The sequence below is a fragment of the Durio zibethinus genome, chromosome 10 (genome assembly GCF_047325235.1).
Source record: "Durio zibethinus cultivar Kanyao isolate XHJ-2024 chromosome 10, ASM4732523v1, whole genome shotgun sequence".
Taxonomy (NCBI): domain Eukaryota; kingdom Viridiplantae; phylum Streptophyta; class Magnoliopsida; order Malvales; family Malvaceae; genus Durio; species Durio zibethinus.
The window spans coordinates 10,423,503-10,567,681 of record NC_143171.1 but is presented as its reverse complement, the minus strand read 5'-3'; the positions used below and the strand labels follow the sequence as shown (position 1 = coordinate 10,567,681).

At 29.1% G+C, this 144,179-nt stretch overlaps 12 protein-coding genes across 26 annotated transcripts; 5 read left to right on the top strand and 7 right to left on the bottom strand.

The window, feature by feature from the left end:
• The first annotated feature begins 9,112 nt into the window (after positions 1-9,112).
• Positions 9,113-11,261, top strand: LOC111291708 (dehydrodolichyl diphosphate synthase 6-like). Of its 3 annotated transcripts, none has more exons than XM_022883618.2 (2): positions 9,113-9,205; positions 9,960-11,261. In XM_022883618.2, the coding sequence occupies exons 1-2, from the start codon at positions 9,123-9,125 to the stop codon at positions 11,095-11,097; spliced, it is 1,221 nt and encodes a 406-aa protein (XP_022739353.2). In that variant the 5' UTR covers positions 9,113-9,122; the 3' UTR covers positions 11,098-11,261. The 3 variants fall into 3 exon arrangements, with proteins under 3 accessions (XP_022739353.2, XP_022739356.2, XP_022739354.2); XM_022883621.2 differs by lacking the exon at positions 9,113-9,205 and adding an exon at positions 9,264-9,292; XM_022883619.2 differs by lacking the exon at positions 9,113-9,205 and adding an exon at positions 9,281-9,796.
• A 1,000-nt stretch (positions 11,262-12,261) lies between these two features.
• Positions 12,262-20,044, bottom strand: ATSAC1B (Phosphoinositide phosphatase family protein). 3 transcript variants are annotated; one of them, XM_022883616.2, is made up of 22 exons: positions 19,925-20,044; positions 19,678-19,795; positions 19,417-19,582; positions 19,224-19,307; positions 18,775-18,902; positions 18,596-18,687; positions 17,923-17,980; positions 17,653-17,709; positions 17,509-17,542; positions 17,296-17,376; positions 16,754-16,860; positions 16,154-16,240; positions 15,985-16,062; positions 15,667-15,737; positions 15,479-15,577; positions 15,203-15,302; positions 14,548-14,656; positions 14,333-14,405; positions 14,006-14,099; positions 13,484-13,576; positions 12,670-12,736; positions 12,262-12,578 (listed from the first exon to the last, which is right to left on the bottom strand). In XM_022883616.2, the coding sequence occupies exons 3-22, from the start codon at positions 19,562-19,564 to the stop codon at positions 12,448-12,450; spliced, it is 1,791 nt and encodes a 596-aa protein (XP_022739351.2). In that variant the 5' UTR covers positions 19,565-19,582; positions 19,678-19,795; positions 19,925-20,044; the 3' UTR covers positions 12,262-12,447. The 3 variants fall into 3 exon arrangements, with proteins under 3 accessions (XP_022739351.2, XP_022739346.2, XP_022739350.2); XM_022883611.2 differs by lacking the exon at positions 19,678-19,795 and having other exon boundaries at positions 19,796-20,044; XM_022883615.2 differs by lacking the exon at positions 19,678-19,795.
• Positions 20,045-24,586: 4,542 nt separating this feature from the next.
• LOC111292821 (catalase isozyme 2) lies at positions 24,587-30,032 on the bottom strand. 2 transcript variants are annotated; one of them, XM_022885412.2, is made up of 8 exons: positions 29,916-30,032; positions 29,182-29,278; positions 27,057-27,334; positions 26,039-26,815; positions 25,691-25,780; positions 25,321-25,388; positions 25,112-25,205; positions 24,587-24,943 (listed from the first exon to the last, which is right to left on the bottom strand). In XM_022885412.2, exons 1-8 carry the CDS (start codon positions 29,928-29,930, stop codon positions 24,935-24,937), a joined length of 1,428 nt encoding a protein of 475 aa, XP_022741147.1. In that variant the 5' UTR covers positions 29,931-30,032; the 3' UTR covers positions 24,587-24,934. The 2 variants fall into 2 exon arrangements, with proteins under 2 accessions (XP_022741147.1, XP_022741146.1); XM_022885411.2 differs by having other exon boundaries at positions 24,587-24,889; positions 29,916-30,028.
• Positions 30,033-40,443: 10,411 nt separating this feature from the next.
• LOC111293309 (zinc finger (C2H2 type) family protein) lies at positions 40,444-41,301 on the bottom strand. Its single transcript, XM_022886093.1, has one exon. The coding sequence runs from the start codon at positions 41,299-41,301 to the stop codon at positions 40,444-40,446; it is 858 nt and encodes a 285-aa protein (XP_022741828.1).
• Positions 41,302-45,643: 4,342 nt separating this feature from the next.
• Positions 45,644-50,085, bottom strand: LOC111291993 (ubiquitin domain-containing protein DSK2b-like). 3 transcript variants are annotated; one of them, XM_022884165.2, is made up of 9 exons: positions 49,916-50,085; positions 49,422-49,710; positions 48,138-48,911; positions 47,743-47,954; positions 47,551-47,664; positions 47,264-47,322; positions 46,708-46,736; positions 46,085-46,174; positions 45,644-45,998 (listed from the first exon to the last, which is right to left on the bottom strand). In XM_022884165.2, exons 2-9 carry the CDS (start codon positions 49,660-49,662, stop codon positions 45,850-45,852), a joined length of 1,668 nt encoding a protein of 555 aa, XP_022739900.1. In that variant the 5' UTR covers positions 49,663-49,710; positions 49,916-50,085; the 3' UTR covers positions 45,644-45,849. The 3 variants fall into 3 exon arrangements, with proteins under 3 accessions (XP_022739900.1, XP_022739901.1, XP_022739903.1); XM_022884166.2 differs by lacking the exon at positions 46,708-46,736 and having other exon boundaries at positions 49,422-50,085; XM_022884168.2 differs by lacking the exon at positions 47,264-47,322 and having other exon boundaries at positions 49,422-50,085.
• A 26,205-nt stretch (positions 50,086-76,290) lies between these two features.
• LOC111292673 (uncharacterized) lies at positions 76,291-81,531 on the top strand. The gene is made up of 14 exons (XM_022885167.2): positions 76,291-76,475; positions 76,585-76,657; positions 76,751-76,855; positions 77,099-77,196; positions 77,314-77,397; positions 77,517-77,653; positions 77,821-77,893; positions 77,989-78,034; positions 78,148-78,257; positions 78,555-78,662; positions 78,753-78,803; positions 79,377-79,438; positions 79,826-80,138; positions 80,397-81,531. The coding sequence occupies exons 1-14, from the start codon at positions 76,410-76,412 to the stop codon at positions 81,237-81,239; spliced, it is 2,169 nt and encodes a 722-aa protein (XP_022740902.1). The 5' UTR covers positions 76,291-76,409; the 3' UTR covers positions 81,240-81,531.
• A 677-nt stretch (positions 81,532-82,208) lies between these two features.
• LOC111292295 (G2/mitotic-specific cyclin-2-like) lies at positions 82,209-85,339 on the top strand. Of its 5 annotated transcripts, none has more exons than XM_022884592.2 (11): positions 82,209-82,500; positions 82,606-82,741; positions 82,883-82,939; positions 83,235-83,283; positions 83,394-83,546; positions 83,641-83,766; positions 83,948-84,037; positions 84,172-84,393; positions 84,475-84,573; positions 84,670-84,848; positions 84,943-85,339. In XM_022884592.2, the coding sequence occupies exons 1-11, from the start codon at positions 82,443-82,445 to the stop codon at positions 85,085-85,087; spliced, it is 1,314 nt and encodes a 437-aa protein (XP_022740327.2). In that variant the 5' UTR covers positions 82,209-82,442; the 3' UTR covers positions 85,088-85,339. The 5 variants fall into 5 exon arrangements, with proteins under 5 accessions (XP_022740327.2, XP_022740326.2, XP_089622890.1 ...); XM_022884591.2 differs by having other exon boundaries at positions 84,667-84,848; XM_089766762.1 differs by having other exon boundaries at positions 82,309-82,500; positions 82,609-82,741; positions 84,667-84,848.
• Positions 85,340-87,299: 1,960 nt separating this feature from the next.
• On the top strand, positions 87,300-88,999 carry LOC111293490 (phosphoserine aminotransferase 2, chloroplastic-like). The gene has a single exon (XM_022886233.2). The coding sequence runs from the start codon at positions 87,413-87,415 to the stop codon at positions 88,688-88,690; it is 1,278 nt and encodes a 425-aa protein (XP_022741968.1). The 5' UTR covers positions 87,300-87,412; the 3' UTR covers positions 88,691-88,999.
• A 271-nt stretch (positions 89,000-89,270) lies between these two features.
• On the bottom strand, positions 89,271-98,363 carry LOC111293489 (protein GRIP-like). Of its 2 annotated transcripts, none has more exons than XM_022886231.2 (22): positions 98,123-98,363; positions 97,221-97,722; positions 96,867-96,982; positions 96,236-96,405; positions 95,972-96,065; positions 95,467-95,553; positions 95,260-95,340; positions 94,905-95,030; positions 94,667-94,775; positions 94,499-94,578; positions 92,282-92,410; positions 92,085-92,185; positions 91,771-91,904; positions 91,553-91,650; positions 91,343-91,462; positions 91,205-91,232; positions 90,994-91,052; positions 90,758-90,829; positions 90,641-90,688; positions 90,170-90,275; positions 90,000-90,058; positions 89,271-89,763 (listed from the first exon to the last, which is right to left on the bottom strand). In XM_022886231.2, exons 2-22 carry the CDS (start codon positions 97,675-97,677, stop codon positions 89,653-89,655), a joined length of 2,385 nt encoding a protein of 794 aa, XP_022741966.1. In that variant the 5' UTR covers positions 97,678-97,722; positions 98,123-98,363; the 3' UTR covers positions 89,271-89,652. The 2 variants fall into 2 exon arrangements, with proteins under 2 accessions (XP_022741966.1, XP_022741967.1); XM_022886232.2 differs by having other exon boundaries at positions 90,994-91,049.
• A 1,873-nt stretch (positions 98,364-100,236) lies between these two features.
• Positions 100,237-104,800, bottom strand: SERAT3;2 (serine acetyltransferase 3;2). Of its 2 annotated transcripts, XM_089766761.1 has the most exons (11): positions 104,662-104,800; positions 104,343-104,562; positions 103,828-104,025; positions 103,657-103,716; positions 103,333-103,428; positions 103,228-103,252; positions 102,836-102,930; positions 102,042-102,208; positions 101,868-101,941; positions 101,176-101,235; positions 100,237-100,980 (listed from the first exon to the last, which is right to left on the bottom strand). In XM_089766761.1, the coding sequence occupies exons 1-11, from the start codon at positions 104,664-104,666 to the stop codon at positions 100,943-100,945; spliced, it is 1,038 nt and encodes a 345-aa protein (XP_089622887.1). In that variant the 5' UTR covers positions 104,667-104,800; the 3' UTR covers positions 100,237-100,942. The 2 variants fall into 2 exon arrangements, with proteins under 2 accessions (XP_089622887.1, XP_022741534.1); XM_022885799.2 differs by having other exon boundaries at positions 104,343-104,725.
• A 12,559-nt stretch (positions 104,801-117,359) lies between these two features.
• LOC111292400 (isocitrate dehydrogenase [NAD] regulatory subunit 1, mitochondrial-like) lies at positions 117,360-120,005 on the top strand. Of its 2 annotated transcripts, none has more exons than XM_022884786.2 (4): positions 117,360-118,044; positions 118,142-118,381; positions 118,823-118,901; positions 119,542-120,005. In XM_022884786.2, exons 1-4 carry the CDS (start codon positions 117,535-117,537, stop codon positions 119,814-119,816), a joined length of 1,104 nt encoding a protein of 367 aa, XP_022740521.1. In that variant the 5' UTR covers positions 117,360-117,534; the 3' UTR covers positions 119,817-120,005. The 2 variants fall into 2 exon arrangements, with proteins under 2 accessions (XP_022740521.1, XP_022740522.1); XM_022884787.2 differs by having other exon boundaries at positions 117,386-118,044; positions 118,154-118,381.
• Positions 120,006-132,184: 12,179 nt separating this feature from the next.
• On the bottom strand, positions 132,185-133,869 carry LOC111292820 (protein STRICTOSIDINE SYNTHASE-LIKE 5-like). Its single transcript, XM_022885409.2, has 4 exons — positions 133,361-133,869; positions 132,964-133,271; positions 132,686-132,818; positions 132,185-132,580 (listed from the first exon to the last, which is right to left on the bottom strand). Exons 1-4 carry the CDS (start codon positions 133,793-133,795, stop codon positions 132,314-132,316), a joined length of 1,143 nt encoding a protein of 380 aa, XP_022741144.2. The 5' UTR covers positions 133,796-133,869; the 3' UTR covers positions 132,185-132,313.
• Positions 133,870-144,179: the final 10,310 nt, after the last annotated feature.

Sequence of the window (144,179 nt, the reverse complement as noted above, 5' to 3'; positions counted from 1 at the left end):
CGCAGTTAGTTGCATTTTTTCATTGATGATTTTAGCTCCAGTTGGAGAATGCACTGGCTTCATTTTTTTTTTTTTTTTGTTTCCTTTTTCGTCCTTTATTTTATGTTGCAAAGTCAATTTTCTTTATAGTTTAACTTTTTTATTTTTTATTTAAAAATTATAAAATAATTTTATTAATTTATTATAATAAATAAATTTTATTTATTATATAATAAATAAATAAATAATAAAATTCTAATTAATTTTATAAATGTTAAATAGTTTAAAATTTTTGTTAATATAATTTTGACTCTATAGTCTTTTTATTACAATTCATTTCATCGTTACTGTTGTTTTTACATCTAAATATATATCTTACCACTGATTTTAATTTTATCCCTACAGTATTCAATATCACTGCTATAATAACTAATATCAACTCTACCACTATTTTTTATTTCATTGGAATTAATCCCACCGCTTATCCAAATGGATCCTAAAAATAGTGATAGTAGTAAGACTAATTACTGTAGCAATAAAATTGATTACTATAGCGGTGAGATTAAAATAAGTGATAAGATAAACGTTTGAATGTAAAAATAGTTGCGGTGGTGAGATGAATTATAGTGAAAAGATAAAATGACCATTAAAGACATTTGATTAAAATTTGTATATAATAAAATTTATAATATATATATATATATTTGATATTTGTGACATTACTAAATTATTTAAATATATCAAATAACAATTTTATAAAAAAAATAAAAAAAATTTACTTTTTAATTTCCCTTTGTTGAAAAATAATTAAAAAATTCTAACAAATGTGAAACATATATTTTTTGACTTGTGCTATAGTATTACCGAAAAGTTATAAAGACCAAATATCTAGAATCTTGTGAAAAATTTAGCATAGTAACTTTTGACATGTGTACCACATGCTATAGTACTGTCGTCACTATAGTAACCGTAGACAGTTACAGTGACAATAGACTGTTATAGTAAAAGTGATATTTTTACCTAAAAATAAGTTAAAAGTGCATAAGCTGAAAATGTGCCTAGATTGCCTAAAAATGGCTTAAAGAGCCTAGTGAGAGCACTAAAAAAGTGTTAAAAGAAGTGTGTCATGTAGTTCAAGAGTGGTGGTATATTTTGGGGTTTGTAGTGTCTATCTTAGGATAGTGAAAAATACTTGTATAATTTCGAGGAATGAGTGCTTATTGAAATGGTGCATGTTTGGGGCTAGTGTAGCCAGTGTAACCTTCATTATTTGATAGTGATTATTTTCTTTGTGGTGCTTATGAATGTAGACATAATGCCGACCCATGTATATTATTGGTGTTCTCTATGTTTTATGTTGCTGTTTAATATTTCTGTTAAGGTAGATTTGGATGGTAAAGAATCTGTCATTATTCATGTATACAATATTGTTCATGTATATGGTATTGTTCACGTACACAAAGAATGGTGGTTCCGTACTTTAGATTCTTCTTGCTATAAATGGCATTAAGATCATTGATTCCTGACAAAGTAGGATCGAAGCATGCCTTGGTTCCTAACAAGTGGTATCAAAGCCTGGACATTACTTTGGTGTATTTGTAGGTTCTTTTGAATGGGACAAAATGTTAGCAATGAAGTCTAAATTGAGATGAGAGAGATTTGTATCCAACAAATCTCTGTCAGCAATAAAGGAGAAAATGAAGATTACATGAACCAAATAATGCGGTGACAATCATCTTTTAAATTGGTTTTGATGCTATTGTTTGAGGTGGAGTTAACTCAATAGAAGTATCTTGTATGGCTATGTCATGTGAAACTCATATTGGTAATTCATCACAGTTGAGGTTCGGTCTTACTAGACATGAAGACATAGTGAGTTTGAGTTATGAGTGTTCATCTCGAGTTGCATTTGTGGAGGTTTGCAACAAGATAATTTATTAAACAAGTATTCAATTATTTTATATAAAGAGTGCTTGCAGTTCATGCCTTTAGATAATTTTTTGGATTTGGTGGGAACCAATTGTGCACTAAGTCAATAGTTTGTCTGCAGAAAGGTGGAAGAAAAATTTTGCATGAATTGTGTTGTGAAAAATCACACTATTGGTAAAACATTAGTGTAACGCAATAGTTGTAGAATGGAATGCTTTTTTCTGGTTAGAGCAAATATATGCCATGTTAATTTGACTCTGGATGATTTTTTGGAATGTGATAGAGTGGAAGCTACTTATTTTTTGTTATGTTATTAGTTGGTTTACCATCTAATGCAAGGTTTATTGTAACTCCAAAGATTGGTCTAAGTCTTTATGAACATCATTATGGTTTCTTGGTTCAAGTGATGATGGTAAGCTTGATAATAGAAATGGTAAAGCTCATGAGTACACGTTGGGTGTTAGAAGGTACAGTGTTAATTCTTTTGGTGACCCAGAGATGATGTGATGAGACAATGTAGCATCTATAAGGTAGTCAAAGAGTTGTTTACATAGTTACACCAAGTGTTAGTAAGAAGGTGGAGTGCATGATAGTGGTGGTAGTGAGGTATCTTTATGTTTTTTTTCTTTTGGTGATAAAAAAAATCTGTCTCAAAGAAATTGGCTAAGTAAAAATTTTCAAGTCAAGATAGAGATTATTGAAAAATGACTAAAAAATTCTAGCAAATGTGAAACATGTATTTTTTTACTCGTGCTACAGTACTGTCACCTACTATAGTATTGTCCAAAAGTTAGAAAGATAGAATATCTAGAATTCTGTAGAAAATTAACGCAATAACTTTTGACATGTGCATCATGTGCTACAGTATTGCTATCGTTATAATAATCGTAGACTACTATAGTGATAGTAGACTGCTACAGTAAAAATGAATTTTTTTTCTATAAATAAGCTAAAGGTATAGAGTTTAAAATATGTCTGAGGTGCCTGAAAATGGCTTAAAGAGCTTGGGGAGAGCATAAAAAAAGTGTCAAAAGAGGTGTGCCATGTAGTTTAAGAGTGGTGATATATTTTGGGGTTTGTAATGTCTATCTTAAGATAATGGGAAACAGTTGTATAATGTTGGGGAGTGAGTGCTTGTTGAAATGGTGCATGTTTGAGGCTGTGGGAAAACACTTATTTACAGCTGATTGTAATCTTGTAATCTGTATATTTATATTTGTATCTCTAGAATTAAGTATTTGTATCCTTAGAATTAAGAAAGATTTAGTTTCCTAGTTTAACCCCTAGTTAGTTGTATATAAACCTAAAATTCTTGTATAATTGTAGATAAACAGTTTTTCAATATACATTCAGTTTTCACATGGTATCAGAGCTTTAGGCTTTTCTTGAGAAGAAAAATTTTCAGCCTTCATCGTTGACTTTTTTAGGCCTTCATTGCCGACTTTTTTAGGCCTTCTTTATCGAATCTTGTTTAGGCCTTCATTGCCGAACCCTTTCAAAGAAAGATATCACTATCACCCAATTTGAGGAAATGTTAACTGAGAAAATCACTAGAGTATTACAGATGTCTCAGAAACAAGGAGAGTTCAACATGGAAGAGATTGAAAAGCTGAGAAACTTATTGAAAATCCTTGAAAAGCCTACTATGGTATGTTCTTTGGGTAAAGTTTTTAGTTCAGGTAAAACTTCCGATTCTCATGGATTAAATGTCTCGGCTAAGCCTATTACGAGTTCTTGGGTCATTGACTCAGGAGCCACAAACTACATGACACATTTCCCACAAAAGTTTAGTACATATAACCTGTGTTCTAGTAATAAGAAAATTGTTGTTGCTGATGGTTCACTTACCACAGTGGCAGGATTAGGAGATGTTCAAGTTAATCCCTCGTTTGTTCTCAAAAATGTTTTTCATGTTCCTGGATTGTCTACTAATCAGATATCTATATAAAAACTTACCAAAGATATGAATTGCAAAGTAATTTTTTATCCCTCTTATTGTGAATTTCAGGACCAAAGTTCGGAGAAGATAATTGGACTTGCTAAGGAGAAGGAGGGACTATACTATCTTGAGACATCAAATAACATAAGTAGTATAAAAAATAGTTTACCTTTGTCATTTCTTTTTGAAAAATCTTCCAATAAAGATAAAATCTAGCTTTATCATTTTCGTCTTGGACATCCTTTTTTTGGAACCTTGAGAAACATGTTTCCTTCTTTGTTCAAAGAATTAAATATTGAAGATTTTCATTGTGATATTTACGAATTTGTAAAACATAGACGTGTGTCTTTTTCAATCAGTAACAAAAGAAGTTCTACTCCTTTTTACTTGATTCATAGTGACATTTGGGGTCCCTCTACAATTCTTAATATTTCTGGTGCGAGATGGTTTGTTTCATTCATAGATGATTGTACTAGGGTCTCTTGGGTTTTTTTACTTAAATTTAAATCAGATGTGAATAGTATATTTTTAAGCTTCCAAAACATGATCCAAAATCAATTTGAAGTAAGAATCAAGAGATTTAGGTCTGATAATGTAAAAGACTATTTCAACCAGAGTCTATCCACCTATTTTCAAAAAGAAAAGATTATCCATGAGTCATTTTGTGTTAATACTTCACAGCAGAATGGAGTGGCAGAGAGAAAAAATAGCCATTTATTAGCCACAACCAGAGCCTTTCTTTTTCAAGAAAATGTACTTAAATCTTATTGAGAGGAAGCTGTTCTCACTGTCACACACATTATAAATAGGTTACCTTTAAGAGTTTTGGAACTTAAAACTCCTATGGAACTACTCTCACAAATTTATCCCAACCTCAATACCACAAACAATCTCACACCTAGGATATTTGGTTGTACATCATTTGTTCATGTTCACAGTCATAACAGGGGAAAGTTGGATCCAAGAACGATTAAATGTATTTTTGTGGGGTATTCTTCAACTCAAAAAGGATATAAGTGCTATCATCCTCCTACCAAAAAATTTTATGTGTCTGCAGATGTCACTTTTGAAGAAAATAAACCATTTTTTACTCAACCTTATCTTCAGGGGGAAACTTCATTCATGAAAGATAAGGATAAAGACTTATTTAACATTTACACCCATTAATTCTTATGAGTCGAAACCTGTTTCTGCTGAGCCCAAGTCAAACATTGAATTTGAGTCTAAACTGATTCCAAATACGGAAGATGTGACAAAGGATAATATTGTTTTTGATTCTATGAAGGAATTACAGGTGTACTCAAGAAGAAAAGTTCCAGATCTTGAACCAGTGCCAATCCAAGAACCTGATCCTAACTCTGAAAATGAGGTAACTACAGTTTTTGACTCTGTTTTTCAAAATGAGCATGAATCTCCTAAAACTATAACTAGTGATTATGATTTGCCTATTGCCATTAGGAAAGGAACTATAGAATGTACCAAGCATCCACTATACCCAATATCTAATTTTGTGTCATTTGAAAAATTCTCACCATCCCATAAAATTTTTTTTGTGAGCCTAAACACTATTTCTGCTCCAATTACATTATCCGAGGCATTATCCAGTGAGAAATGGAGGCAAGCCATGAAAATAAAAATGGAAGCCTTAGAGAAAAATCAGACATGAGAACTGGTAGAGTTGTCTAAAGGAAGAAATCTAGTGGGGTGTAAATGGGTTTTCACTGTAAAATACAAGGCAGATGGTATTGTTGAAAAGTATAAAGCCAGGTTAGTGGCTAAGGGCTATACTCAGACCTATGGAATGGATTACCAGGAAACCTTTGCTCCAGTTGCCAAGATGAATACAGTTAGGATTTTGTTATCATTAGTTGCAAATTACAATTGACAGCTTCAACAATTTGATGTAAAGAATACTTTTTTTCATGGTGATTTGGAAGAAGAAATATATATGAAGGTTTCACCTGGATTTGGAGGTCATCTAGAAGCAAACAAAGTATGCAGGTTAAAAAAGGCTTTATATGGCCTTAAACAGTCTCCTGAGCTTGGTTCAGGAGATTTGCCAAAGTGATGCTAGCAATGGGATATAAACAGAGTCAAGGAGATCACACATTGTTTATCAAGCACTCTGATTCAGGGAGAGTCATAGTTCTATTAGTGTATGTTGATGATATAATTATAACTGGAGATGATGAACAAGAGAGAGAATCTCTAAAACAGTGTTTGGCTAGAGAATTTGAGATAAAAGAGTTAGAGAGATTGAAGTACTTCCTAAGAATTGAAGTAGCTCACTCACGACATGATATTTTTATCTCACAACAGAAATATGTGATGGATCTTCTGAAGGAAACTGGGAAGCTTGCATGTAAACCTGCAAATACCCCTATAGATCCTAATCATAAAATTGGAGAAGCTAATGAAGATGCTGCTGTAAATAGAGAGATGTACCAAAGATTAGTTGGAAGACTCATTTATCTCTCACATACTAGACCTGATATAGCATATACTGTGAGTGTGGTAAGTCAATTTATGCATAGTCCTAAAGAAGTGCACATACAGGCTGTCTACTGTATATTGCACTATTTGAAGGCCAATCCTGAGAGAGGTATCTTATTCAAAAGAGATTAGGGGTTAGTTCTAGAAGCATATACAGATGCTGATTATGTAGGTTCAGTAACTGATAGAAGATCTACCTCAGGCTACTGCACTTTCTGAGGTGGTAATCTTGTGACTTGGAAGAGTAAAAAACAGAATGTGATGGCAAGATCAAGTGCTGAAGTAGAGTTCAGAGCAATGGCTCAAAGAATTTGTGAACTATTATAGTTAAAGATTATCCTAGAAGACTTGAAGATCAAGTGGGATTGATCAATGAGACTCTACTGTGATAACAAGTCTGCAATAAGCATTGCACACAATCCTGTGTAACATGACAGAACAAAACACATTGAAGTGGACCGACATTTCATAAAGGAGAAACTAGACAGTGGGTTGATTTGTATACCTTATGTATCAACCAAGGGTCAACTTGTAGATGTGTTGACTAAAGGTCTCAGCAGTGCAACATTTCAAGAAATTATTTTCAAGCTGAGAATGGAAAACACCTATTCACCAGCTTGAGGGGGAGTGTGGGAAAACGCTTATTTACAGTTGGTTGTAATCATGTAATCTGTATATTTATATTTGTATCTCTAGAATTAAGTATTTGTATCCCTAGAATTAAGGAAGATTTAGTTTCCTAGTTTAACCCCTAGTTAGTTGTATATAAACCTAAGATTCTTGTATAATTGTAGATAAGCAGTTTTTCAATATACATTCAGTTTCCACAGAGGCTAATATAGCCATGGTAATCTCCATTCCTTGCTAATGATTATTATTATTATTTTTTTATGCCCATGGATGTAGGCATAATGTCAAACCATGTATATTGTTGGTGTTTTCTATATTCTCTGTTGCTGTTTAATATTTCTTTGAAGGTAAATTTGGACGGGCAAGAATCAATCACTAGTTATGTATACGGTATTGTTCACGTATACAAAGAAAGATGATTTCACACTTTAGATTCTTCTTACTATAAATGGTATCAGGATATGCTGATTCTTGATAAAGTGAGATCGGAGCATGCCCTGATTCCTATCATGCTTGATATTTACTCTTTAAGTAGTGCATGCAACATGCTAAATTTATGACTTTTTCAGATAAAGAAATTATATAGAGGCTCTTTTTAAGTTGATTCATTTGATGTAAAAACCAAATCAAGAACATTATTTCTTTCATTGGGATAAATTAACAAATTCTTAGAAAAGCAAATATATTTGTCAACCATAGTTTTTATAAATTGTTCAAAATTGTGCTGACTTTTATGAATTTCATTGTGACAATCATATCAACAAGGAAAGGTAAGCATTAATGAATAGCTTTGATAAATATAGAGAATCAAAAAGTTCGCTTGCAGTAAAGAAATTGATGTTTTCAATAATATTCTATTCGAATTGAGAATAACACAATTCGTTCAAATAGACTGATTAATTGTTAATGTTATTGCATCAGGTAAATCTCAATGAATTCTATGTCTGTTATTTCCAGCTCTTCTTGCAGGTACTTTGGTAACAAAATCAGTAACAATTCCTATAGGGCAAAAGAGAAGGCAAAGAGAAACTGAATGTTGAGTCTCGATTTGGTTTTGTAGCCCATCAAGAAAAACTTATCTAGATTTAGCGACGAAACAAGATGGATTAAGTAAATAATTCATCTATGGATTTCATCTATTTAGAAAATCAATTAAGTAAAAATAAAAAATTAAAGATTTGATTAATTGTAATAAAATATTAATGACTTAAATTATTATTAAATTATAATTCAAAGGCACCTTTTACCATTTAACTTTTTTTTTAAGGATTTTTTTTTTTTTATCAAAACTTCTTCCAACACCTTTACTTTCATTCTCACCTTGGTGGCGGGTGAAAAAAATGGTACTACTAAATTGACTAGCCATTAGTTAAAATTTTTAAATGGGATAATACTCTAAATAACCTTTAAACTATTATATTTTATAATGTGATACCGAAATTAAAAAAATATTTAATTTAGTACCTAGATTTTATGTTTGTGTAATAATGTAATGCACAATTCAACTCCATTAAAAAATTTGTTGACATGGCATCTCACCCATTTAAAATATGACAAATAGACAAAAAGTTGCATGTCACTTTTACTTTCTTGGACATATGTCTAACCACGTATCTTCCTTTTTATTGTTTGTTAAATAAATTTCAAACTAAAAATTTTCAAGGGAAATCAGAGGTAATAGACTTTAAGATTTTGAAATTTCAGATTTAGAGATTTTAGATTTTATTTCATTTTGCTATATATTTATTTTTCATTTAATCATCAATAAAAAAAAATGTAATTCAACATATGTCAATCCAAGTAAAAAATGACATGGCATTTTCTTGTTCATATTTTAATCTGGCTAAGATGCCACGTAAGCAATTTTTTTAATGGTGTTGGGTTATGGGTTCTACTATTACATAGAAATAAAGTTTAACTATTAATAGTCTTCCACTTCATGGTCTAGTGGCCTCAGAAGCATTTAGGAAGATATGAAAGCTCAGATTAGAACCGAGCCTCCCCCACCCCTTGTAATAAGGCTTTGCCCCTTGAAACAAAAAAAAAAAGTTTAACTATTAATTTAAAAAAACTTAATTTAAATATCATATTAAAAAAATATAATAATTTAAGGGCTATTTACGATAATATCCCAATTTGAATCAATAAATTTATGTGGTTTAGTAGGCTTTTTCGTTGTTCTATATTTGTGTCTTGTCCTCTCCGACTATCTAATCTAATCTGTCTGGTTTCTTGGTCAGTTTACGTGATTCATTTTGCTTTTGCTTTTGGTTACTGTCTCTTTTCTTGCTTCTCTCCTTTTTCTCTCGCAATCTGTTTCTTGTAAGAAACTGATATTTTTTTACTCTTTCTTTTTCTGTTTACTGACTTTTGATCGTTGTTTTCCAACATCTATGGCTTCTTCTTCTTCTTCTTCTTCTTCTTTTTAATGTTTCAATTCTCTGGTTCTTCATTTCCAGCAACCAATTCTGTTTTTCATTGTTTTGCAGCAATCAATTGTTTCTCTGATCGTAATCATTGCTTTTTTTTATTCATCTCATTTTTTTTTAATTACTAATTATTCATCTCAATGCTTAGTTTTTGTTCACGCATCTGCAAGAATTAAACTTTTCTTTTCCCTTGTTTTTTCTTTTTTGTTTCTTTCTTTTTACGGTTGATTTGGGTGGAGATCCTTTAGGCTTATTTGAGTCTATATTTTTTGGTTTCCCAGAAAAGGAACAAACTTTGGATTAGTATCAAACTATGGCTTATTCATGTGCTATATAGTTGTTTGTAGGATTGCTGCAACCAACCATTTTTGCTGAATTCTCTGTGTTTTCCCTTCATGTACTGCCACGCCACTTTTACTGTTTCATTTGTTTTCAATTCTTGGAACTAAAACCATTTGCTTAAGTCAATTTCCTATTTTCTTTCTGGCATTAGAAATGTATATAAACTGAAATTGCTTATTTATAAATAGTACTAATAATTTATTTTCTCTATTGAGCAGGTCAATACTCAATTGCCAAATGGTAACTCCGGTTCTAAAGAAAGTGGGAAAATATAGTGGCAATGGTGTGAATAGGCTGTTTGGCGACATGGCTAGTTTTCTGAGGAGATGCTTATTTAGAGTTCTATCTATGGGTCCCATCCCCACTCACTTTGCTTTTATAATGGATGGAAACCGAAGGTATGCAAAGAAGCTGAATCTGGAAGAAGGGGATGGCCATAAGGCTGGCTATCTCGCTCTAATGTCTGTGCTACTTTACTGCTATGAATTAGGAATCAAGTATGTTACCGTCTATGCCTTCAGCATTGAAAATTTTAAGAGGCGGCCTGATGAGGTTCAAAGCTTAATGGATCTAATGCTAGAGAAGATTGAGGCTTTGCTTATGGAAGAAAGCATTGTGAATAAGTATGGTATCAGGGTGTATTTTATAGGTAATCTGAAACTCTTGAGTGAGCCTGTCAGGGCTGCGGCAGAAAAGGTGATGAGTGTCACTGCTAACAACAATCAGGCTGTGCTTTTAGTCTGTGTGGCCTATACTTCGTCCGATGAAATTGTGCATGCTGTCGAGGAATCCTGTAAAGATAAAAGGAGCGAAATTCGACTGTGGAATTCGAGTGAAACTAACAATGGTGAGATAGAAGACGTAAAAGAGGTTAAGAAGACTAATTGTATGATCGTGCATGATATTCAAAATTTGTGCGATGATAGATCAGCTGAGTCTCAAGGATTAAAGTCCAGTAGAGGTTGCAATGGGGTGATCGGAGGATTTCAGAGGGAAAACGGTTTTGATTCTAGGTGGGATGAAGTTCCAACCTCCAAGGCAAGTAGAACTGGCGAATTTTCTGGTATGGAGGTTGAAGGTTGTGAGAATTTGAGAGAGAAGCATCCTGTAATAAAGCTGGTAGATGTTGAGAAGCACATGTATATGGCAGTAGCACCTGATCCTGACATACTAATTCGAAGCTCTGGTGAGACCCGCCTAAGCAATTTTCTACTGTGGCAAACCAGTTACTGCCCATTGTATTATCCTGCTGCATTGTGGCCAGAGATTGGTTTGTGGCAGTTGACGTGGGCGATATTAAACTTCCAACGAACCCACTCTTATTTGGAGAAAAAGAAGCAGTTAAAGCATTTATGATACTAAAGAAAATAGTCTTTTCTAGTGCACTGCTCCTTCGACCATGAGGGCACTTCATGTTCTGTAGTTACTTTGGCCTTCTTATCTCATCATTTGTATTCTCATGCCTTGGCATTCAAATTTTGGATGGAATTTCTCAATATAGGATCTACTTGAGCACACGATATTATGATGTTATTAAGTAGTATGAATTTGTGCATTTCATTAAGAATGCCAATTATCTCTTCGATAAAGAAAACCGATTTTGCCAATGGCCAAGCTCTTCGGCCGATTTTGTCCTTGACAAGGCAGTTCTCCTTCACTTATATCATTTACAGAAACTTTTGATTTCAGACTGCCCATTTTTGTTTTATTTGTTGGCTTGATCGTTTCCTTGGACTAATAAAATCTGTGGGTTTGAAAATGAAAATAGATAAAACAATTGAAAGAGATATTGGGTCGCTTTGACTGCGCCTATGTGCTTTTTATATCATGAGCCAATCAATACTCACATTTATGGGCTATGGCTTGACAATAAAGCTTCACGTAAACTTCTCCTTTTCAAACACGGTGGCTGTCTGCGTGACCTGAAATAGAAAGTTAGACACGTCTCAACTCTTGGTCAACCTACCTGCGTCCTTTGCCAGTTGTGACTAAAACTTTTTGGCTAATGCTAAGAGGAAATCCATGCATGGCAGCAATCTTCATCTTAATTGACGCAGTCAGAGTGTACAGAGAAGACCCGAGTTTGTGCGTTCTCTGAAATAGTATTTGTTATTTTTGAAGCATTTTCACATGTTCCCTGGCTTTTTACTCTGCACAACTCTCTGTTCTTGCTCTTGTATTCTTTGCGCTCCCATTGAAGGCCATCTCCACTGACCCCCAACATCATCATGGAATCAAGTCCCTTCACTTCGCACTCTTTCACCATGAGACCATAAATAAAACCGGGTAGACAATTGTAAATGGTGTGTCACCACTCCTTTCGGTACCATATTTGTGTTCCACGATCCCACGACTGTTACAGCCAGCCAATCTTCGAAAGTCGTAGGCATAGCAGAAGGAACTTCCGTCACCTCTGGCTTTGATGGGCTTCGGAGCATTTCAGTTGCTAAGATCACTCTACGTTTGAAGATTGCTTTGAAATAATTTCAATTAAACAACTTAAAGTAAAGGAGATTCTAGTTGCAACCACTGAACAAGGCACAAGATGAAATAGCATTTATAAAAGAACAAAGGGAAAAAAATACTAGCAGTAGTTTATGTTGAAGAGAAAAATAGATGAATAGCAATAAATGATCTACAAAACTTGTTTCAGCAAGATGAAAACTGTTTTAAGATTGTTTTTGCCATAGCCTTCAGAATGTTATATCAACACCGAGGTTTATGCAAACGAGGCCTGTTGCAGAAAATCCTGCCGTTAGCCCTCACGACAGCTGCAATTCCAACGCTTATGCTTGCCCATAAAAGTGAAAAAAATAAGTGTCGAAGATCGTATCGAGCTGCAGAGAATGAAGACAAAGCTTATCTCAAGGACTGTGTTATGCTAATGAAGCTATACCTCATCATAAGATCAGGCAGAAGTCAACTCACCTTGCCTCAGTGACATGGTTGCGAAAAACAACCCTATCGAGACCAAACATAAAGCTAGTGGAAAGGACTGCAGACAGAGGAAATATGAACTTAAGGTTTTAAACACGTAATTGAAGACAGATAACGAATCATGTGCAATAAAATCACAAACAAACATTTTTTGCATCTGTGTTCATCGGCACCAGCAACCAAAATCAAAAAGCAATAGCACACGACAACGGAGAAGGTAAGAGTAATATATTAACTTTGTGACAGTAATAACAATACAGTATACCTATGAGACACTAAGTATAGGTGGAACAAAAGCGAGAAAGCGCTACTTTTCTACTGGGATTGTAAAGATTAACTGAAATATTCTTGGAAAAATACTTTCAAATATGGTATCATTGTGAATCATCAGGCCATATGATTTAAATTATGAGTTTTAACTTCACCTAGTAAAGCCATAATATCAATAAACTTAATGTAGCTGCATGACAATTTTTCAGTAAAATCTACATTTATCAAGTTTCAACAGAAGGTTTTGCACTGTGTACAAATGCAATGCTATTTCTCTCTGCAAGTTTCAGACCTGCAGAAACCTGCAGCAAAAGTGCTGATTAATCATGTCGGACAAGGATAAACCAATGAATAATAAACTGTTATTTTCTGTTGAGGAACCTAGCCTGACATAAAAGCTTCTTGTACATATAATCCACAAAAACAAGTTAGCAATTGCTTCAAAATTAAGAAATAGCATACAGTATAGAGCTTCAGCAACATCATGATGAAGCAATGAAATCTTGAAAGTCAAATGTTATTCAATTATACTTACGGCTATGGCCTCAAGGCCTCCTGTTTGAGATGGAGGCGTCATATCCCGGCTGAAAGAGACAATATAATGTCCTTGCAGGAGATCAATCGCATCCTTCATGCATGTGACCAATAAATTAGAGGAAGTCAGTATCTATATTGAAAACTATCATAGAAGAGAAGGTCATCTCTTCACAAAGGTGTAAAATAACCAAGATATTGTAGAAAAAAAGGGCAGGACATAAAAAAAGACCTGCTGCATAGTTTACCAGTTAATAGTGAAACCTATGTTAATGGTAAGAATGCTCAAACAAAAGTTTGATGAGAAAGATTATTACAGACTGATGGGCACTTATGCATATAAAAGATTTTCCAGTACCAGAATTAGGGTATGAAAAGAACTAAAACATTGGGTTTACCTGCCCTCATCCCACCCCAAACATTCATGTAGCCATAAAATGGTGATGGTAAACGCAAAAGTTTGAAATATTAACCTATTTTCCAATTATTGCAAGTATTAATTAAAGAAACAAAGCATTTGTACCTGTTTCGTTCCATCAGAAAAGTTATTCAAATAATAGCGTACAAGGGCATTGTATCCATCTTTAAGGATCCCTTGAACCGTTCGCTGACCAAGCCTACAACCCAAAAAGAACAAATTCATGGTGGAGCATAACATTAGTTTCCATTCTAATTTAATACTAATGACAATATTCTTATGCAATCATATGGATATAGCAATCAACATTTTAGCAGACAAAATTGATTACACTACTATTTATACCAAGATGCATCAAAATAGCTTAAGAATATAACATATGCTAGATATACAAATTGACACTCAATTTGTAAAATAGAGATACAGACATACCTGACAAAATCTCCTTTTAGTGCAGCAGTGCCAGAATATTGTATGCTTATGTCATCCCCATGATTAGCCCACACTGAAGATGTGCAGACATTTAAAAGAATTTTAATTCACATGCTAGGTTATCAAATTGATATACAATAGAGTGAGCACCAATAAATTAAGAATGAACATCTTCGGAAAGCAAATTATTAGAATAAGAAAGTGAGAATACTCACATATTTTAAAGCTTTCATCAAGATTTGGATGTGAGCTAATGGTTTCTTCAGCAGCAAAGACACCAATCCTCCTAAGCTGAAGTTCCAACATTTTCCTACCTATCATGCTCTGCGGACATTAGTTACCATGGTTACTAAGTGAAGAAAACTAACAATATGGCAGATAATAATTACAGGAAACCACATGCAAGTGTACAACACCTCTCCTTGAGAAAGAAGTATGCATCTGTGTCTCTGAGAGAGAGAAAGGGAGAGATCTACATTGCAAACTTAAACAACAGAAGCAACATCGATGCTAAAAGATAGTCCCTAATGCATGAAATTCAAAACTTAAAGAGTCATTGATTTAGTTACAGGAAGCATTTTCAAAGGCCAAAAACAGCCATCTACTTATAATAGTAGTTGGAATTAATTCTAGTACTTAATAAACCTCTTGTGAAATATCTCGTATTACTCTTAGGAGTAACAACCATACAAAAGGAACAGCATTCAGTGATCAAAGGTAATCTGTTGAGGTTAGAACGCGGGAGTTGAAATTGTCACGGTAGGTAAGCACAATTTTGCTACCCAAAAAGAAAATGTCTGCTACATACATGTTGTGCCACTACAGACAAAGCCAAGATGAGAAGAATGTCTCCAATTCAGGTTGACTTACCTGTGTAACATTAGTGCGGTCTAAGCAATCAATACAATTGGTCCTTACAACTCCAAGTTGCTCCTTCATTTTCTCACCCTTTTCATTCAGCAAGAGGTACCTATCAGTTTCAGACAAAGAGAACCCAACATTAATGGCTATATTTCATTGTTATAAACTTCTACTAACGGAACAGTTCTTTAAAACCTGTCCCTAGCAAAAGCAATGTAAGCAAAAGTACTCTAGGAACAATTATCAAATCGTTCATCACAGAAAAGTGCAAATATCAATGCATACCCATTTTTCTCAAGAAAATCTGCAATTTGATCATAGAGAAAGGAAAGGCGCTCAAAATGAACATGTCCACAGATCTGATGGAAATCGAAGTGCAGATACCTGCCAGATTCAGGGTCTTTAAATAAACATAACCACATCCAAAGTCAAAACAAAGAAACAAGAAAGATTTAGATAACCAAAAACTGTACCTTAGATCGTCACTAACTATGGGCTGCATTGCACTTGCAAACTTTTCACTTAAGCGTCCCTCACCTCCATGCTGGTAAGAGATAAAGTCGCACATGGTCAAACATTTGAAATAAAGAATGAATGCTTGTTCAGATCCAGAAATACAGAACCCTATATTCATCCACATTCACATTCCATGCAAATGTAAACAAATCATTTGCATGGACAAAGTATGATTTCAAAAGGTGTTCTCAATGCATATCATAAGAGACTTCAGTAATGTTTACTGTCATAAAGTATAATTGCATACTGCACACCAATAATAAACCAATGCTCACCTTGTTGACAAGATCAACAGCTAGTATAGATCCATACTTTTTTCTTAGATCCAGAAAATGCCGCTCAGCCACTCGTGGCTGCATAATATGTTGTATACCAGCAAAGTCAGTTATGGTAGAATGAATTCAAGCGCACAATGAAATAATGACAATAAATGAACACACTTACAGCCTCTTCAGGTTTTACAATCTCAAACTTAGGTTTATAAGTCAAATCAACAATTTGCTCCCAAAGAAACGGCATTGACCCCCGAATCTGCAAGAGGTAAAGTAAGGAAAAGGATTTATAACAATCTGACCATTAACTCGGAAAATGACAAATATGGCCCTCATAACATGGATGCTGAATATTTCCATACATCCTTGTTTAAGCCTTCCAAGGATTTATAACTGCAGTCTCTTAGGTTAGTTGACTTTGTTAAAGCACTTCATATACTGATCTTTTAAAGTCCCTGATGGAGTTGGTAATTCCAGCATTGAGAGTTCATGTTTAATGTAACCTCCCCCACCAATCCCCCTTTACATGCAGTGTCAAATGTTCACTATTTCGGTAATCACAATATTCAAATCCCCCAGTGCCTTCCAAATATTGAAGGCTGCAAATAAGCAAGGAACACATCTGAACTTTTAATAGCAATCTTTTCCTTTAGCATTAAGGACCATATATTTGTACTTGGTACTTCTTTAAAAATGTATGACCAAAAAAGGAGACGAGAATTCATAATATATTGCATTTTATACATAAGACTAAAACAGTAATGACTGCTACCTGAACAAATGATGAAGTAAAACCATTCATATGCACAATTTGCTCTGTTTCCACAAAATTTGCAACATACCCATCGGGATCAGCTCCTCTTCTCCACATGCGGGTTCCTTTCAAAGGATGCAAATTGTAATCAATGAGAATATACTATCTATATAAGGCCCTAAAAGTTTTGAACTATGAAGATTTGCTTGCTTTTGAAAAATATTTATCTGTCTATTTAGTAAATCCATTTCCTTTTTCCCCCCAAGCTCAAAATGTGTGGGAGAATCCTGCCAGGTAATGTTTCATACAAATGATGAAATTAACCAATAAAAGCATGATACAGAACTTGCAAATATATGTTGTCGTAATAGAAAGGAGAATCTGTAATATTACTAGATTTTCATTGCTTATACATCATTCAAAAATTGAAACCCTTCCCTCTGACCTAAAAGGAAATTTAAAAAAAATAGCAGGCCACCTTATTTCTTAAGAAAGAATAGTTAACATCTAAATAGAACAAGTAAAACAAACATTGAAGAGGCATTTCTAGCTTTGGGTACCATTTCTCCGTGTACATCTCCTAGCAATCAGAGTAACATCAATAATTTCTTTTCCAATGGCTGCTTGGAAGTTATGAAAACCTTATTAGCAGTTAAGGAGATGGTTCAAATAGAAAGGCAGAGAAGCCAACAGAAATAATTAATTAGTTAAAAAATGGGAAAAGAACTTCTCATGTGACCAAATGCTGAAACTGATTGTTTCATAAAGGATACTCCCTTGGACAACTGGAAGCAAATATGGATCAAGCTGCAACAAAAGGACCAAAAAAAGAAAAAAAAAAGTAGTTAGCAAGTATAAATTTAAAAGGTGGAATAGTGATGCATGAAACTAGAAAGATACTAAGGAAAAAGACTCACCTTGTTGTCTATAAGTACTTCCAACATATAATTGTTCCAAAGAAATCTGGGTTCTGCCTGTGGCAAACATTTGGTGACATAAGGAAAAGCCTCTTTACTTAGTAACTTAGTGGCAAACAGAAATTTTGATGAATCTTGAACGCTGCACTTATAAAGACTACCTTAAAGACAAGGCTGTTTGAAGCCAGTGGCAGGTCATCTAATAATCTCATAAAATAGAAAAACAAGGGAGCAATATATGTATTAATTACTTAAAAATGAATAATTTACCTGTCTCCAAAGGGGAAGTAATTTAGATTCATCTCCCAGTTCATACAATCGCTGAGCACTGGTGTAACAAATCGTGAAAGGATTACGTTCACCATAAAGACAATATTTAAAGAAAATATAGAAAAAGACGGGAAAACTGAAAAAAATTATATAATTGCTAATAATTCCAAAAGAACCTATGCCTATTGCATAGATATTGGAAGTTTGCAAGCTGTTTGATCATATGCTATTGTCCTTCATTAACAAATTAGAATCTTGATGATTAGTTTTAACATGTTGAAAAGGCCAGCATCCTGTTTTGCCTCACTACATATTATGTTGCTTATGAATGTGCTTCCTACATGTCTAAAATCTGCAGAAGAAAGGTATATTCAACCATTTTAAGGTCAACTCATTTGCTAGTGTGTCTATAGGGAATGGCAATTTACCCCTCCTAGGATCACCAATATAGACTTATAGTTTGCAATTTGCATATAAATATAAAAGGCTGATTTGGTAGTGTGGCGGCTTTAAGTAAACTGCTTAGGATGGAAGTTTGTGGCAAGAATGCGTCGCTCAAAAAGAGGTTGTTGTGTACCTAAAATCCTTTATTGGTTGACATATGCCTGTTTTTAGAAAGAAAATTGTTATTAGCATGCATATATACAAGGCCTAACTTGAGAGTGCAGTTCACCTCAGTGTTAAATTGGTGTCATAAGAGAAATAGAGACCAGAAGTCCTCTCTGCAATTTTTAGCAGCCCAGAAAATTCATTCTCCAACTTTTTCTGCCAAAGGTGGCATAAAAAATTCTAGTGTTAACCAATCTATAAACATGTTTGCTAGAAGAAAAAGTGAAGAAACAGCCAATGTACCTGTTCTGCGGTAGAAGTTTTAACAGAATGATCACAGGGGAGAACCTTCAAGGATATGACTTTGAAGATAGGATGTCCCAAATAAGATCCAACACATTCACGCTCCCTTATAACAATTAGATATGACCCTAAACACATGAAAATTTAACACATCAAAATGATTGGAGAAACCACAAGGCCAATTATGTAAAGATAATCAAAATATATATATATATATATAAAAGAAAACTAATTTTCATCTCTTTTGATCTTGAAGATCCGTATGCCTTATTTATCTAACCAGGCACTACGGTTTCACTGTTCAATTAGGTTCCATGTTAAAGTTTTTCATTTTATGAGGCTGCCTTCAAGAAGTACCACGATGAACGGAAGATACAACTATCTGTCTGAATTAACCAAATAAATAGAGGATAATAAAAAAATCAGAAATTTGATGAAAACAATCATACCTGCAACAAGCTTTAGCATTCCAACTACTCCAAAAATCGTCTGAATCTTAGGAACACGGACAGAGCTGCATTCTGGAACGTTATCTAGAGAACAGACATATTCGTTAAGTAAATCAGCCAGCACTTTACCAACCAAACACCAACATAGAATAAAGAGGCATAGCAAATGAGAAACAAGATAAAGCAAACCCACCAATGAGCTTCATTGAGGCATCAACACGACTAATTGACAAAGAGGATGCAGAAGAGCCATCTGTGGGCTCGATCACATACTCATCAGGGAATTCCCATAACCGCATTCTGGTATATAACTTTTGGCATGACTCTGCCCTCTCCATCATTATTGGAATTCTATTTCACTACAAAATCATAACAAAAAATAGAGAAAATTTTTTTTTAAAAAATTTACTCCATAAATCAATCAAACACACACACACACACAAAAGGATAAAACCTTTGACTCAATTACGTATCTATGTAGGTGGAGTTGGATCAAGCTGAAGGGAAAGAAGGAACATTCATAATTGTGGGTTTGCAGGGAGCCAAAGAGATGGGAAAAAAGAAAAGGGTACCTGTTAAAAGATGAATAAAGGCAAAACTTTTTATGTCAAGAGTGAGATCTAAAAGGGAAGAGACCCTTTTTCAAGTGCAGCGTGTCTTGTAAAGAGTAAGAAGCGATAACGAGAGGCCAGCGCGAAAACCTGAGTGATCAACGTTGTTGAATGAATGCTTTGCTCGTGGGCTTCATGTTCTGTTCTGCGTAGGATTTTGGGCGGAATTTTCCTTTTTTAGCAGTTTTTGGCTAATAGTAAAAGATAGCCGGACGGCTTTGCCCAACCCTCGGGTTTATATCAACTGTTTGTGGTGATGTGGAATTCATTCATTGCATCCCATTCCTACCCACCAATGGCATCATTGACAAGGTCAAATCCTAACATCTTCTAAAGTTCTATTCTATTCTATTCTCCCATTCCAATGCCATCATCAAATTCAATTTTGGGTTTACTGTAAACAAGTGCTAAATGCTCCAACTTTTTTCCCATTTTAATTGCATTTTTGTTGATTTTTTTTATTCTAAATGAGTGAAAATTTAACGTTTTTTAAGCAACATCTTATATGCTTAATACTACTACATTTCAAAGTTTGAAACTTATCAATTGTGCTATGATTTGATGTCTTCTTCAAGTTTCGCTTGTCCTGGTTGTCCAGAAACAGTTGACAATCCTGTCAAGATTTAGCAAACTGTTTCGATTGCTAAGGTTATAATCGATTAAGTGTAAATTGCGATAGTATTAAATTTGGTTTTAAATTTAATGTAAAATTTAAAATTTGATTTGAATTTGATTAAAAAAAATTTTTAATTTAAATTTAATTTGAGATAAAAATTAAATTACTTAAATTTATTTAATTAAATTCGATTAGTATATAAAAATAAATTTGATTTTAATATTCGATAAAATTTTAATTATTTATACTCGAATTTAAGATATTTTATTAATTAAAATATATTAAAATATAAAAATTTAATTAAATTTATAAATTATTCGAATTTAAACATAATTTTATGAATTGAACTAAATTTAAATTTTATTTTAATTAATTTTAAATAATTTATAAATATTAATATATCATTAACATCATCCATCATTTTCTAAACTAAAACACTTCGGCAACCGGTAGAACTATTAAAAATATAATCACATTGGCTGTAGCTGTAGAGGGAAAGTATTATGCACGAGAGCCTTGGCCCACCGACAGCAAAGCTCCAGCCTTCAGTTCAGACAGATAATATTCAAAGGTACTCGAGGGTAAATCTGATAATTTATGTGTTTATATAATATAAAAAATAAAAATTCATGTATTTGTATTATATTTTATATTAAAATTATATCATAATTTATATTAATATAAAATATAAAATATATTTTTATTTATGTTAAATTCATATATGCATTTTACTAAAACTTAAACCTATTTCATTTTATTTTTTATTATTTTTATGTCATATTATTATATCTTATTTTGAATTATTTGATTTAATTATTGTAAAAATTTTTTATTTTACCATATGTATTCATCATTTTTTGTTGTAAAATTTATCAAATTAAAAAAAAAAAAACAAAAATGAAACGTAATATGTTAATTGACTCATTTTTTTCATAAAATTAATCTAAAAATTTATGAAAAACAAAAAAAAAGTGTAAAAAGTGAGAAAAAGGTAAAGGAAAAAAATTTAAAAAGAAACTAAAAAATTTTAAAAAAGAGATAAAAAAAATAGAGGGTGTCTATTGACATCTAATATTGAACTTAAAATAAAAAAAAATCTTAAATTAAAGTACAAAGAATTATTTTATTAACATAATTCATGTATAAAATTAAATAAATAATAAAAAACTATATTTTTATATACATTTCAAAATGAGTCCGAATAAAGTATCATAACACACTTACGAATAAATCTCATTTTTTTTTGTTTTAAAAAGTTCAATTCATCTCAATTAAATTTTGATTTTAAAAATTATTTTTTTATCGGATTGAGATTGATAGAAATTCGTGAGATACGAATTATTTTGACTTATCTATTAATTTGTATCTTGGATTGTAAAATTTATCTTATTAAAAAATACAAAAAAAAGAAAGGTAAAAAACCTCAAATTGGGTTCCATAAGGACAGATTTTTTTTTTCTTACAAAATTACTTTTTATTAAAATGTTAAAAAATAGATAAAGAAAAAATTTAAAAATGAAAGTACAAAAATTAAAAAAAAAAAAGTTCATTTGGGTATTACATAGACATTCCAATTGAATAAGAATCCATCGATAACAAATTATTTTACCATTTATATAAATCAGATTCTTTTGTTGCAAAATTTGTGATAAAAAATCAAAAGAAAAAAAGCAAATTGGAGTGTTACATGAGTACCTATATTATGTTTATCACAAAATTTACCTAAAAAAAAAATAAAAAATCTATAAAAAGTTAAAAAAGAAAAAAAAGATGACATGTTGAGACTTTGAATGAATATAAAAAAAATTAAAATGAATTAAATTTATATAATAGATGAACCCATATTAAAGAAATTTCAATATTATTTTTAAAAAAATATTAAATAATTTTTAAAAAATTAAAAAAAATAAAAAGTTGATAGCAAAAAAATAAAAAACAAAAAAAAGAAGTCAAATGACTTAACACGTGCATACTCTTAATATCAAGTAGGACTAAAACTAAAATTGAAAAAAATATTAATTAAATATATAAAAAAATGAAAAAGAAAAAATTAAACATGTGACATACTATTATTATCAAGTGAATCTCAAAAAAAAAAATCTAAAAAATTTTTATTAAATATTTTTAACAAAAAAAATTTAAAAAAATAAAAAAGAAAAAGAAAAGGCAAAAAAATTATGATATAGGTCCTACTCATGAAAAACAAAATCTTTAAAATATATATTTTAAATTTTAAAAATATTATTAATTTTTTTAAAAAAATGAAAAAGTTAAAAAAAGTAAAAAGAAAGAAAAAAAAGTTTGATATAAGTGGGTCCTATATATAAAATAAAATTTTTAAAAATATATATTTTATAATCTTAGAATATATTTATTAAAAAGGAAAAAGTTAAGAAAATGAAAAGGAAAAGAAAAATAGAAAATTTTGTATAATTGGATTCCACGTATAAAAAAAATCTTTTAAAAATATGTATTTTTTATAATTTAAAAAAATCTAAAGAAAATCTATTAAAATTTTTTTTAAAAAAAATGCAAGAGTTAAAATGGGTAAAAAAAAAAGCAAAATAATTTTGGTATAAGTGGGTCACACACACAAAAAATAAAATCTTTAAAAATATATTCTTTAATATTTAAAAAATATTAATAAATATTTTTTACACAGAAAAAGTTAAAAAAAAGGTAAAAAATAAAAAATAAAATTTATTATAAGTGGGTCCCACACATAAAAAAGAATCTTTAAAATTTGTATTTTTTATAATTTTAAAAATATATATTAATTTTTTTAAATGGAAAAAGTAAAAAAAGCAAAAAAAAAAAAAAGTTAGAAGGAAGTGGGTCGCACACATAAAAAATTAAAATCTTTAAAAACATTTTCATAATTAAAAAAAAAAAAGGAAACATAGGAAACAACACGTGACCGCTGAAGAGTTAGTCCTATTGATCATACATTAGTGAAATTAAAACGAAAGCAAATTTTATTTAATGGATGAATTTATTAAAAAATAGTAAAGTGGATCTCACTTAAAATCTTGAAAAAAATACTTATAAAATTTTTAAAAATTTACAAAAAATGCTAAAAAAAAAGAAGCACGGATACGTGACACATTTTGTATCATGTAGTTTTAATCATCATGATAATAAGATCACTAAAATTATTTGATCATCAATGATTTTAAATTAACATGTTGGTGCAATACTAAAAATCACTATTAATTTTAAATCACTTTATTTGGTATTATATATAAAAAAATAAAGCATGAAGTACAAAATATCTTAAATAACTTTGCAAAAAAGAAAAGCAAAAATTAAATATCTATTAAATCAATAATTTATAAAATAGTTAAATGTTATTTTATAGAATATTAAAAAATATAAAACAAATTTGATTAAAATAATTTTTAAAAAATTATTAAATAAAATAATTTTATTTTTTAACCAATAAGCATCTATTCAATTGTAACAAAAAATTTTTTCTTTAAATAAGTGATTAGAAAAAAACTGGTTTTCAAAAATTTTTACTGATCAACTTCTTGAGGTAATGTTATTAAATTTTTTGTTAGAATAAATTAGCCAAAAAAATTTTTTGAAAATTATTTTCCCATAATAATAAAACTTTATCATGCTTTAGAATCGAAATTTGACTATTCCTCAAAGTAGTAATCTTATTATCCCAATGATTTAAGATAATTGTATCATAAATTTTCTAAATTATTACAAAATAAAATAATGTAATTATTGTGTGTTGATTGCTGTGACTTTTAAGACTAATGACTCCTTGCTAAATACTATTAGGAAGAGGAGCTCTTCACCGTACATTAGGAAGTTTCTTCATTTTAAACAAGAAATGATATTATAACATAAAAATGATATGAACAAAATTATGAAAATGACATAATTTTTTTTAATTTTCACAAAAATTGTATATAAATTTAATAAAAATCATAAATATTTTTTATTTGATATATTAATATAAATTGTGATATATGATAATTTTTATATTTATATATATTCATGATAATTTTCGTGTTTAAATATATTTAATATGCGATAGACACAACACTTATACATAAATTATTAAATCTATTGGTAATACATAAAAATTAGAAAGCGAATTGACGTTAAAGCCACCAAGTAGATGATGTGAATCCTCCAAAACTTACATATACATAATACAACAAATTATAGTAATTCATCTTATTACAGACGTTCCTAGACATAGAATTATTGCTATCTTATGTTTTTATTTCAGTGTGGAACACAAGTATTCAGGAGATACATATAATCCACTGTTTAACTAGTTCACTACTTGCAAATGCTTGTGACTTCTCTCAGCACAAGGAATTCCCTGGCCCCATCTGAAAATTAATCTTGGGACTCCATCAATAGCTTGGTCTGACACTGAGGCGAGAAGCAAGCTTCTGACCCAAAGATTTGTCAGCCTGTAGCCACACAAGACGATTACCTTATTATTAAGCAGTACTTTATCATGCCACCTATTAAGAACTGCAAGCTTATCAGACAACGTAGAGGTGACAAAGAAACAGTAAAATCTTCATCTATCTTCCTTGAGTGTTCATGGTTAAATTAATATCCATAAGTGCGAAAGATAATTAGCATGTGGGGTGTTTGTAGAATGAAAGATCAAAGGATGAGAATCCCACCTGCGACCAGTATGAGATCCAAATGCTGCGGATCTCATATGTGACTCTTGGATCAGACAAGGCCTCAATCCAGCGTTTAATAAAGCGTTCTTGCCTGAGATAGTCAACCAAAAAATGGAATTCTGTAAATAAATGTATAAAGAAATGAAGCAATATCTCATTTTTTATCCAAATAATCCCTAAAAATTAAAAAAGAAGAAAAAAAAAACCTGTCAGGTGTAAAGGATCGGTATCTTTCCCCAGGCTGCTTAAAGTTGTTCTCCTTCTCAATGATGCACTGTGACAATAGTTAAGAAGCCATAGCTGATTATTATCTAGTCTAAGGTCTTTGTCAGCACAAACAGAAAACAGTCTCAATGACCCACATTGACATAAACCCAATAGATCAACAATTTACTGGTCAATCCAAACAACTTAAATAGTTTGGCTCAAAATCAAGCGTTTCAGACAATGGGACCATATTTGGAAGTAGAAATCAACATATAGTTTGGCACTTTATCAGGTTCAACTTCCTCTTCCAAAGTCCAATCAAGCTTTAAAAAATTAAAAGTGGAAATAAAATGCTAGGGAAAAACAAACCTTCTCTCTCTTGCCGTTGCAAATGGCAGTAGGAATAGGGTACTTCTCAGCATGGCGCACAGGATCAAACCTCGAAGGGAAGTAGTTCACCTAAAAAAAAATTCATCAGAGACAATAATGCAACAGTAAAATGATTGTCCATCACGAATTCACGCTATAATATAAGAAGAGGGACCAGATCACTGAAGGAAAAACTGCACAGAAACACGCCGAGGTGCTTACTAATGATGACTTAAGATGTCATATTGTCTATCTATGCTAGGAGCAAGAGAGCATGCATGTATATCTGTGCACGAGAGAGAGAGAGAGAGACAGAGACAGAGAGAGAGAGAGACAGAGACAGAATACCTCCTCGTCTCTATGCATGAAATTCATAAAACCTTCATGGTGATTATTGTGATGAGTACATTTTGGAGCATTCGCTGGAAGCTGCAGATAATTCGGTCCAAGGCGGTGCCTCTGAGTGTCGGAATACGAGAAGATTCTAGTTTGGAGCAACTTATCATCTGAATAATATATACCCGGGACAATGATAGAAGGACAGAAGGCTAACTGCTCGTTCTCAGCAAAGAAGTTATCAATGTTTTTGTTTAACACCATTCGACCCACTGGGTGCAATGGGAAGGTGTCCTCTGGCCAGGTCTTGGTTACATCAAGTGGGTCAAAATCAAACCTGTCCTCGTGAACAGGATCCATTATCTGAATGAAGAGCTTCCACTCAGGGTAGTTTCCCGCTGCAATCGAGTTATAGAGATCTTGTGTGGCATGACTGTGATTAGCTCCACCAACTCTTATGGCCTCATCCTCCAGCAGATTTTTTACACCACAAGTGGGTTTCCAGTGGAATTTCACATACTGTGCCTTCCCGGCCTTGTTGATTAGAGTAAAGGTATGAACACCAGAGCCATCCATGTGTCTATAATCCTGTGGAACACCTATATCATCAAAGAGGAAGGTGAACATGTGCAAGCTTTCTGGGTGGTGCGAGAAGAAGTCCAGAATCCTCCAATTTTCCTGAATGTGGGACTTTGGGTTCGGTTTTAGAGCATGGACCATATCAGGGAACTTCATTCCATCACGGACAAAAAACACAGGGAAATTGTTCCCCACTAGATCAAAATTACCCTGGTTTGAGCAAGTAATCAAAGAGAGCAGACAATTAAGTTAGGAATGGTTCTTTTGCAGCTTAGTGCTTTCTGATTTTATCACTTAGCTGCAAGTATAAAGAAATTATAGGGCCACTGTTTGACAGTGATCCTTCTGAAAAGGAAAAAGAAGAAAGAAACAAAATACAGAAAATAGAAGCAATAAACACGCAGCCACCTGAAAGTTAAGAAAATTTAGATAATCTACCAAAACTTGTTACCTCTCTGGTGTAAAATTTCACAGCAAAACCTCGAGGGTCTCTCAAAGTTTCAGGACTACCACGTTCATGGATAACAGTGGAAAATCTAACAATGACTGGGGTCTGGACTCCTGGGGCTCGAAGGAAATCAGCGCATGTGAGATGAGATATATCATGAGTGACCTCAAAGAACCCTTTTGCACTAGCTCCTCTAGCATGAACAACACGTTCTGGAATGCGTTCTCTATCAAAATTAGCAAGCTTTTCCACCAAATGATAATCTTCAAGGAGAATTGGACCTGTCAGAAAAAAAAATGTTCTTCAATCTCTGATTTTATTTTATGTATCTTTTGTTTTGCCCTTTGACTAAATCCTATCGAACCAGTTGAAGAGCTTTACCATTAATATGTATCAAAACAATTTCAGGTTTCAATGCACTAAATAAAAGCTCTTAGAATCAACTTGAACTTGGAGAAACAAATTCTTTACTTTCCATGCAAAAGTGTGATGCGTGATGCCCCTTGCGAAATAAAAAGGTCTGGTCATTGAAATTTTATAGATTATATTCAAGAAGCAATGGTGTCTTATAACAAACATGGTTGAAATCTATTGATGCTAATAGTCTGTTTATTCCAGTTCTAAGAAATTTTATTAGTTAAAGAATTATTTGATAATTAATTTTATTTAAAAATAAATATTCTTAATGATAAGGATTTTTAGTAAATAATCATTCTTGATAATAAAGTAATGGAGCTTTATAAATATGGAGTGAGCATTAATTTTTAGAATTATGAGAGAGAGGTATGTGATCTCCATATGGGAGATAGGTTTGTAGGGTTGTAAAAAATATTTATTCGGGAAAGACACTAGTTGCATTAGATAAAAGATATTCCATAAGTTATATACTATGAAGTATAAAAACTAGGACTGTTTAGATTAGTGATTATTTATTGTATTTTAACCTTTTTGTAATTTCTACTTTTTAATAATTTTTTTTTTTCATCTGTGGATGTAAATAATTAGGCTGAACCGTGTTAAATATTATATTTTGTGTTTGTGATTTATTTCGTATTAATCTCATTGTAGAATTTATTTCTACTTAAAAAATCTTAACAAGTGGTATTGAGTTAAGTTGTCAACATTTCCTTATGAATTGGGCGTCGAAGCTCTCCGTATAGCCCAATGTGTAAAGGAAGAGATTATTGAGGTTATCCTACATCGATTAAGAAAGGAAATTTGTTGTTGCAAATTATATTTGTGAGATCAAAGATATGCAAGAAAAGATGTGTTACAACAAGGTATTAGTTGCAGATAAAGTTAACAAGATCAAATTAATTAGGTTGCATAAAAGTATTGATCATCTTGTGTGAATTAGGTGGAGTCAGCATTGATTTGACCATGTATGTTAGGATTTCTAGAAGGACAATGTTTCGGTAAAATTTGTATTAAGTGGAGATTTGTTATATATTATCTCAAATTCTAAATGGGAATAAATTTGAATTCCAATTAAATTCTTTTAGTTAAAGAATTATTTGATAATTAAGTTTATTTAAGAATAAATATTTTTAATAATAAGAGTTCTTAATAAATAGGAATTTTTGGTGATAAGTAATGGAACTTTATAGATATAGAGTGAGTATTATCTTTGAGAATTATGAAAGAGTTATATAATCTTTATATGAGAGATAGGTTTGTAGGGATAGAAAAAAAAGTTTGTTAGGGAAAAACATAAAATAAAGGATATTTTATAGATTATATACACTAGGAAGCATGTAAACTATAATTGTTTTGGGGCCCAAGATTAATTATTGTTTATGATTTTTTGTATTTTTTTTTATAATTTCTACGTTTATAATAGATTTTTTATCTCATTCGTAGCTATAATCAATTTGATCGAATCATGTTAAATATTATTTATTGTGTGTATAATTTATTTCGTGTTGATCTCATCATAGAATTTGTTTCTGTCTAAAAAATCCCAAACATAATCAATCTTGGGAGAAAATATTGACAAAGGCAAAACCATAACAAGGTTAAAAGTAGTATATGAAAAGCGCATCCAAATCGACCCAAAGATTCAATTCTTGTGAAAATACTGCAATGAATAAACATGATGTAGGCAAACCAAGAATCATATATAATTTACCTCTTGCTCCAACTGTGAGTGATGAGTTATTGTTCCAAACTGGAGCCCCAGAATTGGTGGTCCAGAACGGGGAATTAAAGGCACTGGAGGGACGATTCTGCATCGAAACATATATAGCGGGAATAAGAAGAAAAATAAACAAACGAAGGCTAACTAGTTGAAGGTTCTACCAGATAAATTAGTGGAGTTAATTAGTTTTATCAGAAGAGATTGTAAGAGTTAAACGACCAAAACTTTGAAAGAGCTGAAAACCAGAAGTAAAGGAAATAATACAAATGAGTGCAATCAACAGAATAAGGAAAAAGAAGTGAACCAGCATTAAAAAAAATAGATATTGGAATTAACTGAGTTGGCCTAACTTTCTTGATAACTTGATATAGAATACAATCTGGAGAAGACAAATACCGTGTTTGGTAGCTAAGAAAATATAGGAAAATGGAAGCAACTTAAAAATTTATTAATTATTTAGAGAAAGAGCAAACTAGAATGTTTCATTTAGTTCAAACTATTAGCTTACTAAGTGAGATAAGTTCCTGAATTTTGTTCTAAAGTTTCAACCATTGACATACTTTTTTTTCTTAAATTTTCCTAGCAAACAAACGATAATCGATCAGATTGAGCAATGAAGAAGAACTACTTTTGTTTCAGGCTTAGTAAATATAAACCAACCAAAAAATGAAAGTGGAATAACAACTGAATTAACTTAAGGAATCCATAAAGTTGGTAGTTGGTACCTTGTAAGGATCCATGATAAGAAAAGAGAGAAAAGGTAACGAGGATAGGAGATAGAGTGAAGAGTGAAGGGAGCTCTTTGTTTCTCTTCTGGTTTATATATCGTTTTTTTTTTTTTTCCTGCTGTAATAGTAGTATATACCTCAAATATTGTTTACTACCGTATAGCATATTCTATACATTCTTTCTTTTTAATTGGGGGCATGCTGCAATATGCAAATATGAAATTTTTTTTATTATTTCAACTCGAATTTAATTTAGTTAATTTATATAATCATCTTAAAAGTTGACATTCAACAAATTTAAATTTTAAAATTTTTTTATTTTTAAATTATAATTATTTTACAAAAAATATGAATTAATCCATTGCTTTAAACTATAATAATACTACTAATTAATACTAGTTTGAGAAAGGTATTGATTTAAAAATTCTTATGTCAAGCTTAACAAATATATGGTAATTGGTTTGCTCTTTGTTCAATTACATTATTACTTTTCTCATGGTCGAAAGAAATTGTAATTTAAAAATAAAAAATTAAAAGTATTGATATTTAAAATTTAAATTTATACAATAATATTTTTTAAAAATAATTATATATAGATTAATTGAATTAGATTTCAAATTTATAATAAGTATATTTTATATGTACGTATATACGTAGATTTTTAGGCCAAGCAAACTGAAACGAATTTTAAATGTGTTAGTATAGTTGTAATCCATTTGGAGTGGATGTGGGTTGGGATGAGAAAAACAAGTAATTCATATAACGAAAAAGAAAAAGAGAAAAACAATGAAAAATAATATAAATGATGTGATTAAGATAAGTTAGACAAATAATATGAGGACGTCATGGATTCAAGTTTCAAGGCCACAGCACAGGCCCTTATCCTGTTTTCACCTATGCTCACCAATGGCTTAAAATGAGGTTGGGTTTCCTTGAAAACTACTGCGTTTTTGGATTTGGAATATTTCAAGTATTTTGGCGTTTAAGGAAAATGTTCATTCTATTTCTTTCCAAAATAGTGGATAGATGGGCCATGGAGAAGCAGAGCCAATAGATAGAAGATGAATACGAGTGGTTGGCTAAAGCCCTTCATCTCTTTTTGCACATTTGGTTTTCTAGCTGTTCACTTGGAAGATGATTAAGTTGATTTTGTTGATATTGAAAAGAGTTATGGAGATGAAATTAATTATTATAATAATAAAATTAAAATTAATGATAGAATATATATTTATATATAAATGCATAGGTGACGATGAGATTAAAAGTTTATTTAAGTGAGTGGTGTGATAGATTTCAGTGGGATTAAAATTAATAGTAGAAATAAGATTAATTATAATATGATAAGATTAATTATTATAATAGTGAAATTAAAATTAATGATGTAGTGATATAAAAGAAATAAATTGTAGTGATAAGAAAAGAAAATGATAAGTATAGACATTAAATAAAACTTATGTATAATGAAATTTTTAGTATATTTTTTGTATTTATGAGTTAATAATTAATTAAAATTTACTACAATTATCTTATATCAAATAATATTTTTTTAAATTAATAATAATGTATTTACAATTAAAGACATTATATTATATAAATTTATTTATCACTTTAACTAAATAAATAAATAAAGTTTAGTAAACAAATTTATGTAGTATTTCATTTATGTAAATTTTTTTTAATAAATAAATTGATCAAATATTGATTATTCTTAGCTCTTTATATTTTATTTATATTATTATTTTAATTGTTAAGATTCATTGTGTAAAAAAAAAAAACAATGATATATTTACAAATGTTAAAATACATTAACCAATATTTATTTAATTTATTATTTATATAATTATCTATTATAATTAATTACTTAGTTATAAAGATTTTTTTCATTTACTAGTAATTTATTTGATTGTAAAATTGATTATTTATTTATTTACGGTTTTTAGTTATTATCTATTAATTAGTTTATTAAATAATGATATGAATGGTTTGTTATATAATTATAATGAAGTTATTTGAAAAACTTTAAATAAAAAAAGAAAACTAAAATAACAAAAATATGAATAATAGAAAAGACCAAAAAAAAAAAAAAAGTGGTACTGTGGAAGGGGAAATTTTTGTCCCAGCACTGTAATTCTAAAAGTAAAAAGAAAGTTAAAAGTATGGGTAAAAAAAAAACAAAATCTGGCAAGTTTTGAAGTGTAATATTTTCACCGCAGTCAAACTTTCCAAACTGGAAGTATTTGAGCCTTGGGTTTTGAGGTACTTGTTTGTAAAAATGAAAAAAAAGCGGAGTTCATTAATCTTATTCAGAGGTGATAAAAACTGATTCAATTTGAAAAGTCTATCCTATTAGCTCAGATCCAAACTCAATCGATTCAATTTAATTAAAAAATTAATAATTTAATTTGATTTGATCTAAATTAAAATCAACCAGAATTTAAATTAATTTAATTTTAAATTATTTTAAAATCAAATTAATTCAAACTTAAATTGATTTAAATTTAAATTTGAAATGATATGATTTTAAATTTAAGTCAAACAATAATTTTTTTTAGAAGAACAATAAATATTTAAATGTTATAATTAATTACCAAACTAGTATATTATGGTAAAAATATTTTTTTAATAGTACCAGAATTACAATTTTTTAAGCCTTGTTAAATTTCCTTTTAAATTGGATCTAGCTAGACTTAAACGTTCACTTTTATAATGCATTTATGTACATCTAATCATAAACAAAATTCAAAACCTAGAATTATTACAATTAATTTTATAATCCGTACAATACATGGATTATTATTTATATATATAATTATACATATAAATAGTATGTTTAATAAAAAATATAAATTTTATATATACATATATCCAAGTAATATCTAAGAAAATAAAACTTTTAAACTATTCAATGACCAATACTATTTGAGAAAAAAAAAGTGAAAATGTCTTATAAAAAATTTGGATTAACTCAAGATTACTTTATTGACTTTGTATTATTTATATTTATTTTAATTTAAGATAAGTTATTTATTCTTTTAAAAAAATAAACTTATATATTAGATTTATAATAATAACTTACTTCCATATAATTATTAATCCAAATGTATATAAATGAAAATTCAGTTACAAAATTCAAATACATGAAAAGATTTTATCTGAAAAATAATTTTTAAAAATATAATATAATAATTAGAAACCTATATATATAAATATTAAAATTTCCATTGACTCCATTTCCATTGCTTGACTTTATTATGGGAGTGGTTGATAAAATATTGAATGAGTAATTACTATTAATTTAAATATTTTGGTATAATTAGTTTTAATTTTGTTAATAATCAACCTTTATTTTTTTAACTAATTTGAATAGAAAATTATTTTATATTATTTATCTTAAATTACTCTTAGTTAAAATTTATATAAAAAAAAAAAGAAAATTTTAATTGACATCATTAATAGCAAATTCTTTTCTCTTTCATAATAATAAATTCTTTTGTTATAAACGTAGATTTGTATATTACGAAAATAATGTTAAAAATAATTTATATAATGAATAGTTGATTTTGGTTTTTAATACCTTTTTCCGTTACTAATGAATAATGCCAATATAATAAAAGATTTTATCACATAATGTTTTTAAATATAGTAATAAATACAATAATTAATAAAAAGATAAATATAAAATCTTCCTTTTCTCTTTTTCTTTTTAATTGCACAAAAATAGGTAGAAGATATTTATTTATAAATAATGCATACTTTAAAAACCAAAAATAAGAAGAAAAAGAAATGAAAGATTAGACATAGATTTATGCAAATTTTTTAATAGAAAAATTTATGAATTAAAATGCAATTTTATTGAATTAAAGGACATTATATAAAACTATTTTACATTGAAATAGTATTTCATCTATAATAATGCTCTTTGACTTAATTAAAAAAATTACGAAAAATAAAATATTAAATATACAATTAAATATGCATATGTATATATTTTCAACAAAAAAAAAAAAAACAAAAGACTACCCATTTTTTAAAAAAATGCACACTTTTTAAAAGTTTCATTCTCTTCCAAAATACAAATTTTCTTATATATGGAAAATAATAGATATTATTTATAAACATTTATTCATAAAAAATATTAAGAAAAGAAGATAATAAACCTTAAAATTAAAATCATTTACAATACTACTAATATAAAAATATTAATAATAAAACAAACTTACTTAATACTAAAATAAGTTAATAAAAAAGTAAGATATGCCAATGGACTTGCAAAAATATTGTATAATATCCAAAATATTTTATATAATCTAATAACTTGATAAATCAAAATAATGTAAAAACTAATAATAAAAAGAATCAATAAAACATAAAATGTATAAAACCCTAGGAAGTATACTATATAATATAGTATAAACTGATAAATTAAGGTAGCACAAATGTATTGTTAAAATGAAAGGTTGGTCGATAAAGTTAAAAACCCATGTCTACATTCACTTTTATAAAAGTATTTACAGGCAACATAAACTATCTATGGTATAGGAAAATCTCTATGATTTTGGCTGAAAAATCAAAATTTTAAAATTTGATTAATTTAATTATTTTCGTAACGAGAAAAGCAAATAAATGCTAGACTTCATTATGGATTTCTTTCAAAAAAATTACATATTACCAAATATATATATATATATATATGGTGTACTTTAAATTGTCTTAATTTGTAACAATTTGAAATTTTATAGTATCAAAAGGAATTTTTTTCTTATCTAATTAATTTAATTTAATTTGATTGATAGTGATTTAATGTATTTAATAGTAATTTATTTATTGAAAGCAAGAATATTACTAATTTATAAGTGAATAATTGCAAATAATTTTTTCAAAAAATTATTTGTTAAATTAAGAATGTATATTTATTAAATACAAGACAAATGGAAATTGACTAAATTATCCATATGTCAAAAGAATAGACATTCAACATTTTAGACTTTTTCCTTTTTTACTAAAGATTTTGAATTTTATATATTTATATAAAATTTAAGATATTTTATTATAAATAAAAAGTAACTCAATTGAAAATTAAAAAAAAATAAATATATTTAAGGCATTTAAATATTTTAAAATTTTTATAAAATCAAATCAATTCATATCAATTCGAAAAAAAAAAAAATAAACAAATATATTTAATACAAGACACATGATGATTGATAAAGGTTGTCCATACACCAATATTATAATCCATTCACATTGAATATATATTTTTTTAGCATAAATTTTAACTTTTATATATTTATATAAGATGGCTGACATATCAACACAAAAAACAACGTCAACTACATTTAGTTTCTCCAATTATTCTATATAAAAAAAAAGAATTAAAGAGATGTACGGTACCTAGCGAAGATCACTAAATCATTTTAGATGTCTAAAGTTGTCGATAATAACTTAAATATATTGTTTTCTTATAACTTAAATAATATAAAAATATATTTTTTTTGTTATACATAAAATCAAATGTTATAACTTAAAATTTTAAAATTAAAAAAAAATATTAAATATCAATCAATAAAAAATTACTAATAAAGTTTAATTATGAGCAAAGTTAATTTTATATTTAATATAACATAATTTCATATTATTAGAAAGTTACTTTTAAATCATTTGATTTTAACATTTTAATTTTTACATAATTTAATTATATTTATATGATTTTAGAAGTTAATAAATTGAATATGAATAACCTGAATGTTAAACTGCAATGATCCTAGGATTAATCCAAAATCAGATAACTTAATATGAAATATTTCAAATTCAAGTTGATTACAACTAACATAATTCCAATTCAAATTGATTCAAATTTATATCGATCTTACTTGAAATACGTCGAATCCGAAATGACACATTTCTTTTAAATTTGAATTTGACCTAATCCAAAACCGAAATGATCCAAACCTGAAATGATTTGAAATTTTTTTTAGCTCAAATGATCCAATCCAAAATAATCCAACCCAAATCCAATTTGACTGATGCAATTGCCATTGATAACCTTTATATATATGCTAAACAAATAATATTCGTTTAATGCATAAAACAATAATATTCATTTGAATCCACCTCAAACAATTTTAATGTTGGCCTTTAGAAGCAAGGGCAAAGCAAAATATTTTATTTTCCAAGGACTTAGTTCATATATATTAAATTTTTAAAAATAATAATAACAGTATAATAGAACTAAACTAAGGGATGGTTGAGTGACAAAAAAAGTGTGCTTTTCTCTTTTTTGTCTAGGTTTGAATTTGCTGGAAGGCTGTGGGAAGGTAATTTTTTATGAATTCACTAGATCAATATAGATAAGATTGCTTAGACCGGCCCAAAGAGGGGATGTATTGAATAAAGCTCAGGAAACCTATGCTATTAAATAAAAAATAGTACTAAAAAATTAAATTTTCCATATTTAGTCATAATTATTAAAAATTTTATAATTATTCTTGACGTGGTTAAATAATTTGAAAACGTTATACAATAGTTTTATTATCAACACTTTTGAAGACATTTTTTTTCAATGTATACAATTAAACTATCATTTATGCAAATAAATTTTCAAAATGTTTATTGTTGAAAATGCTTTTTTTTACTATGACAATGACAATTGGTAGACTTAACAACAAATAAATTGGATTAATGAAGGCTCTTTAAACTTTACGTATAACATATATAATTTCATATTTTTTTAATGGGGGCTTAAGCTCTTATCGAACCTTATATAGCTTTGCCCTTTCCTAGAATTAAGAATGATCTATTGTATACATTATTTCTAAATAAGTGTATATGGGTGCAAGGTCTACCAGAACAAAGGTAGTAAGCGAATTAGATGATATCTACAATATATATATGTGTGTATATATATACATAGACATATCATCGAATCCTTACTAGAAAGAATTTTCTCACATATACATTAGCAAAAGAGAAAATTGAAAAATGATGTTGTAGATAATTATATGTGATTTGGAAAAAGAAATTTTGATTGTTTTGTTAATAACAAACAAACACGCACAGCACCTTAACACACAAATAATAGAGCAAGTCCAAAATAAAAATATACAAATATATTTAGTTCGGTTTAACGCAAAGTAGCTTCTTCCAAATTCAATCCACTAGCAAAATAAATCATTATAACTATTAGGTTTTGAAATGAGAAAAGTCACAAAAACTTTTTACCCAAATTATGTCCTAAAACTCAATTACACTATTTTAATAGCCTCCTCACATAACTATTTTTTTGGTATGTGGCTATTTAAGATAACTTAACTAAAACTAAAACATTTTATTTATAAAAGTAAAGCCCCTTGTAACTTTACTAAATTTCTCATATGGGATTTAAGACAAACTATCGACATTTATAAATGCACAAAATTTTTATGTGGGACTAAAAGATTTAAGACAAAAATCCTCCTCTAACTTGAATTTCTAAACACTTCAATAGTATTTCCAAAACTAATGTGCTTGCCAGTCTTTTTTTCTTGCGTTACAAGAACTGAGAAGCTTTTTTCTTCAATCTTCCTTGCAATTAAGCCTCCATTAAGTATGTACAAGTGATTCTTGATCGTTTTCCCTCACAAAACCATATTATTATTCTTGTACATTTTGCAACAATCATTTCGTCCATAGTAGACCTGGCAATTCATGTTTAGTGTCATGTTTGATACGTGTAATGACACAAATTATTAAAGCATGAATTATAAAATATGTTTAAATTTTAAACACAAACATGACACATTTATTATATGTGTTTACGCTACATGACACGATTAACACGTTTATAATTTATCCATTTAAACGCAACATAAATAAATAAAAATAACACAGATATACACGAATAGATACGACTAACAAGAATATATACAAAAACACGGCTAAAATAATAAATAACTATAAATTATCCATTATTTACAACTTAATAAATTTGACATATTAATAATATAAAAAAGTATTGCATATTATAAGCAATAAAAAAATTTGATACACATTTAATTTGTATTTATTATATATATTTAAATTTTAATATATATATATGTCATAACTATATTAGTTTTTAATATCAAATTCAAATTGATGAACTACTAAAGATTAAAAGATAAAATAATATTATATAGGACTAGTACTAATATTCATATTGTATTTGTATTATTAATATAAAAATAATTTTATAATAATTATTAAATGACTATCATAATTACATGTTTAAAATAATCTTTATATGATATTAAGTAGCTAATTAAATATCATAATTAAAAGATTAAAAATTAAAATAATCTTTATTTGTTTATATTAAATTAAAATAAATATAAAAAATATGTTAAACATGTTAAACGTGTACTCGTATGATAAGATTAAATTAAATTTGTTTTTTGTATCGTGTCTTGTATTAAACATATATTTATGTGACACATTTTATCTAAACGTATTTTTTGTGTCTTATAAGTGTTTAGATGTATTAATATGTATAAGATACAAATTGTGTTGTATCGAAATTTGTATCGATTCAAATAAATACAAAACATGTTTTTTTTAAAACACATACGATTTTTTTTTTATCGTTTTCATATCGTATCACCGTATCATGTCTGAAATTGCCAGGTCTAGTCCATAGTATGTATACCTACGAAAAAGCTACTTCACCTAAAGTAATCAAATTGTAACTATAACTTGATATATGCTTCACATGACCAAGAATCCTAATAGCACCATTATGAAATCTAAGATGAACATTCCCAACACTTTGAATTTGCACCTTTTTCATATTTGCAACCATAATGTGATCATATTTCTCATTCTCTTCCAATTTAATAAAACAATGCCTATGATTGTAAATATAGATAAAAGCAGCTGAATCTAAAATCCAACCTTTGTCACCTATCAAAGTTTAAGTCTCATCTACATAAGTAGTCAAAAGAAGATCATCATCAAACACTATAATAATAGTGTCACTCTTTCTTCATCCAACTTCTTCTCGTCATTCCTTTTTAAAAGCAACTATATCTCTTTTCAACTTCCTACAATGCACATTGATATGTCACTTCTTACCATACTAATAACAATATGTATCATTGTAATCTTTGCCTTTTGATATAGATCTCCTTTTGATCAATTAACTTTCTCTTAAGTCCTCCATTGATTAGAATTTAGAACCCTTCACAGCTAATACACTCCCTTCAAGTGATGAGACCTTACATTCTCACTCAAAAAGGTTTTCATATCATCCAAATTCAAAGTAAACTTACCTATCAATAGAGTTTGAACTAGAGGTTTATAGGACTTGGGTAAAGATGATAACAAGATTAAAGCTTCATTTTCATCTTTTAACTTATTAATAGAAATATCTAGCAATTGAAAAACTAGCCTATTATCATTTAGGTGATTATGGAGACTTGTATTTTCTTCCATCTTCAAAGAATATAGATCCATCTTTAAACACAATCTATTAGTCGATGATTTCAATACATAAATGCCCTCAAGCTTATCCTACAAATCCTTAGGAATACTTTCAATCAACATTGTAAATTTATCTCTAGGGCTAGGGCTAATAATAGCACTAACAGTTTTTCTCTGAATTCTATTTCAATTACTATCAATCATTCCCTCAGTCTTGCTATTCTCTAACGCTTGATCTAACTCTTGTTGCATTAAAAAATCTTTAATAGTACTTTGTCATACATAAAATTATTATTTCCATAAAAAAGAGCAATCTCAAACTTAGACATACTAGATATACTTTCAGACATTTTGAGATACTCACACTGTCTTCATGGAAGTCAAACTCTTTTCTCATATCATGCTCTCTTAAGCTTGTCTCTTCTTACGTCTTGAACTTAGCTAGATACCACTTGTTAGAAATAAACAAACACATGCAACACCTTAACACAAAAACAATAAAGCAAGCCCAAAAATAAGAATACACAAATATAATTGGTTCAGCCCAACTCAAAGTGACATACTCCAAATTTAATCTACTAACAAAATAAATATTTACAGCTGTTAGACTTTTGGAATGAAAAAAAATCAGAAAAACTTCTAACTCAAACTTAATTCCAAAGCTTAATTATACCATTTTAATAACTCATTCATTTAGTTATTTTTTAGTGTCTAACTATTTGGGATAACTCCACTAAAATCCAAGTATCTTATTTATAAGGATGAAGCCTTTTATAACTTTATTAAATTTCTCATACGAGATTTAAGGCAAACTCTCAACAATTATGCACTAACAAAATTTTCATTTGAGACTAAGAGATTTAAGACAAATCTCAACACGTTTGATAAACTCATTACATTCTAAAACTTTGTTTTGATTCTTGTTGCAAATTGATGATGCAATTACATATATTTAAATTTAAAAAATAAATAAAATTAAAGAAAATCTCAAACATGCTAGAGAATATATATATATATATATATATATATATATGTTTGTTTTCTAAAGATAATCACTGCGCTTTTGTTTTACAACACCACGAGAAATCATGTATTAAATTTTATCATCATCATCATCATCCTTCTCTGTAGGCGGAGGGTTATTTAGGTCTAATAGAAAGCTGGTTATAGGCTCATTGAGATCAATATCCAAGTCCCTCCTCGACGAAGAAGTAACCTCCGCTGCAACAGTTGTATTTGAGTCTTGACTCATCTTTTGTATGGCTCCACGAGCCAAGTTCAACAGCGCGGGAGCCAGTTGCTCCTTGAGGGCTTTGCCACCCTTATTATTCCTTTCCGGAGAGCCCTCAGGAGTAAATGTTGGTGGCGGAAATGCCCCAGGGGTTTGCCTTCGATGGGATCTCAGATGCCCAAACACTGCCTTCCACGATGCGAAAGTTCTTTTACATACGTAACATGCAGGGGCACAACTGGGAATTTCCATTTCCCCTTTCATCCTTGCTTTCGATCCACTGCCACTGCTGGACCCAACATGAATAGGATCACCGTTTCTTCCTCTTTTTCTGGCGGAAATTGACGCTGAAGAACCACCACTGCTTACACCACTCTCTTGACCCTTCTCAGTTTGAGTCACGTTTTTCTCATTCTCTAGGTCAGCCGGAGTGCCCTTTTGAATATCACCATCACCCTGGCCCCTCACATTGTCTCCTCCACTTCCCTCTGTCTCAGTACCACCGTCGTTCTGAGTCGCTTTGGTCTTATTTTGTCCTGTTTTCTCCTGATCACCACTCACATTATCTCCTTCATCACCTTTCTCTGATTGAGTCACGTTGCTCTCATTCTTCTCTGTTCTCTCCTGGGCACCCGGGGGGTTTTGAGGGCTGTTCTTCTCCTGGGGTTGCCGCTCCGAGGACGAGGGTTTCTCTTCGGCTGATTCTTTGGGGTTGGTCATATTTAATTGGAGAAAGGAAATGAAATACTTCGCTCTTTCTGGCGAAGGCGCAGTTTTTGAACTTCAAAGATCAGCAAGCTAGGCCCTTGGTTCTGTTTATATATTGATTTTAAACCGCTAGCTGGGGGCTAATTCCAATTTAACTCGACCAGAGGGTGTGAATGTTCATCTTGAACTGTCCTTTTGACATGTCAAACCGTTACGTCTCTCCATGATGGCCCGTACACGTCGATATATCTTGCTCAAACGTATTGTAAGGATTGCATCAGAATTCATGGAGTCGATCCCTTCCCGTTTCTTGCCGACGCAAAACCAATGTTGGAAGGGGTTTTTATATGATGGAATGACGAATCGGCCCAGGATGAAGCAGCAAAGCTCACTCTAAGCATTTCTGGCAGAATTTCTTTATATGTAAAAGCACTGATGTGGTTTCCATATATTTTGTTGGCTAGGCTAAGAGGAACATGAAATTGGTAATTGAAAATCCAGGCAGGCAGAAATAAAAAATCTTCCTCAACTTTCCTTGTAAATAAGCAAGTATATGATTGAGATTAGCTAACCTTTAACTAATCTGTATTTGTCCCAAGAAAGTAAAAACTCATGCGACTTCACAGTTCACAATGAATATACATGATGAAGATGTATTAATGGCCATGGTGCCAAAGAAGGCAAATTTCACAAGCAAAACAGGCAAGTTCTATGTGGAAATTAACTAAAGCTTCGCCAAAGACTAATATTATTATTAGTTAAATACTACTCATTTTGTTTAAGAAGGTTCACATGTACCTGATTTATTAATAGAAATTAAGAAGTTCTATATATAGTGTCGCTATTATTTTACTGAATTTACTTCATTTCAAGGAAATTAAATTTTTGGTATATTTAAATGGACCGATTGTTTATCGGTATTCAATGTAGAGTATGATATAATTGTTACATCAAATTTATATATCTTAGGTTTTAAAAACTTAGTTATGCATGTTTAACTGTTTATAATCTTTATGAAAATTACTTCATCCACTGTTAGTAGAACTTTTAGATTTTATAAGCATAATTAATAAGATGAAGTATATTTAAAAAATAAAAAAAATAAAAAATGTGTCAATCTCTTAATTTTGCTTATAAAATTTTTTAAAAAAAATTACATTGATATGGTACTAAATACTAACTTAATATATAGACAATATCTTTGATAAATATTTTAATAGAAATAAAATTTTTATGCATGTTTTAGTTATGCATGTTTAATTAACCTATGTAACTGTTATATCAAAATTTATATATCTTAAATTTCAAAAACTTAGCTATTCTTGTTTGAATATAATATAAATTAAATGGGTAAATTTCATCTATAATTTTTAACTTTTTTATTTTGATTTCATTTTAATCCTTAACTTTTGAATTGGTTTTATGATAAAATATCAAAAATGAAATTACTTTAAAAATTTAAGAATCAAAATAAAATAATTTAAATGTTAAGGACTGAAATGGAATTAAAATAAAAGAGTAAGAATTATGAATGAAATTTACCCTAAATTAATTTATATAGTTTTTTTATATATTAACGTAACTTTTTCTGATTTAAGGCTTTGATTTCTTTATAGTATGAGTAATGTTCTTTTCTTCTTTCTACAGTCATTCAGCAATAGTTGACAGACAATTAAAGTATCAACCTATACGGCAAATACAGTTTTCTAAACTATGGACGACAAATAAATCAATTTTTTTTTTATATTTAAAGTTATCATAAATTAAATTTTAATTATTAAAATTAAAAATTCAGTACATTATTAAAATAGGAAAATATATTGGATATCGATGTATGCAATTCTTTTTAAGCCTGGAAATAGTGTTGTATAACTTTGGCCTGGTGGATTTTACTGGACCATAGATTGCAACGGACATCATACCCTAACATTACATTAAAATATTAACAATTTTAATTTAGATGCCCAGAAATCAAGATGGCTTTTTCTTATAGTGAGAGAAGGACTTCCTCATGTACCGATGTTGTCTTCTACACTTGCTCCTAGTGGTGGTTTGAGAATTGAGATGTTCTTTGGGCTCCGTTTGTTTTGTAGAATATAATTTTTTTAAAAAAATATATGTATTTTCATATATTTATTTAGTGAAAAATTGATTGGTCAATAAAAAATAAGATAATTTTTCAAAAAATTATTTTACCTTTTTAGAAAGAAGAAGACAATTTCTAAAAAAAACTATTTATTAATAAAATTACTTATCAATGCATTTAAGCATAATTTTATTCAAGTTGGATCTTATACATGATTTTTTTTTTTAAATTCAAAATTAATTTGATTCTACCCAAAATATTATTATATTAATAAATAATATTTTTATTTAATTTTACTTAAAAAATTAAAATATTAATATTAAAAGTCTTTTAATATTTTTATAATTTTACTCAAGTAAAACTTTAAACATAATATTTTAAACTCAAACTTAATTTAATTGGACTTAAAATATTATTATATTAATAAAAATATTTTATTTAATTTTAATTAAAAATTAAAATATTAACATTAAAAATCTTTTGGTATATCAATTTTAAATATTTTTATTTTGTATATTATTAAACATAAATATTTTTTGTATTTCAATAATAAATAGTATTATATTATTATTTCAACAATAAATAATAACATATATAATAATATTTTTATTATTTTAATAATTAATGTTAAATAATATAATATTATTTTATTAATATGAATATTTTTAATAATTTCTTATTATTTTTTAGTTTAAAATATATAATTTTATATATTTATTTATTAAGGTATTTATATTACTATTTTAATAATAAATATGAATAAAAAAGATTTTTGTTATGATTTAATAACATATGCTTTTAATATAAAATATAAATATTTTAATAATAAATATTACTATTTTAATATTAATAAAAATAGTATTTTAAGAATATTAATAACATTTTAAATATTTTAAAATATTAATATAAAAATAATAAATAGTTTTATTTTAAGTATTTTTATATTAATATAATATTTTAATATTAAATATTATTATTAAAATATAATTAGTCTTGAATATTAATAATTTTAATAATAAATAAATTAAATATTCTTTAATAATAAATCATTTTTAATATTTTAATAGTTCTAGTAATATTATTTAAAAAAAGAAACAATTTTTTTAAAAGACAATCAAATAATAGAAAATAATTTTCATTAACTCATCTATATAATAAAAAATATATATTTTTTTTTAAATGTAAACATTTTTCAAAAAATATTTTTTAAAAATCAATTTCAGCAAAATAAATGAAGCTTCGATTTTAGTTCAAATTATTGACATTTGGATGTTCTTATTGTGTTTAATAACTTGGATTTGAAAGAAAGAAATTCGATTATTAAATTTAATATAAAACAGTTGTAAATAAGACCTCTCCGATCATCTTGAAATTCATAGATTAGTTGAATCCTAATTAATATTGAATTTGAAGTAACTTGTAAATGGGTTAATGTGATGAATAATTATAAATTATAATAAAATATTTAATATAATATTTGAATTTGAAAAATTTTAAATATAATACTTAAATTATGAATTTATTAAATAATATAATACTCATTGTTAATGTGATTAATTTCAAATATCTAATGGACAAAAAAATCTTTTAAATATTAAATTAGTTAACAAATTTATAATTCAAATATCATATTAAAACTTTTTAAAATTTAAATATTACATTTAAATATTTTCTTATAATTTTAAAAAAACATGATATTAACACTTTGTAACTTTAACGTTAATTTTCTTTTATTTTTTTGGCAAAAATCTTCTCATAGCATTTTAAACATATAGATATACTGAATTTTTATTAATTTATGCAATATACGTAATGCGATTTTCCGAACATATATAACTTCTTCCATTCAAATGGGTGATTTTGAGGTGCTCAATAACAAATGTTGTTCTGTGCATCAGCAGATTCTAATTTGCAATTCTTTGGAAATTTAATTACCACCACCATAACCTTTTGATTTAACAATGGTACGTACATGCATGTAACAGAAAGTACTCCTACATAATATTGCTTTCATGGTCAACAGAGAGATGAAAATCATAGTATACAGTAAACAACCTCTCTTCCCCTGAATTTTGTAAAATACTATTTGCCATAATTAGTGATTGAAATATAATTTCTATCTAACATTTCTTGTGACACTTTCCGTCCTCTCGCTATGCATCAAAACATGGTCAGCAGGAACAATTTCATAGAGTGAAAATATACTACAACTCATTGACTCATTGCCTACTTTCAAGGAAAATGGACCATCGATATAAATTTGGGAGCTACACAAATTTAACAACCAATTCATATGACCAATCTTAATATCGAGTATATACAAGACATTTAAGGCCAGGAAGAGAGTACACCAGTTAATTCAAAGCCCTTCTATTGTAATCGTACTCTAAACTTATTCCTTTCTTAACTCGAGCTTGAATACAACTCATGTTCAAACACACAAATTTCCACATAAATAAATATTTGATAATAAACTACCGACCAGAATTTCCCAATAACCGCTCCACAGCAGCATGAACATTCCCTGCACTGGCCATTAATGCTCGAATATTCTCTTGAGTGTCAATAAAACCCATTTCTTGAAGCTGCGACAACTGGGTGGCATATAGTTGTTCTGGGGTTACTGGTATGAAGGAATATTTTTAATTAGTGGGACAACCAAAAAGAAAAAAGGTTTAATGGCCAAACAAGAAAATTGCGAACACTAACCATCAGATCTATTAGGAACAGCCAAGCTGCCAGCCCCAAGTCCACTAAACATGGTCATCAGTGGCTCCAACCCTGTGTTGCTGAGCATTCCTGAAAATATATTTTAATACTATAAAAATACTACTCATTTACCAAATAATATTTAACAAAGTAAAGATAATTTATTTCTTGTCTCTCCCCACTTCTATTGAAGTGGAACAAGCATAGTGAGCATTGATAATGCTATTAAAATCTGAAAGACATCCACTTGAAGGGTGAGAGGAGATGAAATTCAAACCGCGAAATCTTTATAATAATAGTACAAACTCAGATCATCCAACTTTCACAATTTTGAATTCTCAATTCACTATATGTTAATACCAAATACTTTGTCAAATTCTTTAATAAGAATGAAATAAAATTGAGTGCCTAAAACCATACAGATGGAGAAAGATTAGACAAAATCATATTGCTTTCTAAATGATAACGCTGATTTCGATAAACAATACATTAGTATGGTTATCACTAATCAGAACAAGTCTGAACTGTGAATGCAAAGAACTCCTAAAAAACGATAAGCATGACAGAGGAACCACAATTCTGATAACAAAAGCAAGATGATTTTGGATAAATGACTTCTATACCTGCACCTCCACCAGCCTGAGCAGGGTCCCTGCAAGACAAGAACAGATTTAGGGAAAAAACCATAAGCACGAATCAGTGCTTCAAGCAAATCCAGGAATAATTTGGTTACTAATGAGAAAGGATACCAGCATTTTAGGAAACCCTCATCTTGTAAACTGAGACTCTGATTGCTTTGACATTTTCATTTCATTCTCAAGCATTTTCCTTTTTTCCTCTTCTAACACTTTTATTTGTTTAATATTTTGTCATTTCAAAATTGAGTATATTAATATAAAACACAAAAAGAAAGAAGTTCATAACTGCATATGAGAAAATAATATTGATATCCTGTTTAAAATCAGGTTTCAGAATATTGCACCTTCTAATTCTAATCTAAAATTGCTTTAAAAAAAATTGCCAATATCACACCTTTTTTGGGAAAAAAGGGCCCCCTTAAAACATTAATAAAACTACATAAAAAAGATAAAACTACATAGAAATGAGGGATATGCAATTTGAATTATTCCACAGAAATTTGATTCAATAGGAAACAAGGGAAACAATCACTCCACTCACTGGGTTGATTGTGGCCGACTAAGTTGTGAAAGAAGAGACTGCTGTAAAGTCAATAGTTGCTGCAAGAGAAAACCAGAATGGCAACATATGTCAACCTTCCTTGTACAAACATTTATTTTATATCCTGGTTTTAACAACATTACTCAACAGATCGTTTCAAGTTAAAAGATAATAATAGTCAATTAGAAGAATCAAATCAGGTTATGCAACAACTGCGGATAGAAACACACGTCTGTATGTTTTCATGCATCTGAAAGAGAGTATAAACTGCAGACTGGATAAATTACCTGCATCGTCTCAGGAGAAGTCAACTGACGAAGAAATTCAGGGTTTTGCATCATTTCTCTTAGTTGAGAATTGGAATCAAATATGCTTCGAAGTTGAGGATTAAGACCAAGAACCTGGTCACTGGCAATGTCAGAAAACAAGAAACTTTACCCCAAGCCCTAATTATAGGAGAATACAAAATAAACTAACACCTGGTTCATGTATTGAGGGTTGGAGAGGATGCTTTGCATCATTTGTGAAATAGCTGGATTTTGCATCAACTGATTCAGTAAATTAGAATCCTGCATAGTACCAAACATGCCTTCAAACCCTGGAAGACCTAGACCACCTAACCCAGCGGGTGCCTGTGGCCTAGCATCTGCACTAGGGTTTGACCTTGTTGCAGTAGTTTGGGTACCTCCAGCTGCCAGATTTTCATTCAATTAATAGATTATTGGTAATATCCATGTCATTGTTTCAAAATGGGAACTATAACTCATAAACCATCAGCGGAACTAAAACAAAGATAAATACTTCAAAAGTAAAACATTCTGAAGAATGGTTTGAGGTAAAGAAGGCAAGATGTTGCAAGAAAATAAGAGCTTACTGGCAGCAGAAGACCAAGGGTTTGGAAGTGGATTAGTATTGGGAGCAGGAGAATTGGTAGTAGTTCCAGGAGTGGGTGTGGACTGGTTAGTTGATCCATCTCTCGCTTGGTTTCCTCCTTGAGTTCCCAGGAGGGCTGCAAATGGGTTTGAGCTATCATTTCCAGTACTACCAGCCATGGTGGTTGCATTCAGAAAAGGTTCTTGAACAGTTTCATACATACGGCGAAGCATGTTGAATCCTTCAGGTGATGATTCAATGTTGCTCATTGCTCTGTCTGTATTCCGCATCATTTCACGCATGAGCTCAGGGTTTCTTGCAGCTTCAAGTGTTTGACGGAGAGTACTTGGATCATTAAGTATGTGAGCAAGCTCAGGATTTCGGTCTATGATATCTTGCATTTGAGGATTGTTCATGATCAAGTTTCGCATTACCTCAGGGTTATTCATTAAATTCTGAACAGCAGGGATGTTCATTATTTCTCTCATGATGTTGGGGTCCCTAGTCAATTGTTGTTGAACTTGTTCAAAATCTGAAAGCCCAGCTCCAAATAGACCAGCACTGCCACCAAGACCAAGCCCAGGAAACAGTGAAGCTCCCAGACCAGCTCCTCCAGCTCCTAGTGCCCCAAATTCATCTGATCCAACAGTCCTTGTAGTTGTTTGAGTGGTGTTTGAAGCCCCAGAACTGATCGATCCAGCAGCATTGGTTGTTGTTGCTGGTTGTGGGGGTGCAAAAGCACGAACCAAGTGGACAGTGTGGTCAGCTTCCAAACCTAAAATATAATAATAAATATACCATCAAAATTTTATGAAGGCATAACCAGGGGAAGTAACATCTGGGATTTCACTTTTCAGTCAATTACCCACCTATCTACTCAAACCTTGGTGCACTTCCATTTAGAAAAAAAAAAATTACACAATAACAGGTAAGAACCAATAGTAGTAGCGTTTTTGGCATACAATACAGTGGAGCTGTGTTCAACTAGTTAATAAAATAAAAGGCCAGGCACCCATTCCAACTAGAACCTACTTAATAAAAATTAATTGAACCACGTGAAGTATGGTAAAATATTTGGGGCAATTAGCTTCAAAACATTCAATTCAGAATACTGGGTTAAAACGCTTTTGCTATATCAAATATATATAGGGGATCAACAATGAAAAAACCTAAAAGCAGGAAAAGTTTTAGGTCTCGAATGAAACTTGTACATTATAAGGAAACTATAATGAATTCTAATTAAGGAAGAAACGGAAAAAGGGAAATAGAGGGTGAGTTGATGCACCGTAGCTTTGAAGGGTTTGATCGTCCTTTAAGATCCGGCCTTTGTAAATTAAACGCTGTTGATCGGCGGGGATATCGCAGCTGCGGGCCAGAAGTGCCTTGAAGGAATCGACGGTGGAATCCAGGTTGATCTGAAGGGAGAATTTGGAGCCGTTGGAACATCTGATGTTGACGGTGACTCCATCACCGGCGTTGCTTTGGATGATCTCTTCCGTAGAAGCACTATTATCACCGCCTCCCATGGCTGCCTCAACTCCTCAACCCCCCAACTTGGGAGGCCCTTCGACACTCTAGTTAAAAAAAAAAAAGAAGGAAGCAAAAATTGTGATCGATCAAAGCAATACTCTAGGGAAACCCTTAACCCAGGAAATAGAAAAAAGGTGGGATTAAACGGAGAGATTGAGCAGAGATTGTGTTGTGTCAAAGAAAGGGAAAGGAAAAGAGAAAGACGAAAATGATTAGAAAAAGAATAAATAGAGACTTGACTTTGCCCACCTAAGCAGGGAAAGTATGTTAGTTGAAAGCCGATGTGATTGAGGAATCTATTTTTTAATAAAAAAAAAGAACACTGAATCTGGGTTTCCAGGAGGTAAATGAATTCCTGGTTTCGTCCTTAATTTCCTCTCAAATTTGACCTAGCGATTTCATTGATACGGGGCGGCTACAATATTTTTTTGTCTCCATTTTTGGATTTTTATAATATAATCTTCCTCTTATATCTAATAAATATTTTAAATTTATTTTGATGAATATTTATAAATATGAATAATTCTTGTATTTATAATTTTTAAAAAATAAAAATAAATTTTTATTTTTTAATTTTATCTTAGATATTTATATAATTTTTTTTATAAATGTATTAATATAATTTTAAATGAAAATATATTAATTTAATTAATTTAAAATAATAATTTATATTATTTAATAAAAATTTATTTATCAAATATATATATAAATATATATACACATAATGTATAAGTACATATATAGAATTGATATTATATTATTGGTCTTTATCTTCATATTAGATAAAAATTTAAAATTATATTTATTTTCATCTTTATTTTTATAATATAATTTTTATTTTTATTTTCATATAATTAAAAAAATGAGATTTTTCATTGAACATGATTAAATTGATATCCTTATTTTGAGTAATAAAATTCTCAATCATTAAACAATGCAGAGTTTTAGGCTTTACTTGTAAAAATAAAAATTTTATTAATTTAATTAAATAGTTAAGTTAAAAAATAAGAAAAATTATTATAAATTTTAGTAATTGAATTAACACATTTATTATCCTTTTTTTTTTTCATTTTTTATCAAGCAGGCCTAAAGGACAAAAGTGATTACCGGGAGCCACTCCAAGTAAAAGTAATTACCTACTCCGTGCCCTAATGACGACATCAATTGCCTACTTGACCAGTGGTCTATTGCTAGGTTACGATACTTTTATTCGTTTACTTTGCAACATTATGTTAATTTTGAAAATGAAACTATATAAAATTATAAAACATATAAAATAATATAGTTTAAAATTTTAATTAAAATTATACATAAATTTAAACTATTAAAAATATGTTCATATTTAATCCCGAAAGCAAGCCAATTGTGTTGAGGAAATAAAATATCCATCAATACTTTGATGTGAGCGAGTACTCTCTTATGCGAATGAGTAACTTTCTGGCCTCTATCCTTCCATTTATCTTTCTAACAAGTTGGTTAACTGTTAACATAAATTTTAATACGATAATTTTAATATTTTATAAATAATTAATATAAAACAAACATGAGATAAATGCATAAATGATGATTTATACTTTATTAATTGTGATTTACATGTAAAAATGATGAGATGTGTATGAAGAAAAGTAGAAGTATTTGCTAAAAAATAAATAATAACTAAAACCATATTAAGGATTTATTTGGATTGGAAGAGAAATTAGTTTAAGTAAGATTAAAAATTATTTATTATAATGGTGTGATTGATTATTATAGCTGTAAATTAAAATAAGTGATAATGTACGTGTTTAGATGTAAAAGTACAGATGACAATAAAGATAATAATTTCACACTAGTTACCCTTTTTCCCACCTCAAATGGGTGCAGATATATAAAGAATTTTGTACCCAATTACGATAATTAAGTTTAGATATTATCAAATTCAGAGATGAGGACCGGGATAAGTGAGCTGATACCCATATTGTGGGTCACTTGATATCCGATATTGTTAGTTTTTTAGGTGAGATAGTGATCAAAGAGAAGATGAATTGGATTTTTTCAAGTTCTTCCCAAACAATAATTTTGAAATAATTGAATGAAAAAATAAATCAATAAGCACTTTTATGCAATCAATAATAATTGTTGAACCTAGAATCAAATATAAATAGCAATAAATGTCAAGTGATAGGGATAGAAAAATCAAACATAAAAATTTATAGAGGTTCGATCATTCTCCATAAGACACTTACGTCTTCTCTTCTTGGTTTTCCACATCAAGACTTCAATCCACTATTCTTGAATTGAAATTATAACTTTATCTTTTTCTTAAGGCTTAGATAGTAACCTAACACTCTTTACTTTCTAAGCTAAGTAACAGCCTTTCAATATCACAAATTCAATATGACACTTCACATTTTGATTACAAAATCACTTAATAAAAATGCAAACTTAAAACACCTCTCAAAAGTTAGGTGTTTGCCAAGTTTAAGTACAAGGAAATGATGGATGAACAACAAATATAGCTTGGATACAACAAATACAAAATATTAGATTTTAAGCTCTAACAACTCTTAATTCATTGAGAAAATAAAAATATAATTTGTTGGCTCTTGCTCTCTTGATTCATCAATCTTATTGATGTATTGGAATGCCCAATTTATAGAAGAATTGAAAAACTAGCCATTATGGATGGTTTGGAAGAAGAAATGCCCATTGGAAGCTTAAAAAAACTAATCGTTTGAGTGTTTTTAGGCATAAGAGATCGATTTGTTTTTGGTACCAATCGATCCTTTTTTTAGATGATTGATCTCCTAGTCTGGGTGATCGATCCTTTTTCAAATCTTAAAGTAAAATTTTCATTCTGTATAAAAACCCAATTGATCCCTTTTTTCAGGGATCGATCCTGTCCAGCAATGGTTGTCTTCTATTTTGCTCCACTAATTTGATCATATCTTGAGTTATACAAATTCAAATCAAAAACTATTTGAAGATTTAAAAACTAGACTTAAAAGGGCTTTCTATTCATATAAAATTCATTACTTAATTCATTGTATACGAATTATAATGAATTTTTGAACTACCTTTTGTACAGTTTTTAGACAACTACAAAGTGTCTATAAAAATTCAAATCTTTTCTTAAAAAATTTAGATTTAGATTTTGTTTGATCCATTAAAAAGTAGACTCAAAGAACTTTCCAACCATATAAAATTCAAATATTAAAAACTTTGTGAATTAATACAGAAAAATAAAATAACTTCAATGTTGGAAAATTTTGTTATTATAAAACAACTTTCTTAAGTTAATCTATCTCTCAAAACTAATATTATCAAAGTTGTATTAAGTCTAAAATGAATAAGTTCACTTTAAAACAACAATTGGACTTTTATTTAAGCTTAAATAAATAATATTTAAAGATAATTTTGATTTGAGAAATAAGAAAACATAAAAAAAGGTTTGTTCAAACTTTAAAAATCAAATTATTTATTTAGTATTAAAAATAATAAAACTTAAGAACATGTACCAAATAAATCTTTTTCAAAATCTTAATTAAGCTTATTTAGTTTAATGTTTTGTCATTTTAAACTAAGGATTAATTCAAGGCTAACAATCTCATATAAAAATATTTTTCTCATTTCTTTTTTTTATAATTTAAATAATGTAAAACTTATCAAAAAATATTTTTCTTACTACTTTATCAAATTATTTTTTTTAATTTTATTAAATTATTTGGTGCAAATTTATGATATATGATTTTTTATTTTTTTAATTATTTTTAAAATTATAATAGAGTTTATGGATAAATTTCGAATTACCCATCATCCTTTGAGTATAGGGGTGGGTATGCAAAAATATTACTTGACAGGTATAGGTATAAGATGGTATAAATATCATGTTAGAGATAAAAGGTGTTCAAACTTTGTTTTTAACCAAATTAACTGACCGAACTAATTTAATTTCGTTAATCGGTCAGTCACCGAATTAAATCGATTTAATTTTTTAAAATAATGTAAAACAAATTCAATTTTCAATTAATTCAATTCAAAAATTGAATTAGCTTAATAATTAACCAAAATTTATTACATTAAAATACACCGTTTAACTAATAAGTTATATATATATATATATATATATTATTTTGGGACCGTCATTCACTTATTGTTACCCTAAAAGTAAAACACATCACTTTTGCCTAGTGCTTGCTCATTTGATTTACATCGTTTTCCTTTCTTGACAATTAACACTAAAACTAAAGTTTGAAATTGTGAAACTTTAGCTTTACTCAACTCAGAGTCCTCATTTGTTTCAAAATTTTAACTTTCTTTGCTTTGTTTTTTTTTAATTGTTTAGTAGTTTGGGGTTCTTGATGGATTCCTTGGAAAACACTGAAAGAATGTGGGTTTGGCATTTAACTGCACTTTTCTTCTATTTGGATCTATCATTCAACTCATAGCTTATGCAAAGTACCAACTCATCTGACTCTTTGCTTTTATGATGTATGTCGATATTTTAAAATTGTTGGGTTTAAATAATTAAGGAAGAATCAACCAAGCACCCCTGACAATCAATTCCTTACTGTTGGGTATCTTTTGTTTTGATGTCATAGCAACATATGACATAAATGATAATCTGGACAAGAGGACTTGGACTAACATATTTGGGGTTTATTATGCAATCACAGTATTTAGTTAATTATTTTAAAAGATGATAGTCTAATCTATTAAATGTGCTTTGTGAGTGTCCATAAGCAATGAAAAGGGAAATTTCGATTAACTGAAATTTGCTAGAACAAATTAAAATTAATTCAATTGGTTAATTTTCAAAAATAAAAATTTTGGTTCAGTTAATGAAAATAAAATAAGATGTTTCAATTAATTCGATTTGAAATAAACAAACCAACCAAATAAAAACCCTTACTTAAAGATTTTTAAAATAAAGTATCGAAAATAATCTCACATTAAAAAAATAGATACAATCATTTAAATTAAGAGAAGTAAGAGTCTAATGTAGTGGGACACTTAAATCTGTACAAATAGACATTTTAATTATTCAAAAATAGATAATTTCTATCAATTCAAAATAGATAACTATGTTTGTAAAATAAAAAGACACTTAATTGATTATATAAGCTCTTATGGTTTTTATGAAAAAAAGCAAAAATAATTTGTAGAACTCTCTCTTTCTTCAAATAAACTCCCTATTTCTTTTATAAAGTTTTTGCTACAAAAAATATTTATAAAAGTTTGATGATCTTGTAATACATCGATGAATGCTAATGGACTAATTTTGTCAGTGCAAAACATAATTAGTTATTGGATTTCATTATATCCTCGAGGTTTATCACCTGTAACCCTTTTGCATAACTACTAGTAAATAATACGATGGGAGCAAATAAAATCTTAAGGAAAGTGGCATCGTTACACACTTTGAAGCCTTTCATCAAAATTTTAGATTTACCAAAAGCAATAATTTTAAATTTTTAGATTTGTGTTCTAACAATCTTAAAGTTTTATTTGATTTAACAATAGCTACGGAAGCAACACTCAGGAAATTAGCTTCTACTTTTGTCAAATTAGATCATTTCGATTATGACAATTTTTAAATATGGTAGAAGAAGATGCATTTCCTATTTTCATCGTTAAAGGTTGTATATGTTTTGACATCTCGTAGTTCAGAAAAACATGAAATAGAATCTGTTGTTGCAATAAAAGAGAGGTAAAAATGAGATAATATAGACTACATGTGTAAATGCCATATTTGAATGGTCTATCTAATAGCCTATTTGATACATACCAAAATAAGGCTATTACAAATGAGTTATAGGATAAATTTGAGATCAGGTATATGATCGAGGATGCAATAAGTAAAAAATTTCTCATTACTCATTTCAATAAGTATCATATGGTTGATGGATATTTTGTGATTGAACAACTGCGTAAAATTGAAGAATACTTAATCAATTTAAATAGTATAATATGAGTATGGATGAAACAAATTTTGTGTACTATTTAATAGACAAATTTTCTCCATAATGAAAGGACTTTAAAAGAAGTTTGCAGTATGAAAAAGAGCAAATCACTCTTGAAACTTTGGCTAATCTTTTTTGAATTGAAGAGGAATACAAAAAGTAAGAACAGAATTTAGGTTCTAGTGATCCCAAAGTTTATGTATGGAGGAATGGCAAACCACTAAGTTTATCGAATAGAAGTTCAAGTTCAAGCAGATTGCTAATAGGCCTAAATTAAAAAAAAAAAAACTAGAAAAGATAGAAAAGCTCGTGTTACCATTGTGGTAAGCTAGGACATCTCAAGAAAGAATATCGGTTGCTATAAAAGAAAAATTATTCCCTAAAAGGTAATATTTCTAAAAAATTTGTTGTCATGATTTTTGAAATCAACATACTTGAAAATGATGAATCTTAATGGATTGATTTGAGCGTAACAAAATATGCGTGCAAGGACAAAAACGTGTTCATAACATTTAAACCAAGTAAATATAGCAATATCTAATACATAGGAAATTCTTCTACAACAATAATTAACTACAAAAAGGCTATTGAACTTAAATTCACTTTTGAAAAATTTTTTAACTTTGAATGGTGTTTATTATGTACAGAAGTTAGGAAAGACTTAGTGTTTGGAAGTCTATTAAATAAGTTTGGTTTCAAACTTGTATTTGAGGCACGTACATTTATTTTGTCTAAAGGAAAAACTATTGTTGAGAAAAGATATATGTATGAGGGAATGTTCAAACTCAATATTAATAATAAGAATAAAAATATTGTTTTTGAATCCTCATATTTATGAAATTATAGATTAGGTCATTTAAATTACGAAAAATTACATGATATGATTAAGCTTTTGTTAATACCTAAATTTAGTTAAGACATTAATAAATGTAATACATGCATGTTGACTAACATTACTAGAAATTCTTTTCCTAAGGTTTAAAGAAATAAAAAGTTACTTGAGTTAAATTACAATGACATTTGTGATATGTATAGCACTTTTATATTATCTAAAAACAAATATTTTGCCACATTCATAGAAGATTGTTCTAAATATTGTTATGTTTATTTGTTACATTCTAAAAATGAAGTATTTGATAAGTTTAAAATTTATAAATATGAAGTTGAGTTTCAACGTAAATCTTTTATTAAATGCTTAAGGTCGGATAGGGATAGAGAATATTATAGTCTAAATTACTTTGAATCCACTAAAATAATCTACCAAGTTACAACCCCTTATACACCAAAATAGAATGGTATAGCTGAAAGGAAGAACATGGTCTTAATAGAAATGGTAAATACAATGTTATCATATTCTAGTCTTGGACAAGGATTTTAGGGTAAAGCTTTATTAACAGCTTGTCATATACGAAATAAAATTCCTAACAAACAAATAAAATAACCCCAAATGAGCAATGGAAGAAAGAAAATCAAATTTTTATTATTTAAAGATTTAGAGATGTAAAGCTATAGTTAAAATTCTAGAACCCTAAAACGTTGGTTGAAAGAGGAACAAAATGGATATTTATAAGATATGCATAAAATAGTAAAGCATATAGGTTCATGATCATTGAACCAAATGATTTAATTTTAATTAACACTTTTATTGAATTAATGATGTAATTTTTTTTTATGAAAATAGATTTAAATCTATTTTAAGACAACTATAACCACTACAATCAATTCATCCTACAAAAGAAAAAAAAATTCCAAATCCATTGATACAAATTAAAATTAGTGATGAACCTTGTCAAGAAATAAAACCAAGCAAAAGGTTAGAAAGGTAAAATATTTTGGACTAGATTTCCTTATGTTACTTATGAAAGGGATTGGTGAAAGCATAAATAATAAATTTTCTTATTATTTTAATGCGAAGTCTGATCTTGTAATATATGAAAAAGTAATGAAGTTTCAAGATTTTTCTTTTTGAAAAAAAGTAATAAATATGAAATAAAGTTAATAATAGGAAATAACACTTGGATTTTGGTTTACCTTTCACCAAGTTTCAATCCAAGAGGCTATAAATGAATTTTCAAAATAAAAAAAATGAAAGTGGATGGAACCATAGATAAATTTAAAGCAAGGTTAGTGGTAAAGGGTTTTACACAAAAGTAAGGGATTGACTACTTTGATAATTATGCTCTAAAAGCTAGAATTGCCACAATTAGGCTTTTAATTTCGCTTGCCTCTATTTATAATACATCAAATGGATGTGAAGATAGCATTTTTAAATGATGAATTAAAAAATGAAGTATATATAGAACAACCAGAATGATTTATCATTCCAGGTCAAGAACATAAGGTTTGTAAGCTTGTAAAATTCTTGTATGGATTTAAGTAAGAGCCAAGGTAATTGCATAAAAAAATTGATAAAGTTGTTCTTGCTAATGGTTTTAAAATTAAAAAGACTAATAAGTACAAAAATAGCAAATTTGAAATGGCAAAAAAGCTATAATTTGCTTATATGTGGATGATATGCAAATATTTGGCACTAATTTAGAACAATTAATGAAATGAAGAAATTTTAATCAAATAGCTTTTCAATGAAAGATATTGGTGTAACGAATGTTATTCTTAGAATTAGAATAATCTGAAATGATAGTGGCATAACCTTGTTACAATCACATTACATTGAAAGAGTACTTATAAAGTTTTATTTTTTCAATTGTACTTTAATATCTACACCCATTGGATTCTCAAATAAAATTAATATCTAACACTGGTAGGATAATCCATTGGTTGCAATATGCAAAAGTAATTGATTGCCTATGTACACAATGACTTGTACAAAGCCATACATAGCATTTGTTGTTGGAAAGTTAGATAGATACATAAATAATCCAAGTAACTTGCATTAACAAATGATTAAAATAGTATTTAAGTATTTGAAGAAAATAATTAATTGTGGATTGTATTATAGCAAATATCTTTCAGTTTTAGAAAGATATTCCGATGCTAGTTGGATTACTAATATAAAAGATCATGCTTCTACAAACGAGTGGATCTTTGTACATGGTAAGGGTGCCATTTCTTAAGGTTCTAAGGAATAAATATACATAACAGATTCCACCATGGCAGTCGAGTTTATTGCATTAACCGCAACAGCTAAAGAAGCCGAATGGCTTAGAAATTTATTATATGGAGTACATTTATTACCTAAACCAATTTCTCCAATTTCTATTTGATGTGATAGTTAAGCTTCTTTAACAAGGGCATATAACCAAGTATATAATGGAAAGTCTATACATATTAGATTGAGTTCGACAATTAATTTTAGATGGAGTGATCATTATAAACTATGTAAGATCAAATGAAAACTTGGTGGATCATTTAACCAAAAGTTTTGCTAGAGAATTGATAAAAAAAAAAAAAAACTCGATAAGAATAGGGTTCAAGTTCATAAAGTAAAGTTACCCATGATGAAAACTCAACTCAATGCATAACGTTAGGTCTTGAGTTTAATAAGACAAAGTAGATCATCTATATGTGACTGCCAGCACTATAATAAATTTATAATTTCATCCCAAGTAAAGTGTTAGGTATCTGTAATGGTAAATGAATGATGAGTAATATACTTATAATAGACCCATAACATAAATATGTTAGAGTATTATAATTACGAGAATACTCTTAATGGGAGCTATCTATGTGAATGTGAAATGTGATCACTTCTAGAAGCTCAAGAGCTTGGCTTTAATAGCACTCATGAAAAAAGAATGCAAACGGATGGACCATGGGCTATTGAAAAATAATCTATTGAAAAAAAATAGATAAGATAATCATTTAAATTAAGAGAGGTAGAAGTCTAATGTAGTTGGACTTAAGTGGCTAAAGTGTAAATATGAACCATGGGCTTGGATTTTCTACCTTGGTTGGTCTTGCATTAATTAAATAATTAATATATTAATATTTAATTAATGGCACTTGACACTTAACATGTGTAGAGTAATAAATAAAATATTATTTTATTTAAAGTTTAATTTGAGTTAAGTCTCTGATTAATTTTGTTTAAAATAAATAAATAGATAAAAATAGACAATTAAGTTTGTACAAAATAGACAAATAAGTTAGTTCAAATAGATAATTTTAATTATTCAAAAATAGATAGTTTTTATCTATTCAAAATAGACAGTTATGTTTATAAAATAAAAAGACACTTAATTGATTATATAAGTTCCTCTGATTTTTTTAAAAAAATACAAAAACAATTTGTTAAACTCTTCTTCTTTCTTCAAACAAACTCCAAATTTCTTTTATAAAGTTTTTATTATAAAAAATCTTTATAGAAATTCAATGATTTTGAAATATGCCAGTAAATGCTTGGTGAATTGATTTCGCTAATGCAAAACATAATCAATCACTGGGTTTCATTTTATCTTTAGATTTATCGCTTATAATCTTTTTACACACCGACTAGTAAATAATATGATGAAGATAAATAAAATCTTAAAAAAATAGCACCGTTATACATTTTGAAATCTTTCTTCAAAATTTCAAATTTAGCAGAAGCAGCAATTTCAAATTTTCAAACTTTTGTTCTAACATATCATTATTAGGTACAAGGATAGGGAGTTCATACCTACCTTGGTAGTGATTTGTTGTCATCCCTAGGTGGCTATGAGATTTAGTACAATAAGAAGAAAAAATGACCATTTTAAAGACATTACACTAAAGTTTGTTGTTTATATTATTTATTTAGTTATATATTTTTGTTAACTCATATTAATTACAAAGATATTTATTTTGTTTATTAAATATTTATGTGATAATAAAATTTATTTATGTATTTCTTTAATTTTTTAGTTACTTCTTAATTATTTTTATTATATTAAATTAACAAAACTATTTTAAAAATTTTAAATAAAAAAAATCAAAATAAAGAAAAAATGAAAGGTTAAATTGTAAGGTTATTTTCATTCATGTGTTATAGTTTTAAGAGTAAAAAACAGAGATTTATTTAAAAAAAAAAAAAAGTGCAATGGGCATTGGGCAATGAATTTTTTCAGTAGACCTTGAGTTTCATAAAATAATAATAATAATAATAATAATAATAATAATAACTAAAATGAAAATGCAATACATCTTGGCAATCCAAATGGATGGCCAGTCCTGTTAAGGGAATACCAGCATCTCACCGGCGACAAGTGGCCATCCAAATGGGGCTAGGTTGTGGCCATCCAAGTGGCCATCCATATGAGGCAAATTGGAGATTTTAATTGTTTACTAGATTGTCGCACTCACTTTGTCGAAGACATGTTTTTAAGAATTTTTTAATATTTAAAATTTTTTATTAAATTAATGTTAAAATATAATTATATTAAATAACAATTTTTTGTTTTAGTATATTTTAATATATTTATTATCATTAATATAATAATATTTTATTAATTATGAAAATTAATTATTTATAAATTATACAATACAAAGCATTTGAAAGTTTAATTTTATATGCATTTTTAAAAAAAAATTTATATTCTTTTATATAGCTTAACATATATTTTTATTTATGATATAAAAATTTATTGGTTTTTATGTTATTAAATTCTATTTTAATGAAAAAGAGTTATCCTAAATAATTTTTATCCTAATATATTTTTTTTCATTTTGACAAATGAGCTGATGGTTGCTGATAACATTGAAAATGAAATGAATGTTTTTACTATCTTAATTGGGATATTTGACATTCTTACTCTTTAAGTGCCTTGAGAAGATTTGAAGTTCAAATGAAGCTCAATTATTCAATGTATACATGGAGCCTTAGTTCTTCAATCTTCCCTTGTCATATCTAAATCATTTGGCATTACATGTTAGATAGCCTTTAATTTAGTCAAAAGAAACCTCTTCCTAAAACCATTGGCTTAAGGTATCTAATAGAATATAAATATATTTAAGGTATGTAATTTTTAATAGAATATAAACCTCTAATTGAAGTCACCGGTAAAAGAGTATGACATGACCATATTGGCATATGGAGGCATAATGATAGGCCGTGTTTGTTGGCACCGTAACGACATTTTTAATCTAACATGTCATTGTCTCTTTCACAATTAACCTAATATTTCAATATTATTTTCTAAAGACCTTCTACTCGCATCGATTTTTCTCTACACTATCCTTTTATTTTTTAAAAAATTATCTTTAAATAAAATTATTTTTTTATTTTTTAAAATTTTTTTATATTCATATTCAATAAATTATAAAATTTATTAAATATAAAAATCTAACTAGAAGTTTTCTCTTTCGACTTTCAATTAAAATTCACACATCAACATTCCGCCGGGATAACTTTAATTTGGGTGTATATATTTTATAAATCTATATGCCCCTTGTCTTTTTTGGGCAAACCTAGTTGTCTTGCTTAGGTGAAGCCATAATTAATTTCACACTATTAGAAAAAGTGGTTTTAGCATCGGTTGTAATAACTAAAAAGATTGTTGAAAAAATAATTATATTTGTAATGATTTTTTATTTTTATTTTTAATTTAAATTTTTTTATATTTTATACAACAATATTTTTTGTTGTTATGAATTTTTATATAATTTGTAACGATAAAAAAAATTGATACGAAATCATATTATATTTGTAATCATTTTTTATTTATATTGCTTAATTAATTTTTTAAATATTATATTCAATGACAAAAAAAAATAAAGTGCTTACAACATCCATCCAGTATTCATAATGATAAAAGAAGTCGTTCCGAAATATTAATAGATTGGCAACAAATTTTTTTAATCATTATCAATTAAAATTTTCTTAATATTTTACATAGCAATTGAAATTGTTGTTACAACATCTCTAACATTTTCTTAAAAACAAAGAAATGTTGTTGCAAAATCTTCTTGTATTTGTAAAAAAAAAAAAATTAATGTGGATAATTAAATAATTTTAATATCATAAACATTAAAATTATATAAAAAAGAGTTAAAAATAATTATATTAATGAAAAAAATACAAGATAAAGATCTAACAATTTCTTTTAAAACTTAATTCAAAAATACCTTTTCAATTTGAGTTTGAGGTCAGGATTTATTTTCATATTTATTATCAAATATTAATTAAGCCCAATTTACTATTATTATTTTTTTTTGAGTCTTTGAATATTTATTTATTTTCAAGTCTTTGAATAATAAATTGGTTTTTGATTTTAAAATTATTATATGATCTCAATATTTATATTTGCTCTCATGATTTGCTTTTTGGTATTAAAATATTTACTTTCGCTTTCATGATTTGCTTTAATTGGATTTCTTTAAATTTTTTTTATCTAACCGTAGTAATTTGATCTAATGCAACTGAAATTTTATTACTTTCATTTCCATTATTTATTTTTGTATTTTATTTAAAATATTTATTTAATGGAAATTTTAAAATGAAAAACACATAAAAAAAACACAAAAATCACAATAATTAAAAATATTGGACAAAAAAAGACAGAGAAAGTTGGATCTTGTTAATCAATGATAGTAAAAAAAGGAAAAAATAATTCAAAATCCTATTGATACTATCAGTAACTGAAATCCTATTTTTTTAAGATTAAATCACTATAAAAACAACTCATAACTCAGTGAAATATACATCTAATAAACAACATAACAATAGCGAAGAAAAATTTTCAACCAAAAAATTTGAGGTCATTTTTTTGGTAATTCAGTTTAAGGGATTTTAACGAGTTTGGCTACTCTTAAAAAAGCGTTAGATAGAGGAAAATGTTTACAAGAAATTTAAGTAGCTGCTAGCGATTGAAAATGTGGTATAAAGGGCAAAAAAATTAAGAGATATAACCTAGATCTAAGTTGTTTTCTTTGGGTATTCGGTATACTGATGACAACCATTTTCAATGACTTATGGTGGGTTAACCAAAGATCTTGGTCAAGTTCTATGATTTTGAATTTGTCGGCAGATTGTTATTGAGGTTTGAAAAAAGATGAGGGAGAAAAAAAATAGGGAGGTGAGAGAAAGAAGAATAAGAGAAATAAGAAAGAAAATTAGCATTTGGGTATTTAAGCAAAGACTAAATGGTGCCGTATCTCTGGATCATATTATCTTTTGACCCACGCACTAATCCATCAAGGTACCCAACTTTTTTTTTTTTGTTTTACGTTCACAACCCATTTACTTTTTGAGTTCAACCTTTTAAAACTTATATATATATATATATATATATATATATATTTATACATGTTTGTATTTGTTTGCATATATTTATTTTTTTATATAATATACATGTTTGAATAATTGTAGTTGGTGAAAATATAATACTAAAAAAAGAATATATGATAGGATTACATAAATTTAAATGTATATTTTTTATAAGTATTATATTTTATTATTTAATTTTTAATCTTTTTTAAAATTAGTTGATATCTCATGAAAATAATAAATTAGCTTTTTTTGTCTCAAATAGCATCTACTAAGTTCAAGTTTATCTAAAATAATCATATATCTACTAAATTTATTTAGTAAACAATATATTTTGTATTTATTAAACAGTTACAAAATTAAAGTGTATTTTACTTATTAAGTAATTTTTTTGTAATTAATACATTATTTATTAATTATATTTCATTTATTACATAATTTATTTAGGTTTTTAATTTATTTGCTGAACAATTTATTCTATTATTAATTAAATTTTATTTATTTATGAAAAATAGAATATTAAATACTATGTTTATTAATTTATTTTCTAATTATCTAAATTATTATTATTTTGCTACTTTAATTTCAACGTGTTATATTTGCATGTTTAGGTTCATTATTTTATTTTTCAACTTATTGTAGATGGGATTGAACAAAAAATGGATAAATATTACCAGTAGAACAAATATTGAGTATGTACAAAGAGTTGATTGTTAATGGTTTGCGTTTGATTAGCCAGATGTGATAGATAATATTTTGTGCCCTTGTAATAGCTGTAGAAATGAGATTTTCAAAAATAAATTTGATAATATATTTTATTTATTCAAGTATGAAATTCTTTGTTCTTACACAACTTGACATTTACACAGTAAAATAATAGATGATTTTACAAAAAGTGACAATGATTCCTATAATGAAGAGGTTTGACATGATGATATGGTTGGTATGTTACATATGCATTTCTTATGATGAATAAGGGAGGAGAATTTGGTGACGAATTTGATATGGAGGTATGTATTAAGAATCGAATGCTCATACTATTAAAATTTATTTACTATTGAAGGATGCTTAAGAAGACTTATACCCGATGTGTAATAGATATCAAATCATCTTTTATAGTTAAACTTCTCCACGCTAAGTACTTATACCACCTCAAGATACTGATTTTAATGTTATTCTTGGAATGATTAGGGAAGTAATTCATAATGGCAATGTTCTTTTATCTTCCTATTATGAGGTAAAAAATAATAATAATAGCTAACCTGAAACTTGATTATGTGAAAATATATGTGTGCTATAATGATTACATCATGTATTAGGGTGAGAATGAAAATGCACAAAAGTGTCTAATTTTGTTATTTATCTAGATAGAAGTCAATGGTAGAATCACTTGCAAGTAAAAATATCCTTCATGAAGTTTTAAGTACTTTCTTTTAAAATCAAGATTGCAAAAATTATATATGTCTTTTAGGATAACATTTTCCATGCGATGGGACAAGTAAAAATGGATGGATGGTGGGAAATTAAGGCATCCTATAGATTGAAGTGTTTTGATGATCAACATACTTTATTTACTGCTAATGCTAGGAAAGTTAGACTTAGGTTACCTTGTGACGGTTTCTAACCTTTTGGAAACATGAGCTCACAACATAGCATTTAACCTATGTTATTGATTTCGTATAATTTGTCTCATTGGATGTGTATGAAATAGCCATATTTTATGCTCTCATTTCTAATTCCAAACTAAAATCTCTTGAAATGAACATTAATGTTTATATGCAACCTTTGATTAAAGATTTAAAAGAGTTATAAGAAGGTTTTGAAACATATGATGATTATGGCAACTGTTTTGTGGACGATTAGCGATTTTCTTACATATTTATATTTGCTCAGGTGGTTCATAAAAGGACATCTTGCATGCCTTTCTTGCAATAAATACATTGCTTCTTTTTCATTAAAATGTGCATGTAAAGTGTGCTACATGTGCCATCGTCGATTTTTATCAAAAAAATCATAAATGGAGAAAAATAAAAAGTCATTTGATGAAAGTAAGGAAATGAGACATGCATCATGGAGATGATGTGCTACAGTAATTTACTTTGTTCCAATAGTGTGCATTTGGCAAATGTATGAAAAAAAATATGATACAACTAATAGTGTTTTAATTGAGAGAAGAAAAATATATTATTTTAGTTACCATAATGGAAAACACTTGTTTGGCGTCAAAATTTAGATGTAATGCACATTGAAAAGAATGTATACAATAACATTCTTGGAACTTTGATGAATCTAAAAGAAAAAATAAAGACTCTTTAAAGTGTCGTTATAATTTAGTAAATATAGGTATAAGGCCAAAACTTCACCTAATTTCAGATGGTGCAAACATTCGAATGCCAATTGCTTGTTATGCTTTGTCTAATGAAAAAATGGATTTTTTTTTGTAGTTTGTTAGTGAATTTAAAGACTCTAGATGGCTATTTATCGAATATATCTCGCTGTGTGAATGAAAAATAAAGAAAGATATCATCCACAAAAAGTCAAAATTGTCATGTTTTTTTAGAGCAACTTTTTTTTTTAGCTATACATGGATTGCTGCTAGAAAAAGTTTACGATCCATTAATTAAATTAAATTTTTTTTTTTTAGAGTTATGCTATAAAACTATAGATCCAAAAGATTTTATGAATGTTTAAAAGTAGATAGTCTTTACATTATGCAAACTAGAGATGATTTTCCCACTTTCATTTTTTGATATTATGGTGCACTTGGTAGTACACTTACTAGATGAGACTATGCTTGCTGGTCTTTTGACTTATCAATGAATGTATCCAATTGAAAGGTAGGTAGTAGAAAATTTAAGTGTGATATACCTTGTTATTCATACTATTACTAATAAATATATAATAAGATTGTTTTAACAAGCTATTTTTTTAGGTATTTGTGCACATTAAAGTATTATTGTCGTAATAAGGCATGTTCAAAAGCTTCAATCACTGTAAGTTATCTAACTGATGAATGTCTTAACTTTAGTGTATTCTAAAGATACTAAAACTAAACTTAATTAAGCTAAGCATAATGATGAGATTTGTAATGTATCTTTATCGCTTGGTATTGAGATACTTGTTGAGATGGGTCATGCTTTAGGAAAGCCTATTTTACTTGAGCTTCCAATTTCAGTGTTAGATAAAGTCCATTTATATGTCTTAAATAATTATGATGAAGTATTATTTTTTATTGAGTATGTTTCATAAACTATGTTTCATTTAAATATTTTTTACCGTATTCTATTATTAACTTTTAAAATTGTTTTGCAGTGTGCATAAAGAGTACTTGAAAAAATCTTCATCTAAAAATATGATGCAGAGGCACAGTACTGAATTTGCTCAATGGTTTAAGATAGTGAATGCCATTTTTCTTAATTATTATGTCCTTTTCCAATTATATATTATGATTTTCAATTATATTTATATAAATATTTTTATTTATTTATAAAATTTTAAAAAAATTTTCAATATAATTGATGTCAAAATTGAATGCTAAAGGATCCATTAAAACTAATTTGCTTAATTTGACTCAACTTCCATTATGAGTTGCTAGAAGATACAATAGATATATTGTGAATGGTTTTAGTTTTCATATAAAAAATCATGAAAATAACAAAGAAACTCAAAATAGTAGAGTTATGATTCGAGGAAATAATGATTCTCCTAACAAAGAATATTATGGTGTGTTGATTGACATATACAAGTTATCCTATGTTGGAGGAAAACAAGTAATGATATTCAAATGTGATTGATGGGATGTTTTACATAAAGGCACTGGATATAAGATTGATTATTATGGATTTATAACTATCAATACGAATTGCACACTTAAGACAAGAGCCATTTGTTTTAATATCTCAAGTAGAACAAGTATACCATGTGCAAGAATCAAGGGATCTTAACTATTTTATTGTGAGGAAGGCTCCACCTTGTGACTTATATAACATCCCTATAGTTGACACAAATGAAAAGAAAAATGACATGATAAATGATGGAGAAATTTATCAACAAGAGGAGGGATATGATTCTATTCATATTCAAGGAGCTTTGAATGATAATAGCAAAATTAATACATTACAAAAGGATGACGTGATTGAAGAAACATTTTCATATGATATACTAAAGAGATTTAAGAAAAAATGAAAGTAACCTTATCGAATGATAAGTTTATTGATGATGATGATAATGATGATGATGTGAAATCCATTATAGATTATAGTGATAAAGATGATAATGGTGATGACATTATTACTTATGATTGAGTTTAATTTATAATTTCACTTTCATTTGCTATAAGTTGTTTTATTTAGTATTATAAATTCAATTTTATGCTTTTTTTAGTGAGTATTAGTTTTTTTATTTTTTGAAATTATTTAGTGTTACTATTATTAAATTAAATTCATACAATATTATTATTGACAACTAGTTGAAAAAAGAGTTAAATTAAAAATATGAAACTTGAAAATATATGTATGTCCTCTGTTATTAATGGTATAAAAAAAATTCAACTTATAAAATGCTTTTTATAGATATTTTTATTATTTACATGTAACAAAGCCCATGATACCTATGATACCTATTAATGCCCTTTTATTACCGTTTAATTTATGTTTATAGGAAAGTTAAATAAACTAAAAATGTGTCAAATTATTTTGAAACCTTTTTAATTTTTATTAAAAGCTTCTTTTTAAACTCATAAAATTAATTAGACAATGCAAACTATATATATTTTCTATAATGGGAGGAAAAAAAGAGATATAAACTCTAAACATAAACTCGATGACAATCTATTATCAATGCAATTTTATGCTTTTCTTAGTTACTTTTAGTATTTCTTTTCTAGAAATTTGTTAGTAGTAGTATTATTAAATTATAATTATAATTAATACAAATGAAATAAAATAGGTAACAAGTTAACTCTTTTGTAATTAACGTGGACAAAAAGATAGAAAAAAAGTTATTCATGGTTACAGACAATGTTTGTTTATTTTACTTAATAATTTAAAATGATTACTTTATTGAAATTAATCGGATAAAACATGGCTAAAGGCAAAGTTAAGCTTATTTATTGTCTTTGTGGTGCCTGCTTAGAGGTTCAACATTTACTTTTACCTTTTTCCTTTAATTTAGTTGTATCATTTCTTCATTCTAACCTTAACAAAGCCACTCTTTTCAGTTAATCGTAGTCAGTACAATTATAATCCTGTTATAGTCTTATTTGTAAATTTTTTCAAATCCACCATAATACTCACCTTCATCTGTTCCTTTTTTTTTGTGTTTTTGGTAGCTAATCACTTAAGGCATCATTTCATCTTTTTATCTTTGTAATTTTTTTCATGTTGGGTTGGGCTATTTAGTTATTTGAGGTTGGTATTGGGTGAAAAGTTTGCTGTTAAGAGTTTTGAGTGGAGATGCATCCATGGAAACCAATGAATACTACATAAATGAAATTATTAAAAGAAAATCTAAAAAAGATATCGAACTTATCGATATTTGCATGTAAAGTTGCCAAAATTTTCTAATAGTTAGATATTCCTTACATAATGTAAAGTTATTATCCTTATTTTATTAAGTAGTTAGAAGTCTACAAATTTTGTAAAATTTTAAAAGATTTTTAAAGAAATTTTTTATATAAAAATATTTAAAATAAATAAAATGAAAAATTATCTACAGTTTAATTTTTTATGCAATAACACAATGATCAAAATCGTCTAAAATTATAATTTGGCACCAAAATGATAAACACATTTAACCAATTACCCTATCAGTTCATAATTTGGTGCCAAAAGATTATGGGATTCCATCTAAAGCAATCCTATATCTCCAATTTCAATTTATTATTTATAAAATGTATTGGATATACAATTATACATATTTTCCTATATAATAGGATTGTAAATGATTTTGTTTTAATAATCATTGATAATGATTTTTTCTTTATTTATAATTCCTTTGCTTATGCTTAAGCCATTTGTGTTAATATGTCGAAACTCTGCTGTTTATATATTATGTATGATTCAATCATTTCAGTTTATTTATCTTGATTGGCTTATGCTCTATAGTGAATAATGTAATTTCCAATTTTTTCCTATCAAGAATGGTAGATCGAGGAAGAGAAAGAGGGAAACTTCTCATGGTTGGTGCTTTTAAAACCTCATCTATTCGAAGTAATGAATTAGATGACTGCTATAGATATAATTCAATATGAAGAAAAAGGATTAGTGTTTTTACAAAAGATGAGTCTTGTATATGAAAACAAAACCCAACTTTTTAATGATTAAGAAAATGAAGAAAACGTTAACAACTTGCTTACAAATGGAACCGATATAACTTTAAGTAATCTATTATTTTCTTCTATCTATTTTAAAAAAATATCTACCTTTTTCAGAATTTATCTAATAAATACATAATGTCCACCATCCTAAATTGTTCAAATCTTACACTTGTTTAATGAAATGTATTAAATATAATAGTTTATTGCATTTATGACTTTGTTTTCATTACTAAAATTTGGTTAGCATAATAGCCATTTGGATTTTATGGATGGGAGTGTAAAAAATGAATGATAAAGTGATTGAGACAACTCTCTCTCTATATATATATATATATATTCCTTCTTTAATTAGTCTACCTACGTATTGTTCAATGTTTTATGGCATTTTTTAGTTACAACATGATTATTTTATTTTTGCTAAAAAGGTAGAAAGAAGGGTCATGAGAAATATAAAGGCATATCAGTGGACATGAAAACCCATAGTGGGATATCAAAATTAAAGATTAATATACTAATGATATAGAGCATGTTATTGGGGATAGTGTATGAGATATAAATAATTATTGTAGATAAATTGTAAGGTTAAAAGCTCATTCGGATGTACGAAGTTAGAAAGAAGTATATGAAAAAAGTGTGAAAGATAATGTGGAAACATGTACAAGTAAATAAGAATAATGTAAGTTATTTAGTTATTACTATTATATGCTTTTAATACATTTTTACATATATCTTATGCATTTGTTACTGTAGTTTTACGATATGTTTGAATTTATTGAAAATGAAGAGAGGTTCAAAGCTTTTGTTGTAACAATCATGCGGTAATTGTATAAGAGATGAAAAAGTAGATTATACACACACTATAAACAATATTCATTTGATCGATTGTGTTTAGAAAATAAACCTGCTAAAATAAAATTGGGCCAATGACAGCATTGTATTAATTATTTTAGATCACAAGAGTGTTTGGTATAAATTTATTTGGTTGTTAAATTTGTTAACTTTATATTACTGTTATATTTCTCGTGGACTAAATAATTTTTTAATGTCTTATAAATTATTAATCTATGTAACTATGCAAACGCCAATAAACGAAAGCAAATAACACTACTGAAAATGTTTCATTTGTTGAGTTTGAAGAAAGAATAGTAAGCACACATTATATAATTTAATTTAAATCTTATTTTTGTTAACCAAAAGTAATTGAAATAGTTATGTTTTAATTGTTGGAAATATAATAAGTTTACCCTAATATTAGAGAGAAGCCTAATGTAGAAGAAATTGGTTTCACCAACATGCTTATATAATAAATTAAAAGAAATTGGAATAGGTTGACGATCATTAAAAAAAAAAAGGCATATGGGTTTTTTTTTCTTTATTCATGTTTCTTATATTAGTGTTATTTGATTAAATATTCAAAAATAAAATTTACATATTTTTAATATACTTGTACACGTTGGCTATAGGATAAGCTTAAAAGTTTGTTTTCATTCCCTTTCCTAGCGTAACTCTTCTTGTTTTCAAAGATCGAGTAACCTATCATTACATTTTTAAGGTTCTTCTTCGTTTTAAAAAAGTTGTGGCTGATATAATGTTTTTGTTATTTCTTGACAAGGACTTTATAATTGTAATATTAGTGTTGACAAAGTATTCGATTGTGACATGTGGATTCTCATTAAAAAGCTTGTTTATATGTTGAAATTAATATTAGTGGCATCATTAGAGATGTGATGTTAGGATAGGTAGAATGACTACATATATTCTTTCATGTTTATTTTTCAAGTGTTACACAATTTATTTTTGGGCTGCTTCATTATTTCTTAATCATTATTGATTATGTTAAGCTTAATCTTTCTTAATCTTTTATAATGGGAATTTCAAGTTAGTCTAGCTATTGGCATCTCTGTTAGAGATGAGTTGTGGGTTGCATGTTACATTTTGGAGGTAATCTATTACGTTTTAGTTGAGATAGTTAAGAGTTTGCTTCTATGAAAATGTTATTTTTTATGTTACTCATCTATCTCATATTCTGTTTTTGTTTTAAGTTTAAAATATAATGAAATTATTTTGAAAGGAATTTTTTTTTATTATTTGGAGTGAAAATATTGTTAAGCTAAAAGGGTTATTTAAACTATCAAATGGAAGAGCTTGTATAGTTTTAAGGAGTTTTTTTATGAGCAACGCGACCATATTATAAAAAAAGCTCAATTTCAACCTATATCAAGGATAAAAAATGACTATAAAAAATTAAATGCATGGACATAAATTATTACGGATAAAAATGTTTGAAACGATGGAAGGCTACTAGAGTTGAATTATTAGTTAATTTCAATTTGAAGGTATTTTTGTTTAATAAACTTTGTTGTTGCTCATTACTTTAGTGAGTTGATCTTATGCTTATCCAATTCAGGTATGATATGTCCTAAAGCTAATGTTATACATAAGAATGAAATTTGTGGTGTTGTTTGACCTATGAGAACAAGTCTTTGTTTAAAAAATTTTGGTACTCTGTTCTTGCATTTGTATTATTGGATCAAAACCTATAAAACTTCAATTCCTTTTTATTTTAGATATGATGTATATAGTTTTATTTGTAGTGAAAATACTCTTTGCCCTTGATTTCTAAACAAATAAAACATTTATTGCTACTTTAATATTCAATTTATATGAAATATAGTTATTGAAACATTAGTTAATAATTTTAACATTTTATCTTTCTTTCATGTTATTATGATAGCTTCATGATTGCCTATTTATTTTGTGTGTTAAGTCTAATTTTAGGAGTTTGAACTGACTTTAATGTGAAACCATGTGTTTTTCGCATAGCTTGATTTAACAGGAACAAAATTACTTTATGGAGATGAATGAATTTAATGATACAAGAAATGTATGTTATGTTACTTTCACATCACTCAAGTTTCTCACATCTCTTAGAAAAATTTGCATTAATTATCAAATTGCATTAAGGTGGTAATGGTATATCTTAATTCTAGCAACTTAGGTCAATATGAAAATTTAGTTTTATCTTTTTATTTTTTATTTCTTTTTTTAATAGATTAACTAGTAGTTGTACTGCATCTGAGAGAGCTCTAACCGTTAGTGATGTGGGATTTTTACTTGTTTTGTCTGCGAAATAAAACACTAACTATATGAATTAACTAATTATTGCTTAAATCTCATAAACAACTTGATTAAATCAAGTTTTTAATTTATGTGGTTTTATAGTGAGGAGTTTAAAGCTACTTTGAAAAAGAACATCCTAATGTGAAAGTTGTATAAGTTGTAAGTAATTAGCAATCTTTGATAATGCTTTTGAATGCATGTTTTCTGAATGAAGTGTTGCTTCTTTGAACTTTTTTGCTTAAAGGTTGGGAAAAACATTGGAGGGAAATGGAAATTCACGTAGGTGGATATAAGTTTTGAAATCTTTATATAGATGGCAACATGTTTTTTTATAATGACAGGTCAATTTGCATGGACTTTCGATGCTTATAAATTTCTTCCTCTCTCTCTTTGCTTCATCTATATATTATGTTTTGGACCTTTACCTGTATACTTTGATAACTTGGATTATTGTTTGAAATCTATATGTTCAAACTTTAATGTCAAATGTGATATCTTTACAAAACTACCATAACATCTCAATGCTTTAGCATTTTTTTTTTACCTTTTCATATTAGTATATTTATTAACATAAAGCTGAATATTATAGTTAAATACTACATATTATGCTTCTAGTTTCTTTAATTTGTAACATTGCCGTTTGTTGTAGTTGAATGATATGCTTTCTGTTTTTGTTAAATTTAAATGGAGACACTTATGATGATAGTTTATGTTTTCAGATAAGTTGAGAGTTTTGGCATTTAAACTGCTCTGTTTAGATTTCATTTCTGAAAGAGCTCAAGAAAATGACACTGCATGCAATGTGTAAGAAAAGTTCAATATTTGGATTTTGATTCAAAACGAGTCATGTTTATCTATTTGATATTTTTTTTCTTGAAACTAGTATATATTTAGTTGTTTATTTCTCAAAATCACAAGTAATGTAATATATTTTTTAATATGTTAATGTTAATTATCTTTAATATGATTTTTTTTTTTGGCCATGAAATTTTATTTAAATATAAATTTCATTTATAGTAATATGTAAATTATTTTATTTTTTGATAATTTATCAATAATAATAGAAAAATGCATATAAAATGTCTCTCAATAATATTTTTGGTTCTATAAAATAGATTTTAATATTAATTTTGGGAAAGACAAAATAATTTATAAAGTCATTGCAAAATAAGTTTTTCACAACAATAAAAAAGCTGGTGGCAAAAATTTTGTGAGGCAATAAAAAGCAATGCTAATTTTAATCAAAGTTATTACAAAAAATTAAAGCTTTGCACAACAAGGCAATTTTAGTTGTCCAATATATTTTTTATAACAACATTAATTGTTTTTAGAGTTGGTTAAGCTGTTCTGCAACTTTATTAATTGTTACTAACAACATAAGAGTTGTTGCAAAAAAATTAGTTACAACAATAATTTTCTTGCAAAAATATTAGTCATTTTTAAATTGATAAAGTTGTTAAATATTTGTTTATTATTTGTAACGACACAAAATTGTTGGAAAAATATTATTTACGACATTAATATTGGTTTTCAAATATCCTTAAATTGTTGCAAAAGAAAAATAAAAATGAAAAAATTATTATTTCATAACAACTTTTGACAATAATTTTTGTCACTTTTAAATTAAGTATTGTAATGACAAAATAATTATTGAAAAAGTGATTTGTAACAAAAAATATTTTATTACAAAAGAATTTTAGTCAATCAAAATAATATTGTTACATAAAAAGTTTGGTAACAAAATATATGGTTGCTAAAAAAAAGTTTTGACAACCTATTGTTTAAATATTATTTATTTACTAAGAACAAAAAATAGTTGAAAAAATATTTTTTAAAATAACTTTTAATATAATAAAAATAATTGTGTATACTTTTAACAACGAAAGCACGCGAAATAACCTTACAATAACCTTTTTTGTTGTAAAGATTTTAGTAACAATAAATTATTATTTTACAATGACATTGAACATTGTTAAAACAATTTTTTCTAGTAGTACCACTAACTTTAAAATGTTATTATTTATTTTATAATCATATGATTTATTAATAGAATATTAAAATTTTAATTTTAGGAAATAAAAATTAACTTTAACAACTTTAATTAAAAAGGTACGACAATCAAAATTGACATTAATTTATAAACATAATTAACTTTGATATAGAATATTCAATAAGATAACAATGAACGTTATACAAAATTTAATCTTAGAGTATAAAGATAAATTCAACTTATCCAAATTTGACTAAGCCTAACTCTCAATTAGTACACAAGTTCAACTCATTAAAAGTTTATGGCAAAAAAAAAAAAAAACTGATCAATAACTCGATTAGACCAATTGGGTTGTGGCATTAATATTTTTTCTTAAATTTTTAATTTATCCTTAAATATAATATTTTATTATTTATTTGATTGAAAAAAATATGATATGTATAAATTTTCTTAAACTTTAATATATCAACTCTAATAATATGTCAATTAATTCAAAAATCAATCAACAATTATGACTTTAATATTGATCCACTAGATATAATTCTTTTTCTTTCACTCCACACTTCTAATCAGGTTAATAAAGTACAAATTAAAAACAAAAGTTAATAAAGTATATAATTAAAAAATTAAAATTTCATTATGAAGGCATTAAATTAAAAAAATGGTAGTAGATTTAACAATTTATATTTTTTTTATGTGGATTTTATATCGAACACATGTAAGAGCAAAAATTATCGTATTATAATTCGTGTCAACATATTAAATATAAAATATAAAATATATTTTTTAATTTTTATCAAATCATATATAATTTTTATTATAATTTTAAATCATACCATTTTATTAATTTTTTTATATAATATCAAATATATCATATTTAAAATTATAAAAAATTATCATATCTATCCATATGCCACCAAGCAGAAAAGGGTCATATTCGGCTCCACCAGTCGGGTTTTGTGAGTTGGTCTAGAACAGGCTTAGTAAGGGTAATTAGTTTCCCAGCCGAGTCCATGGGGCCTCAGCCCAACGACAATCCTCAAATCCAAGAAGTACTAATCAAAAATGGCTTTTACAAGGAAGGAGTTGAGAACCTTTCCTTAAACGGCTTGTTCACGAACATCAAAGAGCCGGCCAGGTGCAGAGCAGGAACATTAACATAACATGGCATAACGCCGCGGGCTGAGATATCCATGGCTATTTTTGTGAGAACCAAATATTTCCTCTCCTCTCGTCTCAAATCCTTAACTCGCTTTCAGGTCTCTCCATGCTTTTGTTTTTGTCTTTGCTTTTAATTTTGTTTGAAGCAATTCGTCGAATATCTTTTCAACACGACTGAGTCTTACTTGGAATTCATTTTTGGCTTAGAAATGCAATCACACATTACAATCTGAATTATATTCTGAAATGGCCCCAGCGCCTAATCTTGCTGTTCATCCGGGTATCACTCTTTATCTAATTTTACGTTCTGTACAGCATTTTTTTTAATCATTATCTGAGAATTTAACCCTTGATTCTTATTATAATGATGTAGTTGACACGTCAAAATGGAAGAAGATTCAAGCGACCGAGGTGGGGATATCTCTTTCTATGATTTCGTTTCCATCCTGGATTGTATTGAAGATTCTTCATAAAGGAGGTAATCATCTTTTACTTTTACCCATATATATATATTTTTGTTTTCCTAACAAATTTACCTTTTCTAACTTGCTTCCTATTTCCAAAGCCTAATTAATATAGGTTCTTTAAGCTCTAAAATGCAAGCAGTTTTTTCAACTAAGTTTTTTTTGCTCCTCTAGTTTACTCATTTGGCTACATTTTTTGTATCAAAATCAATGCTACTTGATTTTGCTCAATAGTCTTCTTTTCTTACATATTTCAGGTTATGAGGCCTACTTAGTTGGCGGCTGTGTTAGAGATTTACTACTAAAAAGAACACCTAAAGATTTTGATGTGATTACCACTGCAAATCTTAAACAGGTTTGGTCACAATTTTTTTTGGTTTTCTTCTCATTCCCCTTTCCTTACCCGGAATTTATAGGGGAATGTGGTTTGATATACGATGTTTTCTATTGCTTTTGTAATATCTTGGTGCAGATCAAAATGAAATTTCATCGTGCAGAGATTGTTGGACGAAGATTTCCAATTTGCAGGGTGCATATAAAAGGTTCTATAATTGAGGTCAGTTTCTTGGTTTATTACTATCTGAAACTTTTTTATGTTATTTCTTTTGGATTATACCTGCTCAATAGTGGGAAGTTTCTTAAGATGCATTATTGAATTTGTATATGTTCTAATAGGTATCAAGTTTTGAGACAGTTGCAAAACATGATGAAGACAAAGAAAAAGCTTTATCCTATTTAATCCCAAACGGATGTGACGAAAAAGACTTAATTCGCTGGAGAAATAGCAGGAATCGGGACTTCACTATTAACAGGTATTAGTTCTCTTTTATATTTATTTTTCATGTTTATTCCATGAAAAGAGTTATCGTAATCCATATATTAGCTTTTGAAGGACCCCACTCCCTCATCTTTCTCCATGATCAAGCTTGAGTTTGATGCCATCTAATCCATAAGGATTTTATTTGAATTGTGGATGCAGCTTATTTTTTGACCCTTTTACATGTAATATCTATGATTACAATAATGGAATGTCAGACCTGAAGTCATTAAAGGTGATTCTCGACCTCTGCTAATAACAATTTTATGTGTTTTATATCCTAAACTAATATTTACCCTCTGCCTCTTCTATTTGATTACATTGACTCAGCTACGGACTTTAATCCCTGCTCGTGTGTCATTTCAAGAGGACCGTGGTAGGTGATTCTAGCTTTCTTGAGTGAAATCTCTTTTAAGATATTTGGATGGAATGACTGCTACATTATGAGACGCTTGCTAGTGGAAACTTACAGCAATTTTTCTTATGCAGCAAGAATTCTCCGGGGCTTAAGAATTGCAGCTCGTCTACGCTTGTCATTTTCAAAGGATACTGAGAGTGCAATGCACGATCTTTCCGCCTCCATTGAGGGATTAGATAAGGTACTTTAGAAATATCAGTTGAGACTTTCCTGCTGCCCAGATAATCTTTCTTCTCTCTCTCTTTCTCTCTCTCTCCATTTTTTCCTTTGTGACTCTCTGAGTTTTTTCTTGCTTCTCTTTCTTGTACCATTCTCATTTGCTCTTGCTACACCACAATTAGGCGCTAAGAACCAACCATACTGTGGCTAATTTACAACCCTTTGCCTTTGGATCCTTTTCTTTTTTGGTGTAACATTAAGGTGATATTATCAATATCTTACATCATACTTACCATCATAATGTTCTTCATTTATCCAGTTCAGATTAATGTTGGAACTGAACTACATGCTGTCCTATGGAGCTGCCGTGCCATCAATCTGCTTGCTCCAGAGATTTAACCTGCTGAATATTTTACTTCCATTACAGGTTCATACATTTTTAGCTTCTGGCTGTACGTAATTTAATTTATTGAATTTAGTCATCAGAGAGGTTATCTGAGACTTGTTTGCTTCGCAGGCAGCGTACATTAATCAGCAGAGATCTGCCAAGAATTCCATGATGCTGATGGTAAGCTTGGCTTCATAGAAAGAGCAAATCGTTTTCTGTATTTCTAACATTTTTTATGAAGGACCTCCTTATTTGTAACATGGAGGGATTTATGAAAAGTTTGGTAGCTATGTAATTCAAGCTGACTTTATCAAGCCTGTTTACCTACTTTTGGGACAGTATAAATACACAATTTTAAAAGTATTTGGAATTCAAAGTAATTTGGAGATATTGGTGCACTCTCTTGATACTCTGACTAAGTGTATACTGATAGTTGTCTAGAAAGATAAGGTTTATCTTATAGAAAGATCAATCTGAATGCTTTTTGAGTTCTGCTAACAAAATTTGATAATTATTTGTTCTCTGCAAAATAAAATAATAATTATGCTTTAGCTGGTTTGGTATGCTTAACACTAAAAATTTGATAACGTTTTGACATAATTTTGGGAAACTTTTCAAAGTGTTATTCCAGTCAATATGACACTTTTCAAAGAAGTGATATGCTTTCAACTGGCTTGCATGCATGCCTATGAACTTTCATAAGGTCTTTCAAATGCAAGAATTTTGGCTTGATGTCTTTTGTCTTTTTGGCAGAAATTATTCTTCAATTTGGATAAGTTGGTTTCTTGTGATCATCCTGCTGATAGCACTCTATGGTGAGTTACCTGTCTCTTCTTTTTTTTTTTCCTTATCAAGCATCGAATATCATAAGACTTCATCTTTGTTATTATCGTTATCAACAAAAAACTTGGCTATTGTAAAGAGCAGTTATTCTTTCTTTTGTTTTACTGGAAAGTTTTGCAATTCTCTGTTTAAACCTGTCTGCAAATTGGGTTGAAAATATTATTACCAAGAAGAATGAGCATATATGTCTGTGGAAATATTTTTGTACTGCATATGATGGTTCACATTGAAAAAAGGGTGGAAATTATCATAATATGTAAGTCCAAGGAAATGTTGGATGGTAGCCGGCGGATTTACATGTTATTATGTATTTCAGTATTTGAGATGTGCTTACTGATCATTTTTTATGCATAGAACAGGGTTGGGTTATTGATGTTTCACCTGGCATTAGTAAACAACCCTCAAGATGCTCTTGTTGTCTGGACATTTGCTTCTGTTCTATATCATGGAAAGTGGAAGGAAGGTGTTGATTTTGCAAGAGAACATACTAAAGTGGAAGTTAAATTTGTACCTGAAATCTCAGGGTTTTCGGAAACTAAATCAGATGAAGAACTTGCCAAAGAAGCTGGTCAGTTTGCATATCTGGTGCAAGATTCTGTATGGGTCTTAACAGAGACAAGCAATCTATTTGAATCAATGTCCAGATATCCATTTTCTCCATGCTCTGGTTTGGTAAGTGCCTTTAAAGCCTTTAAAATGGCATCTACTTCGTTGAATTTTTTAGCATTTCTTATCAGAGAGACGTGTTCATGTTTTCCATGTCTCAGTTAAATTAATCTGCTATTGGAAATACCCCTACATCATTCCTTGATTTGCTTGTGAATGGACTGTTTTAGTTTCTTACCAAAAATTGGCATTTTTCTGGTAGACATACATATTTGTTTATGTATCTTCTTTAGTAAATAAGGTTTTTCTTTTTTTTTCTTTCAGGTATTTATACCGAAGAGCATTGTAAACCATGCTGCTAAACTTTTTGACCTGATGATAGGGGATATTAAGTCTTTTGTAAATGGAAGAGGGAGTGAGAGTCCTGAAATTAATTACCACTTGCTTGAGAAAGGGGATCCATGTGAAACAAGATATGTGCTTGGCAAGATTATTTTAGAAACAATGAAGGCTGGTCCCTTTGGAGATGCAACAGAGATAGCCAATGGTAAGAAAGACCTGCAAACAAAGGAAATTGAGGAAATTCTGACAAATAATCAAGTTCCAGGGAAGAAGGATAAAAACCGTGCCCCATCATTGTTGGATCCTGAGGCCCAGCAAGGGATGCCGAAGAAGCAAAAATTGGTTGACCGGAACCAGAAACAATCAGAGCTATATACTGCTACAAAGAAGCAAGAAGTGGATGCTAAAGAGTTCCAGGTCTTGGCCAAGAAGCACCAGAAGTCAGCCAAGACATGCAAGTTGTCTGAATGTGATATAAACTCGATGCAAGGAAACTTATTGTGGAAGGAAATAGGTCTTTTACTGAATAAGGAAAGGACAGCGGCAACGGAAGAGAAATGCAAGAATGATAAGGAAAAGAAAACTAAGAAGCATATGAAGGTAGTAGAGAAGTTGAAACACCATATTTCACCACATGCAGTTAGTAAGAAGCAACAAAGTGTAGTTAGCAAGTTTAATTTTAGCCAGGATGAGATGGTTAAGTGGGAACAGCTGTTAGGGAAGGAAGTTTGCAAGGAAGAGGTGAAGGAAAAAACTGAAAAACATAAAGCTATAGCAGGAAAAGAGAGGAGCGGTCGAACTGTACTTTCTAGTCTCTTCAAGTGATTATTTCGTTATTTGCATGCTATAGCTTTGGACAGCAACAAGGTAGAGGCAATAACTGACCAGTAAATTATCTTATCCCTACGGGCTTTGGGTTTGCTTGTTACCTGACTGAAACTTTCATCTGTACCAAAGTTGTGTGATAAAATCTTAGAGGTAGATGAAGCATTTTCGTAATTTAAGTAGGTAATTGCCATTTGTTAACAAAATTTTGACAGCTGAATGGGTTGATATGGTTATAAGCATTAACATGAGTACTACATTTTGTTGCGGAAATAAAGAGTTGGTTAGTGTAGATATCAGGTTCTTTTCACCATGTTCTGTCTGTTTTGTCTTTTAAATGCTTGTGCTTCTATTTTGAATTTTGATCAATTGCTCAATCCAAACTGTTGGTCTCAGTTAAAATGGTATATAATAAAGGATAAATATTATGGAATATGATCTAACTAGACAGCTGCAGTGCAGTGGAGTGAAGAGTAAATTTTCATAATCAAAACGGTTTTATTTGAATTGATTTATGCGAGACAACATTTTTTCTCTTATTTTTAGGCGTTCTTTGAAAAAAAAAAGAAATATTTTTCTTAAGAGATTTTATCAAATTTATCCCCATCTACCATGCAATTCAATTTAATGAGGAAACAACGTTGATTGATTTATTTTTATCAGATTTTAAGATTTAAACGTGAAGTTATTCATGTGGATTTTAAAATGATTGTTTTTCTGGGCATGAACATGATATGATAAAAAGAAGGATACCCCAAAGTGGGAAGAGCGCATCTCTCCGGCTCACTAAACTCCAAATGTCAAAACTGTTTTACAAAATTAGCCTTTGATTTTGTCGAGAACCAAAAAAGTAATTTTGAAATCAGATGCGGCAGCCCACATGACAACCTAGGTGACCGTTGTTAGGACAAACTAGGAAACTCATATCCCTCTCTCCATCATATAACGGTCACTTCTCATAAGCGAGCCGTTGCTTTTGAAAATACCACCCTTTTTTTTTTTCTCTCTCTTACCCTTTCAGACAAGCTCCCCCTCTCTACTTATCTAACCACCTGTATTTGTAGATTTCAGCACCAGGGGGGCCTTTGCTTCTTTAAATGCTCTTTCTTTTACTAATTTAAAAGGGTTACCTTAGTCTTGTTTTATTTCCTTCTTCTTGTGGGGCGGCTCGTGGTTCTTCGTTCTTTCAGATAATCAACCAAAATGGAACATATATCTGATGAGAACAATCCTAATCTTTTCAAACCCACAAATTTTCAAGGTATATTTGGTTCCACTTCTTTTTAGTTCAAGATTGAACAATGGGTGTTAAACCCAAGAATCTAACATGGGTTTTCTTTTCTTTTCTTTTTTCTTTTGAATAAAGAAGGAGGTGCAGTTATAGGTTGCAGAAAGTTTGGGCAGGAGATTAGGCACAACAGAAGAGCTTTAAGTGTCATTAATCAGAATTTAGTTGGTGCTAAAGCATACCCTTGTGTTGTTAATAAGAGAGGCTTGTCAGAGTATATCTCTCAATTGCCATACAAACACATACACACTCTCTCTCTCTCCATACACACACACACACACATATATATCTTCTAAATGATCTTTTGCTTCCTTGTTTTCTCTTCAAAATAACTTAACAATGTTTTCTTGCACAGAAGAAATGAAAATTTTGACAACAACCAGTTTGATCCAGTGCACAGACCTATTACCAGGTTAGAGTTTGAACCTTTATTTCTTTTTTTGTTTCTACTTTATCTTTTTCTGTTGCTTGGCTAATGAGTAAAGGTACAAAAGAAAAGAAAGTTTAAATTTTGGATCTTAGATCTCAGACAAATGTTCAGACAGAAAAACAAAACCTTGCAGTCAACCTTAAAGTGATTTTTTTTTTTCATCATTTACAAATCAAAATAGCATAGAACATTATAGATTCAACCAATTTTTTTATTCCTTAACGGTAAATAAATGAGCTTGCTTCTAATTACTTCATTTTGAGATGCTGAATTTCAGGAAATGTGTTGCCCAAATTTCTAGTATTAGTCAACGGCATCGCCCCGAGGTACCCCACAACTCCACTCTCTTTAGGGACGAAACATAAAACTACTTAGTGTTATAATCTTATTAATCCATGAGAAGAACATTATTTCTGATGGCTTGTCCCTTCAACAGGAAAATAAGAAGCTGAAACCATCAGTTCCAAGCTCAAATGAGTTTGGAGATTGTATATTTATAGATGTGGAGGAAAGCAAGGCATCTGTAGACCACCCAGTACCCATGTTCTTAGAAGAAACAGAAACTAGGCTCAGTGAAGCTGATGAGATGGTATATCTACTTCATGTTCTCTCCCTCTTTTGAACTCTTGGAATGTATTCTTTGTAGGCAAGTCCATAAACTATGTTTTGGTGAAATTGGATAGGAGGAAGTCGAGATGGAGGATATAGCTGAAGATGCAATTGTTGATATCGATGGCTGTGATGCAAAGAATCCACTGGCAGTTGTTGACTATGCTGAAGATTTGCATGCCTACTATAGAAAGATGGAGGTAATTTAATTTGGATTATAGTAGAATAAGATTTTGTTTATAGTTTAATTTGGCTTAGTAAACACTACAGCCGAATAGCAAATCTATTCTGGTTCCTAGAAAAGCAAAAATTTTAGATATGCCTAAGATTTTGTGATTTTTAATCACCCGAAAAATGACAAAACCAGCTCACTCTATGCAGAAATTTAGCTGTGTTTCACCAAACTACATGGCGCAGCAGTCTGACATTAATGAGAAAATGAGGGCTATACTGATTGACTGGCTTATTGAGGTATAGAAATGTTCCCTACTGAACCCCAATGCCTTGAATGGTAAATGATTGGGTTCTGGTTCAAGCTTTTATGATATAGAATTCTATTCAAATCATCAAATCTAAGGATCATATTGGCTTGTGCAAATCAACAGGTGCATGACAAATTTGACCTCATGGGGGAGACATTATTTCTTACTGTTAATCTCATAGACAGATTTTTGTCCCAGCAAACGGTGGTGAGGAAAAAGCTTCAGTTGGTTGGACTGGTTGCTATGCTCTTAGCTTGCAAGTACGAGGAGGTTTCTGTTCCTGTTGTAGGAGATCTTATCCTTATATCAGACAAAGCTTACTCTAGGAAAGAAGTTCTCGAAATGGTAGTTAATTATCCGATTCTGCCATTCTGTTAAACTGCAAAGCAAAGGAGCACTAACATTTACCCTTTTCACATGCTGCAGGAGAGATTGATGGTTAACACATTGCAGTTTAACATGTCATTTCCAACACCATATGTTTTCATGAGGAGGTTCATCAAGGCTGCTCAGTCCGACAAGAAGGTCAGTTACAACTTTTCCACCCAGCTTACTAATTAAGTGCAACTCATGAGATATTGTAAAGCAGCTTACTAAAATTTTTTAATCTATTTAAAGCAGCTTGAGCTTCTATCCTTCTTCTTGATTGAGCTTGCCCTAGTGGAATATGAGATGCTTAAGTTCCAACCATCACTATTAGCAGCTGCTGCAATCTTCACAGCTCAATGCAGTCTTTATGGGTTCAAGCAGTGGAGCAAGACATGCGAGTGGCATAGCAGCTATTCAGAAGATCAGCTATTGTGAGTTTTTCATTCCTTTTAATTTCTTCTCAACTGGGTAATCTATATAGGAATAAGTTATTAAGGATTTTGGTTTGTTCTTTGATGGTTGCAGAGAATGTTCAAGACTGATGGTTGGTTTCCATCAGAAGGCAGCAACGGGAAAACTAACAGGGGTACATAGAAAGTACTGCACATCCAAGTTTGGCTACACAGCAAAATGTGAACCTGCAGAATTTTTACTGGAGACCCATCCATAGGAGAGGAATGTATAGGCAGCTACTGACTATACCTGATTTGATGAAGAAAGGAGGACAGCTAATACAATAATTGAGCAACTTCGGGTTGCCCTTGGGAATTAAAAAAAGTTTGAAAATTTTTAAACCTGCAGCAAGCAGCCTGGGTTGATTTCTTTTTCTGTGTACGTTCAAATTGAACATAATTTCTCACTGTAATTTTCTGTATTTCCTTGATACAATAATTGGCCAATGATGATACATTCTTTTTTCCCACGTTTCTTCTTTTTATGACCATGGTACCTTTTGGGTCAAAAAATGAAGAAGAAGATGAAAAAGTTGAGAGAATGCTTTTAACAAATCAGCCAACATCTATGGTAAACGATGAATCAAAATAATTTTTTTTCAAAATTTTTTTATATTTTATATTATAAAAAAATTAATTAAAAATTATATTTTTATATTTTTTGTAATATAATTTATTAGTTAGATTTTTTTATTTTTAATAGAAAATAGATTTTTTAAAAATTAAAATTAAATTAAAAATTTCCAATTCTTTTTTTTTAATTCAATATCATTTTAGAAATAAAAAACATAATTTTTATTAAAAATATTATTTTACTTATATATTATTTTCTATTTGAAAAGATTATCTTTTTAAAATATTAAATATCTTTTTTTTCTTAATCAAATAAAAAATATTTCATAAAGTATGCTTTATAAAAAATAAAAAATATTTTAAAACTTATTTTTATTTTAAAAAATAAAGCTTTTAACCAAAAATAGATTCAAATTAGATTTTGCAGATAGAAAATAAATTTTTAATAGATAATAAATATATTTTTTAAAATGATATGAAAGTTTTTACATAATATTTTAAAATGATATGAAATTTTTATTATTTTTTTAAACCGACATAGAAACTTAATTTTTAAAAATGATATGGAATTTTGAAAATATTTTATTTAATTTTGACCTAATATTAATTTTTTAAAAATCTATTATGTGTTAAATAAATTATATCATAATAAAAATAAAAAATGTTTTAAATTACAATATTTTATAAAAATATATTTGAAATATATAATAATCAATTTTTTTAACTATTTTTCCTTTTTTTTCTTTTTCACAAAACATATTTTATAAATATATAAGGAAAAATGAAGATATTCAATGTTTTAAAAACTAGATTTCCTTTGGATAGAAAATATTATTTTTTTATTATAATTGATGAATAAAATAATATTTTAATAGAAAATAAATTTGTTTGTTGTTTAAAATGATATTGAATTTTTTAAAACAGGAATTTTAATTTTTAAAAATAAATTTATATTAAAAACAAAAAATTAACTAATAAATTATATTACAATAAAAAATATAATTTAAAATTTAAAATTTTATAAAATATATATGAAATACAAAAAATTTAAAGATAATTTCATTCTTTGTCTCTAAATTTTGAAAAAAATTATATCTTAATCTTTTTTTGTCACATAAAATATCAAGTTGTATCATTAGGTTACGTCGGTTGATATTTATTATTAATTTAAATAATTTATATAGATAAAAAAATGATTTTAAATCATTGAGAATTTAATTAATCTTTTAAAAAGTTAGATATCAAAATAGATTTTGAGTAAAAATTTAAAAACTGAAGGTGTATTAGCCCGACCATTTAAAACTTTGGTGTGCCATGTTAGGTGGTGTAAAATTCAAACGAAAATACTTCATCTATCGGATTCAGACCCTTTTGTTAAATAAATTCTGTTCACCTGTTTCCAACTGCAACGTGCTGATGTTGGCATCCAAATGAGTTTTTTTTTTTTTTTATACATTTATTTATTGCAATGGAAACGTAACAGTTGACTCCTGTTATAGTTGCTTATTCAATTTGAGTCTTATCAAACACAATATTAAATACAAATTATTAGTCTGACAGATCCCCACTTCCATTCCTCAACCAAAATGGTATTACGTAATTGACTGATTAAACTTGAATAAATTTTCGAACCACAGTTTTGATTCAATGAGACAGAGACGACAGTCAAAATCCTCCCCTTTAATTTGCTTCGGCAAACCAAATATACTGCTACTACTTGCGATGGTACCCCTCTCATACAATAAGTAAATTAGAGAATGGAGTTGTTCGAGTAACTCTCAAACGACGCCGTTGTGTTTGTCCACTTCTCTCACCAACCCAAAAATCAAGACGCCGTTTCCCTTGTGAACCATTTGAACAATCAAACACTTTCTTTATAAACACTCCCACTTGCTTTCGGATCTTTCCACCAACCTTCCCCTAAAAGATCTTGCTTTCCTTCCATCTCTTCGTCCCCGAAATCTATAGCCATGGCAGCCACAGCCTCAACCACCTCTCATTCCCTTCTCCTCCAAAAGACCCCTCAAAATCACGCCTTTCTTAAACCCAACTCCACCACCTTCACTCTCACCTATCAAAGGTCTCCCAAACCCTTCTCCATCTCTTGTTCAGCAACTACTCCTACCCAAGATCGCCCCTTGGTCCAATCCCAACCTCAAGATCGGGTCTTTAACTTCGCCGCTGGACCCGCCACCTTACCCGAGAACGTTCTCCTCAAGGCCCAATCCGAGCTTTACAACTGGCACGGATCTGGCATGAGCGTTATGGAAATGAGCCACCGTGGAAAAGATTTCCGTTCTATTATTGAAAAAGCAGAGGCCGATCTTCGTGCCCTCCTCAACATCCCTGAGGACTATGCCGTTTTGTTCCTCCAAGGTGGCGCCACGACCCAGTTCGCTGCTGTCCCTTTGAATCTCTCTCGGCCAGATGACACCGTTGATTATCTGGTTACCGGCTCGTGGGGAGACAAGGCTTTCAAGGAAGCTCAGAAATATTGCAAGCCAAAAGTCATTTGGAATGGAAAATCAGAGAAATACGTCAGGGTCCCTTCGTTTGATGGTTTAGAACAAAGCCCAAATGCCAAGTATTTGCATATATGCGCTAATGAAACTATTTATGGGGTTGAGTTCAAGGAATATCCAGTGCCCAGCAACCCAAATGGGGTTCTTGTAGCTGATATGTCTTCCAATTTTTGTTCCAAGCCTGTTGATGTAACCAGGTTTGGGTTGATTTATGCTGGTGCGCAGAAGAATGTGGGGCCAGCAGGGGTTTGCATCGTGATCGTCAGGAAGGATCTTATAGGAAATGCACAAGAGATTAGCCCAGTGATGCTTGATTACAAGATCCATGCTGAGAACAACTCCTTGTATAATACACCTCCTTGTTTTGGGATTTATATGTGTGGGTTGGTGTTTGAAGATCTTTTGAAACAGGGAGGACTGGAAGAGGTTGAGAAGAAGAATAAAAAAAAAGCTGGTATATTATACAATGCCATTGATGAAAGCAAGGGATTCTACAGGTGTCCTGTTGAGAAATCAGTAAGGTCACTGATGAATGTGCCATTTACATTGGAGAAGCCAGAGTTGGAGGCTGAGTTTTTGAAGGAAGCTGATAGGGAGAAGATGGTGCAGCTCAAGGGACATAGGTCGGTGGGGGGCATGCGAGCTTCTATTTATAATGCTATGCCCTTGGCTGGAGTTGAGAAGTTAGTTGCGTTCATGAAGGATTTCCAGGCAAGGCATGCATGATTCATGCCTCTTGCTATACAAGGGCGGTGGTTCTTTTTTTTTTTTTTTTTTTTCTCATGAAGGTGTTTTTGTTCTCTCTTTATGTTTGCTTTCGTTTTTATAATGTCGGGTAGGTTTTTAAGTACTATGGATGATAAACTGCAAGCTATTCTTTGGGAAATGCTGGAAGTTCCAAGCAGCGGAAGTTTAGCAAGATTTTTGTAAGAGATTGACATGATTTGCTACTTTCGTCTCTGTTTTAGCTTCTTCGTCGTACAATGTTAAATAATAATCTAATAAAAAGAAGGTGGCTTGAATTTTTATGTTTTATGTTTTCCATTGTCAATTGCACCACACTTATATTAATATACAAGTTTATATGCAAAACTGCCGACTTCACTTTTGCCGCAGTTTACATTCCCTCCAAAAAAACTTGCGATGTTGCGGACCTCAAGACAAAGAATCAAGAAGAAACTCTTGCTTAGGGCATTAGATCAAGTTCGATGCAAATCGGAACAAAAATTTATGTCGGAGGTTGTTAATCTAAGCAGCCAGGATACTTTGATTTGATGGATGTCATGAGCATATATAAACAAGGGGAAAGACAGAATATCAGTGCTATATATAATTTGAGTTTCTTCCACATGCTTTACTCTACATTGAATTGTGAAAATCAAGGATTAAAAAAAATGAAAAATAATACATTTGTCAAGCACTCATGCTTACTACTGAATGGAGCCGAAATAATTTGCTAAGGCATTTGAATTTTGCTGTAAGTATACCACATTCTCCCTCGTGAGTGTTCTTTACAACTGAATCATTACGTAATTGATAACTTGATGTTACAAAAAAGAAAAATACAATATTTTACTGTAGCCACCGCTATACTTTTGAGTTTCCACAGGCAGAGAGCAGACACCTATTGTGGCCGAAGCAGGAAAGCAGATGTTGAAGATTTTCTCATCCAACCGAAGAATTCTATATTATGAAAATGAAAATCTTGAGAAAAGAGAGAGGGTTGATCCTGAAGCTTCATTTGCTGGGCTGGGCGGAACATCGGTAGAGGTGCGGTAAGCTTGTTGACACTTATGCATCTGTGGTCGCATATACAAAGGCCAATGATGCCATAAAACAAGAGATTCTTCAGTAGGTTTATAAGTTTCAAGTATTTACACTCTCATTATTTCAACTAGACAAGGACACTAGAATAAAAGGATTACTGTGTGATATATTATATGTAGGAGGCAGGAAGATTCGCCTAATTTCAATATATCATGTATATAAGCTTAAGCCACAACATTAAGCATCAAGCAGTGAAATAGAAAATCACCTCTTCAGGACTAAATTGAAGAAGCATTCCTACAACAGGTAGTAGAGCTTCCACTTCACCTATTCAAAGAATCAGCAAGGCACCAAAACATTATGTGCATTGATATTTAAAGGGTATTAAGCAGGTGAAATTAACAGAACTCCTGCCTGTGTGATTGTAAAAGTTAGTACCTGTTTCAAGAAGCTTTAGGATAACATTTTTCAGATATGTCATATCAACACCTTCTCTCTTTTTTGATCTTTCCATGTTGCGGAGTTCCTCCTTCAGCATAGCCTCCTACATTTGTGACACATGAAAATACATACGGGCAACAGAAGCTAGCAATTAAAACTTCATCATGGTACAACCTATATCCAAAATAACAACCCCCCTTTCCCCCAAAGAGAAGTTCTTTTCACTGAATAACGCAGACGGTAAAGGAGAACATGGTATACTCTTTGTTGAAAAAACAAAATAATTCAAAATGAAGAAAATTAAAGTTTGGTATGACACAAAAGAATATCCATCTCATTTCGTATTAGTGCACTTTCTGCCACGCCGGGACCTTGTCTAATCAGATAAAAGACAATTTCCAGACTAACAGAGGACTTAATCAGAGGTACAACACAAATGAAACAGCATAAGTCTAGACCTCTTTATACCTGTTGACTGTGGAGGCGATTTTCACGTTCAAGCTCCTCAATTTCTTCCTGCATTAAAGCAACCATCAAGAAACCAAACTGTGGAGATATAACTAAAATAGAATGGATTTTACTAACCTGAAGGGCTAAAATATGTCGCTGCGATTGTGCCAGCTCTTCCTCTCTCTGAGCCTGCTGCCTTGCCAAAAGCTAAATTTAAAAGATAAGTTAATGCAAAATCATTTTGATAATCTATGATATATGCTTCTATTTACATACATAGCAAAGAAAAAGATATTTATCAAAAACAAAAGTTCCTAAGTCACAAACCCACCCCCCACCCTGGGAAAAAAGAAAAGGAAAATTGACATTACCAGAATCTGCTGTTCTGCTGCAGAGGTGCTTAAATTCGGACCATCTTGTTTTTGTGCTGCTGAAAAAATCAGTTTGAAAGGAGACATCAGACAGCCGCATTGAACAATATGTTTAAATCCACAAAAAAAAAAAAAAGACAGAAAAATCTATCTTTCTATCTAAAAGAAGAATAAATATTAGTAAGTGGTAACACATAAATACACATCATACCTTTGCTGTAATTCTCAGCGTGATCAGCCTGAAAATTTCACTTCATTATCAGCCCAAAATTAACATGCAAAACACCTCTCTAGGGTGTTGAGGTTTGAGGTCAAGGTCTACAACTATACAAGAGAAAGAGAAACATACCAATGGTCTCGATTCCAGAGATAGTTGAAGATTCTTGTTGTCATCCAAAAGTCTGGAAATTTCTTTATCCTTATCCTCAATCATTCTATCAGCAAGGTCGCGGAATGATGCATGCTCCTCCTGCAAGTAAAGAATCCAATCAATAAAAGCAGAAATAAAAATTATTTGTTATCATCTAAGTCAAAAGGGAGGAAACCAAAAGCTGGGCACCTTCAACTGCTTATACCGCAGCTTCATCTCCTCTAATTCTTTTTGTATATCTTCACTAAAGGATGCTTCATTTTCAGCAAGGAATGCTTCGCATCTAACTGTAAATAAAGAATTATGAATAAAACTTTATATTCAAAAGTTTAATCTAGAAACACACTCTAGGAGAAAGAAAAATAAAGGAAGAAAATGAGAAAATTGGCCAAGCATAGAGACATTACATTGCCAAGTTTCTTCCAAATTTTTAAGGTCTATTTCCCATGCAGCTTTCTCTGATTGGTGACGAGCATTAGCAGAATCAAGATTCATCTCTAAACTTTTGATGTGCTGTTTGGCATTGTCAAGTGCTGCATCTCTAGCATAAAAGCAGAGTGAAAACTTCAGGAAAGAGTTCAAAGCACAAAACATGTTTAGCCTAAAATCCTAAGATATTATATGTTTAGCATCCCTTTTTTTTCCTGATTAGTGTCATTGATAGCAAAAATTCGGTACATAATCTCTATATCTCATCATGGATGTTAACTTATAATGGTACCTTTCTTCAAGTTCTTTTTCATGATTACATAAAACATCCTTAAGTTTTTGATGGGTGCTATCCCTTTCTGCAGATACCAATGTTATTTCTCTTTCTACCTCCTGCAGCAACCAAAGAAATGGTTTTTTTGTGATCTTTTAAAGACAGATGAAATGTGAAATACAAAGATATTATTATCTTATACTATGATATTATACTTTTAGTGCTTCTTCAAGTGCTTTTATTTGTTCAGAGTCTATGGCTGCAGCTAGCTCAGCATCCTTTTTCTGGAGAAGTGCATGTGCACGAATTTTATAAGACGAAAATTCCCTTTCAAGGCGGCCAATCTGCACAAAATCAGATGAATGTATCAGGGTCAGCTATATATTTATGTCTGTTTGCCTATTTATTCAGCTAAAATAAAAAATTTAATCCTTAAACAATATTAGCATCTTTCTCTGGAAATGCAGACTCTATAATATTAATTTTGTAGAGATTCGAGGAAGGAGAAGGTGTCCACATGGCATCCCATCCTTCTTCCAAAAATTTGCTTTTTTATTTTTTTGTTTTTTTACTTTATTTTTTATTAGAACTATTTTTTTTTTTACTTTTTAACATATTTTATTTATTTTTTAACTTTATTTTTTTACTAGATAAGTTTTGTTAAAAAAAGTCAATGGACATAAGGATGATAAACAATCTGTATCCAATTGGTTTCAATTCACACCAATCCAATATAGGTGTTTTTTTTTTTAAATCCGATATCAGGCCCAATTTTTTTTTTTTTAAATTGAGTCAGGTCAAAGATAGGTTTTTAAGGTGCACCACCCCCTATCAAATGTCTATGTGGCACCTCTTTCCTTTTTTTTTTTTCTTTTTTCCTTTCCTTTTCTAAAGTCTTTTATTTTTTTTTTTAGGTTTCTTTTTTTATTTAATTTTTTCATTTTTTATTTTTTTATTAAATAAATTTTGTAATAAAAAAATCAATTGAGATAGAAATCACAAAATAACCCATATTCAATAGGTTTCAATTCACATCGATCCAATTGGTTTTTTTTTTTTAATTCAAAATAATTGGATAGAGTTTTTTTTTTTTTTAAATTGAACTCGGATAAGAGTAAAGTTTCAAATCTTACGCCTTAACCCTGATATATATAAAAATATATTTTATTATTTATTTAATTCTATATTTATATATGTATGATATTAAAAAAAGTTTTTATTTAATACCTTAATAAATTCAAGTGCCGCCCCATTTGACTTTTATTGTCATTTTCTTTGTTTTTTATTTTTTTTGTTAAATAAATTTTATAATAAATGTATGGATGACAAAACATTTTATATCTAATAGGTTTCAATTTGGGGCGATCCAATTGGTGCAGCTTTTTTTAAAATAAAGATTGAGTCAAATTTTGCCTCTTTGAATAATTTGTGTCAAATTGGAATCAGTTTAGGTGCTTTGCCCCAACCCTTGAGATATTTAAAAGAATAGATTCTATTATTTATATATGTTATATTAATAAATATATTATTTAATATTTTAATTTAATAAAAAACTATATTTATATATAATTAAGTTATAATTCATATTAAAAAATAAATCATCATCCATACAATTAATATTCTAGATTTTGGAGCTCTACTCTTTTTTTTTTTAAATAACTTTTTTTTATTTCTTTTCAACTTTTCTAAAAATTTATTTTTTTATTTTTTTAATGAAATGATGTGATAGCGCTAGGTGTCCTCTAAACCTTCTCCTTTGTTTTTAAAAATTTTTTATTTTATTTTATTTTTCTCTTTCTTTCATTTCTTTTCATATCTTTTTTGTAATTTTTTACCTATTTTTATTCCTTTTCAACTTTTTTTTCTAAATCTTTTTTTTTTTATTCTTTGATGGCATAATGTGATGGTGTTAAATGTCCCGTACACTCATTTTGTTAATTTTTTAATTTCATTTTTTCCTTTCTTTCATTTCTTTTCATCTTACCAAATGTCTTTTATTTTTTACTCTTTTCCCTTTTTCACATAACTTTTTTCTCTATTATTTTACTGTACATGCAACTCTTACTTTTTTTAACTTCTTTTTCCCTCACAACTCTCTTAAAAAACAATATGAGGGAATAATCATGATGGTTGAATGGGAGGTGTTCCAGTAAGGTTGAGGTCCAAATAGGATATATATTTATATTTGCCTTTAATTTGTGTTTGTGTCTCTTAAATATTTTTATTATTTATTTCTAAAGAAATACATTTATATTTGTCTGTATGTTGTCATCAATTACAATTTGGCATAAAAATTTTACTTCTTATATTTAAAACATAATTTAAAAAAAATAAAAAATAGTCCCACAACGAAGCGCAGTCTAGTTCTAGTCAATATAAATATTGCAGGAAAAAACTAATTGAATAAATGAATTGCAGATATAATTTAATACCTCTTCTTTTGCAGCTGCTAGCTCAGCCTCTTTAGTACTTAGTATCTGGGTTTGCACAGATGCCTCTAGTTCCAGTTGACCTATCCAACAAGAAAAATAAATCTTCATTTTCTTGCACATAAGTAATAAATTTAAAGTTACAACGGTTCTCTCTGAAATGGTTTATACTTCTAATTTTAGCAGCTTCTATTTCAGCACGAATGCAGTTACTCTCAGTAATTTCCAGTTTTGTTTTGAATGCCTGAGAGGCAGCTTCCCAGCTTTCCTTTTCCTTCTCCTGAAGACATCACATGGTTTGTTTTACATAACAGGAAAAAGAAAAACATGTTAACAAACTATATTTGTCATTAATGACAATATTGTTCCCAATAATGGCATTTACTTATTTGAAGAGTTTGATTCATACATGCTCGTGTTTGAGGTGTGAAAGCTCTCCTTTAATAGATTCTACAGCAGCTCTTAATCGCGCAGCTTCGCCAGTTGAAGCTGCATCCATCTCAGCAATCTTAGACTCTTTCTCTGCCAATAGCACCTGCAAAAGTACGTCTCCATAATGCTTAATCTATCCTATCTCAGAGAACCTAGCAGTGGTGCACAGAATGAGAAAAACAATCCCCACAATATCCCCCCTCCCCTTGCCAACGACAGAAGAAAAAAGTTAAAACTTTAAGTGAAGGACTTAAAAAAAAAAAATGTATTCAATCTCCATCTAGGGAAAAAAGATGCTTGTCTTTCATCTTAACAGTGACAATAAATCTCACCTGCAGCGAAGAAATTGTTTCAGTGGCTTTGGTTCTATCGGATAAAGCATCAGCGATTTGTGCTTCCAAGCTCTCTTTATTCTGATGAAGAAGAGAGCGGCATCAGAGAAACTAAAGCACCATTCTTGTAAGGTATACCAGAAAGAAGAGAAAGCTCTAAGCATCTTAACCACGATTGACACATTCTACATCTGAATACCAATTTACCTTCTGATGTTTAGCAGCAAGCTCAGCAAGTGAAGCTTGCCTTTTTTCATCTGCAACTTGTAGTAATCCTCGCAAGTCTTCCAACATCTAAGATGTGAGCACATATACATCAAGAATTTCAGTTGTAAAATACACTATAAAGACTAAGCAACAAAACATAAAATCCATTCATTGGAACTGATGTTATTGTTAACTCTGTTTCATTTTTAGTGGTTCACACATAAAGTCACCAAGAACTGAGTAGTTGATGGTCAAATTGATGATACAATAATTTTTGAGTTTTAAGGAGGAATTATTTAATCTTTTCAAGACCTAGGATATGCTTGAAACATTAAAGAAAAGACAAAAGCAAAAACGAAATAGAGGTTTAATAGTTTGCCAAGAAGCACAACATACATGAAATATCTTTATATTGGAACACATGAAACTAGCTAAGAACCAAAGACATTAAATATACATTATAAAGGAAATTTAGCATCACTGATCATGCAGCTTTACATAGTACCTGTTCTTTCTCTAAAAGTGACTGCTGCAATGCCTCAAGCGCATCTTCTTTATGTTGCATTGAACGGCGGAATTCTTCAATATTATCTCGGAGTCTGTAGGTTAAAAGCATCACAATTACAAAACGAAGTGACAAATAAGGAACAAAACTCTTATTAAGCTCTATCAGTCAATGTTAAAGACATCGAGATTCATAATAAAGGATAAATCCATTTTTTTGGTTCAACTGCATTGATAGGATTATGCATTTCAACAATGACTATACTTATTGTTTGCACTTCTTAGTTGCTGTCTCTCATTATCCATTGCTTTCAATGCTTCATTTGCTTGTTGCCGTGTTCGCTCAAGCTCTTGCTGCAGTCCTGACTGTTGAGATGATGCTCGCTCAGCTGTTTCATTAACTTCATGAAGCCTGGCCTCAAGGTCATCTTTTTCCTGAAAATAACAATCTCCAAACAACAATCTAACTTAGTTCCCATGCAAACATGAAGCCTTCCTTACATTATTTTTCCTGATATAAAACCATAACAACACGAGGAAGATATGCATTTAAACACTTAAACTGAATATCTAAAATGCAAGGGTGATACATATGCTTCTCCTAGTTATCTGTTTATCAAATTGACCCGTTGACTTTTAGTGGAAAACATTCCCCAGGGATGTGCAATATAGGAGCAAACTTCTTATACTCAATGAAACAAATTATGCTAAACAGGTGACTGCACCCCTCATAAAAATAGAGGGGTGTCAGTGAAAAAAAAGTTGAAAAATCCTAGTATTCACTTCAACAGAGACACAATGTTCAAATCTATTCTTATCAGGGTCCAACAAAGGAACTTTGCCATAGTATTATAAGGCATCAAGTTTAAACAACAGAACCAAGGGACAAAATTCACCTTCTGAACCTCTTGAATGCGCTGTTTCGCACGCTTGTGAAGCCTGTTAAATTTCAAGTCAAGCTCACTGTATTTCTCCTCACGCTCCTTTATTTCTTGGTCCAACTTTTGTTGAGCTACACCATGACCAATGGTATAGACTCAGAACCAAAACAGAAGACATGTATTACACTAAAAACAGAATTTTCCTTCTCTTGTTATCTGAGATGTTTTTAAAACAAACAAGTTGTCAAGCCTGTAAACTAAGTTTGCATTGGGCCAATTTTCCAGAGCAAATTCCTTTTTTATTTTTTAAAATACAAAAAAGGAGGGGGGGGGGGGGGGGGGGGGCAAGTTTAAACATGCTTTCCTGACCTTCAGCAAGTTTGCCAGAGAGTTCTTGAGCTTTGGCATCTGCTTCTGAGTAGACCTCTCGAAGATGCTTTAAAGCCTCCTCTGCTGCAACTCGTGTTTGCTTTTCTTCCCTAAGTTCTCTGCTCAAAGATTCTATCCTTTCATGTAGTTCTTTTACATCTGATGATATCCCGGTTTCCTGTCCGGTTGCATTAGTTTGTTTGGATGGACCATCATGTTCTGATTGGAAAATTTTCAAGCTCTCCAGCTGAGACTTCAGGAATTCATTCTCAAATTTGAGCTCAGTAACTGTCTGTAAAAGCTGATCATGAGTGTCATCTGAACTTAAGTTGCCATCAACCGCACCATTTTCCTTGGAAAGATTTCCATTTGTTACAGACAATTGTCTCTCAGGCTTCAAAGAATCATCTACCTGAGTTTCTGGCACTCGAGTAATCTCGCCTCCCTCCCCAGACATTATCACACTCTATGGTACAATAGCACCACTGACCTCAGCTGCAATCTAAAGATTATAAATGGAAATATTAATCTCCACGCTATTAACCATAAACCTAGCAAATCAGACAGCTAATCAGCAGTACGTATTTATGATACAATGCACGATAGAGAACAAGCCCTACGTTCGATTAATGCTCTCAATCGCTCGCTCTTTGATCAGAATGAAAGATTAATCTATAATCTCTTGAGAATCCACATTTTCGGTTAACGGTTTCGTAAATCACGAAAGAAAAAACCATCAATTCTAATGAAAACATCAATTAGTTTAATATTTGTGACTGAATTGTGGGAATCGAAGCCAGGAAATCAAATCTTTAGTTGCAATTACAAAACAGCATGAATTAGATCCGAATTCGAAAACAATTTCGAAATGGAGATTGAACAAAGAATTAGGAATTATGTACCTGTGGAATGAGAGAGAGAGAGAGAGAGAGAGAGAGAGAGAGAGAGGGATCGATTCGATAAGGTTCCGTCCAACCAATGCTTTGCTAAGAAATTATGTAAACAAGAAAAATAAATCGGTGGAGAAAGTGAAAAGACTGGAACTTTCAGTTTTGAGAGTAAGACGGATGTGGATATTGGGAACAGATGGGATCTCTCAGGGCAAGAGGTAAAGGGCAGAACATCTATTACCGCCCTGTACCTGTGCTGCTGATTTATTTTCCAGTTTTTTAACAGCAGAAGAGAGAAGACGTGGAATCTCACGATCACATGAAGGGTGTTTCAGTAATTATAATTTATCATCGGTCCGTATTCTTTTTGGGGTTTTTAACTGGACTACGGTTTCTTCTTTTCAAACCCAGTTTTTTTTTTTTTTAATGGAGATTTCTAAATGCACCTTTTTTTTTACATTCTATTTTTTTTAATTTTTTATATGTAAAATTATTTAAATATTTGTTTACAAATTTTCGAATATTTATTATTTTAAAAATTTATAATATTTTTTGAAAATGCATTTTTTAGAAATCAAAACACTTTTGAATGACTTCTTGAAAATGCTGAAAAGATTAAATTTTATGAAAAATTATAAAAAAAAATTTTAAATTATTTATAAATTTGTAAAATTTTAAAAATTATTATTAAAAAATCACAAATTTTAAAATTAATAAAAAAATTTACTTTTACTATTTTATTTTAGTAAAAAAATAAAATTTGAGAAAGATCTAATTAAATATTTTATCTTTTGATATTACAAAAAATGATAAAAAAATTATCAAATCTGATCAATATATAAGAGCTTAAACTTTATAAAAGTGTATAAGTAATATTACCAAATACTACACAATTTTATCAAAATCAAATATGCTTATTGAAGAAATCTATCGTGATAAATAAATAAGAAAACTTCTCCAAAAAATTCAATTTAATTAAAATTAATGTAAAATTTTAGTAATCGATATGAAAAAATATTTATTAAAAAATTATAAATTTTTATAAAAAAAAATTATATTTGCTATTTTATTTTTAATTTAATTAGGATCTTATAAGATATTATTTTTTTCTAAGATAAAAATAGTAAAATTTACTTTCTTATTAAATTTTAAAATTTATGATTTTTAATAACAACTTTTTATTACAGCTATTTATAAATAATTTAAATAGAAAAATTTTATAAATTTTCATAAAATTTCAGTTTTAATACTCTTAAAAATATTTTTTCAAAAAGCATTATGATTTCTCAAAAATAAATTTTGAAAGTTATAAAGCTTGTGAAAATGAGGGATTTAAATAATTTCACTTATAAAAGATTTTGAAAAAGAATGTGAGATGTATAGAAAAAAAAAAAAGGATGCATTCATAAGCCCTTTTAATTAATTTTTTTATAAGTGAAATTATTTAATTATTTTTTCATAAGTTTTTGGATATTAATATTCAATAAATTTTATAATTTATTGGATATTTATTTCTGAAAAATTATAAATTTTACAATAGCTTTCCAGAAATTTATTTTCACAATGAAAATAAAATTTTTTTATGAGAAATTAAAAAAATGATTTTATTAAAATTTTTATTAATTAATGTAATAAAAAATTATTATTGAAAAAATCATAAATTTTAAAATTAATAAAAAAAGTTGATTTTATTATTTTAATGTTAGAGAAATAATAAAATTTTATAAGGCTTTTATTAAATATTTCATCTTTTAATATTACAAAAAATGATAAAAGAACTACTAAATCTAATCAACTTATAAAAGTGTATAGAGCATTATTTGAAGTGTGTTTAAAACCACCATATTATTATTAGTTTGTATGTAAAATACAAAAATTATAATATTATAATTTATGTTCATCCATTATATGCAAAACATATTTTTTATTTTTATCAAATTAATATATAATTTTTATTAAAATTTTAAATTATATCACTTTCGTATATTTTTTTTCATATCATTTTTATATTTATATATTTTGTAATATAATTTTCATATTGTGTTTAAAATTCCCTAGCCTAAATAACGGTGGAAATAACAAAGCTTAAATAAAAAGCCTTCAAAATTCACTACTTACAAAACAACTTTTGCAAGCTTTACCAAGGTGGAATCATTTCTTTATTTGGTAAATATGATGAGGCTTCAACATTGAAACCATAAATAAAATGGTTGAACTTAAGTCCTTCATCATTAAAAGGTAAGGACCTATGTAACATTACTACTCTGTTTAACCGTTGGAGATAGAACATTCAACAGGAAACACAAGACAACAGATTATGTATCTCAACTTTTGTTAAATAAAGACTTTACTCTCGTTAATGATAGCGATTAGAGCCGTGATATCCTTCAAAATTGGATGCGTTGAGCCCTGATTAGAGCCGTGTTCCACAATATGCCAGTTAGCGTTAGTCGACCCAGCACCACCAGAGGCAGAATAACCATTGAACTTGGATGCCTTTGACGCTAGGCTTTCAGGCATAGTAGACAACATTTCATCTTACTGCACTCCAAGTCTAGTGTAGCTCTTGCATGCAAAACCCAAAGGCACACTCAGGTATTTCTTCATTAATTTCATTGAATTATGCCTTTCTGAGACCATGAGCAACTAGGGTATGATTTTAGGGGACAATAAATATCAAATGAGTGAATGACCCATGGCTAGTACAGCAATCCTATTCTTATTGTCTTACATATAACATGTTCGGATACACTACAAACCACACCCATTCTCCCCTAATGACAGGAACAAACCACTGCATTAGCAGAGAACATAGATGGCCCATGGACACCCTCAAGTACCACCATCCTTGTTTTCCTGATCCAATGGCTCTGATAAAAAAGGTAGACTGATTATAGCTTTTGGAAGCAGATTTTACCATACATACAAAGATGAAGATAAAGCAAAAGTGATAGTTCCACCTATCAAAAACATTGGAGAAACAACAGCAAAGGAATCATAGTTGCTGAAACACCCTGGTAACATCTTCTCAAAAAGATGGAAACAAAGAAGTAAAGAATACTTACTAATGGATCTTCCCTCCCTCAAACTAGTGGCTACATATTTGAAAAATTCTTTGGTAGCATCTGCATGTTCACATAACAAGCATTGCAGTCAGTACAGAGATGTAAGCAGCAATGAAACTAATGCAAGGGATGGTAGCGTTTTAGGTTGAGATGCAAACTTTGAACCACAATGCACTCCTCTTGAATCAAAATAATTCAAGCATAGTACATAGAATTCATAAATTGACAACATGAGAGCATTGGTGGAGAGACAACATAATGACAGCAGAACATTTGCAGCAATTGTAACAAATCATAAGGGAAATCTCTTTTTATGACCTAATTTTATGTACTTTTGGCAGTAACCAATTTATACCATTCAAGTTCTCACAAGATTCCAACTGAATATTAAAAATAGTTAATCCAGTCATATGTCGAGAAGATGATTATCAATTGAAGATGAAGGTAGTTTTTCATAAAATCATTTGTACATAATCTAATGGAACTACTTCCACATTTATCCAGATTCCAGAAGATACAACCCAGCCACGATGACAAAAGTAATACTTGAACTGATCAGGAGAGAAAAATATCTCTGAACTTACAGTTCAAATGCAGGAACCTAATGTAAGTTACACCTTAAATGAGTCCAATATTCCATCACAGGGTAAAATATTCTTTTATAATGGTCAACATTCATGCAGAAGACCTACCATGTTTCATTGTCAGAGATGGATCTTGCTCATCTATTGATCCAATTACCTGAGCTGGTGTACCTGCCACCATACTTCAAAACACCCCAAGAAGGTACATCAAACATATATGATTCAGTCAATAAATTCAAAATAAAGTGCAACCATTTAATATTTGGAAAAGTAATGATCTACCTATGTGGAGGAACATGTTTTAATACAAGGGAACCAGCAGCAATCATTGCACCTTCACCTATTTTTATATTACCAAGTATAGTCACACATGCACCAAGTAGTGCACCATCACTAACTTTTGGGTGGCGATCACCAATTTCTTTCCCAGTCCCTCCCAAGGTCACACCCTGAAAGAGAGCATTATATTATTTAAAAGGTCAGCAGGCTCTTCCATACCATAGTTGTTGGTAGTTCTTTCCAACTAGGAGATAAAACACATTGAGAGTTGAGTTTCCAAGTGAGAAACATAAAGAATAATCTTATATCAAAAGAGCAGGCCTTTTCTTTATACAGAAATGAAAAGAATCTATATTTATGAACATTCCCACATGCCCTGCTATCAGCTGGAGAAAAAAGGTCTGAAATTTGGAAAATTGCACTGCTGATCCAGATATGTATATAGACGGGAAAGGGCAAGACATCATCAGGACCTCTTATGACTAGACAAATGAGATAGTAAGTTGACGAATGGAAGAAGACTCAGAAAATGGCATTGATATCAACATCAACTAGAATTCTAGAATTGATCTCCAAACCCAACTCTATTGATGTATTGAACAGTTTAGCCATCACCTGCCTGCTTCAAAATCAATCAGGATTTTTCTAAAATTCTTTTTTTTTTTTGAATTATTAAGAAGTTCAGGGGGTATAATAAAGAAATAAGAAAACAAGAATCATATGTTTTAAACAACCAGGTAATTTTCACACATATCTTTCTTGATATAATCGTTAAGAATGGCAACAAAGTGGCTTACATGCATCAATGAAACACGGTTTCCTACGACTGCCGTTTCACCAATAACAACACCAGTCCCATGATCCAATAATATGCCGTCTCCAATTTTTGCAGCTGCATCAAATCATGACATAAGAAAAGAAGTTCACTAATATTCTTACATGAGAACTAGAGAAACCTTTATTATTATCTTCACTGATACCAAACTGAATAGGCAACTATCACTGCATAAACCCTCAAAAAGAAAGAGAGATTTTATAAGCTGCTTAACACAAAAAAACCACAGAATTACAGCTCTTTCCCCTCTTCTACACGTGTAGGATGACATATAATTTGTTAGAACTTAATAACCAGAGATTATATATCGTGAACAGCATGAAAGACATGATACAAAGTATGAAATAAACATACCTGGATGTATGTCAACTCCAAAAACCTGAAGAGTATGCAAAAGATATGTTAAAAGGAAAACTGAAAAGGCACAAACCTAATCAAGGAACCAGAAGCAAAACTCACCTCGCTAATCCTGCTTTGCAATGCCAGTGCCAACACTTTTCGCCCTTGCTTCCATAAGGCATGTGCTACTCGATATGATTGCAGAGAATGGTATCCCTGAAAACAAAGGACGGTGAGTAATAGAAATGGATGTGCAATAGTAGTTAACAGCCTTCATATTCCTTATCTCTTAAAATTTCTTCTTTTAATATCTGAAAGCATAATTAATCAATTAGCTTTCTAAGGAATACCACAACTACAATTAAAAACAAGGGCAGCAAAGCAACTGATTTGAAAGTCATGAAGTTGTGCATACATAAGTAAGTAGGTTAAAAAATATATTACCTTAAGATATAATAAAGCTGAACTATATGACAAACAGGCAGGATCTCTGTCTATGAATGCCTGCAGATAAAATATTTCCAAACAAAAATACAGGAAAAATTATTGTTGAAGCAAAGACTTCTACAAACAGACATCACTTCTATATTATCTCTTAAAAACCAACAAAATTACCTGCACATCCAGGCGTATTGATCGTTTAATACCTCTATCATGCATCATAACATCACAAAATATATCCATCAGTTGAGTTGCCAAGAGTGTAGGATTTTGTAGACGATTGGCAAGAACAAAACCCAATGCTTGTTCCAAACAATCATGTGCCAAGATACTTGCGTACAAGAAGCTACTTAAAATAGGCTCCTTTTCTGCCTGCAGCAAGTAGAATTCTAGTCAATTTATCTCACACAATACCAAGGAGCAAAGGAAACTATATTTAAGTCATTGTGACAATCAAGAAGGATAGATTAGTAAACAACCTCCTTTAATGAGAAAAACAAAGAAAATATATGTCATCCATTCAGGTTTGAATAGACTCTAGATGCCATGACAATTTAGACAAAACACATAAGATGCTCCTTCAATAATCAAAGTCTCGTCACTAACAGATCAAGCAGACCATTCAAGAAGCACCCCATGAAAAAAAAAATCACAAAACAAAAAGAGCAAGTAACTATGAAAATGGATACCTCCAACTTGGCCTCCTCTCGCACAGCATCCCATATTGGGTCATAACCCGAATTGGCAACAGAGTCAGTGTCAGGCTTGGAAAAGCCCATTGCATACACTGGAAACACCTTCTCAAAAGGAAACTGTATAGACTTCATTTTATCTTCGCCTCCATCTTCGCTTTCTTGTAGAGACAGCCCACTTGAGAGCATCTGGGGAAACGATTCCCATCGCTTATCACTGACACAACCCATGAAAATAAAGATAGAAAGGAAACGAAAAGGTAGGAATTGTTTGCAAATGAACAACTCTATTCATGAACGAACAAAGGAGAGGAACCTCATTTTTTTTTGTTTTTCCGTTAATTGAAGTGTATTTCTTGTTCTTTCAGGGGGCGGTTTGATAAAAGGGATGGCTGCATAAAAGTGTGTGTCTTGCTTTTTATGAATGGCTCACATGTTTCTATGTTTACACCATGGTTTGGAACTTGGGTTTGGGTTGACGGCTTGAGGAGTTAATACTTATGCCTTCACTTATTTTATTACTATTATTTTATTTTATTTTTTGATTTTTGTTTTTACTTTTTAAGTGTTTAGGGTAAAAAATCCCACTAGTGTAATGGTGTTTCTAAGTCAATATTTTTATTTATTTATTTATTTTTTTTATTGAGTGCTATGGGTTCTGAATTTCATTCAATGCATTTTTTTTCCCAATCAATTCAAACAGGTCAATATTAAGTGCTATGGATTTAATACATTTCTTTATTTACATCCCAACTAATAAGTCAATATTTTTATTTTGTTCTCAAATGATGCCATTCATATTTATACTCTTTACAACTTTTATTTAATACATAAATTTTGATTATGTATAGATTAATAGTACATGATTAAAGGAGTGCCATGAGCATTCTTTTGTTTTTTTGCCAAAATTTTTTATATTTAATAAATATTTTTAATAAATTTTGTTCTTAAAAAGTAGGACTCACCTTACATCAAGTCTTTTTTTTTTTTTTTGTTTTCATCTTTTTCTAAGGATAAAAATATTATATTTATAAATAATTAAAATGTACTTTTTTCATTCATTTATCTATATTATAAATTCTGTTTATTTTGACTTTTGTTTCACCTTATTCAAGTTGTCAACGTGGCACTTTATATTTCTTTATTTTTTGTTTTTTTTGTCTTTTTTATTTCTTTTTTATTTTTAATCTAAATAAATATGTGAAAAAAAAAAAAACCAATTGGGGTGTCCAAACACTAACCTAACTTGATTTTTTTTTTATTTTTTAATTACATAAAATTTGTAACAAAAAAAGTTAATGGGTGAAAATAACAAAATAATTCATATCTATTGGATTTTCATCTGACTTGATGCAATATGGTATGATTTTTTTTTGGCTTTTTCTTCTTTTTTTTTATTTTTTTATTAGATAAATTTTTTGAGAAACTAATGTTAATGGAGGTGTCCATATAATACTCCATCGTCTATTTTTTTTGTTTTTTTTATGTTTTTATTAGATCAATTTTACAATAAAATAAACTGTTTGATAAAATTGACGAAATAATCAGTATTTAATAGATTTCGATTCATCTTGATTTGAGATGAGCGTTTTTTCAAAAATTACTATTAAATTAGTCGAGTTAGTTTTTTTATAGAAAGTGAAGATGAGTCAAAAGTGATTTTAAGCACGCTGTCGCTAACCACTCCATAGTATATATAAATGTATATATTTTACTATTTATTTGATTATATGTATAGTATATTAATAAAGTTATTATCTTATACATTTATTTAAAATATTAATACTTTAAATTTAATTTTAATGTCCATATGACACCTCAATTAAACCTGTTCAAGAGTCGAGATATCTACTCAAGCCTAAAAGTCTACTCAAGTTTTAAGAGGGTTTGGATTAGAAATTAAAATCTATTAAATGGGTTTAGGCATAATTTTTAAATCTATTTAAATTTCGAGCTGAGAATTGGATAAAAGAATTAAAGTTTAAGCCTAACCCAGTCTAGCTTGAATAAAATATATAATTAAAATATTATAATCATATAAGTATATATATGTGAATTTTTATTTTTATATTTTACTTTTTAAAATTTTTTTTATTATATAAATTAAGTTTAATAAGTGAGTTTGAGATTTATTTTTTCAATTAGAGTTGGACTTAAAAAATTTTGAGACCTGAAATATCGAGTTAGGTATGACCTAAGCAATCACATAAGCTAATAATACTAAGTATGGGCTCAGTCCGATCCATAAACACCCTAAACCTCAATGATCTCATTTTTTTTTTCTTTTTTTTTTGGGTTTATTTTTACATTTGTGTTTTTTTTCAAAATTTTTTAATAAAGTTATTATTTGATAATTTAATTTAAAAAATTAACATTTTAAACTCAATTAGGATGTCTATATAATGCCCTAATAAGCTTCATTTTTTTTTTTTTGCATTTTTCTTTTTCTTTTCCTTTTTTTGATTTTTTCTTTTTATGCTTTTTATATTGAATTAATTTTGCAAAAAAATAAAACCAATTAAGGTGTTCATGTGGCACCTCATTTGGCTTTTTTCTCTTTGCCTTTATTGTATTTTATTAGAAAAATTTTACAAAAAAAGGTGTCCATTGATAGAAATGCCAAAATAATCTGTATCCGATGAATTTTTATCAATTCTGATTCGATAAGGGTTAGTTTTTTAAATCAAAATTGAGTTAGAATGGATCGAGTTTTTATAAGAAACAAGATCAAGGTAGAAGTATGTTTAAGATGATTTGACCAAACTCATATATATATATATATAAGTGTATATTTTATTATTAATTTAATCTTATATTTATATATATTTTTAAACTCAATTTAATAAATTAATATTTTAAACTTGATAGGGGTGTCCATATGACACTTTTTATAGGTTTTATTTTTTTTTCTTTTTTGTCCATTTTATTTTTTTTCAATTTTTTTATTTTTTATAAAATAAAATTTGTAAGAATATAAGGCCAATTCAGTTATCTATATGTCATCCCCCTTTGTTTTTATAACTTTTCAACTTTTATTTTTTTTCTTGATTAGGTAAATTTTGTAACAAAAAAAAAATCAATGAATAAGGATGGCAAAATAAAAAAAAAATTTAACCTATGACAACATATGAGTGTCACACCAAGTATTTCAAAAGAGTAAGCAGTGTATTTTAATTCTACATTAAATAGGAAAAGGAAGTTTGCTAGGTATATAAATGTTGGCACTATACACCCCAATAAGTTGGTTTTGATAGAAAAAAAATAATGATCACGTAACAAATGATATCAAGTTAACTCTTGACTTATTCAACTCAACACCAAGCACCGCAACGAGGCAAGTAAGGTGGGCAAGTTTATCTACTTAATAAGGTGTAAAGGTAAGGCACGGTAGCAAAATCTAACCATGCCAAAATGCTCTAAAGGGGGAATAGGTAAAGTGGCAACCGTGATGAAGACCTCATGAATCGAGTAAGAGAGAATGTTGTGCCAAACACTCTAAAAAAATAGGTACGGTGTTTCAATCTCACATCATATAAGAAATGGGAAGGTCATTTAGGATATAACTGTTAGCGCTACAAGCCTCAATAAAATTGGTTTTGTGGGCAATGATTAATTACCACGTGACACGAGTACTCACCTAATAAAAATTAATATTAGTAAAAATATAAAAGAAAATTTTCTTTTTTTACTTATAGCCTAGATTACAGGCTATATAATGGATGGAAGCTTGGTTTTACTTTATTTTAAACAAACTTTTCGAAATGAAAAAGATACTATCATTGATTTTATATCTAACTATCATATAATTTTGTCTACACCTTTACTAGTGTGTGTTTATATATATATATATATATATATATATATTTATTTATTTATTTATTTATTTATTTATATAGGTTTTGGTGCATTGTTGCTCTTGTTTCTTTTCGAGAAGAAAAGTGGAAGTGTTTCTATTTGTAGAGCTGAGAAAGCTGGTCCAAGCTAGAAAATCGCTCGAGCTTATCTGTGATCGAACATGGATCAACTCAGATTGATTAAGAAAAGTCAAAGGTTAAACCCGTAAAACTCAATTCGACAAAATTCAAACACAAAAAAGCTCAACATTGATACAACATGAATTTGTAATGATTTGAACTCAAGATTGATCCAATTTAAAACCCGTAAAAGATCAAATTATAACTTGAAAAAAACTTGAATTATAATTATATGATTATTTTTTAAAAATAAAAATAAATGATGAACATTTTTTTAACTAAAAATTTTAAAATGTTATTATTTATAATTATTAAATAATTATAGCAATTATTTATCATAAAAAAGTTAACACTGAATTTTTAAATTTGATTATGAAGTAAAATTAATTTTGAAACACACTAAATATTAATATAAAATTAATTTTAAAAATATTCTTATTATATTTACAATAATTATCAATAAAAATAAAAAAATAATATCATTAATTTAAAATTTGATTTCATTATAAAAATATTAATTTACAATATATTATTGCTTTATTGTATTTATTCCCTATTTAAATTTTAATTTAATATAACATTAATTCAAATATAAAAAAAATTATATTATAATTTTAACATTTGATTGAATTTGATGTTTTGAGGAAAACATTAATATCATTATTAACAAAATTAATTTCTGATTATATATTTTTTTGGTGTTTCAAACATATAAAAATATTAAATTTACTTAAAAATAAAATATTACCTTATAAATTAAAACATATTATTTTAAAAATTGAAATATGAAGATGAAAAAAGTTTAATAACGGCCCGTTTGAGAGTTGAGAGTCGGAATATGGCACTGGTTTTCAGATTTTTCGACTGGAGGGTATCGTGAAATTGGGAACGCCGCCACTTTGATTTTTCTGTTTTTTGTTTTCACATTTCTTAATTTTTAATTTTAATAACAGATAAAAAGAAATTTAATTTGATGTTTAATTGATTTATTAATATATATTATAAATAAAATTAAAGTAATTATAGAATTAATTATTATCAATAGTAAATTAAAATATAATTTAGAAGTATACTATACCAGTAATAATTTTAACACAATTAATTTTTATACTTAATTGATATTAATATTAATTATATTTAAGCAACTACTCATTTAGGGTTATTAGCATTATATTAATTAATTTAATAATGTCTACTAGTTAATATTCTAATTGGATAATTGGTTAATTGATGTATATCTAATTTAATTATATTTATGTTGATGTTAAAATGATAAAATTAGTGTGATCAATTATTATATATGATTATATTTAACAAGGAAATATTAGTATAATAATTCATATACAAACTAAAAACAAAATAGATATTAATTGACCAATTATTCATATTAAAATTCGTTATATTAAAAATTGTTATAATTGATAATTCATTTTTTTAATAATAACTATTATTCAGCATTATAATTGGACAATTGGTAATTGATGAATATTCTGAATCTTTTATTTCAAAATGGTCAAAGATTAAAATTAGATTAATGCTATATGAATTAATTTTTACATATCATGGTTTTTCAAAATTTTTAAGTTTGATTATTAAGATTAAACCAATTAATTGATAATCATTTAATATTTATTATTTAACATTCTAATTAAACATTTACTCAAGCAGTGTATAAGATTAGATTTAATTTAATTATGTTGGCATTTCATTTATTTTCAGACAAAAGTCTATAACTAATAAAATTTCAAAATTATTTGGATCTATTTAAGTTTGCTTAATTCAAATTGAACCAAATTTGAAATAATTCGAATGCGAAATAATTTATACTTGATATTATCTAAACTCAAAAAGCTTGAATTCAAAATTATTTGAATAAAAAAAAATCCAAATCCAAAAAATTGTAATTCAAATTATCCAAATCCAAAAACAACCCGATCTGAACTAGCCGAATTAACTTGTTTGTCTCCTCTATCTATTTTGTAGCTGTTTGCAATGAACATATTAGAATATTCCCACACCATTAATACAGTATTTATTTCACCATTTTTAAGTTGTAGGAAGTTCTAAGTTTAAGCAATTAAATATTAATAGGAGAACTCGAACCATTGTTTTTGCCATTAACAAACCTCATTAATCATCATGCTACTTTTTTTTTTTTTTTTGAGAATGCTACTCGCATTTTGTTAAATCATGACTTTTATTAGGGGAGAGCATTAGTAAATTTTATCCAAATCAATAGACGGAAAAACTAAAATTCAATTAAATCGACTCGGTTTTATTGGATTTTTTGGTTTTGTTGGTTGTAAGGTTGGTTTTAGTGGTTTAATCGGTCGATTTATGGTTTTATATCTAATAAATCGAACCGACTGAAAAAAATTTAAACACTCGTTTACCCAGTATGAAAATACCCTTTTACCCAACCCATTTATGTTATGAATCCCTAAGTTTCCTTCATTTCTTTCTTTCCTTCATGCATGCCTCTGACGCCCTCTTAACCTTCTCATAACCCTCATGCCTCTCAGTTTATTTATTTGGTAAGAATATTTGATATCTAAAGCAAAGCGGGGAAAGAAGTGAGCAGATGTGAGCTGTCATTACATTGCTCGCTAGTTTCAAATTTCTCAACATATGTGAATCATGAGGCTGCAGCACAATCTGCAGCAACCACTACTTGGGGCTCCAGAGTAATTGCAGTCACTTTCGATACGACTCGTGATGGTTCTGTAATTGTTGGTGTTGTTGTTGAAGGTACTTGTTTGATTTTTTAAGTTAATTTTTTAAATTTCTTGCTGTTCCCATAACAGAGCTTATGTGTAATGTTTGATTGATTTGTTGTTTCTGCTTCTTGAAAAATCTTGAAAATATCAATGCATGGAAGTTTTTTTTACAGATTAATTATTATCCCTTATATATAATGTACAAAACTGAAAATTGTTTCTGTTTCGAGGAGTCATATGATATATGTGGAAGGGTGTTGGATTTGGTTTAATTTCAAATGTATTGTCTATATTGTTTAATCTTCGTGCGATTGTAAAGCTAAGAAGAATTCAATGAATAGAGTTTATTATGCATAATTTGGTGAAAGAATTTAGTGTGTTTCAACATGAAAAAACCAAAAAAAATTGAAAAAATCAACTAATTTATTTTGGTTCATTTTTTTTAATTATTACTCTTTAAATCGGTCGATTCATTTTTTTGTAAATTAAATCGATTATATCAAATTTTAAATTTTTACAACTGAATTAATTGATTCTACTGCATTTTCAGTAACGTGCAATTAACAACAGAAAAGTGATAAAAAGGCTATGGTGAAATCCAAATACGCACATGCTAAGATTATTTCTATCAGACTTAACCCCTATTTTTTTACTAGAGGTTTAAGGTCCGGTGGAAAATTTATTTTCTACCGCAATCATATTTTTCATTATTATCCATACTTATTTCTTTTTTTCTTTTCTTATCTTTATTATATAGTGCATTTGGTTATATGTATATTGTTAAAAAATTTAAATAATTTTTATTAATTTAATATGAGTAAATAACTCTAATCTAATAATTGTTTAGACATTAAATATAAAAATTATTAAATTCAAACTTTAAATAAATTCATTATATCAAATTTTTAGTTTAATATGTTTAATGGTAATTTTTTTCTCATAACAATTCATCTTATTGTCACTGTTATTTTTTTTATTCAAATACATATTTCACTATTAATTTTAATTTTATTGTTATAATAACTAATTTTATATATATCATTATTTTCAATTTCATTGTAACCAATCTCATTGCATATCTAAACATACCTTATATATCAATATTACTATACTAGCTATATACCAATGAAGTGTAATTAGTAATTGACAAAAAAATTACGTAATAACTATTAGAGAAATTATTTGATATATTGATAGTAGAGTTTTTTAATTTTATAAATAGGATTAAAATGGTGACATATATCTTTTTTTTTTAAATTAATTTTTTGTTTTTTTAAATAGATATTAAAAGACATATGTTATCATCTTAATCTTACTTGTAAAGTTAAAAAAACTCTACTATCAGGATATATTTTGTATACAAAATTATGATAAGATAGAATAAAATGATATTATAAATATGATTAGGTTAAATAATATCATTTTATTTTGCATTTGATGTATAAAGATTATGATAAAATAATTTATTTATTGATCAAAATTATTTTTTTAAAATTTATATAATTTAAATTATTGATATAATTTTTAAAAGTATAATAAGATATATAAGTTAAATTTTATAAATTAAAAACAATCTTTTCCAAAAAATTGAATCGCCAAAATGACAATTAAATTTTTTTATAATCCTATTTATTTCTTTAAATATAAATTAAATATAATATAAAATAATTATCATAATTTTTCATTAATAATTTTATACATCAAACATATTCTTAAATAATTTCTCTACCTATTATTATTATTATATAATTAATGGGATTAAAAAGTTGAAAGAAATTTTATGGTATCCGTAAATTGGAAGCAGCCGTGCCTAATTGGTGGTTACCATTTGATGTTGAAAGTCAATGGAAATGACAGGACCGAGCAGCACTCTCCAAATCAAAGAAAATGGGATTAAGCAATGTAATGGAGAGTGAGGCATTCATTGTCAACATCCGGCATCTGCATTTGATGATGTGGTTTTATGAAGAGTGTAGGCACTCCAGATCCAATTGTATATGGCCATGTAAACGACTAGAGACATTCTGCATTATTTTATTTATCACAGTTTGCAGTTGATGATTACTATTATAAAACACTATTCTATATTGTCCCATAAATCATGCATCTAAGATCTCAGTCTAACGCATGATTTGTTTGCGCTGTTTGAGTATTTGTCCCTTGCCTGGTCCCTACCAAGCTCTTTTTTTCTTCAAATTTGTATGTGGTTGTGCATTTTTATTCTCTTGCTCGGTTGGGATGAAAATTTAAAGGGCACTCTTTTCAGTATAAAAAATGTAAAAACCCTATATTTTATATGCTTGCTGCCCCGATTTATTGTAAAACAAATTCTTCACCACTTGTTTAAGAACTTTGAATGACAAAAGTGTAGTTAAAAACCAAAAGAAATTGATGGAATCAAGGAGGAATGATAGAATGGTATTGATTATTGTGTTTGATTCTTTGATTGCTTTAAACTGGTGCAAAAAGGAGGAGGCTTGACCATGGAAGTTGTGGACCATCTTTACTTAAATAGATAGTCTTTGGAGATGATTAGAGATATCAGGCGGCTAAAGGTGTACAGAGAGAAGCCATTGAGATGAGGGATGCTTTGCAAAGGCAGGGGAGTTGTTCATGGCTCGGTAGCCACCTGGTTAACCGGTTGCAAAATAGGGCTCTTCTTTGTTTCTTTCGTATTTGCAAGACGGGTTTGATGGGCCAATATATATTATCTTCATTTTTTAAAGAAGGCGAGAGCCCATAACGGTTCTTCTATCAAATTTTCCTTCTTGTTACTGAAATAATAATATGAAAAAAAGGAGAGAACTGACAGAAAATAGACCTCAGTCCTATGAGATTATAAAAATAAAAGATATTTATCTGTTTATTCTAATACACTTGTTTTCTTATATATAAAATTCATCAAAGAAAATATTAATGTCATGAATATTTTTGGTACTTATATGTCATGAATTTTACGTAGTACTATTATTTTTATTTTTGTCTTATAATAAAATCTAGGCTGATGATTTTTTTATTTAAAGATTTCTTATATGTAAAGTACTATATGTAACTATGCCTGTCAAAATAATACTGCTCCTAAGTCCCACTTTTTTGCTTTCAATCTAAATGCATTTTCTTTTTATCCGCACTTTATTCTTTGAAATATTTTACTTATAATTCTTGTAATATAATTAATCAGTTATAATTTAAAATCATATGAGATTTATTAAAATTTTATATTAAATTTACACTTACAAATGATAAATTTTTATATAATTTTTTTATTATAATTAAATAATTATAAAATTATAATAAAAAAATTTATAAGTGATATATTTTCAAGCAACATGCTTCCAATGCTAATATTAATTTTCAGCACTCCTTTGTATTTTTTAATATAAAAATACAAAAGGAGAAAATTTGTAAGCATAGGAAATCAAAATTTTAATCTTATAAAATCTATATTTCAAAAGAAATGGATAAATCATTTGGATTATATTTTAACCTTTTACTAATTTTTTCTGTAAAAAAAAAAAAAGAAATCTCTTGAGTAAAAAGGTTCAAACTCTAAAGAGCTAAGTGTCAAACTCAGGTCACTAAACCAGACAAAAACATATTTACACGCGGCGTATTGCCAACGCGATTCCACTTCTGTCTGCTTCTCTATCGGAGAAAAGGGCGAATGGAAACATGGTCTTATCTACAGTGGATCATTAGATTCATTACTGACGAATTATTCTTTAGTGTTGGCAAATTGGCGATGCTTATCATTTTTTTAATGTCTTAAGATTAAATTTTGGTCAAGTATAAATGAACAATATATAATTAAAATAACATATGATTTTTTTTATTTTTTTAATATTTTTTGTCAATTTTTTATATGTAATAAACATTTTTATAGATTTTATTTTATTTTTTTTAAAGTGAGATCTATTTTACATAAAAAAAAAAATCTTTAAAACATTTTTTTGGGAATAAAATACTATATCTGTAAATAATTAAAATATAATCTATACATTTATTTCTCAATTATATAAATTCTGCTTATTTCTATTTACAATATATTGACGTGACATTTTGTTTCTTTTATTTTTTTTCATTTAGATAAATTTAATTTTAAAAATAAGATTGAAGTGTCTATGCAACACCTTAATTTGATTTTTTTTTTTATCTATTTCATTATTTTTGTTTTAATTACAAAAATTTTGCAATAAAAGGAATGATAGATGAGTAAAATAATTTATATCAAATGAATTTTAATTTGACTTGATAGTGCGCATTTTTTCTTTCTTTTTTGTTTTTAAAATTTTTTTACTTTTAGTTTATTTATTTATTTATTTTTTAATTAAATCATTTTTGTAAAAAAAAATATTAATGAAGATGACCATGTAACATCCCATTTTTTTTATTTTTTTCACATTTATTTATTTATTATTTTTAATTAAAGTAATTTTGCAACAAAATAAAATGATTAATAAAAATAACAAAATAATTAATATTTGATAAATTTTTATTCGTCTCGAATTAATATAAACGTTTTTATAAAAAATCAATATCAAATCAATTTAAGTTGATTTTATAATAAAAATTAAAGATGGATGAAAAGCAGATTCAATTTTCTATCCCAAGTCACCTTATGATATATATAAATGTGTTTATTTTATTATTTATTTAATTTTAAATTTGTATATGTCTTTATCGATTCTTTTGTTTAAAGTTTGGTATTAAGTAGATCTACACACAAAAAATTTTTAAAAAAATTATTTTTTATAATTTATATTTTGTGAGAATAAGAGGCCAATTTAGATATCTACATTCACCTCCATTTAGATTTTTTTTTTTACCTTTGATCCTTTTTTTTTAATAAGGAAAATTAAAAAAAAATGAATAAAAATAATAAAACAAAAAAAGTTTTGACTCCAGACAATACATAAAACACTCCATATCTAATATTTAATTTTGTAGAAAAATGGGGAGAAGAGAGTGTCCGGGTGGCATCACTCCCTTCCTCTATTCTTTACTTCTTTTTTTTTTTTAAATTTAATTTTTATTTAATCTTTTTTTTTGTTTTTAACTTATTTATTCATTTTATTTTTATTAGATAACTTTTGTTAAAAAAAAAAAAATCAATGAAAGTAGGGATGATGAAATAATCTGGATTCCTTTGATTTTGATTTGCATTGTTTCAACATAAGTGCATTTAAAAAAAAATTCAGATAGAAATTGTTTAAATAAAGTTGGATTGAAAACGTATTTAAAGTGTTTCAGTTTGTCTTAATGTCCATGTGGCACCCTTTTTTTTTTCATTTTCTGTATTTTTAAAGCTTTTTCTTTTTTTTTTACTTTTACTTTTTTTAGATAAATTTTATAATATAAAATAAATTAAGATAAATATTACAAAATAACCTATATGATGGGTTTTATTTATTCCGAGCTAATTAATACACTTTTATTTAATTTGAGATAATTAGATTAAATTATTTTTAATTGAGTTCAAGTTAGAGTAAGGTTTTGAGTCTTATGACTTTAATATATATAAAATATATACTTTATTATTTATTTAATATTATATTTATATATTAATAAAAAAAATTTAATATCTTAATTTAATAAATTCACATACCATTTTATTTGAATTTATTTTTTTAAAATTTTATTTATTAAATAAATTTTGTAAAAAAAAATTAATGAATGTAAATATGACAAAAAAAACTTATATTCAATGAATTTTGATTTATTATGATTCAATTGATGTATTTTTTTCAAATAAAAATTGAATTAAGTTTTATTTTTTTGAATAATTTTAATCAAATCAATATTGGGTTTGGGATGCTATACCTTGACTCTTCTCGGGATTATTAAAAATTATTTTATTATTTATTTAATAATAAATATATTATTTAATTTTTTAATTTAATAAAAAATTATATTTATATATAATTAAATTATAATTTATATTTAAAATAAAATACATATTTATCTATTTTTTTGAGTATAAGGGGTGGGGGATGGGGACGGGGGAGACTCAAAACCGTGACTTCATGCTTTGTGTAGGCTTTTTTGGGCCACTAGACTAAGAGGCAGGGCACATATATATATATATATATATATTTATTTATAGATTCTCATTCGTCAAAACTTTGACATAAAAATTTTATTTTTTTATATTTAAAATATAATTTTTAAAAAATTATCTAGTAAGGAAATGCGAGTCTAGTCTAATTATAATTATAATTATAATTATAATAATATATAATTTTTGGTGCAAAGCCACAATTTTACTTTTCTTTCCTCAAATAGAATACCTAATTTATTAAAAAAAATCCCTAACTTATTAAATTAATTATTTGCTTTTAATAATATTTCATGGACTCTGGGAATTATTTCCTGCTCTTCCAATGGCGTCTTACTTACCTTTAAACTAAAGCCCCAAATAACGCAATAACCAAAATTCTTCTTTCTATATACTCGCTCCCTCCAATCGTAAAGCCCCACCGCAATCCATCTACGAGACCGATGGCCCGAAGATCCATACCGTTCCTCAAACAACTCTTGACCTCTCCATCTTCTAACCTCACACCGACCCGATCCGTCACCTACATGCCACGGCCGGGCGACGGTGCACCGCGACCCGTTACCTTGATCCCGGGTGACGGGATTGGCCCTCTGGTGACGGGTGCCGTGGAGCAAGTGATGGAGGCGATGCACGCGCCTGTGTACTTCGAGCGATACGAGGTTCACGGCGACATGAAACGCGTCCCTCTAGAAGTGATCGAGTCGATTAAGAAGAATAAAGTTTGTTTAAAAGGAGGATTGGCTACGCCGATGGGAGGAGGTGTCAGCTCGCTGAACGTCCAGCTAAGAAGAGAGCTCGATTTGTACGCTTCGCTTGTCAATTGCTTCAATTTGCCTGGCTTGCCTACGAGGCATGAGAATGTTGATATTGTGGTGATTAGAGAGAACACCGAAGGCGAGTACTCTGGCCTCGAACACGAGGTCGTCCCTGGAGTCGTCGAGAGCCTTAAGGTACTCCGTTTTAATCCACGCTTTATCTTTGTGCTAAATCTGAATAAAGTTAAGGATTTTATTTTGTTTGATGTGTCTCATACTAGTCGATTGCTAGGTGATAACAAAGTTCTGTTCGGAGCGAATCGCAAAATATGCATTCGAATATGCTTATTTAAACAATAGAAAGAAAGTGACCGCTGTGCATAAAGCCAACATTATGAAGCTTGCTGATGGGTTGTTCTTGGAATCATGCCGAGAGGTTGCTACCAAGTATCCAGGGATTAAGTACAATGAAATAATTGTGGATAATTGCTGTATGCAGCTTGTTTCGAAGCCTGAGCAGTTTGATGTCATGGTACTGTTCATATCCTTCTGTCTATGCTATTTCTGTTTCTTATGTTATGTTGATTGTAGAATTTCATATGCAATGGTTAAACTTAGAAATGTGATTGACCATTTTGTATTGTAGAGAAACAGCCTAAAACAAGTGGTGTTAAAAATAATGGAATTAAACAATATGATATGATATGATATGATATGATATGATATGTATACTGCTACACTGCTAGCATATCTCTATCGAGAAAGCCATGTAAATTGAGTCACTTTCTTGGGGATTAGGCAATCCTGGTAATGTCAATGAAAGTAGGTTATTTTAAGAGACTCTAGTAACTTGGTAGAAAATAGGTGATTATTGTTCAACTCTAGTAACTTGCTTCTCTCTTTACTTTCTTCTTTTCTTCTTATTATAATTAATGATACTCTAACTGATGTTGGCTGGTCTTTTTTTTTTCAGGTGACACCCAATCTTTATGGCAATTTAGTTGCAAATACAGCAGCTGGTATTGCTGGGGGCACTGGAGTTATGCCTGGAGGTACAACCACTGACACACATCAGTTGATGATCTTTTGAAATGTTTTCTTCCGTTTCTTAAATATTTGCTACCCTAACCTTTTCTGGAATGGGCTACATTCATATTGTTGAATCATTGATGAATATATGACAAAAGACAGACCTTGGCAGCTGGTGCTATTTACCAAAAGGAGAAAGTGGTGATTATGGAATCATTCAAAATCAAATAATTCCTGCTATCAATTTTATTTTTTTGTTTGTCCTTTCAACGGGAGTAATGAAAACTGTATGCATGTACATCTAAAAAGCAATAGCAAGTGCTTGTATTTGGCTGTAGGACTAAAATTTGAATAGCTTTTATGCTCATGTTTGTAAACCATGTAATGAAGATATGTGTAATTGCATGGGAGAAATTTTGAAGCATGTACCTTATCTTCGTTCTAGTACTCTTATTACCTTGTATAGTTAGCAACTCTGAACATGTGAGATTACATTGAAAGCAAGCAAATTTTCACTCCACTTTATTCAGTTTTGCAAGGGTTGGGTATAAGATATTGTTGACGGAAAAAGGTGCCACCAGTTCTGGTGTAGTATCGGAGTCTCTCTGAATCATGTATGTATGACTAAAATCTTGTTCCAATGCTGGGGTGCTATTTGTGCAGGCAATGTTGGGGCTGATCATGCTGTTTTTGAGCAAGGGGCTTCTGCAGGAAATGTGGGCAGTGAGAAACTGCTGGAACAGAAGAAAGCCAACCCAGTGGCCGTGCTTCTGTCATCTGCTATGATGTTGAGACATCTGCAGTTTCCCTCATTTGCCGATCGATTGGAAACTGCTGTGAAACGGGTTATATCGGATGGCAAGTACCGCACAAAGGACCTTGGAGGAACTAGTACCACTCAAGAGGTTGTTGATGCAGTCATAGCTGCGTTAGACTGAGTGAGAGGGTAGTTGAGTAGTCAGTGCTTTACATAGAAAGTTTGTCCATCTATTGTGGGAATTTCCCTCGCAAACTCTTCATTTTGAGCTTGGATCAATAACTGTTGATTTTATTCAGTCACAATTGAAATTATCATGTCTAAATAATCTCAATTCCAAATCAAAGATGGAATTTGCTTTTTGAGATAACTTTGTTATGTATCTAACTCCATTCTTGCTGCTGTGACAACGCTCGCATAGCCTGCTGTCCGGACAATGAGATTTTTTGTAGCCCACTTCTTTTTATACAAACGTAGTTAAAAGATTTAGGCTAAAAGCCCGAATAAACCATTTTGGTTTTCATGATTGTGGACATTAGGCCCAGTTTTATCATTTTCAACTAAGCGCCCCTATTGTAATTTTACTACTAGCAAGTATAACGAAGGGATCTAGAATGAAAATGGTAAAATGTTGTGGTTATCTGATTCGAAAATGTTTGGTATTGCTTCAACCTTGGAGTGTCAGTTCCCCGTGCTTAGGATACCTCACAGCTTTCACTTTCAACATGCTAGTTTTCATCTTTGAAGCTGGCGATCTTTTAACATCCTCTGCTTGTTGGTCTGACTGGACCTTTCTCCGACGCCAATTATGAGCAGCCAACCCATCCCTACAACTTCTTTTGGTACCATCAAACACTGAAATTTCATGAAACCTGCGTTTTGCAGTCTTAAAATCACCAAATTGCGCACAGAAACTGTACAGAAACCACAACAAAGATCGACGCTTTTGATCCTACAAGCTACTACTCCATTCATTCGAATCCCCTCAGACAGCAACGGTCACAATTATATTTAGGCTAAATCTTCCAAGGCGACGCCTTACATTTGAAAGCCGCAATTGATCATTTATGATAATCTTTGTTCGCATTATAGACATCACCACATTTCAATATTCAAGACATTGGCATGAACAGACTTCAATAAAACTCTCAGTTTCGATGTTGAACAGTCCGATTATTTGATATAACAAAGTAATCACCTCAGCAGAAAAGACCCCACATTTTCTGTCATCCTCCTTACCAATAGCCGTAACTAAACCTGCACATTGCTACCCAAGTATCAGAGAGAGTATCTAACCAACAAAGCAGAATTATTAAAAGAACAGAAAGACCAAAGAGACCTCAAAGCCCAAAACAGAATATGACGAGAAGAAACAGATAAAACACTTAATTTGGGCATCGAGGTCTGAGAAAACTCCAAACGACAAAATGTGATGGATGATCAAGTATTAAAATGAGCAAATAGGAACCTGTTACACTGCTGGCAGAACCTCTGGGGAATGCCCTTAACCAAACAAAAGCAGCCTTAGGGTGTCGGTCGCAGACTTTGTGGCGCCGATAATATTGCTCTGCATCTTTCAAATTGGCATCACATTCATCAGCTTGACAACGCAATAAGTTAGCACCATCACCACTGCAGCTTGCAAAGTGTGAGTACTGTATCAAACTCCTCCTCTCAAATTTCTCCCGAGGCACCAACCTTATTATTACTATCCTCTCCTCTCTTTGCTCCTACTCATCTCCACTCTCCTTTTCTTCTTCCTCTAACCCTATTTCTTGCTCTATTTCCGACTCACCTTCTATCCCTTCTAGTGTTATAAACGATCTTTTTGCCATTTAAAAAAAAAAAAAAAAAAAAAGAGAGAAAAGCACTTTGCTTTTGTATTCGGGCTTTTTGGGGGTTTTAAATAGGGACTAGATTAGGAACAGATTTTGCTGAGCCTGAAACAGTGAGGGAATGTTTAGGGTTTGTAAATGTGAATGGTGGGAAAGAAAGAAACTAACAAAAGATCCAAAATAAGGTAAGAAAAGAGGACAAAAATGTTGGATTTGGCTCATAAGCTCACTGAGTTACTAATACAATTTAATTATAATTAAATTTGATCTATATGTGGGTAAGAGCTCAATCTCATTAAATCCAAAGTTATAGGTGTGTTGTTGCCCTTATAAGCTTTTTGATGCTATATATCAGGTTGGGATTAGATACCTGCATAATAAAAGGAGAGAGAATTGCTCTCTAACTCTAGAAATCGAAGTTATGAAATCTAATTGGTTGACCTCTCATATATACATATATATATATATATATAGAGAGAGAGAGAGAGAGAGAGATGAGAGCAAAGACCTCTTTTGACATGTTAGTTAAAATTGATTCATCTCGTTATAGGTTCAAATACAAAATTAAATCGGGATCACGCTTAATAATAATCATATTACTATTACTATTTGGGTATATTACAATATGGTAGTACAATCATTACTCATTAATTAACATTAATTAATATAATCTGGTATATAATGACTTTGTTAGTCCACGATAAATATAATAATCTCTTACTTAGACAACACAAGTAATTAAACTTGAAACTAGATGAATAAAATGGCAACAAACGAAAATGTTAATATGAGTATATGCCCAAATCATCATACAAACAAAATGAGCATTTATAATCCCTACATTACATTACATTGATAGGGTACGAAAATGTGGACTTACATGCTTTTTATAGCTTGAAAGTATTTATAAGTCTCAAAATGTACTATATCAATAGAATACAAGTATATAGATTTATGAATTATTCAAAAATAGTAACAGCAACATGCATTTATGAGCTTCCAAAATGCATTGTATCAATAATATATGTACACACAAAATCATAAACACTTTAGAAGTAGTAGTATGATAGTGTGAAATGGAAATGATGTGAAAATAGAATCAATATTCATTTCCATTAAGTCTTTCGCATCTAAACCAAATGATGCATTGCTTCGAAATAAGAGCATGAAACTAACCTGAATGTCTCATCTTACAGAATGCCATACTCAATAGAATAGCACAAACGGAATATACATATGACAAATAAAAATTCATTCATACAATTGCAACTGATTTCTATTACACAGAGCTCCCACTAACTTAGTACAGTAGAAGGCTTTACAAGTTTTGTATAAATGTCATGCTGTCAAGACACTTTAGTAGTCAAATTTAGTTAGTGTTTATACCAAAATTAGCTTTGTACATTATGTTCTCTATAATTCATACCAACAAAAGATTTCATTACTTTCTCTCTAATAAAATTAATAATGATATATATATTTAGAATGTGAGGAGCTTCTAATATTTTAGAAAAAATCACTACAGTAGATTTACCATAAAACATTCGTAATAACTTCAGAATGAAAAACCCAAAATCCATTCCTGAAATGAGATTCTACAGTTAATAATATGACATGTAGCTCCATACTATGCTATATATTTTGCCTCCAATATCAAGGATGTTGTAAGTGTTCATTTAACACTTTTTTAAAACAACTCTTTTAGCCAAACTACTAAAATTGGCTTCTAAAAGCATATAGAATTAGGATAAAATATTTGACTAAATTCAAAATGTCAAATCATTGATGTTTGAATATAGAATTATTCAAGTGTCTCTAAAGTACATTTATAGCATACACAACATTAGAATGTGTATAAACTTGAGCATAAATTAGATTTCCTGCAGTTGAGGCGTGTTGAATGTTAGATATAAGATCTTTCATTTATTGATATGAAAACTTTGAGATTTAACAGTATGTCACATTTCATAACAAACACCTTATTAGGAAAACTACAGTGCATTACAAACCTACTTAACAAATATTAAATGTAAGTTTTAAGACCAACTAAATATACCTCTATATGTGTCACAAAGAATCTCAATCCCTAAAATAAAATAAAAACCTCAATTAGATTCTTCACACGCAGTGACATGATAACATGTAATGTCTCGAACAATAGGTCAATGTCTATGACTGCTAATTTGATATTGTCAAAATGTAAAACACCCAAAATACATTGGTCTTACTAACCTTCCAACATTTTCATTGATAACTAATGTTTTTCTTGAAATGACAATCTCATCAAACTTTAGATATTACAGAAAGATGCCTTTTGAGTCCATAAATGGACTTCTCGAGTTTATAAATTGAATGTTCTAGCATAGAAAATCATAAAACCTTCATATTACTTCATTTAAACATCTTAATGTCTAATTGATGTGGCTCTTAACCGAATAAGCCACTAACACGATGAAAATGCTAAAAGAATCAACGGTAGAAACATAATAAAATGATTTTTTACAATTAATTCATTCTTTTCATTTATAGCCCTAAATTACAAAATTGGCTTTAAACATTTTTACCTAGCTTAAGGAGTATCTTTTCATCCTTATAAGCCGATCAACAATTGATTAGACTATAATGATATGTTCATTCATTTAGATCCCATGTACAATTATACAACACACATGTAATCTCATACTATTTGGTAAATATCTAACTTAAAAAGTTAGGATCACTAAAAGCCTCATGAAATGCAACAGCATTAGAAGACACATGAACACCATATTCATCTTCCTTTGTAAGTTCAGGTGTAGTTCTAAAAATGAAATTGCTAAAATCAATTATTGGTTTAATTGCTTATGGCATTTTCTACCAATAGTCAATCACTTAAGGGACTAGCACAACAACAAGTTCATCCTTGAGAAAGACTTTGCAGAGTTCAAATCCTAATACTCCCATTATTTAAGTCATTCTTTAGATAGATTGCATAGTTAATCCTAATGATTTTAGTATTATAAAACAAGTGATAGGATCTAGAATTTCTAAGGTTAATGCAGTGGCCAATAAAATATCGCTAATAACTTTCTAATCAAGTTTCCATCGTTGAAGGTTGTGGGCCCATAAATTCATATTACAACCTTAAGCTCGAAAAATGGCTTTTTGTCTGACCAAAATTTTCACGATCTTCGGGAACTAATTTGCTTTAAACTTTGCTTAGAAAGAATGTTGCAATCATAAAGGCTTTATTTCCCATGAAATCTAGAAATGTGGAAAAATTTAGCATATATCGCACCACACCTAAAAGTATACAATTGCCTTTGACTATAATCTTATTCTCTTTCAATATTCTAAGCATAGTATACTAAATGTCAATACCAGAATCTTATAGAAGACTTGAAAAAATAATTTAGGATTCTATCTCATTTCATCATATTGATTGTAGTATTAATCACCAAGATATGATCTCATTGCCTTAATTTTGTGTTTTAAAATTAAGATTGATAAGTTGAGTTTGTTGATTCATTGAAACTACTAAATAAAAAGAAGATGAATCTGATGAAGAATTTTGAAAGTGATGCAACAAATGATCTTTATAATTATTTATTAACAAGTTTGCTTTTGATCAATTAATATTTTTCATTGAGAGTATTCATGTTCTAGATGAGAAATGGCCATCTTTCTTCTATCATTTAATAAAAAAAAGTAAAATTATCCTTTGCTACCTCGTTTGAGCCTTTTAAATTTTTTTTTTAAGAACTCTAACCAAGGATCACCCTACATTAGGGGAAAAGTTTGAGAAGCTTGTTTATCCTTAATGATTTCAGGGGCAAAACATTATTGTGCTCAAATTCTTCTTGAAAAATAATGAAAAAAAAGAATAAAAAAAAGAATAAAGAGAAAAAAAATGAAAGAGAAATTGATGGGGCAAAATGCCAATATGTTGTACATGAAAAAAAAATGATTCTTGGTTTGATAACTCTTCAAACACAATTTAGGCTTATTTTGTCCATTTTTTTTATAACCCATTACCCTAGCCTACATTACGTCCCTTAAAAGTCTATTTTGATTGGATGTGAATATTCGAATTGAAGAATCATGAATTGAATTAAGGTAGATTTGCCATTAGATTGTTTGAGACTTTGATCAAAGTATCACTGGAGGATAAAAAAGAAAAAGAAATGAAAAGAAAAGATGAGAAAAATGTGTGCAAAAAAAATGAAAAAAATAAAAAAAGGAAGATTTAAACTGAAAACTCAAGAAGACGGGTTAAGTAAGTATGACAATTTAGAAATATAGTTTCATTTGAGGATTATAGGGATATGGATAATGTCTAAAGATCAAGAATATCAATCAAATGTGTTTTGATTGAAAGAGGATTTGGGTTGGAGTTCAAAATTATTTGAATAGTCATTATTCTGGATATTGATACCTTACTTACACAATATAACATTTTGCTTTCATTTATCTTTAAGTTGCTCTTAACCTTACTTTTTTTTCGATATTGAAAACCCATTTTTCTTATTCTTTACCAAGTGTACATCTTTTGAATGAATCAAAGAAAGGTATAATGTTTGTCATGAATTAGGATGGTGGTAAATAAATGAATGACAATGTTCATAAAAGATTTTTTCATTCTTTTGAAAGAAATCAAAGATGAAAAAAGTGAAAGAAGCTTGAGAAAATGATTTAAAAATGATAAATAGGGTGACCTAATGATGAATACAGTGATCAATTGATTGATATAACTTATGAGTTATGACTAGTTGAGAAAAATAACATAGATCAGTTGACAGAATTTGTTTTAAGATCATTAATATTGAGAAGTTGAGAAGGTATATATGAGATGGTGGAGTTTTGAGAATCTTGTTTCCACAATTTCATTGATTTAGTGACATTTGCATTACATACATTATGATAATTGCATTTGCATCATTGCTGGGATATGTATTTGCATCATGTAGAAAACATTTGAATTATAGTAAGACATTGGCATTCGCAACTTCTAGTGAGAATCTAGATTGTGGCATTTATTGCATTTATAAGGTATTTGCATTATTAGCATGACATTTGTTTTTGTTGGGATAAAATATTTGACTTTTGATTCCTCGAACGAGGAAGATCTTTCATTTTTGGGCAAAGAAAAAATTTCAAACTTCAAAAGTTCTAAAGCCTTGGTTTAAAGGAACTTTTTGAATGTGAATCTCTAAAATTTTCAAAGGAGAATCTTTGAATTCTGGAGGAGAGCTTTGAAATTTTTGATGTGAATCCATAAATTTGTTTATATGAAACTTTAAATCTTTTAATGCAAATCTTAAATACAATTTACTGATCTTTACAATGATGAAATTTTTACAAACTTGAAATTCTTACAAACCTAAAACTCTTGCAAAACTTGAAATTCTTGCAAACCTTTATGAATCTTGACTTTTTACGAATTTTAAAATCTTTGTGATTTTTTGTGAAACTTAGAGTATTAAGAGCTTTCAACTTTAGTTGTGGAACCTTGCAAATATTTGAAATTTTAAATTATGAATATTTGGATTTGAAGCTAAAAATTTTGAATTTTATTTTTTCGACCCACGATTCAATCTTGATTATTCGTTTTGATCTCGACTCGATCTAGATCATTTTATTTTTTTGACTCGTGGTTCGATCTCGATCACTTATATTTGATTTTGGCTCGATCCAGATCATTTTATTTTTTTTAACTTACGATTCGATCCTGATCACTCGTTTCGATCTCGATTTGGTCTAAATCATTTTATTTTTCTGATTCGCGATTCAATCTTGATCACTCTTTTTTGATCTCGGCTCGGTTCAAATCATTTTTATTTTTTTGACTCGCGGTTCAATCTTAGCACTCCTTTATATCTTAGCTAGGTCCAAATCATTTTATTTTTCTGACTCATAGTTTGATCCCGATCACTTATTTTGATATTAGCTTGGTCTAGATCATTTTATTTTTTTTTACTTACAATTCGATCTTGATCACTTATTTCAATCTCGACTTCTGACTTATAGTTCAATTCTGGTAACTTATTTTTGATCTTGGCTCGATCCAGATCATTATATTTTTTTGACTTGTGGTTCAATCTCGGTCACTTGTTTCGATCTCGACTCGATCTAAATCATTTATTTTTTTGACACATGGTTTGATTCCCATCACTTGTTTTGGTCTTGGCTCAATTAAGATCATTTTAATTTTTTGACTCACGACTCAGTCTCGATCATCTTTATTTTGGCACCTTCATTGACTTTTGACTTCAATTTAGTTCAATCATTTTCACATTCTAATTTGACTTTGTCAGAATTATTTTAACTTTGAATTTCGATTTGATTTTTCAAAACCGAACAAAATGGATGTCTTTTGTCTTTGTGCAATTCCTGTTTTATAGAAACTGTGCAAAAAGGGATAATTATAAACATCTCATTTTGTCTGAAATTTTTTTGGGGATAAAAAAACAAAGCTTCGGGCCTAATAAAAAATTTTTCAATTTTAATTTGGTTTGATTTAATTTTTCTTGTTTTAAAAAAAAGTCAAAGAGAGAGAGAGAGAGAAAAATAAAAAAATGAGTGATTTTAGCTTGATTCATGCAAACCTGTAAAAGGAAAAACTTAAAATCAAATTACAAATTACAAAATCACAATAAAATCATAATTAATTTGATTTATTTTTCAAAATTAAAGGGATTCAATCCTTATAAATAAACATAAACCACATACATAGGGGATGATTATATATATATATATATATATATATATATACACATATATACATACAGATACTCTTAAGAGAAAAGAAAAAAGGGGGAAAAAGATTGTATAGAAACTCTAGAGAGAAAAGTGAGAAATTTGTCTAGCAACCAAGAGATTTTAGATTATGGGTTTGATTTGTTTTAAATTTTCTAGAATTAGGATTTAATGTTTTTAGGTTTGAATTTCTATAGGGTTTTACATTATAGGGATTTTTAGGATTAGTTTTTTGGACTTGAGCCTCAACGTAACTTAGTTTTGACCCATTCTCCCGTCTACTGCACTAAGTTGAGTTGCACCGGAAGTCGAGTTCCAAGCCACTTGAGTTGATTTGTGCCTATAACTACCTTCTTCAATTGCCAAGCCAAGTCAACTACATGTAATTTTACTTTTCTTTATAGGTTATTTTATTTATTTATTCATTCATTTATTTATTTGTCTATTGTTTTTGGTATTCTTAAAAAAAAATTTATATAACAAAATAAAAATTTAAATAAAAGCTTTACTAATAGATTGGAAGGCTATCATTTAAAAAAAAAAAAGATTTTACCAACATATTGGAAAACCTTATAATTTTATTTATTTCAAAAAAACACATAAATAAAAAAATATTACCAACAGATTGGAGAACTTTATAATTTAATTTTAAAAAATTTATTGTTAATAAAATATTTTTTTATTTTATTTTATCAAACTATTGGAGGATTTGCATCTTAAATTAAATATACCAAACTATTGAAAGATTTAATATATTTTCAAAAAATAGTCTTATAATAAAATCTCATTAAACTATTGGGAGATATGCATCAAAGTAAATCTTTTTAAACTATTAAAAAATTTAACTAATTATTTCTTTTAAATTAAATCATACCAAACTATTGAAAGATTTAATATATTTTCAAAAAATAGTCTTATAATAAAATCTCATTAAACTATTGGGAGATCTGCATCAAAGTAAATTTTTTTAAACTATTAAAAAATTTTACTAATTATTTCTTTAACTAAAATTTAAATCCGACAATAGAGCCTTTTTAGGGTAGAACACTAGTCTCCATTAATACTCCTAATGTGAGAGAATTATTTTAAATTGCTACCAAATTATTAGAGTAATTTTAAGATTAATTTTTAATATTAAATATTTTGATAAATCATAAATATGGTTAAGACTTGGATAATTTGAAATCAAATTGATACTATTATTTAGATAGGCGCTATGAGGGTGCTACAATATTCTTCACATGTAACTGCACTCTCAAATATGAAATATGATTTTGTGGACTAAAATATACTATTTAAAAAAATATAAATCAATTTTGTGACTTTTTTTTAAATATGACAGATTCGATTGGGTAGCTAATCATACCTTAACAAAAAAAATTAGTGATAATTTTTTTAATTTATGTTTAATGATAAGTTTACGAATTTATATGTTATGACACCGAATGAAAGATATTGTAATTTTATGGGAGAATATAAGCATAGTAAAGGTTGAAACAATTTTTTTAAGAGACATCAGTTTTTTGGGTTGCCTAACATATTCTTTTTTGGGGTAAGATCAAACAATTACTTACATTGTGCTCAGCGAATTCATGAAAAATTATTTTCTCATAATATTTTAGCTAATTTAAACCCATATAATAAAAAAAAGAATACGTTTTTTCTACCATTTGAATTAACCATTCGTTACTATGTTTAAACAATTTTGTATGAGCATCCAGCAATTCTCGAGGCCACAATTATTGCCAGGCCAGATAATCATTGGGGACATACCCCTTATACATTTGTGAAGTTAAAAGAGGGGTTTGATGTCAATGCTTAAGAACTAATCAGGTTTTTCCAATTTCACTTACCCCATTATATAGTTCCCAAAACAATGATCTTTAAGGAATTGCCAAGAACTTCAACCGGAAAGATACAAAAGTGTAGGACAAATTCGATATATATATCCTCTCATTTTTTACTTTCTCATTTTCTTTTTCATTTTGTAATCTTGTGATTGATTACCGTTACCAAAAAGAGGTAACGGTGTTAAATAAATAAGAAAAAAAATCAATATCCTTATTATTAATTCAAATTTTTAAATTCATTTGTACCATTAAAAGTACTTAAAAACCTCATTTATTTCCCAACTAACTCAATCCTTACTACCTGAACCACTCTACCCAAATCCTCTGGCGTGACTCCCTTCATCCCATCAACCTCATAAAAAAAAACATAGTTTCAATGAATCAAAATCACTTATAATAAGAAAAAACACCAAGTGAAAAATCTAAGGGGTCGTTTGGAATTGTTTTGTGCTTTACGGTTTTGAAAATTTTGTTTTGTTTTATTTTCGTTTTATTTTTAATTTATTGAATTTAAAAACATGTTTAAATAAAATATTTTTTATTGTAGAAATGTAAAAACAAAAACATATAAGAAAAAGTGGTTAAAGTTTTGACAACTTTAAAGGATGAGGTTCGATTGTAATCCAACGGGTGAACAATGCCAGTGCAATAATAGTACTAACATATTTTTATTCGTAATTTTCAAAAATATTAAAAATAAAAACAAAATTTTATTTTTAACTTTCAAAAATATTAAAAATAAAAAAAATAATAAACAGATTTTTATTTCTAATTTTAAAAATTATTAAAAATAAAAACAAAAAATAGAAACAGAGCAATAACAATACCAACATATTTTTATTTCTAATTTTCAAAAATATTAAAAATAAAAATAGAAGAATAGAAACATTACCAAACGATCCCTAACTTTTCCCACCTTTAGGAACATCTTTTTATTTTTAATTTTCAAAAATATTAAAAAGAAAAAGAAAAAGGTAAACAGTTTTTTATTTCCAATTTTAAAAAATATTAAAAATAAAAACAGATATTTATTTTTAATTTTCAAAAATATTAAAAATAAAAAGAAAATGGTAACCAAACGGATGAATAATGCCAGTGCAATAACAATACCAATATATTCTTATTTCTAATTTTTAAAAATATTAAAAATGAAAGAAAATAGTAAACAGATTATTATTTTTTATTTTCAAAAATAATAAAAATAAAAATAGAACATAGAAAATAGAAATGCTACTAAACGACCCCTAAGTTTTCCTGACCTTTTAGGAATCTTAAAAATACATAGTATTGAAGCAAAGTTTTCAACTTCCATATTAGTAGTATATAAATTGAAGAAATTTCATGTTCTACTTGAAAGAAGCAATGGGTTCGATTTTACCATATTCACTTAGAGGAGGTGGTGGGTTAAGAACAGAGACCTCATCAAGAGCTGATTTTGAAACAAAGCTTCTCTTCTTTTGAGGATGCCTGTTAATTTTAACAAGAAAAGGAAATCCTTATTGGAGAAAGAAGACAGGATAGACGTTGGAGTTTCCAGGAGAGAAGTTAAAAGAAGTCATGGCTTCTAGTTCTGGTTGCTTTGCTTGCCAACGATAAGAAGAGATGTGTTTTTTTAAAGGGTTTCCGGTTTGTCTGTACTCTAGACGGTGACAGGTAGGAATAAAAGAGGAAGGGAAAAAGAAGGTGAGAACCGACAGCTGCCAATACAGAGGTGGTGGCACCTGGCCCATTTTTGGAATTATTGGTGGTCGGCGTCTGGGTTTTTAGAGGATTTAGGGAGAGAGAAAGCATAGAGAGAGAAAATTGAAACAAAAATGAAGGGAGCGGTTTAGCTTTAGGGTATTTTAAGGATTTTATAAATATTTAGATTAAATTTGAGTCCGTTACACTCTTTTGGTAATAGTAATCAACCAAATGGTTATAAGTGGAAAAAAAATCTATTAAGAGTGTAAATGAAAAAGTGAATAGCACGAGTGTGTTTGGAGTTTACCAAAAAAATACATATATCGAGAGAAAAAACAAAGGCCCTCGGCAGTTTTTCTTCGAGCAAAATGATAAATTGCAAACTCAAGATTCATCCAAAACTGGAAAATAGAAGTTTCACGAAGTTGCTAATTATTTTTTTTTATGGTTCATTAAGTTGTGATGTGTTTACCATCCACAGATAGTTAAACAAAGCTATATTGACAGCACAAACCACAATTATTGAGAACACAAGCCACAATTTATCTCTGCCATTTTATTTTGCAGCAGGAATTCTATGCCTGATGTTGATCCAGATTGAGGCTGATAATGTGGGGATAGATAACAGAGCCACAGTATAGACGATTTCCTATCTTCATCGCGCTTGTAACCGAAGATAATTTGTGATCATGGTAGTGGGCAACTGGTTTTCCTTCCAAATCAACTACCAAGACACCTGCATTGTTACCCTTAGGTAGTCGTCCAATGTACTTCTCCATGATTGCCATGGCCTTTCGGATGAAAGGATATCTGAATGCTAAGTCAAAAATAACCGAATTTCCCTGCCCAATATGTACAACAATGCTTAAATTATCTGAAATTATTACGAAAAAAGGAAGTAGATCTTATGCAATACAATTCTAATGGTTCAACCAATCCAGTATTACCGTGGCTAATCCAATCCAGTAGTGGCCGTGTCCGTCATATTTAATATTATCAGGGAAGCCCGGTAAATTATCAAGAAATTTCTCCAGGTGTCCCTGTTTGTTTCCCTGTATGTAGTATTTTCTACACCTTCTCCTGCAATTAAATTTATGATCAACCCATGTCAAAAAAATCACAATTAAAGTTAAACTCTTCGTCGATGTCGGACAATTAAATAGTTAGAATGGAAACAGAAGCCTATGTTAATAAAGATTACAAGATCAGCAGCAATGCAACATACATTACGGTTTCACATAAGATTGCAGAATCTTGATGTGGTGATACTGCAACTCCGTTAGCAAAGTAAAGATCGCTGACTAACACTCTGGTTTTTCTGGTAACTGGATCGAAGCTCATAAATCGACCATGAGGCTTACCCTCCAGCACGTCCCGAACGTGATCATGCATGTTATATTTGTATGAAGCGTCTGTAAAGTATATCATACCATTGTCTGCTATATCTACTCCGTCTGCAATTTTGAATTTCAGGCCATCAGCCTCATCTGTTAGCAGCTCCACCTCACGATCTCTGCTTATATTTAGCAGTCCCTGTTACATTAATCATCAATTTTGGTTTTTTCAAAATTTGATTTTGATTGCTTCCAGGTCAAGTACTGACAGTACGAAAGGTAACTAACCTTATAAGCGTCAGCGACGATAATTTCACCATTGTATCCAAGAGCAACTCCTAGCGGTCTACCACGGGTGTTAACCAATTTTTCCACGCCTGAATCATTCAATCTGATTCGCTTGATCCACCCATCCTGACAACCCGTGTATATGAGCTGTGACTTGGAATCATATGCGATATCTTCAGGTCCCAGCAACTCCCCTGCACCCACGAACTCTGCTCCTTGTAGCATGCGATTGTTGTGCAATGAGACAATCATGGGTGCCTGACCAAACTCGTGGATGGGCATAGGAGCTGGATCAAATGAATCAAGCTGGAAGACAAGCACAGCTAATAGTACAGGAAACAATGTGGATAAAACAAGAGTGAAGGGCCATAACCTCTTTCTTGGGTGATGAGCAGCGTTAGAAAGCATAACTGATTCAGAACTTGAGATAGACATTGCAACGTTGTAATTCTGGACAGATTCTTAGTTTCCTTTATGGAGATTGAAAACATCAGATTTCATATGGTTGGGTGCTTTTTAAACTTCGGTTTCCCTACGCTTGTGGCTACCGATGATATTAAAAGTTCTATAACCTTTTTTGGGGTAATAAAAAATTCTATAGCATCTCGGATACTTCCACTATGTCCTATATGCCTAGCTCCCACAAACTTCAAACAAAAGCGGTTCTGATCTAAACCAATTTTATTGATCCAAGGCAAGGGTCATAGCAAGCTTCAAAGTCAACTTTTGGATATATTGATTTCATTTGGTATCCCAAAGTCGTATGTTTGCCAACTTTTAGTAAATGATAATTAATCAAAGTCATATGTTGCCCTCTAATCACTTCAAGAAATTGAACAAAATGTTTATTTATTATATCTAATAATGTCATCATAATCTGGAAACAGATGAAATTTTGATTAGTAACAGTCGTGGCATGATTTTGCATTTCTGGTTTCATGTCAGTGATGCTTTAATCATTCCAGTTGACGAGCTAGTTTTTGTATTTTAAGGTGATAGTGATTTTTTTTAAATTTTTTATCAACGAATATATTCCTTTTTTTTTTTTTTGGGTTTGTTTTATGAAGGAATATATTCTTGAGTTATGTTAAAAAGTTTTTATATGGTTAGTCTAATTTCTTTGAGGTTCCTTTATGTGTCTTCTTGACCATGATAAGTTGCGGATCAAATTTAATGGTCGGCCCCTTTGTTAATTTATTAGCTCTGGAGGAAAAATAATAAAGCACTTACTCAATTTCAAATTAATATATTTGGATTATGGTGGGGTTGGTGGCACAATTCCTAAACATTTCTCCTACTTTTATTAAGGCAAGAATATATGGTCAGATAATAGTTGGGTAAGCATCTTGATTGTTTAATTAGCATATTAACCATGATTGATCTTATAGTTAATTAATACAAGTACAATTAACTACTAACAACTTTGTTAATTGAAAATTAACTCAAATGAAATGATAGCATGAGTATTGAAATGATTCTTGAAAGTAGTGGGTTCAAAAATTTAAGCGACGGCATAATATCATTCTTATATATGTAAGGTTGAGGATTAAAGGTATATTAACAACATAAAAAGAAAAAACTACTAACAGGACAAATGGTTGTTGGATGCCCTAATACTAGTTCGAAGTTCCTGTTTCTTCAGTGCATATATTATTGAGACTTGACTCCACAGGGAGAAAAGAAAGGAGTACTCTATCCACTACGTTCCAATAGCTCAATAGTAAGTAGGTAACAGTGAAGACCTTGTAAGCATAATTTTAAAATTTAAGAATCGTATATGAATATTAAAATATCAAATTTAATTTTATTGTGTATCTATTTGAATAGGCATAATCGTCAAGCGAAAGCAATTGCAGTTTGTTGAAATTACTAGGTCTTCCTCTTCGCTCTTCTTTATTAGCTACTCCTAATGGATAGATACTGTTAAATTAGAAGTAAAGAAGGAACCTTTACCAATTTATATTAAAACCTTAAAAACCTCCCCATCAAAGATTTATTAGACCAATAGCCTATACAACCACTAAACCACACTAACCCTATAAGATGTAAAAAGCCCACACATAAGTGATTATAATTAATTATTTGGACTCTTATACTTATTTTGTATTAGAACTAAATTTATCAATTTGTTTTATTAAATATTAAAATTACTAATTAATAGTAGCCTACTTATTGAAAAATTTTAACATTCTCTTACTTGGACAATATTAATTAAGTTGTTTGATTTTAAGGAAACCTAATTTAGAAAAAAAGACTTCAGGCTGATTAACTTTACTTTGATGTGACCATAGTTTTAAAAATAATTTAGCCCTTGAAACAACATCTTAATGATCCTGTCCAATAAAACCATCCACTACTGAATCATGGCAATCTTTATGTCCTTTATTGACACAAGATTAATCCATGGTTATAAGTACCAGAGACTATCGACAATAGATCTCAGTGTGGTTGTATAGCAAAAAAATAACACCTAAATGTGATCTTACTATGTTATTTTCATTGTCAGTCCTTTTGCAAAATTCTCTAAACTTGTTGAGAAATCTCTAAGGTATGCAGTTGTGCCTATATGTATCCTTTTTATCCTCAAAGTTGTTGGTATCATTTATGAGACATATCTAAATGACATTAAAGTTGTACTTAAGACAAATACCAAGTCTTAAGATTTTATAATGTGACATGTCAATATGACATGTGCACATGCAATCAGATAAACATATATACAAATAACTACTATGATTTATATATATATATATATATATATATAAAACAATTGTATCCACTTAACTTGATGGTACCTTATGGACTTAATCATTTCAAATTATATCTTTTAGGTAATTAGCAATCAATGCGATGCATTTAACGAAGTAAAAAAATCTAAAACAAAAATGGTTTCAGAAGCAAATTTACGATGTATCATTGCCATAATCAACCTAATACCTTAACAAGTTCTATTTTCCATACCCATAGAAACCCATATTATGAGCTTGGTAATACTATAATCCTTACATAGAGAAAATAATATGTCATTATTTAATCAAATCACAATGACTCCCATTGATCCAACGAATCACAAACATACTCTAATCAAACTTTGAATAATCATAAGGAGCACTTCAATAAATGAAGAAATAACAAAATTATGTATTGTTTGCCCTCATGCCAAATATGATAACCACTATTGTTTTTGGACTTCATGATGTCACTTTAATAAACCACTTACAAATTACTAATATATTATGAACAAATCTTCATACTCATATGTTCATACAACACAAAATTCTCAATGTTTTAACATTAGATCATTTTCAATAAATTTAGAATTAATTGAATAACCAATCTCTTATATCTAAAACATGTCTTAATTAATAGCCTATTAACTCCCACTAATCTTAACACATGATATCTCCAAAACAATAACTTTGGGGCATTTATGAGTTCTTACTATTTTAAAATATATGCAGAAGAACTCCTATTGATTTTCACTTCCTTTGACAGAATAGTTTTGGCATTAATAAAATTATAATAATGATAATAATAAAAATTAAAACCTTGTTATTATCATTTTTTGAAATCATTCTCAAAATTAGTTTATATATAATTCAAAATAAGGGAAATGAAATGTGAGAAAATTATAAAATTCTTGTTCTCTCTTAAAAGTAAATTTGGGAAAGATTATCAAGAAAGGAATTGAACTAATAAAACAAAACAAATAGTTTTGCGTATTTTTACAAAACTTCATTCCTCAAAACTCTCACATGTATGATAAGTGTAAAACAATGTTCTTCCCCTTACGTGTGAGTTTCCTTAAAAGAAAATATTAAAATTTTTTTAAAACATATTGTCAACAAATGACAACAATATGCCCTTTAAAATTGATAACTACTAGGTTTGATAATAGTAACTAAGATAATCAAACCAATATCTTAATTGAGAGTTAAATAACTAAAACAAATATTTATTAAATTATATTTCATCAACTTTTAATTTTACTTAAGTCAAATTGAGGTATCATAACCAGTTTAAAACTTTCTTGTGTGAAGGCTAACCCTTTTGGCTATCATAAAACACTATACAATAAATGTACATCCCCATATGTGATAAATTAAAGTGACTAACAATTTACGCATTTACTATGTTGTATAAAACATCCAAGAACTTATCACTCATGGTAGACATTAACTTATGATGACTTTTTTCCTAACACATTGAAATTGAGTACAAAGGCTAATCAATGATCTAAGCAGATAAGACTTTAATCAAATTAGTATTTTTACTAGTCTTATCAAAACAATCAAGATTCCACATCATAAATTTAATTTTAGACATTTTTTTAAAAGAAAACATTATTCTTTTGTGTCACCACACTTTAAATAATGAAAAATACAAAGACTTTAAAAAATATAAACCTTTAGGCAAATAAATTTTCTAGGTCTATGTATATTTCATTTCATAAAAATATTTCATAATATAATCACCCCCTTTAGAGAGGTAATAATATGTAGTAACTTAAAAACAATCCTACAACAACATAAGAAACTTTTTAATCATTATAGTTCTATTGACTTTTCTTATACCTATTTATATATGTAATCACTCCAAACAAGATGCTAATTTAAATGTATATCTATGGATCACTATAGATTAAAACTTGGAATGCTCATTATCATTTTATACACCTTAAAAATTTTCAAGTGATGCTCCAGAAATCATGCTTTCAATCAATACAAATACTTCGCATGCCATAATACCAAGTAAATTGTTTTAACAATCAATAATATATTTATATGTCATTTCAATCTTTTAAGTATGACTACAAGAAATTTCAAAATTATAAATTGAATAGCCATAAAAAAAAAAACTTCCATGCAGATACTTTATATTTACATGAGATTCAACAAAATACACAATTTTCATACCATAAATCTCAACATAACAATATATAATGAATACCAATAATGCATATTTTTTAGACAATTATAGACATCCGTTTTTGTTCAAAATTTTTTTCAAAATCTAAAATGGGTTTTGTCGTAAATTAGGCCCGATTGGGAAGCTTCGAACCTAATAAAAAATTTTAATTTTAATTTGATTTATAGTTTAATTTTATGTTTTTTTCAAAAACTAAAAAAAAAAAGTTAAAGTTAAAAAAAAAAAAAAAAAAAGGGAAGGAACATCAAATTTGGCTCGTGGGATTGAATCCCAGAAATTTTTCCTAAGTAAAAAGAATCAAATCACAAAAATAAATCAAGCAATTAAAAGATTTAAAAAAAAAAAATCTTTGACAATCTCTAATAATCAATGGAAACCCAAAAAAATCTTTGACATTCAATGGAATTCTAAAACTTTTAACTAGAAAATTTTTATAAATCCTATTCGAACACAGACAGAATGGGGGCAGAAAATTGAAAATGTTCCAAGGATTATGGGTTTATGTTTCGAGGAGTCTTCAAGGTTTTGATTTTTTCTTAACTTTGATATTTGTGATTTTTGAATGATTATTTTAATTCTGGGCTTTAAGAAGGTTGCTTTAATTTTGGGTTGACGATTTTTTTAGTTTTGGCTTGGATTGCTAGGGTTTAATTTGAATTTTTGGGTTTGGATTCAAATTCTGGGTTTTTCATTTGAAAGTTTGGATTTCTAGGTTTGGTTTGATTTTTGTGATGAGAGTTTGAATATTCTAGTTAGGTTCACGGTTGCCAGAGGAAAAAACAATAGTCAAATTTTGGAATTATGGGTTGTTTTTTTGGAAAAGTTTGAGGTTTTCGACAGCCGATTGAATTTTTTGACGTATGAACTTGGAATCTTTGGCCGTGTTCTTGGATTTTATGGGAATCTTGATGAATCTTCTAGAGAAAAGATAGAAAGAAATTTTTTTATAAAAATAGAAAAGTTTGAAATCTGAAAACAAAACTGAAAGTTGATATTTATACTAGCTCCAAATGGCATTGTTTTGGAGCAGGCCAAGATCTGTTAACCTATGTACAACCTGCACGTCATCCCGGCTTGTGACCCACCCATAGCGCAAGTATTCTCTTTTCATTTTTTGTTTATTTTTTATTTTGATTTTTTTTGTTTTTTATATATATTATTTTTATATTTATATTTTACTATTTATTATTTTAAATGGTTGATTGTGTTAGTGTGATGAAAAAAAAAGTTTATTTTTTGCATGATGTTTTTATTTTTAGTTCTTATTTTGGCATAAGTTTAATATATTTGCATGATATTTAATGTTAAATGCATGCTAATTTGTATATTATATTATGGCATGATAGTTTATGTTATATTATTATTGCATGATATATTATATTATTATTGCATGGTATTATTTGCATGATGATTTTTATTTTAATTGATTTTTTTCTTTCAAATTTAAAAAAGAGTTTTAAAAGAATAATTTTCAATCCTATCAAACTATTGGAGGATTTAAATTTTGAATTAAGTCTTATCAAACTAGTGGAGGACTTAATAAATTTTTTTAAAAAATATATATTTTAAATCCTACTAATAGATTGGAAGATAATTTTTGACAGAAAATTTTACCAATATATTGGAAGATATTTTTGATAATAAATTGTTTTCACAAGTAAAAGCTTTTTTACAACAAAAAAATTAAGTAAATTTGATGATGGAGCCTCTTCAAAGTAGAACACTAGTATCTATGAATACTACTGAGGTAAAAAAATTATCTTAAATTACTATCAAACTATTGGAGTTTTTTCGGTTCAATTTCTAATAATTAAATTATTTGATAAAATTATAAAAATGTTTTAAGGTTTGGATAATTTGAAATCAAACTGGTACCATATTTTAGATGGATGCTATGAGGGTGCTATAACATTCTTCACGCATAACAGCATTCCCGAATCTAATTCTGGTTTAGTAGACTAGAATCTACTATGTAAAGATATCTAAGTTAATTTTTGAGATTTCTCTTTAAATGGGATAGATTCAGTTAGATGGCCAATCGCACCTAAATAAAAAAGATTGGTGGTGACTCCTTAAATCTATATCTAGCGATAGGTTCATGGATCTATATGTTATGACAGTTTGGTGACTCCATTGAAAAATAGAGAGTCAAGGTAGTAAATGATTTCTTGTCATCCAAACCTAACCTAATAAATTTAAGATTTTTTTCCTTGTTTGTATTTTATATATTTATTTATTCATTAATTTTATATATTTGTCATTCATTTACACGTGCATAACATGAGCTCTATACTTGAGTTCTGTCTTTTATGAGGGAGTAAAGTACCTACGCTTTCATGAGATTTCATGTCTCCGCATGGGCTAGTAAAAAACTCTTGCTCAAATTGAATCATTTCTGCTGGTAGCCTATAATGGGTGAGTATTGAGATGCCTTACTAGTCTATAATAGATAATGATGTAGGGAATAATTTGAAAACTCTTAGATTTTCAAACTTTTGAACCTAGCATGTAAATAAACCCTAAAAGTCTAAACCTAGGTTAGAGCCATGCCTCCCATTGTGTTAGAAAACTCTAACTAGGACATATGATGAGAAATTTATTTTGTTTGTAAATTTATGTATTATTTTTTTGTATATTATTTACATACTAACCCTTAATGTTGTTCTTTGTATTTATATATTATTTCTTGTATATATTATATGCCTACTAACTTGTGTTCTTTTACTATGCATACATTCATATCATTAGGTTTATTATAGGGAGTAATTACCATAAAATAATTTTAATAAAAAGAATCTTTGTTACATCTAGGGAAAGCTTAGCAAAGTCCTTTATTGGCATGGAAAAGGAATCTGAAGAGTTGAACCTTGCAAACAAAAGGTTAAAAAAGAAAGTTCAAGCATTTGAACAAGAAAAAGATGAATGGACGATTGCAAGCAAAGCTACAAGAAAAAGAAGAGATGCTCTCTGAAACACAAAGGCACATCCAAATGTTGAATAAAGTGGTGGTGAAAATTGAAACACAAATAGAGGCTGTGAATGAAGAATGTGAGCAATTAAGGAGGTATATGTGAGAAAGTATAACTAGTTGGAGTCCTTGCTCGACCAAATCATGGTAGCTACTTATGAAGCTAAAAGCATGGTAGAAAAAGTTAAAGAATGGAAGATAAGGGTGCCACCAGTGGGAACACAAGGCCAAGCACTATAACATTACCTTAATAAAGTGCAAAGCTAGTATCAACAAATTAGAGATTTCTTTCCTTACTAATTCTAGACTTTTCATGGATGTAATATTAGATTTGGTTAGAAATAACTTTTAATTCAATAAAGATTTTCTTTGATAACAATTGTTATATGATAAATTCTCCTTATTGCATTCGTTCTCATGCATAATTTGATAGTTTCATAAACATCATTCTAAATTTACACCATAATTATGGGAAATCAAGGTTCAATGATAGCTTAACACCAATATTACATAAGGGCCCAAGCTAGAAAAATGGAACAAGATAATACAAGCCATGTTGAAAAATTAGAAAAAGCCTAAGAGGAGATTAAAGGTGAGCTGAACAGAAACCATGAGGCATTGGGCAAATTGAATAAAGGAAAGATGGTAGAAGAAGATGTTTCACATTACATTGCTAATCCTTTATATCTTCTAGGTTATGGCCCATATCAAGCCTAATCCATTCCAAGCTTTCCATCACAATAGTTTGCATTTTCAACAGGCTATACTTATTCAAAAATGCTACTTGCACCCAACAAAGGGAATGTCCAAAGCTACAACAACCTTGCCCTTACTGAAAAGACAGTTGAACTAATCTAAGTTCCTAATTTGGACGTCCCAAAAGGGAAATTAAAAATTGTTGAAGCTTTAGAAGATTCAAAAGCTGATTACAAGATGAACATGCTCAAGGAAAGGTTACAAGTTGTTGAAATGATAGATTTTTATGGTTTCATAGACACTATTGACATTTTTCTGGTCTTAGATATTATGATTCCTTCAAAATTTAATGTTTCAAAGTTTAAGCAGTACAATGGTACTAAGTATATGATAACTCATGTCACTATGTATTATAAAAAAATGACTACCTACATCAGTGATAAAAAGTTATTGATGTATATATTCCAAGATAGCCTTTCTGGCTCAACTATAAGGCAGTATATTTAGCTAGATCGAACCTATATCCATTCTTAGAATGAGCTCGTTTAGGCTTTTATCAACCAATATTGCCATATCATTGACGTAGCCCATGATTATCTTTTTTTACAAAGCATGGTGAAGAAGACAACAAAATCTTTCAAAAAGTATGCTCAATAATGGAAAGATATGGTTGCTCAAGTTCATTATTTTCTAACTAAAAAAAAAATAACTGTTTTATTTGTAAGTACCTTGAAAGCATCTTATTATGAGAAGATGATAAGAAATGCAACAAAAAACTTTACGACATAGTGATTTCAAGGGAGCTTATTAAAATATCATTAAAAGTGACAAACTTAAGGAATAAGAAGCCAATAGTATCAAGAAAGATGGGATGCCCAAAAAAAAAAAAGCTAAAAACTAAGCTATGAGTTTTGAGGGGTAACAGTTCAGAGGTTATACTCCATATCCACCTTCTGTTCATCTTGCTTATGATTTTACAATCAATAATATTACAGAACTGTCTTACCAACCTCATTACCCAACCATGAGTAACATCTCTCCAAGTTTTTATCAACCAACTTTTCAAGCATTTGCATATGAGCCTAGTTTTGTTAGTACACTAGTTTCAAGGCCTAACAATCAAGCAAGTAGTTTGAGAACACCCAGAGGTAATCAAGAGAAAGCTTACATTGATCATATCCTCATAATATACACTGAGCTATTCCTTAAATTGGTTAAGAATGACTTGGTATCTTTAGTTCTTTTAGAACCATTGAAGCCACCCTATCCTAAATGGTACAATGTTAATGCCATATGTGATTATCATAATGAGAACGTGGGTCACTCTATAAAAACTTAACTTACTTTTAAGCACAAGGTGTAAAGTTTGATTTGAGCGGGTTCAATAAGCTTTAATGAATTAGAAAAATTGAATATCAATAAAAACTATTTACCTAATCACCTAGGGGCATAATCTTGGAAAGGTTGATTGAAACTGCTTATCATCTTAGAATTTCTTTAGAATATGAATCTCTTTTATGTACTTGAATTTTATTTTATTTTTCATCATTTTAATAAAAGTGATGGATATAATGTATTTTCATGACATTTTTTCTTTTGTGTGAATTACCGTTATATACTTTTACCTTATCATATCTTTTCTCTTTTTTTGATTCTAAATAATGAATGTTTAGATAGTTGTGACAATAATTCAGAATTTGATTTTGTAAACATCATTCATGATGATATAATTGATAAATTAAGATTGTTTATTCATTGAGATTGCTGAATAAAATAAGATAAATTTGATGAAGAATTTTGCTTATTGAAAGGTGAAAGTGCTGTAATACGTGATATTTGCATTTGATCATTTACTAGTTTGTTCTTAGTTAATAAATGTTTTTTATTGAGAATATTTATATTTAAGATGAGAAATTATCATCTTTCTTGTACCCTTCACACGATGAGTAAAATTATCTTTTGCTATCCCATTTGAACATGCTAAATTTTTTTTTTTAATGAACCTTAACCAAGGATCACCTCCGCACTGAAAGTAAAGTTTGAGAAGCTTAGAAAAATAAAGATCCTTAGTGATTTTAAGGGCAAAGTTCTTTTGTGCTTAAAATTTTCTCAAAAACTAAAAAATGAAAAAGAAAAAAAAAGGAAAAATGAGAAGGAAAAAGAAAAAAAAAAAGAAATTGATAGACAAAATGGGCAAAATGTCAAAGTGCTCTACATGGAAAAATA

Coding starts and splice junctions, on each gene's coding strand:
- LOC111291993 (XM_022884165.2), bottom strand. CDS start 49,662: ATGGGAGGCGGTGATAATAGTGCTTCTACGGAAGAGATCATCCAAAGC. Junction 47,955..48,137: donor CCCTTGGTCTTCTGCTGCCA/GTAAGCTCTTAT, acceptor AAAATCTGGCAG/CTGGAGGTACCCAAACTACT. Junction 46,737..47,263: donor AGTCGGCCACAATCAACCCA/GTGAGTGGAGTG, acceptor CTTGTCTTGCAG/GGACCCTGCTCAGGCTGGTG.
- LOC111292821 (XM_022885411.2), bottom strand. Junction 27,335..29,181: donor ACTCACAGTTGGAGCAAGAG/GTAAATTATATA, acceptor TTTTTCTGACAG/GTCCAATTCTCCTTGAAGAT. Junction 24,890..25,111: donor GGATCTCATACTGGTCGCAG/GTGGGATTCTCA, acceptor GTGTGGCTACAG/GCTGACAAATCTTTGGGTCA.
- LOC111292673 (XM_022885167.2), top strand. CDS start 76,410: ATGGCTATTTTTGTGAGAACCAAATATTTCCTCTCCTCTCGTCTCAAA. Junction 77,197..77,313: donor CCACTGCAAATCTTAAACAG/GTTTGGTCACAA, acceptor ATCTTGGTGCAG/ATCAAAATGAAATTTCATCG. Junction 78,035..78,147: donor GTCATTTCAAGAGGACCGTG/GTAGGTGATTCT, acceptor TTTCTTATGCAG/CAAGAATTCTCCGGGGCTTA.
- LOC111292400 (XM_022884786.2), top strand. CDS start 117,535: ATGGCCCGAAGATCCATACCGTTCCTCAAACAACTCTTGACCTCTCCA. Junction 118,045..118,141: donor GAGTCGTCGAGAGCCTTAAG/GTACTCCGTTTT, acceptor GTCGATTGCTAG/GTGATAACAAAGTTCTGTTC. Junction 118,902..119,541: donor CACTGGAGTTATGCCTGGAG/GTACAACCACTG, acceptor CTATTTGTGCAG/GCAATGTTGGGGCTGATCAT.
- ATSAC1B (XM_022883611.2), bottom strand. CDS start 19,564: ATGATGGAGAGGGCAGAGTCATGCCAAAAGTTATATACCAGAATGCGG. Junction 17,543..17,652: donor AAGTACTTATAGACAACAAG/GTGAGTCTTTTT, acceptor CTTTTGTTGCAG/CTTGATCCATATTTGCTTCC. Junction 12,579..12,669: donor AACCATGTCACTGAGGCAAG/GTGAGTTGACTT, acceptor CATTCTCTGCAG/CTCGATACGATCTTCGACAC.
- LOC111293309 (XM_022886093.1), bottom strand. CDS start 41,301: ATGACCAACCCCAAAGAATCAGCCGAAGAGAAACCCTCGTCCTCGGAG.
- LOC111293489 (XM_022886231.2), bottom strand. CDS start 97,677: ATGTCTGGGGAGGGAGGCGAGATTACTCGAGTGCCAGAAACTCAGGTA. Junction 91,463..91,552: donor TGCGGTATAAGCAGTTGAAG/GTGCCCAGCTTT, acceptor CTTTACTTGCAG/GAGGAGCATGCATCATTCCG. Junction 89,764..89,999: donor TTCAATTTAGTCCTGAAGAG/GTGATTTTCTAT, acceptor ATGCGACCACAG/ATGCATAAGTGTCAACAAGC.
- LOC111292295 (XM_022884591.2), top strand. CDS start 82,443: ATGGAACATATATCTGATGAGAACAATCCTAATCTTTTCAAACCCACA. Junction 84,574..84,666: donor CTGCTCAGTCCGACAAGAAG/GTCAGTTACAAC, acceptor ATCTATTTAAAG/CAGCTTGAGCTTCTATCCTT. Junction 84,849..84,942: donor TATTCAGAAGATCAGCTATT/GTGAGTTTTTCA, acceptor TGATGGTTGCAG/AGAATGTTCAAGACTGATGG.
- LOC111291708 (XM_022883618.2), top strand. CDS start 9,123: ATGTGGTTTAGTAGGCTTTTTCGTTGTTCTATATTTGTGTCTTGTCCT. Junction 9,206..9,959: donor CTAATCTGTCTGGTTTCTTG/GTCAGTTTACGT, acceptor TCTATTGAGCAG/GTCAATACTCAATTGCCAAA.
- LOC111293490 (XM_022886233.2), top strand. CDS start 87,413: ATGGCAGCCACAGCCTCAACCACCTCTCATTCCCTTCTCCTCCAAAAG.
- LOC111292820 (XM_022885409.2), bottom strand. CDS start 133,795: ATGTCTATCTCAAGTTCTGAATCAGTTATGCTTTCTAACGCTGCTCAT. Junction 133,272..133,360: donor TCGTCGCTGACGCTTATAAG/GTTAGTTACCTT, acceptor TTAATGTAACAG/GGACTGCTAAATATAAGCAG. Junction 132,819..132,963: donor ATCTTATGTGAAACCGTAAT/GTATGTTGCATT, acceptor ATTTAATTGCAG/GAGAAGGTGTAGAAAATACT.